Here is a 144,179-nt window from a genome sequence, read left to right on the forward strand (position 1 = left end):
GAGACTGGTGATACTGTTGTGTTTTTAATGAACAACTTCTTAGTTTAGCTAGTTTCAGTGTGCGTGTTTTCCTTGATATTTGAACTCATAAACATTTTGGTTTCAAACGATTTCTTAAAACATAAGTGAGCACAATAAAACTTATCTTTTGCTAATGTCGCTACCAACGTCAGCTGGCGCGAAGACTGTTCGAGAAGAGGTCCTGTCGATGGAACATCACTTCAGGTGGCAAGGGACATCTCTTCCGGTTGCATGAGAGAACTAAAACATGAAACCAAATCATGTATTTTTATTTCAATATAGAGCTGATGACAAATAATAGAAAGAAACCAACTAAATAACACGTCAATTCGGGACTGGTCTTACGAATACATGTAGATACGTATTTAATACATGAGGGTGGCCCCTTAAATACAGATAAGAGTTACCATGAGTGGGTCCATAAATTAATATTGAAAACACTCGCTGGGTCCATCCTTAAGTTTTGGGGTCCTCACAATAAAAATTTTGTATTTGATATCAGACTCTGGCCCGTGAATAAATACATAGATACCTCGTGAGTTACATCTATATAGCAATATGGTCAATACGCCATAGACCCAACCATAGGTAAACACGAAGATACTGCATTTATAACTGAAAACGTAAAATAGTTTGGTAGATTTCAAACAATTTCAATAACATAGAAGTGGGGTAAAAAGAAACTCATCTTTTACTGCTTTTGTTACCCAAGTCCCCTGGCGCGAAGATAGAGGGTGTAGGAGTCCGTCAATGGAGTTGGGGGGTCGTTGATGGAACATCACTTCAGGTGGCAAGGGCATCACTTCCGATTGCATGATGGGCCACTTCCGGTACAGTAGAAGCTAAAAGATTGAAGGAATTCATGTAATTCTATTTCAATATAGAGCTGATAATATATGATAGACCGAAACCAACTAAATATCACGTCAATACGGGACTGGTCTTACGAATAAATACGTATTTAACACATGAGGGTGGCCCCTTAAATATAGATAAGAGTAACCATGAGTGGGTCCATAAATTGATATTGAAAACACTCGCTGGGTCCATCCCTAAGTTTTGGGGTCCTCACAATAAATATTTTGTATTTGATATCAGACTCTGGCCCGTGAAATAAATACATAGATACCTCGTGAGTTGCATATATATAGCAATATGGTCAATACGCCATAGGCCCAACCATATGTAAACACGAAGATACTGCATCCTAAAAACGTGAAATAGATTGGTAGATTTCAAACAATATCAATTACATAGAAGTGGGATAAAAAGAAACTCATCTTTTACTGCTCTTGTTACCCAAGTCACCTGGCGCGAAGAGAGAGGGTATAGGAGTCCGTCAATGGAACGGGAGGAGGAATCGTTGATGGAACATCACTGCAGGTGACAAGGGCATCACTTCCGATTGCATGATGGGCCACATCCGGTAAAGTAGAAGCTAAACGATTAAAAGAATTCATGTAATTCTATTTTAATATAAAGCTGATAATATATGATAGACCGAAACCAACTAAATATCACGTCAATTCGGGACTGGTCTTACGAATAAATACGTATTTAACGCATGAGGGTGGCCCCTGAAATACAGATAAGAGTTACCATGAGTGTGTCTATAAATAAATATTGAAAACACTCGCTGGGTCCATCCCTAAGTTTTGGGGTCCTCACAATAAATATTTTGTATTTGATATCAGACTCTGGCCCGTGAAATAAATACATAGATACCTCGTGAGTTGCATATATATAGCAATATGGTCAATACGCCATAGGCCCAACCATAGGTAAACACGAAGATACTGCATCCATAACTGAAAACGTGAAATAGTTTGGTAGGCTTCAAACAATTTCAATTACATAGAAGTGGGGTAAAAAGAAACACTCATCTTTTACTGCCTTTGTTACCCAAGTCAGGTGGTGCGAAGAGAGAGGATGTAGGAGTCCGTCAATGGAACGGGATGAGGAATCGTTGATGGAACATCACTGCAGGTGGCAAGGTCATCACTTCCGATTGCATGATGGGCCACTTCCGGTACAGTAGAAGCTAAAAGATTGAAGAAATTCATGTAATTCTATTTCAATATAGAGCTGATAATATATGATAGACCGAAACCAACTAAATATCACGTCAATTCGGGACTGGTCTTACGAATAAATACGTATTTAACGCATGAGGGTGGCCCCTGAAATACAGATAAGAGTTACCATGAGTGTGTCTATAAATAAATATTGAAAACACTCGCTGGGTCCATCCCTAAGTTTTGGGGTCCTCACAATAAATATTTTGTATTTGATATCAGACTCTGGCCCGTGAAATAAATACATAGATACCTCGTGAGTTGCATATATATAGCAATATGGTCAATACGCCATAGGCCCAACCATAGGTAAACACGAAGAAACTGCATCCTAAAAACGTGAAATAGATTGGTAGGTTTCAAACAATATCAATTACATAGAAGTGGGATAAAAAGAAACTCATCTTTTACTGCTCTTGTTACCCAAGTCACCTGGCGCGAAGAGAGAGGATATAGGAGTCCGTCAATGGAACGGGAGGAGGAATCGTTGATGGAACATCACTGCAGGTGGCAAGGTCATCACTTCCGATTGCATGATGGGCCACTTCCGGTACAGTAGAAGCTAAAAGATTGAAGGAATTCATGTAATTCTATTTCAATATAGAGCTGATAATATATGATAGACCGAAACCAACTAAATATCACGTCAATTCGGGACTGGTCTTACGAATAAATACGTATTTAACGCATAAGGGTGGCCCCTGAAATACAGATAAGAGTTACCATGAGTGTGTCTATAAATAAATATTGAAAACACTCGCTGGGTCCATCCCTAAGTTTTGGGGTCCTCACAATAAATAGTTTGTATTTGATATCAGACTCTGGCCCGTGAAATAAATACATAGATACCTCGTGAGTTGCATATATATATAGCAATATGGTCAATACGCCATAGGCCCAACCATAGGTAAACACGAAGAAACTGCATCCTAAAAACGTGAAATAGATTGGTAGATTTCAAACAATATCAATTACATAGAAGTGGGATAAAAAGAAACTCATCTTTTACTGCTCTTGTTACCCAAGTCATCTCGCGCGAAGAGAGAGGGTATAGGAGTCTCTCAATGGAACGGGAGGAGGAATCGTTGATGGAACATCACTGCAGGTGACAAGGGCATCACTTCCAATTGTATGATGGGCCACATCCGGTACAGTAGAAGCTAAATGATTAAAGGAATTCATGTAATTCTATTTTAATATAAAGCTGAAAATATATGATAGAACGCAACCAACTAAATATAACGTCAATACGGGACTGGTCTTACAAATAAATACGTATTTAACACATGAGGGTGGCCCCTTAAATACAGATAAGAGTTACCATGAGTGGGTCCATCAGTTAATATTGAAAACACTCGCTGGGTCCATCCCTAAGTTTTGGGGTCCTCACAATAAATATTTTGTATTTGATATCAGACTCTGGCCCGTGAAATAATTACATATATACCTCGTGAGTTGCATCTATATAGCAATATGGTCAATACGCCATAGGCCCAACCATAGGTAAACACGAAGATACTGCATCTATAACTGAAAACGTGAAAAACGTTTGGTAGGTTTCAAACAATTTCAATGCAAAGAAGTGGGGTAAAAAGAAACACTCATCTTTTACTGCCTTTGTTACCCAAGTCAGGTGGTGCGAAGAGAGAGGGTGTAGGAGTCGTCACTGGAACGGGAGGAGGAATCGTTGATGGAACATCACTTCAGGGTGCAAGGGCATCACTTCCGGCTGGCTGCATGAGGAGTCTCTTCTAGTACAATACACGCTAAAAAATCGAACTATTTCATATAATTCTGTTTCAATATAAAGTTGATAATATACAATTATGAAGTAAACTTAATACCAAGTTATTCCGGACACATAAGGTTGGCCATTTAAAAGATAAGAATAACGAACGGTAAGTTGGTCCAAAGAATAAGGGATCATTCAAACATTATAAAAAAAAATAACAATTACTTGAAAATTCTTGGAACAATTTCTTAAACGGCTTTTCACTCAAATTTGATATATTGTCCTACTGTTACGTTTAAATCAACCCCATTTTAGATAATGATATTAATTAACACAAACGGAACCTCCTACTGTTATATGCAATTCATATAAATACTAATATACACGAAAATGAAAAAGTGTTTCTGCTACCCATGTTTGGTTAAAGAAATCTTGGGAAAGATGCTGGCACCATTTAGCATTTTCACTGTAAGATTTCGAAAACCAACAGAAATGTATTTTTCGATTTTCGTGTATTTCAATAAATATTGAAACTTTTTTTTATCAAATTAACCCCAGAGTATTGAAACATTAACATCAACAGCTTAATTTCATGATATTGATAATATTGTTGTTTTTTTTCTGATTAAGTACTTCTTTCCAAAGCTTATTAAGTGTGTGTATTTTCTATGATATTTGAACTTATAAACAGAGAAGAATGTTAAGAACATTATATACAGACTGACTTATAAAATGAAAACAATCGTTTTGAGCGGGACTATTTCTTTGTTGGACGTTTTTCTTTAAATGATGCCTTTGTTTGCCTAACTTTATTTCTGTTTCAATATAAATCTGATAATATAAAAATAAGGAAACCAACTAAATACCACGTTATTCTGAGATTGGTCCTATGAAAAAATACGAACTTGACACAGGAGGTTGGCCGCTTCGGAAGATGAGAATAACCAACTGCGAGTTGGTCCATAGAAAATAAGATCATACAAACATTATTAAATATATCTTAATTTAACAATTATTTTTGAATTATTGATTTTTTTTGTGTGGCTTTTCTTTCAAAGTTGATACACCGCCATACTGTTATTTATAAAACAAACCCCATTTCAGATAATAATATTATCTCACAAACAAACGAAATCTCCTACTGTTATGTTTAATTTTTATATAAATATTAACATACACGAAAACGAAATAAAGCGTTTCTGCTACCCAAGTTTGGTTAAAAAAATCTTGGGAAAGATGCTGGCACCTTTTAGCATTTTCACTGTAAGATTTCTAAAACCAACAGAAATGCTTTTTTCGGTGTTCGTGTATTTCAAAAAATTTAATTGCGTTAAACTTTTTGATGTAACCCCCCCCCCCCCTCCCCCAAGAGAATTGGAACATAAACAACTAAACTTCAATTTTATGAGACTGGTGATACTGTTGTTTTTCAATAAAGAACTTCCAAGTTTAGCTAGTTTCAGTGTGCGTGTTTTCCTTCATATTTGAACTCATAAACAGACGAATGTTAAGAAAATTATATACAGACTTACGTTTAGATGAGAAACAGAATTGAAAGAAAATAAACAATTACACTTTATTTTTAGGAGACTGGTGGTATTGTTGATTTTTATTTAGGTACATGTACCATAATGTAATTTAAGTGTGTGTGATTTATCTTGATATTTGAACTTATAAACAGAAATAAATGTAAAGATTATACAATTCAGACTTTTTTATAAAACGAAAAAACAATTGTTTTCAGCCTACTGTTCGCTATTACTTTTTTCTAAATGATCCTTATATAGTTGCTTAACTTCTAATTGTTTAACTTCTGCTAAATCTGTTAATGCGAAACAGACTGAATGTTATTTTAACCGTTAACAGTCTAAATTTCAGAATTTCTTAAGTTGTAAAAACATTTTGGTTTCAAACGATTTCTTAAAACATAAGTGTGCACAATAAAACTTATCTTTTACTAATGTCGCTATCAACGTCAGCTGGCGCGAAGACTGTCCGAGAAGAGGTCCTGTCGATGGAACATCACTTCAGGTGAGAAGACATCATTTCCGGTTGCATGAGAGAACTAAATCATGAAACCAAATCATGTAATTCTATTTCAATATAGAGCCGATGACAAATATTAGAAAGAAACCAATTAAAACACATGTAAATTCGGGACTGGTCTTACGAATAGATACGTATTTAACACATGAGGGTGGCCCCTTAAATACAGATAAGAGTTACCATGAGAGGGTCCATAAATTAATATTGAAAACACTCGCTGGGTCCATCCCTAAGTTTTGGGGTATTCACAATAAATATTTTGTATTTGATATCAGACTCTGGCGCGTAAAACAAATACATTAGATACCTTGTGAGTTGCATCTACATAAGCAATATGGTCAATACGTCATAGGCCCAACCATAGGTAAACACAAAGATACTGCATCTATAACTGACAACGTAAAATAGTTTGGTAGATTTCGAACCATTTCAATTACATAGAAGTGGGATAAAAAGAAACTCATCTTTTACTGCTTTTGTTACCAGAGTCAGCTGGTGATGGAACATCACTTCAGGTGGCAAGGGCATCACTTCCGGTTGCATGATGGGTAACTTCCGGTACAGTGGAAGCTAAACCATTGAAGAAATTAATGTTATTCTATTTCACTCTAAAGCTGATAATATATGATAGAACGAAACCAACTAAATATCACGTCAATTCGGGACTGGTCTTACGAATAAATATGTATTTAACACACACACATATATACATATGTGCTGCTTAGGCTTTGTTTGTTCACTTAGGTGGATCCGCCTATAATGGTTATCTTTACCAGGTCCGAGGCAGGAAAGTGTTTCCGTCTTGTATGGTCCGAGGTAGTGAAGAGGTTTCCGTCTTGTATGGTCCGAGGCAGGAAGGTGTTTCCGTCGTGTATGGTCCGAGGCAGGAAGGTGTTCCGTCTTGTATGGTCCGAGGCAGGAAGGTGTGTCCGTCTTGTAAAGTCCGAGCCTGGAAGCTGTTTCCGTCTTGTATGGTCCGATGTAGTGAAGAGGTTTCCGTCTTGTATGGTCCGAGGCAGGAAGCTGTTTCCGTCTTGTATGGTCCGAGGCAGGAAGTTGTGTCCGTCTTGTATGGTCCGAGGTAGTGAATATGTTTCTGTCTAGTATGGTTCGATGCAGGCAGCTGTTTTTGTATTTTTGTTCTTTTTCGTTGTTGGTTCGGCGTTCAATATAGGCTTAATGTTTAATAATAACATGGCATTCCGCTGGAGTAACATAGTCCGGTATTTCAACTGAAGAACGGGTGTTGACTTCTTTATTGAAATGGGGTAGTTTCTAAATGTTGCTTTTGTGTTGAAATGTTTGCCATACCAAGTCCTTGACCATAGATGTTACGCTGTCGCCATACGAGTAGTTCCCGGTGATGAATGGTACTAGACTTTATCAACGGATTAATCTAAATCTGAATGATGCGTGGACTATCCTGGTAAAAGTATCTTGTTTTACGTATGTGTCCCAGGGTGAAGATTTCGGTCGGTCAATAGTGGTTTGCAAACAAATTCACATAATGATTATTCTTATCACATTTTCCATAAGAGAACTATGTTTTACAAAAATATATTGAACCGCTTAGAGATTTCCTAATATAGCTTGCACGAATATACTTATGTCCTCTGATATTTAACTGTTTAGCAGTACATTTGAGTTTGATCCCATGATCTGAACGATATGTTCAACAACAGCAATCGCTAGAAAAAATACAAAATTAATGAAAACATTTTGGCATAAATAGATAACATACCTGCAACCTGGATATGGCTCGATGGCCGCCTCTACAAAAACTGATCAATGTGTTGGCAAGGTGGACCAAATATGACCATGTTCACTCAAACTTATGTCAACGTGTTCAAGGGCTAGAAAGCTTTGTGCAAATTCAAAAGAATCTGTATACGTGTTATTCTTGTTATGAAAGTTGGATTAAGAGTTTGTGCAATCATTGCGGGGCGGAGTTGAATTGGATATCCGTGTTGGACCACGAATTTTACGTTAGAGTGGGCGTAACTTTTTGCGCAGCCTTTTGACGTGCGTCCCTCTCTCACCAACGAAATATAAATGACAATCAGCACGGGTGACATAAAACAATAAACATGTACGATGTTTATTTTTATTTTTTTCGGGGGAGGGGACGTTTGCGCCTCACCCATTACACTTCTAGTGTAAATATTTGTATTCCAAACACACTACCGTTTATATTATTTTATTAACTTTAACTTACATAATATAGTTTTGCATAGAATTGTAACATGTTAGCACGGCTGACTGGAATATTTTAACAATTTCTAGTCCGAAAAGGTGTTTGTGTTTTTTTTTCATAAAAAGTAAACAAGGACGATTTTTTTATCTGATTTATTATTAGTTTTTTATTTATTGTTTATTTATTTTTTGGGGGGGTGGGGGTGGGGGTGGGGGCGGGGTCACACCCATTTAACATAAAGTTATGTATATGATACCCTGGCCAAATCAGCTGTTAACATCTCGTACTCATGCATAATTAATAAGGTGAAATCCAGCCGCTTGATTGGCTCACATATCGTTTTAGAAGGGAGATTGTTAAATATGCCGGTCACTCTTTATAAAGGAGATTATTCCATTTTGTTATCGGCTATTTCATTGGTCGGAAAATACTCATGAATATTCAAGATTTACGAAGTTCACCAGTCAATTTGCCCAGGGTATCATATAGGTTATGATACGCTGGGGTGCCGAGGATGGTCAGGGTACTGCTCACCCAGAAAATGTAATAAATAGTGCTCCTCGACTAACAGACGAGCGTTGTCTACAGTACAAGACTATTTCCGAACAAATCATTTTTTATATTTTTTTATATTGTGAATTAACGTAAGCAGAACCGTGCTGTGGCGAATAACTTGCGTACTGCTTACAACACTACCATATAAGTTTCAAATTCAATGTGAACGGTCAATATATAAGCAATTCAACTAATAAGTACGGTGCGTATTTTTAACGTCGATCAAAGATGGAATTTAAAAGAGGACTATTATAAAAAATACTACCATCCCACTGGTTTAAAATGAGTTTAACTATAATGGTTGTTTACTGACTAATAAAGCTTGGCCAAATTGGCAACTCTGACTTATGCATTAATCGGTGGATCAAAGGCGTATATGTGTCCCGTATAATGTTTTGATTGCAACGTGTTTTAGCGACAAACCGTATTTCACAGGAAATGTACACGTATATTTTGGAATCAACTTTTGTATTATTTTAACTGTGCTTGTTTTATTCAGTCTACTTCCTTTTTTTACATTTATTAAAACACCAGATTTTGAATTACTCTTCTACTGTATAGTATCGTTTTACTGACCAATGTCTAGCTCCACCTCAGCTGTCCTGTGATCATTTCTATTCAATAATTTCTATCCATACCTTCAAAACTAACTATTCACGCTTGACTGGTTTTCATGTGTAAAGTGCGATATTTTTCGTTGCATTTGCTATTATAATATTTTGTGATAATTTCTATTGAATCATTTTAATCCATAACTGTTATACCTAATATTTATGCACGACTGGTGTTCATATCAGTTTGAGGTGCAATTCGTTGTATATGCTGTTAACAGACGTTTTTCATATTTATTATTCGAAAATTCGTGAAAAACTCTAATTGGCATGTCAAAGTTTGTATGCAATGCAAACATGTTAGGAAAATTAAACTTTGGTATCCTTAATATTGTTGTGCTCTTCTGTTTAAACAAGCTGTTGCCTTAATTCATGTCTATGCATATCTTGGTATTGCTATTAATATGTTTAATGCAAGAAAACATTGTTAAACTGTTGAGTTTAATTTATGTCTTTTTTGTAATCATCTGCAATTTTGATTCCTAATAAATGATGGCAGGCCAGTGCATTTTGTAATATTGTTTCCTAAAATTGGATTCTGAATTAGATCTAGCTTTATTTGAAATAAGCATATTGTGTCGTTAGGTCATAATGTAGTATATTAGGTCTTTTTTCTGGTTTCTGTTTTTTTATTGCCCAATATCATTCATACAAACATTTATAAATGACATAATTATATATGTATACCATTTAATACAAACCGTTATACTAAATAATATCAATGTGAACAAATAAATATTGATCTAACTCTTTGTTTGAAAACTCCTATTAGCGTTTGATAGTAATATAGTATATTAGGTCTTAACGTCCCTCCGCACAAAAGACAATCACATGTTTGCAGGGGTCAAGACTTCGATTTATTTTGGCAACTGTTGAAGCAGTGTGGCATACACAAACGCATACAAACAAAAAGCAAGTTCTCTACATAAATACTTTTACAACACTTCTCAAAGTCAAATATCAGTACACATTCAATACCTTCAACTAATATTATTTCTTCGTCCATCTAGAACAACATCACCTTCCTTCTGTTCCTTTGTCTAAATATTGCCGGTCCCTTCGTCACATGTCCTCAAAACTGTATACTACAAGGCGTCAACAATGAATAGTTACAAAGTTTCAAAGAGTCTTAATTGCGCCTTTTAATCTTATTAACGATGATACAGATTTGATAATATATTCTTCATAGGAATGACAGCCGCCCACGAAAAACACCCGCCAACGGTGGATGAAACGTGTATAATTAAAGTAATATTTACAATCTGAAAGCGTTTTCGGTCTATAAAATGATATCATCTCCATAAATCACAATAAATTTATTTTTATTTAGTAACATCAAGATTAAGTAAAATTTAGCTTTAAATAAAGCTTGTTATGCTAAAAAACTTTCGAGAAATAGGGGCAGTGCAACGAAAATAAATCACGGTCATCCAGTCGATACCGATTTCAAGCATTCCATTCAATTTTGCTCAAATGCGCAGAGGTGAAAAGCATATCATATTGTTCAAACGTCTATCTTAATTGACAATATAAATTGATGTAAGATAAAGCAATTAGTGTGCCTGCTTGGGATATCGTGGTTGCAAATACATAGGTCTGGAACGAGGGCAGGTTAGCTCAAGTTGTCTTCAAAAATGCCCGGATACATTGTTTTAGATGCAAAAACTAGGAAAATTGCCGCTATTTGTTGCGCAGTGTCGTCTGCATTGTTTCTAATTGGGATTGCAATAGGATATGTTTCCGGGAAGGGTGAAGCAGGCTTAAAACAGCCACGCACGATTCTAGAACAGTTGAAGGAAACCGCATGCTACTCTCGCGATTTACAGCTGTCTGATTCCAAAGTTAATCGTTATTATGGATCTTTTCTCGACCGTCATCGACAAAAACTTTCATGTGCAGAGGACAGAAAACATTGCGAGACTTTCTATCTTCCAAAGAACTACAATGCCTACCATTTGAACGGAAAGACCATTACAATTGACGGGAGACTGAACGATGATGCGTGGAAGGAGGTAATTGAATAAAACAACACATTTACATGTATATACAAATTATTTTTTTGTTTTTCCTTTATTGGTGATATTTTGAGTTTATCATTTACATTTATATCGATATCTTGATTTCTGACTGGATTGATTTATGTCTTCGACTTTAGCTATAATAGCATTTTTAGTACTTAACTAAGGTTAACTCTTTCTTCAAAAATATATTAGAGAAGACAAAAATACAACTAAAATAACATTCCAACATTTAATTTTTTGTTTATACAGTATCATATTCATACTACGCCCTTGATGCAATGATTTGGATAATAATTAAGAAATTCCTGTATCGGTTTTAATTATCAAAACATGGTTAAGTACAGACAATTTCGAAAAATATAAGTTGTGTGCGAATTTTCAGTTTTGACAATATTTGGCAACAAAATCAATTATTATATACATGAAAACTCTCCTTCCAAGCATTCATCTGGATGTCTTATATGTAAGAGTATTTTTTCCTGTTCCATGTTTGTATATTTTGAAAGTATAACGGATTTTTCGCTTGTTTGTTGTCACGCAGAAACACGACACTCTTATAAAACTAGCGAACGTTTTATAATTCCACTTAAATCTATCTTAAAACTGCTTACATAAAAATCAACATTTTAACAAATCTTCCACACTTTATTTCTTAGTAGCGAATAACATTAATACAGCAATTTAAGCACGGCCCTGTGAAAATGCATATCGAAAAAGGACAAACACACACTACCGAGAAACACAGCACCCCTCAAAATAACATGTTAAAGAGGCACTTTTGTTCAAAATCATACACATGTGTAACAAACATAAATTTTGAGTGATACACCTTTAACTACCCACTAAATAATGCATTAATGGAAAATATTAATTAAGATTGTAACAGTGTTTTAATAGCTGAAAACGCAAAAGTATTAAATGATTGGTGAGTGCTAAAGGATTTACTGTGATCTACTATAGTCACATAAGGTAGAAATACCATGTTTTCTGCACCTTTCATTCAAATTAAACTCGGGATCCTTCATAAGAACCAGTGTGTTTGACATTTATTCATCATATTTGGTATTTCAAAACTTGAAAGTAAGAGTGCATCTTTAAATGTCGTCCTCAAATCGAATAATACTAACGAATTACTTTGTTCGTCAGGCCCCAATTTTTCGAAACATCTTAAGCCCCTTATAAATGAATAAGGATAAGGCTTAACATACTAGTTTAGTTCTGGTATAATTAAAGTAATATTTACAATCTGAAAGCGTTTTCGGTCTATAAAATGATATCATCTCCATAAATCACAATAAATTGATTTTTATTTAGTAACATCAAGATTAAGTAAATTTTAGCTTTAAATAAAGCTTGTTATGCTAAAAAACTTTCGAGAAAAAGGGGCAGTGCAACGAAAATAAATCACGATCATCCAGTCGATACCGATTTCAAGCATTCCATTCAATTTTGCTCAAATGCGCAGAGGTGAGAAGCATATCATATTGTTCAAGCCTATATGTACTATAAACACGTGTGTATAGGCTAAGAAAAATTAGATATAGCTTCTGTCCCCTGTGCCTAAATTCCTTAACCTAATTATTTCCAAAGGAGAACGCTCTACCTATCAATTAATTCATGGCACAAAACAATGATGGATACTTTAATAACTATTTAATTGATTTCAAGAACATGCACCTACGACGCAGCAAAACGTCGAGGTGTTATTTAGACATTATAAATTAGGAATAGATTCATGTAACAATGTCATTATCTTTATACGGTAATGTAATATGAATGCATTTTCGTTCTTAGGTATCTTGGAGTTCAGATTTCGTGGATATGAGAAGCGAACGTTTTCCAACCCCGTTCTTCACAACTAAATTCAAGCTAAGATGGGATGACGCAAACCTTTATGTCGGAGCGTATGTTCAAGAGAAAGATGTTTATGCGACCAAGACACAACACGATGACCAACTTTGGAAAGAAAATGGATTTGAGATGCTAATGGCTATCGATGGGACTTTGTTCAATTACAAGCAAGTACAAGTCAACGCCCTTGGTACAACAATGTACCAGTTGTTGTTTAAATCTCCATACGAAGCTGCTGGAAAGCCAGCATGGGAGAATCCAGATTACAACACACGAGCATGGGAGGCGAACCTCACATCACAAGTAAACGTCGACGGAACCATCAATCAGCCTGGAGACGAAGATAAGTTTTGGACCGTCGAAATTTCTATCCCGTTTAGAAACCTTGCCTTAAACTCAAACAGAAGTCAAATTGATCCCAAGCCATATAGCAATGAAGTTTGGTTTATGCAGTTTGGTCGTTCCGAGCAAAATTTGACTGTTGCAAACGGAAGTTATGTTCCTCAGGTTCTTTCTGAACAGAATTGGTGGTCATGGCAACCATGCGGTACAATCAATCTACATCTGCAGGACCGATGGGGTCTCGTACAATTCAAGAGAAACAGGAACGATAAGAAGTTCCGATATAAAAAGTGGCATGTCTATCGCACCCTGTTCGATGTGATGAATGCTATGGATGTATACAAAGCACTAAATGGGAAGTTCACCGACAACATAGCAGAGCTGGACATTCCTCCGTATTTGATGACAGCTACATGTGTAAAGATGCCGGAAATTAAGCTTTTGAGTAGGGAAAACGGAACTAAAGGTTTCGAAATCGGAGTGAAGTCACTCGTGATAACTCAGTTACCGATGGGTCATATCCGAGAGGACAGATATGTTTGGTTTCGCTAGTGCACAATATTCTCCTTTTAAACCGTTTTCAAATATGTGTTACTCCTTTTTGGTATGCTGAAACTTGTTGTGTTTATTGTTGCAATTATCCCAAAAAGGTTGCTTTTTACATTCATTTATATTCATAATGAATCGATACCCAAACTCTACGTTATGTTCCGCAGGCTCTTCATTGTCTTGTAGAGATCAGAACAAAAGAACATCAGCATTATTAAAGCTGCACTCTCACAGATTGAGCATTTTTCAAAAATTGATGTTTTATGCTTTTTTCTTAAACCGGCTTAAGCTATAAAACATCAATTCTCGAACGGAAATACCAGTTATATTATACGGCGTTCACACAGTGCCGATTATGGCTCCCGTTTGAGATCAGACAGCGCTACGACACGAAAAGCGAAAAAGTCGGTTTACTATCCTCAATGATCTGGAATGTCCTATCATTGTCTGAACGCAGTCGTATATGTTCGTAACAGAGTCCTACGGAACGGGAATGGTCCGGAGAGGTCGGCCAAGCCCTCCCGACAGTTCGGTGCGTCCCGTAACATTCGGGAAACTCAGCCGATTTTGTCTAGTCGGAATACAATCGTGACTATGTCGTGACAGATTCTGCTGTATCGGATCAAAATCGTAACAATGTCCTGTGTTGTCTGGTCAGTGTCCTGTGGAACAGGCATGATCTGGAGAAGCAGAATTAGCTATTAAGGTAGAAGCCGTAGGTGTAGTAGTCGTGACTGTAGAAGTAGGTGCAGTCGTCCCAACTGTGGTGACCACTGCAGGAATGGTAATGGGCTCAGTCTCACCTTTGGACTTGCTGGAGTTCTTCAACTGGCTCACCATCACCACTAGACTCTTCAGCAGGTGAATGCATAGGAGAAATAGAAATAGGCTTCCTTTTCCTTGGTTGTCTTGCAGTTTCCTTCATGGCAGGCACAGGCTTCTTCTTAGCTGGCATAGTGAAGTAACTAAAACCTTATGATAATTAGGTTCAATATTTATAATTTAAATGGAGACAATCTGCCAATAACTGACGGCGATGCTCCTTGTAGAACAGCTGAGGCTAGAATGAGAATCCGCCGTCGCACGATTTTTTATAGGACGGGACCATCACGGGACTATCACGTGAAACGGTTTTCTAACGGATGTCTTCCGTCAGCGTCGGTTCATTGTCTGGTCACTGTCTGATCTCTGTCGGATCGCATTCGGGAGAATCGGGACGCTGTCGGGACAGATTCGGTCGTTTTTTACCATGACAAAGATACAAATCGGATCAGAATCGGATTGAGAACGGGATAATCGGGACGAATTCTGCTGGAAACGGCTGGATCGGGACGCCTCCTGAACAATATCTGATTGCTGTCGTGATTAAATAAATGTTTTTACAAATTTTAATAAAAGTTTGAATTTCCAGCCACGAATCACAGGATCTTGATCAGACATTTGACACATTTTAATCGGGAATGGTCCTATCAAGGACGGCAGTAAAAATCCTGAATGTGTGACTTAGGCATAAGATTGTTGAAAAAAATTAGATCGCAGATGTCTAAATTTAAGTTCAAAAATTGATGTTTTATGCATTTTTCTTAACCCGGTTTAAGCCATAAAACATCAATTTTCGAACGGAAATATGAAAATCTACGATCTGATATTTTATCAGCTATCTTATATCACTGGTTTGCAGATATACATGCAAACATTTGCTCTTTCCAAGTCAAAAAATAAAAGAAAGTTGTAAAAATGGTATATCTGTGAGAGTGCAGCTTTAAAGCATCAGCATTATCAAAGGATTCCGACCCATAAATTTGTACACTGTGTGTGTGCCTGGTGACCCCATTTTATGGTGTTGTCATTTGAAAGTTATTGGTGTGCAAACATTTTTTATAACCGAAAGTAATAAAACGATTAAAATGTAGCCTTCAAAGATTTCAATATACGTCACGAGGCATCAACATTTAAAATATGAAAATGAAGCTGTCAGAGAAGTATCTTTTTGTGGGTCGAGTTCCTTCAAATTATATTTCTCGTCAGCAAGATTTATGTAAACATTGTATTCATCATATAAATTAAAATAATTATATTAATGACAAAAAAATTGTTTGAATATCTGATATTGATATATGTAATAACTTGCATTTATACTCTGCTTATAATCACTAACTTCGACAATAAATATCCAGAATGTAATAGTAGTTTGATCACGCGTCGGTTGGTTTGCACGAAATCATAAGTAATTAAATTTAATTGTTAAACAATATGATGTAGTAACGAATGCTTACACGTAAATGCTATAGTGATGTAGGCTTGCAACAATAAGAAGTGGTGATGTAGGCTTACAGCTATATGAAATAATGTAGTACGTTTACAACAATATACAGTATTGATGTAGGCATAAAACACCATGATCTGGTGATGTAGTCTTACAACATTATGATGTAGTGATGTAGTCTAATAACAACATGATGTAGTGATGTAGTCTGGCAACAATATGATGTAGTGATGTAGTCTGGCAACAATATGATGTAGTGATGAAGGCTAACAACAATATCATGTAGTGATGTAGTCTGGCAACAATATGATGTAGTGATGTAGTCTGGCAACAATATGATGTAGTGATGTAGTCTGGCAACAATATGATGTAGTGATGTAGTCTGGCAACAATATGATGTAGTGATGTAGTCTGGCAACAATATGATGTAGTGATGTAGTCTGGCAACAATATGATGTAGTGATGAAGGCTAACAACAATATGATGTAGTGATGTAGTCTGGCAACAATATGATGTAGTGATGTAGTCTGGCAACAACATGATGTAGTGATGTAACTGGCAACAATATGATGTAGTGATGTAGTCTGGCAACAATATGATGTAGTGAAGAAGGCTAACAACAATATGATGTAGTGATGTAGTCTGGTAACAATATGATGTAGTGATAAATGCTAACAACAATATGATGTAGTGATGTAGTCTGGCAACAATATGATGTAGTGATGTAGGCTTACAGCAATATGATGTAGTGATGTAGGCTTACAGCAATATGATGTAGTGATGTAGGCTTACAGCAATATGATGTCGTGATGTAGGCTTACAGCAATATGATGTAGTGATGAAGGCTTACAGCAATATGATGTAGTGGTGAAGGCTTACAGCAATATGATGCAGTGATGTAGTCTTACAGCAATATGATGCAGTGATGTAGTCTTACAGCAATATGATGTAGTGATGAAGGCTTACAGCAATATGATGTAGTGATGAAGGCTTACAGCAATATGATGTAGTGATGAAGGCTTACAGCAATATGATGTAGTGATGAAGGCTTACAGCAATATGATGTAGTGATGAAGGCTTACAGCAATATGATGTAGTGATGTAGGCTTACAACAATATGATGTAGTGATGTAGGCTTACAGCAATATGATGTAGTGATGAAGGCTTACAACAATATGATGTAGTGATGTAGGCTTACAGCAATATGATGTAGTGATGTAGTCTGGCAACAATATGATATAGTGATGTAGGCTTACAGCAATATGATGTAGTGATGTAGGCTTACAGCAATATGATGTAGTGATGTAGGCTTACAGCAATATGATGTAGTGATGTAGGCTTACAGCAATATGATGTAGTGATGAAGGCTAACAGCAATATGATGTAGTGATGAAGGCTTACAGCAATATGATGTAGTGATGTAGTCTTACAGCAATATGATGTAGTGATGAAGGCTTACAGCAATATGATGTAGTGATGAAGGCTTACAGCAATATGATGTAGTGATGAAGGCTTACAACAATATGATGTAGTGATGAAGGCTTACAGCAATATGATGTAGTGATGAAGGCTTACAGCAATATGATGTAGTGATGAAGGCTTACAGCAATATGATGTAGTGATTAAGGCTTACAGCAATATGATGTAGTGATGAAGGCTTACAGCAATATGATGTAGTGATGTAGGCTTACAGCAATATGATGTAGTGATTAAGGCTTACAGCAATATGATGTAGTGATGAAGGCTTACAACAATATGATGTAGTGATGTAGGTTTACAGCAATATGATGTAGTGATGAAGGCTTACAACAATATGATGTAGTGATGTAGGCTTACAGCAATATGATGTAGTGATTAAGGCTTACAGCAATATGATGTAGTGATGAAGGCTTACAGCAATATGATGTAGTGATGGAGGCTAGCAACAATATGATGTAGTGATGTAGGCTGACAACAATATGATGTAGTGATGTAGGCTTACAACACTATGATGTAGTGATGAAGGCTTACAACAATATGATGTAGTGATGGAGGCTTACAACAATATGATGTAGTGATGTAGGCTTACAACAATATGATGTAGTGATGTAGTCTTACAACAATATGATGTAGTGATGAAGGCTTACAACAATATGATGTAGTGATGAAAGCTAACAGCAATATAATGTAGTGATGAAGGCTTACAGCAATATGATGTAGTGATGGAGGCTTACAACAATAGGATGTAGTGATGTAGGCTAACAACAATATGATGTAGTGATGTAGGCTTACAACAATATGATGTAGTGATGGAGGCTTACAACAATATGATGTAGTGATGTAGTCTTACAACACTATGATGTAGTGATGTAGGCTTACAGCAATATGATGTAGTGATGGAGGCTTACAACAATATGATGTAGTGATGGAGGCTAACAACAATATGATGTAGTGATGGAGGCTAACAGCAATATGATGTAGTGATGGAGGCTAACAACAATATGATGTAGTGATGAAGGCTAACAACAATATGATGTAGTGATGTAGGCTAACAACAATATGATGTAGTGATTTAGGCTTACAACAATATGATGTAGTGATGGAGGCTTACAACAATATGATGTAGTGATGTAGTCTTACAACACTATGATGTAGTGATGTAGGCTTACAGCAATATGATGTAGTGATGTAGTCTTACAACAATATGATGTAGTGATGGAGGCTAACAACAATATGATGTAGTGATGTAGGCTAACAACAATATGATGTAGTGATGTAGGCTAACAACAATATGATGTAGTGATGTAGGCTAACAGCAATATGATGTAGTGATGAAGGCTAACAACAATATGATGTAGTGATGGAGGCTAATAACAATATGATGTAGTGATGAAGGCTAACAACAATATGATGTCGTGATGAAGGCTAACAACAATATGATGTCGTGATGAAGGCTAACAACAATATGATGTAGTGATGAAGGCTTACAACAATATGATGTCGTGATGTAGGCTTACAACAATATGATGTAGTGATGTAGGCTTACAACAATATGATGTAGTGATGAAGGCTTACAGCAATATGATGTCGTGATGAAGGCTAACAACAATATGATGTAGTGATGAAGGCTTACAACAATATGATGTCGTGATGTAGGCTTACAACAATATGATGTAGTGATGTAGGCTAACAACAATATGATGTAGTGATGAAGGCTTACAGCAATATGATGTAGTGATGTAGTCTTACAACACTATGATGTAGTGATGTAGGCTAACAACAATATGATGTAGTGATGAAGGCTTACAGCAATATGATGTAGTGATGTAGGCTAACAACAATATGATGTAGTGATGTAGGCTTACAACTATATGATGTAGTGATGAAGGCTAACAACAATATGATGTAGTGATGAAGGCTTACAACAATATGATGTCGTGATGTAGGCTTACAACAATATGATGTAGGCTTACAACAATATGATGTAGTGATGAAGGCTTACAGCAATATGATGTCGTGATGAAGGCTTACAACAATATGATGTCGTGATGAAGGCTAACATCAATATGATGTAGTGATGTAGGCTTACAGCAATATGATGTAGTGATGAAGGCTTACAGCAATATGATGTAGTGATGAAGGCTTACAGCAATATGATGTAGTGATGAAGGCTTACAACAATATGATGTAGTGATGTAGGCTTACAGCAATATGATGTAGTGATGAAGGCTTACAGCAATATGATGTAGTGATGAAGGCTTACAACAATATGATGTAGTGATAAATGCTAAGACTTATATGATGAAGTGATAATTACACCAAAATTGTGTTTTAAGCGTGAATTACGTGGTTACTTGCGCTCCGTATATCCAATATCGGGTCACCTACAAACCCCGTAACGTATTCATCACGTCGACAACCTGTTAACATGTTTAAATATTTCATTTATTCATCGGAATATTCATCGGAATCGGAAAATAGACGCCATTTTGTTACGATATTAAATTGGTGAACTAATATGTATGGAAAATATAGGGTCACTGCGTGACCAATCCTGGACCAATGGTGCTGCGCCATTCATGTTGGTGGCGTGATAATATTTGAAATATATAAGCGTAGTAATTCTAGCATTTCTTGTAAGAGTATATATATTAAAACTATTATTTTAGTTTATTTGTTTGTATTATGTTAAGCTTTTGCAAAGTTGTTACTAGGTTTACTTTACTACTATTCTGAAAGGTTAAGTGATGAAAACCAATATCCTCTGAAATGATAATTGCTTTTTCGTTCGTGCCTGCTAATATCACGCTCTAAATTAATATATCTGATATATTGTTCGAGCATACGACATTCACGCCCTGAAATATTAACACCAGCGGATCCGGGGTCGCACCTAGTGTGCTCCCCTCCCTAAAATCGTCCAAGTTTATTTTTAATTTCAATATAGAATAAAAAAGAAATAAATTATGCCCAAAATACACCATTTCGGACGTAAAATTGTGAAAACAGTGGGGGAGGGTTCGGAGGGAAAGGCGGGAGCCAAAATCTAACGCCCGTGAGATACGCCCATTTTACGTCATATCCTGTATCCGCCCCTAAAAGTTTGCTTTGTTGAAGAACACGCACGTCTATATGATTGCTTTTGAAGCATTGCATGCATGCAATACCGCCAACATTTTGACATTTATTAAATACATTTGCATGTTGATATTTGCACCACAATATTATTTTTGAGTTAAGTTGTGAAATATATAGATTCTACCGTATAATGAATGTCACTCACTGAAAAGAAAACTAACATTCTTGGCCTAGTTGGGGGTAATTTGTTATAAAATGGCACATTTAAATGAAAAGGTGAAAAGTTTAAGGCCACTAGAAAAGTCACACTTTCAACAAGCAGGTTAAAGCCAGGCTCATATTTACATACAAATAACGTCAAACACGTCTGCATTTCCGAGGCGTATCAATGTCAGGACTTCAATATGCCAAACCATTACATTGCCCCTCATCTTAACAAAAAAGCCATCGTCATTGACGGAAGGATGGACGAGGAGGCCTGGGAAGAGGTATCTATCTCTCTTATTGTGTTTGTAAATTTAATTGGTTTTAAGTTATATCTAGTATAAACATCTTTTAAGTGAACGCATCGCTACTCACAGATTCGCTTGGTAAATCATGTCAAGCAACGTCGTAAGCTTTTGCCAACTTATTTAATATATTTCTAACGACATTAATCATACATCTTATTTTCAGTGAATGTGTTTTAACAATTTATTTCTTCTAAATTTTGCAAAATGGTTTGTTACATTTTGCTGGACAATAAAATTAAGAAAATAGTCGCAATCGGTATTGGTGTGAGCCTTTTGCTGTTTGTAATAGGAATCCTTATAGGATATTATTCGGGAAAGGCGGCCGGATCATCATCATCGTCTTCGTCAAGTGCCTCCGTAGAGGGAGGATCTGGTAGCGTTGCGGCTGCATTGACAAGTTCGTGCCTCTTAGAAGAAATCAAAGGTGACCAAAAAACGAGACTTTTCATCGACCGATATGTGGAACGCCATAACGTCAAACACGTCTGCATTTCCGAGGCGTACCAATGTCAAGACTTCAATATGCCAAACCATTACATTGCCCATCATCTTAACAAAAAAGCCATCGTCATTGACGGAAGGATGGACGAGGAGGCCTGGGAAGAGGTATCTATCTCTCTTATTCATCCAAAACGTCATTTTTATAGACATGAACTTTTGCTACTAAATATATAGAGCATTACTATGATCATATTTAAAGTGACACTCTTATTCAAAATCAATACATACTCATGTATAACAAACCTAAATTTTGAGCGATACACCTACAACTACAAACTACATAATGCATTTATGGAAAATATTAATTATTGGTGACAAGATTGTTACCGTGTATTTATTAGCAGAAAGCGCAAAAATAATAATTCATTGGTGAATGCTAAAAGATTTATTGCGATCTACTATAGTCTCATAAGATAGAAATACCGTGTTTTCTGCACATTTCTTTCAAATTAAACTCGTTATCCTTCATAAGAACCATTGTTTTCGATAATAATTTAACCTTTCTGGTATATTAAAACAATCGTATTAATTGTGGTTAATCTTATTTGGGAGTAAAAGTGAATCTTTAAAGGAGCACACTATAGCTTGATGCCTATATTAATCAACGAAACATAAAACCCTGTCATGTTTGACTAGTTTGACTATAATGATCAAAAAGCATATAATTTGGGTACCTTTAAAAATATGAGCATTTAAAACGAAAATAAGAGTTAATGGCTACGTAGTTATAAATTCCCATACTAAAGACAGCGCCAAAATATAGCTAATATTTCTTTTCTTCAATACACATATTACATGCATTTTTTGTTCTGATCATTGCAATCAAATGAGTTAAACATAAGAATGCATCAAAATAATAAAGGCATCAATCTATATCGTGTTTCATTTAAAAGCCCAATAAACTAGTTCGCAAACTTCTAAATAAAATATATTGTACATGTTTATTTACTCAAACAAGTTATAAAATTACGTATTTTTACATAATTATCAATTATATTTATTAACTGATATGACGTAAGCATATACATCTAAAGACATGAAATATTTATTACCAATACAATAGAAACTGCAGGACAAAGTCAAGTTACCACAAATAGCAAATACACTTTTTATACGCAGTCCCTTAAAGGGAATGAACTCCTGCGTTGGTGTTTTATGTCCTGTAAAAAATAACTTGACCTTTCAAGATTTTGTGACATTGTTAAACTGCAGAAATTCATAGTTAGTGTATGCATTATCGTTTGTAGGTCGAGTGATCCGATTACTAAATATGAAGAATAACATTCGGAGCTCCTTGTTAATTTTTATCGCAAACTCTCCTCGGATGTATGCCGGTACATCAGTAGAAGTAGTTCGTATTATTTTTAATTGCATTATTAGTTAAATGTAGTGTTTTGGCTTGTGTTTGTAGATCTAAGTTTAAACTGATTGCCAGTGAAGTGAATTATTGCAAACATAATCAAGGTTCCCAAGCGTTAAGTCATTAATTTTAACTGCTAAATTGAAATAACTCAGCGATCTACTTGCAGCGTAGTTAAAGTATACCGATTTCTGACATTGTAAACCGTCCATATACATCCGAGGTTGTTTTCGATAAAAATTGCCGAGGTGTTCCGAATGGAAGAATAAATATTTTAGGGTTAAGCGACACTATCTTTTACAGGTTATATAACAGCAAAGCAAAAGCTCATTCACTTCAAGTGGCTGTGGTTTTATAGGCACAAGCTTAAGATCGTACAGACACTAAACAAACGACACACAACTTACACAAAAAGACAGATAACATATACATCAAAATAACTCCATCTATAAGTGCTGTGGTCAACGCTTTGAAATGGTCCGATGAGTTGGGGGGTTAAACTTATTTATGGGTAGACAACCTTAGATCGTAAAAACATTTTAGAGTCAAGATCTCAAACGTGATATGCATTAATGCATGCTAGATCTACAGATGTAGGTAACGACAACCATTTGGTATCAATTAAGAGCCTTTCACAATGCAAAAGTGGGTGGGGAAGGACAAAAAAATAAAATGTTTGAACAAATCATGTTTTACTTCGCTTTGAGGATCTTTTTCAGGGGTAGAACAAACATCCTTTGCAAAATGCTTTTGGTTTAAAAGGAGTAGAGCAAATTTTACGAAAGAAGGTAATATCAGATTTGTATCAAAAAGCATTTGCATTTTTGTCTATCGACAATATGCAGAATTATATGTATGAGTCAAAATGCCCCAGACTACCAAATAATCAATGTTGTTTGGATTCGTGATGATATTTTCTTAAATAAGAAAGATATTCCAGAAAATAAGGCAAAATAGTGGATTTAATTCATTTTTGGTAACAAATATCTTTCTTAAAAATTCTTGCAATCACGCAAGGTAGTGCTGATCGGGAAGATTGCTATTTTGACATGAAAAACATAGTAATTTTGAATACAGACATTTCCATAAAAATGTAAAAGGTTTTTGATTGAAAATCTGATGAAATATTTTATACATAAAAGTTACTGAATTCCCTCTTGCACCTACACATGTGTTGCAACGGATGTATTAGTTGTGCTTTGATAAATATTAAATCGCAAAACTAAATAAAAAAAATGATTTTTTAAGCATTTATGTTTTGATCCTTCAAACTAATTCATGCACTGTGGAAGGCCCTTCATTAAGGTTTGAATTCTTAGAGAAAGACTGTCTAGGGCTTATAGAAATTATGTTGTTACGCCTATATTTATATTGAACTACACGTATAACCGTCGAGTACTAAGTCAGCTATATGTGCCTTACTACATATGTGTGGTCATATCAAACACAGCGGTTTTCATCTTGAAAGAAGCAAATTAGGTAATTTAACGCCCGAATTAAAGTGAAATAAAGAATAAATATACAAACCACAATCTTGTACTTAAGGTTTTTTTTCCAGCGGGAATTACCCTTCCAATTTTAGATGATTAATTGATATAAGGGTCTCCAGACATAAAAAAATGACATACGAGTTTCCAGACATAAAAAAAATTGACATACGAGTTTCCAGACATAAAAAATGACATACGAGTTTCCAGACATAAAAAAATGACATACGAGTTTCCAGACATAAAAAATTGACATACGAGTTATCATATTTAACCACGCGATAAACAATGTCATAAATGCTACGTCGAAAGGCAACATTTTGCTATGGATGAAGATTCAAAACGAAGATATCTTTTCTTTTTCTTCACAATTTTAAATGAAACAAAGGGCAGTCTATGCCGCTTAAATAGCCCCGCCTTCGTTTAATTAGTACCGGAGTTTGATGGGTAATTATTTTCCTTAAACACTTCGATAAACCTGTTTTCAAGATAATATTTTGACAGTGCTTCACCTGGCGGCGAGTTTGCGAGTAGGATCGTCGAATTGTTTTAAGAAACTAAAATCTCAATCAAATTTAAGTAAAAGACCAAAGGCGAGGCTCTGTAACCGGCATAGACTTCGCTCTGTTTAATCTAAAGTGGTAAAGAAATGGAAAAGTCATTTTTGTTTAAACTCTTAATTCGAAGCTAAATGCTGCCTTTGGATGGAGCATTTACGATTCAATTTATCACGTGGAATACACACACTGTCACCAATTTCTCCATCAGTTGACAAGCTTATATCTTGCTTCGCGTATCTTAAATGTTTAGTATCGTATCCATGTGGTTTATATTTCAATAGGTTCCGTGGAGTGAATCATTTGTGGACATTCGAAGCTCCAGTTACCCTAAGCCCAAGTTTAGCACCAAGTTCAAAATGCGCTGGGATGATGAGAGACTATACATAGGAGCCTACATCGAAGACACTGACCTTTGGGGAACCATACAAGGACAAGAGACGGGGATCTGGCAAGACAATATGATAGACATATTAATGGATGTAGATGGCTCCATGTTTAACTACAAGCAGATAGAGATAAATGTTCTTGGGACCACTTTGGACCATATCTTGTACAAGTCGCCTTACGATTCAATTGGTCCAAACCCAAACTGGACAGACAATGACCTAAGCTGGCACCCAGACATGAAGAAGGCAGTTTACACCGATGGAACAGTTAACACTCCCGGGGATAAGGACAAATTCTGGTCTGTCGAGCTGTCAATGACGTTTGAGCAACTGGCCAACAGGTCAGAACGCGTTCAAGCTTCGCCGCAAGATAACGAGGTATGGTTTATGCAGGTAGGACGAGCCCATCACCCGCTGGAGGTTGAGAACGGGACGTATCAGAAAGTTCCAAACGTATCATTCGATGAGATGGGATGGTGGGCATGGCAACCGTGTGATGCAGTGAATTTCCTTTTGCAAGATCGTTGGGGGTTGGTCCAATTCAAACGAAGCACCATTGATAATACTTTTAATTTCCAAAAGTGGCACCTTTACCGGGCATTGTTTGATATGATGGATGGTATGAACAAATACAAGGCAATCCATGGACGATTTGTTACGATGATTGAGGAACTCGACATTCCGCCGTATTTGATGTCTGGAGTTTGCGTTGAAATTCCTGAAATAAAGGTTATCGACAGAGGTGTATACTCGGGATTCGAAATAACTGTGAGATCCAAATTTCTGTCGCACAAACCAGCCCATATTAACGAGGAACGATATGTGTGGTTCACATAAACTTGGAGTTAATGATCACGGAAATCCATGTAAAATCTTCAGCTGCTGGAAGCAAATCATATGACTGTGTTTGCTATCATGTTTAGAACTATACGATATATTTTATATATATACAACTTGCGTGATTATTTTGTGTGATTCTTATATAATTCCGTTTATATTACACACAATATACCTAATGTACTTTTTCATGTATGTTAATCAGAAATACATATATCATTGTATTGCATTCATCAACAGAATGTCTAAGTCACATTAACAAAAGAAGACGTCGCAAACAATAAACTCACAATAAACATTAATGAAACCGGTTGTATAGTCATTTAGTGGTTTACCGCCTCGGAATGGCCAATTAAAACAAGGCGGAATTCATTGGATTCATTGGGGTTTTAACTAGTTAGTATCAACTAGAGCACTGAATCTGACACTGTCAAAAACCTTACCAATAATAGTTGTAAAAATACTGTACAAAGCTATCATCAACTTGAGGACAATGAAGAATAAAGTTACGCCATATTATATAAACTGAAACTTGATGTGTAACCATAAACTAAAATTCAATACTTTATGGCCAAATAGGTACATGACCTAAGAACGAATGAAACCAAACGGAGCAACTGCACCAACTCCTCAAAGTTGCGATATTATCGTATAAAGGCAACATGTTTTAAAGGGACTAGACACCTGCAGATGATAAAATTGCAACACAAAAGAAAAATGTCAATCTATATCGTTGTGTGCAACGCTTTGAATCTTACTTATTTACTGATGTTTTATATCGCTGAGGACACATTTAGCTTTCGCAGTTTTTGCGTATTATTACAAATTTGAAATCTACTAGGTTTGTCTACCCAGTAAGTTTGAAAATTGCGTCAGTAAATGTATAGACACTCGTGACTTGCACGTTCTAAATATACACACGTCATGGCTTCTCAAAAGAATGGAGAGTGCAATGTAGAGGAAACTCCTGCGAAACAACGTAGACTCAGAGCCCGACAAATTAACATCCAGGATGAAGTTGATCAATGGAATCTTTTAAAAGAGATTAAAAGTGCTGAAAATTACAGCGAGTTGCCTTAAAGGTTATTGACAGGGTAGTATGTAAAATGATCATGTAACTTGCAAGGTGTTCGGGGAAAAAATCCGCGCTATTTCAAAACGGGAAAGCTCAACTGAACAAGCGTTTGCAGGGGCGGCATGAGTGTTGTGTTTATTCTTTAAATCATGTAAAATTATCGGCCACATGCTAGCTCGTTATGCCAATTCTAGGCTTGCTTTGAGAGAAAACTGTATTTGCCGATTTTGGACCATCTGGTGTCGAGTCCCTTTAATGTAATCCATCATTTATTTGTGTGCAAAACTAATACATTTTTACCAACACGTTGAAGACCAATAAAATTAAAATGTGATTTAAAACGAAACCACCAAATCATGAAATAGAGGATACGTTTTACTTTTATTTAAAGGGTCCCGGTCATGTCTTGTAAAATGCACTTTTTGACAAAACAAATGTTGTCAAACCATTAGGAGTGTTAGAACTAGGATATTGACGGCTGGAACCATTCAACAATTATTGATATATGCTCAAATATTGTCTTTAATATCTATGATTTTGAATAGCGTTGGTAACGCTTTTCAACGAAAGCTTAAAGGGTTATACTATCACTCAACTTAGGAAAAGAGTCCTTGTGATCAATCAGTTTTATTTTCATATTTTGTGGGTTTTTTTTAATTTTTTATCATGACTGTATGAGCGTGGGTTCGTTCCCCAATAAAACCAGTTTTGTATACTCTATTTGTTGTTTTCTGCAATTTTTGTATCAAAGAGTAAATTTATTATACATGTACTTAATATAAAGTCTTTTCAGATGCATAACCGTGGGAGATTAAAAAATGATCAAAAGCATGAGTGTGTCCCTTTAAGACAAACATTTATTAATTCATACAAGGAATGTTCTAATTAATCTTAATGTATAACCATTGCGTGCGAATTTATTTTTGAGGATGCCTGCGGCATAATGGTAATATAACTTTGAAGACAATTAATTGTTTTGTAGCAATCAGTATTAATATGCAACGTAAATGTATAAATCAACAATAAAGTATGTGTCACGGTCTAGTGATTTCATCGTATTATGTTTTTACAAAGCGTAAGTTACGTATATACATAAGCAAGCGCTGTGAAACTTTTTAAGTCAGAAAAATGGCAGGTTATATCATAGTGGATGTGAAAACAAAGAAAACCGTCGCAATATGCGCTGCAATTGGAGTTGGAGTATTCGTGATCGGAATTTTAATCGGATTCTTTTCCGGAAAAGGGCATGGTTCGAATTCTGCCGCAATATCTCAAAGTGACCAGCCAACAGCTGCAGAGGAACTCCTTGCTGAATGCACATGGTCACTGGCTGAATCGTCGAGCGGTTTGCGATTCGTGGAGAGATACATCGAACGTCACTCGGAGAAAAACATTTGCGTGGAAAATTCGGAGCAATGTATGGACCTGGCACTGCCAAGACACTATATCGCGTATCATTTAAACACGGCAGACATTACTATAGATGGGAAACTAGACGAGAAAGCATGGGACGAGGCAAGTCTTATGGCTAATCCAGCTGTTTTATAGCCGTCATTTGGCCATATTCCCAAAGCCAAAGTGTTTTTATTCCAAATTTGAATATAAAATGTCCCAGTGTATGTTAAGAATACCTTTTTAAAGTGACTCGCTCATGGTTTGTTATATGCACTTTTTTAATTACGAAATAAAGTGTGGCAAATCATAAGGAGTGTTAAAACAAAAACACCTAAAGCTGGAACCCTTCAGCTAATGTTGATATATGCTCAAATATCGACTTTGAAGACCACACTTTCCATTAGCGTTTATAACGCGATTGAAAATTAATTACGGCTGTGGTGTTGCGTGATTGATTGTTTGACATTATCACGAGATATTAACAATGTATCCTTAAAAAGTCAACATATCTACCACTTTTGTAAAAGTTCCGGTGGTGGTGTGGACTAGCCGGCTGTTTTCTTTTCTTTTTTCTTGAATTTACTGTCGTGGGTTCAAAATCCAACTAAAACCAAAATACCTTTTCTTTGCTATAACTGTATTTTTTCTGCTATTTTGATATCATAGAGTAAAATAATGATAAAATAAGTGTTTTCAGATGTTTTACCGGAAAAACTATTTTTTAGTCCAATAACATGAGCATACACACACTGAAATTCTTTATTAAACTCTCATACCCATAGACTAGTAGAGTGCTAGAGTACAAAAGAGTAATAAATTAAACTTTAATGGTTCAATTTGGTCAAAAAGTGGTCGAAATTAGAGACCACACACGCACTTTATTAATTCCAGTAATTATTGTTAAATAAGCGACCATAATTGTTTATCCTATACTTTGTATACCTTAGTGATCCTTTCTTGGATCTGCGTCCCAATTTTGAAATTTGTAGCGTAACAATGACAAAAAAAATATTAAAATAAGCTTATATGTTTCATTTAACTCTACTTTATATATATTTAATGCTAAGTTTCGTGTGTATGTGAGGGGGAGGAGGTTCACAATCGTTGTAAAATTGATGAGTTTAAATTTGGTGTCCATGCTTATGTGAGCTTTTGCGGGATTGTTAGGAAAAATGCATAAACTGGGAGTTACCCTTCACACCTTAAAATCCACTTTAAATCGCAAATAACTTCCAGATGTTTTAGAACAACGTAATTATATAAATGTATGAAGGTAAATGATGCATGTGTTACGGAGATGAGCGTGGTGTAAACAACAGTATTGGTGAGGCAAAATGTAGTGCAATTGAGTTAAATAAATCCAGTAAACCTTAAAAGGTAAATGTGTTTCTTATTTTAAGGTCGAGTGGAGCGAGAACTTTGTCGATATGAGAAGTGTGGTTTACCCAGATCCTTATTATACAACGAAATTCAAAATGCGATGGGACAACGACCGGCTATATGTGGGGGCTGTATTGCAAGAGAGGGACTTCTGGGCGACAAATACGAAGCATGATAGCAATATATGGCAAGAAAATGGGTTCGAGATGTTGGTGGACGTTGATGGGACAATGTTCAACTACAAGCAGATGCAGATAAATGTTTTGGGAACCATGATGGACCAGGTTCTATTCAAGTCTCCCTATGATCAGATTGGGAATGAAAGTATAAGGGAGAAAGAATGGCATCCTGATGCACGAAAGGAGGTATATGTAGATGGCACGGTGAATAAACCTGGTGACATAGATAAATACTGGTCAGTGGAAATGGCTCTATCATTCGATAACCTCAAGGATCATTCAGAACGCGTTCAACCAAATCCTATAGATGATGAGGTTTGTTTTGTTCAGTTTGGTCGATCAGAGCAACATTTAGAGAATGTTAACGGCGAATATCGCAAAAAGAAGAACTCGACGACCGACTGGTGGGCATGGCAGCCGTGCGACGCCATTAATTTGCATCTCCAGGACAGGTGGGGGTTGGTTCAATTCAAGAGAACATTGGCAGATAATGAATTTAAATTTACCAAATGGCATATTTACAAATCACTTTTTGATATGATGAATGGTATGAAGAAATACAAAGCTTTGCATGGTCGTTATGTAAACACAATCGAAGAGCTAGACATCCCGCCATATTTGTTATCCCGGAACTGCGTTGATATACCGGAAATCCGGATAGAGGACAGGAATGGAACGAAGGGATTTGATATTACAGTGAAGTCAATGTTTCTGTCCCACAAGCCCGCCCATATAAGGGAAGATAGATATGTCTATTTCAAATGAATATACAAACAAATTTCATCTTGAAATACAAGACTAGCATGTGCTATGAAATTGTGATTATATGTGATTATTTTATATAAAATCTTCAAATCATTATGACACAGCTTTTCACAATCTCCTACGCAGTGATCTCCCCTTACAGACAGAACAAATAGATGCCACTATGAGCGAGTATTTCTGGAATGCAGCTATACAAGTATGATCTTTTTCTTATAAAAAAATATTTTGTCTTTCTTTGGGACAGTTATTATAACAATTAGTCAAGGTGAATGGAGGTTGAAAAACGATAAAACGTTTAAAATCAAAGATAATTTACAATCTGTATCTATGTATTCCGTGATATCTATTCATGGTCACGCGATCTGTATGGTGGCAGAGATTACTGTACTGTGAGGGAAGTAAAACTGCCTTTTGTTTGAGATTTTCGTTCTCACAATTATTATTCAATTCTGATCCTTGTTAATGATAAATGACAAGCTTCCTTACCAAAAATATATTTCTCCTCACTCTGTATATGTGGCAAGTTATTTTAAAATCTGTCCATACAAGGGAAAGTTACAGCCCGGACACGACAACCTATACTCTATGTTCTTATATGCAACACTCCATTGTGAATAAACACTAAGTGTGACCTTGACCTTTGAGGTAGGGACACGGGTTTTGCACGCGACACGTCGTCTTGGTATGTGGAACACATGTGGCAAGTTATTTTAAAATCTGTCCATACAAGGGAAAGTAACAGCCCGGACACGACAACCTTTGACTCTATGTCCTTATTCTCCATTTCAGTTCATCATTGGATCTAGCAGCAGGTATAATACTCGGCATTCGTTGTGCGAACATTTTGCCATAACGATTTGAGCTGTATGTGTGTTCAGATGGCCATGTAGTCAGTTTTATTCTGAATAAAATAAATCACTTTATCATTAATATAAAGCCAGAGTTTTTGGTCCTTTCTAAATATCTGCAATATGTGTACCAAGTTTTATGAAGATATATTTAACGAGTATAGATTTGTTAAATATTCACTTTTATTTCCAAATAAGATGTACCACAATTAATACAATTGTTTTAGTTTTTTGAAAATGATGCAAAAATATCTTAAACAATGGTTCTTATGAAGGATGCAGTGTTTAATTTGAAAGAAAGGTGCAGAAAAACACGGTATTTCTACCTTATGTCATGAGACGATAGTTGATCATGGTAAATATTTAAGGACCCAACAGTCAGTTAATATTTGTGCATTTTCAGCTATTAAATACACGGTTACAATCTTGTTATCAGTACTTAATATTTTCAATAAAGTCATTTTTAGTAAGCAGTAAAGGTTTATCATTCAAAATGTATGTTTGTTGTATATGTGTATGTATTGATGTTTTATACAAATGCCAATTCAAGCCAAGAAAATTCGTACAACGACGACTAGGACGACACCAAGGAAACAACAGTACATGCTGGACTGTTTTTGTGTGTGTGCTTTCGTTTATTCATTAACTTCCATATCGGAACGGTAACAAGAAGGCGGGGGTTGACCGTGCTATAACAATCGTGCCAATAAACTGCACCACCACTCACACATAGGCACCCTATAATTAAAAGTTGTCCTTGACAATTTGATACAAAATGCTTTCCCTACCTACTACCCTCCTGAATGAAATTATACATTCAAATAAATAAAATCCACTCTAATAAGGATTACCTGTAAAAATCATTATGAATCCCTAATCATTTTTATGATAATTATTTAGTAATTTAAGTCAGAGATTTTACATTGCTACATGTATACATATTCTCATTGGAAACATGTACAACTTGTCTGGAATTTTGCATTGCTACATATAATGCATATTCTCATTGGAAGCATGTGTACAATGTGTCTGGTCTATGAATATGTTTGAGCAATTGACAAGTTTTATTCACCGATAAGGCCGTCGCTGCTGATGACATGGACGATATTAAGGTTACAATAATTGAATTGTTATTTTAAAACACAAATATGCGAAAAAACAACAAGCAAGCAAATTTGTTGTATTATGACCCCCGCCTGTTTAGACAAATTAGGTGGTATGGTGAAATATTCCAACCAAAACATGCATTATGGCTGCAGCGTGATGGACTCTTATGAACATTGAATATGATATATTAGTTCGTTTGCAATTGTTTGAAATAAAAGTATAGTGTGTATAGTGTAGCTTTCAGATTTCACCCATTAACCCAGTTTCAAAATAGTAAGATAATTAATGAAGGCAAACATTCTGATTTAGTTTAATGAAGATTGGTAAAAGAATATTGCAAAAATTTGGCCTCCAGAATGTTCACAAGATTTTCAAAGATTTAATGTAATGACCTAGTATTTGACCCGTGCGACCTAGTTTCAAACATATCCAAGATTTCATCTTGAAACTATTCTGATCAAGTTTCAATGGAGATTGAAACAGATATATTTCCTTTATTGCCAAGGTTTCATCAGATTTGACCAAATTACCTAGTCTATGACCCCATGTGACCCACTTTTTAAGTTTACCAAGATTGCAACAAGGGAACATTCTGACCAGAGTTTGAACAAATCAATATCAATATTTGGTTATAGAATTGATTTGACTCAATGACCTAGTTTCTGACCTCGAGACCCAGTTTCGAACCAGTCAAAGATTTCATCAAGAAAACATTCCGATCAAGTTTCATAAATATTGGACCAGATATATTGCAACTAGTATGTTCCAAAGGATTTCTAAAGTTCGACATATGGACCTTGTTTTTGACCCAATGTGACCCACTTTTAAGATGTACTGAGATTCCACCATGAATAAATTCAGTCTAAGTTTGAACATAATCTGACCTATAATCAATATAATAGGGTTCCAGACAAAAAATCTGATCTGACTTAGTGACCTTAATTTTGATCACATGTGACCCAGTTTTAATTTGTCCAAGAGTTCATCAAGGGAAATATTCTTATGAAGTTTGATGAATATTGGACCAAATATAATACCTCTAGTTTGTTTCAAAGATTGTATTTAAGATTTAACTAAGACATAGTTTCTGATAGAAAAAAGTGTGCCAGACTGACATAAGGACAATGCCAAAACAATGTCCCCCTCCTGAGACCTTTTATTAGGCAGGAAATGGCGGATGATGAAACCAAGAAATCTGCTTTGTGACATAATCTTTATTCAATAAAAGAAAAATTACAATAATATCAAAATAATTTTATTAAAGCTAGTCCACTTCATCTCCTCGGTTCCACCTATGTTTTCGAACCTCATCTAGAATTCCCCGAGTTTCTGTGCCGTACACATAACCCAGTTTTTTACTCTGTAAGCCTATCTCTTCTGATCTTTCTTTTACAAACTGAACAAGACTCTGAAAAATAAAAGAGATTTCAAAATTTATAAAGAATATTGATTTAACAATAGGCCAATTGTCCAGAATTTTGTTAAATAATACAACATTGTTAACGTTTTTGTTAACTTTCAACTCTTTACTGCTCTGAGAATTTAATATTGTAATATGCAGTATCTGGAACAAGCTTTGATACCGCTGTTTCAGCTGTACTTATTTTATTTAAATATATGAGGACATCATCAACTATTTGAAGTTTAAAAGAAAACAAAAAATTCTTTAATCATGTTGTTAACTTTAAAGATGCACTCTTACTCCCAATTAAAATTTACCAAAATAAATAATATTGTTTTACTATTCGAAAAAGGATGAAACAAGAGCTGTCACAGTATGTGACGAATGCCCCCGAATGTGACATTGATCTATGAACAAGGTCAGTACATGAAAAGTCAAAGATCAAACAAATACATATGGCAAGTTATTTTAAATTGCCTCTGAACATAAAAAATTACCACCCATACTTGACAACCTACATTCTTATGTCCTTATATTTAGCATTCCATTGTGAATAAACACAAAGTGTATCTTTCACCTTAGAGGTAGGGACATGGGTCTTGCACGTGACACGTCGTCTTGGTATGTCGAACACATGTGGCAAGTAATTTTAAAATCTGTCCATACAAGAAAATGTTACAGCCCGGACATAACAACCAATACTCTGTATCCTTATGTAGCACTCCATTGTGAATAAACACATAAGTGTGACCTTGACCTTAGAGGTAGGGACATGGTTCTTGCACGCGACACATTGTCTTGGTATGTCGAACACATATGGCAAGTGATTTTAAATTCTGTCCATACAAGGGAAAGTTACAGCCTGGACACGACAACCTATACTCTATGTCATTATATGCAGCATTCCATTGTGAATAAACACTAAGTGTGACCTTGACCTTAGAGGTAGGGACAAGGGTCTTGCACGCAACACGTTGTCTTGGTAATTCAAACACATGTGCCAAGTTATTTTATAATCTGTCCATACAAGGGAAAGTTACAGCCCGGACAATACAATCTATACTCTGTGTCATTATATGCAGCATTCCATTGTGAATAAACACCTAAGTGTGACCTTGACCTTGGAGGTAGGGACACGGTTCTTGCACGCGGCACGTCGTCTTGGTATGTTGAACACATGTTGCAAGTTATTTTAAAATCTGTCCATACAAGGGAAAGTTACAGCCCGGACACGACAATCTATACTCTATGTCCTTATATGCAGCATTCCATTGTGAATAAACACGTTACAGCCCGGTCACGACAACCTATACTCTATGTCGTTATATGCAGCATTCTATTGTGAATAAACACCTAAGTGTGACCTTGACCTTAAAGGAAGGGACACGGTTCTTGCACGCGACATGTCATCTTGGTATGCTGAACACATGTGGCAAGTTATTTTAAAATCTGTCCATACAAGGGAAAGTTACAGCCCGGACACGACAACCTATACTCTATGTCCTTATATGCAGCATTCCATTGTGAATAAACACCTAAGTGTGACCTTGACCTTAGAGGTAGGGACACGGTTCTTGCACGCGACACGTCGTCTTGGTATGCCGAACACATGTGGCAAGTTATTTTAAAATCTGTCCATAATATTCTGAGTTATTGAGTCGGTCGGACGGACGGACGGACAGACGGTGCGATTTTAATATGCCCACCTTCGGGGCCATAAAAATTTCCATAACAATGGCTCTTATGAAGCATACCAAGTTTAATTTGAAAGAAATGAGCGTTATACCGTATTTCTACCTTATGAGACTATAGTAGAACACAGTAAATCTTTTAGCATTCACAAATCGTTTAATATTTGTGTGCTTTCTGCTATTAAATACACGGTTACAATATCGTTATCAGTTATTAATATTTTTCATAAATGCATTATTTAGTATGAAGTTAAAGGTTTATCAGTAAGAATGTATATTTGTTATACATGTGTATGTATTCATTTTATATAAGAGTGTCACTTAAACAGTTCTGAACAGTTGGCCCAACATCTGATTCCATTAGTCTCAACATCTCATTCCATGAGTCTATTTATTAACTAAAAACCATAAAAAAGAAATGCATAAAAATCATAATTACTGGACCAGGAAATATGTAATAGATACAGTACGAGTTTTTCTTCATAAGTATTCTCTTACAGAAGTAAGAAGCCGTTTCACTAGGACAAACACCAATTACATCTGAGTAGAAGTCGAGGATAAAATTGGTGTTCGTCCTAGTGAAATGGTTTCTTACGTCTGTAAGAGGACACTTTTGAAGAAAAAATTAATATTCCACAGTTACTGTATCTGACTTATATACGACAATAAGTGTATTGTATATATTAGTGAGCAAATAAATGCATTAATAAACAAATAAATACAGATTTATTAAAAAATATATAGAAATATTTTTCCGAATGATAAACATTAGATTATTATCATGCCTATTGGCATTTCTAAATGCAATGTATCGGCTAGTGGGATTACTAAAATTCTCTTGCGCGTACGCTTACAACTGTAAGGAGACACTTTTTCAATAGCTCTGCTGTGAGTATAGTCGCATAATGTTAAGCACTACACTTCTTCACAAAGAGATCTATCTGTGTTTGAAGTTTGAAGTCAATACCTCAAATAATTCAAGTTACAGGTATGCTCCAGACAAGATTGCAGGGAGGCACACACACACACACACTCCTACCATAATTGTATCCCCTTCACTTTTGGCTGGGGAATAGTAAATCTTACCTGAAATGTTCTTGGTTCATATATTGCAAGATTTGACAATGTTTCCCTATTGAGGTTGATATCATTCTGAAATCAAAACAACAACAGTTGTGCGATTATAACATTACATAACATGTTTTTATGCATCACATGAGTCCTTTTTTGTGTACACTGTCACTGAAAATGAATACCATACTCAATTGAGATTAACAGGGATATTCTCAAAATTATTCAAGTGACGCTGCAGTGCAGACAACAACACCAAGGCTAACACAAACCTGCATGATTTTTCTATGAAAAACAGAAAAACCAAAGATGAATCGACAAGGGGATTAAACTGGTCTACCAGACCTGTAATTGCAGTTTCAGTGAAATATCTGTAGTTTAACTGATTCCACTGAAATTTTTTTAATCTGGTTTAATTTAACAAAATGAGCAAACCTCTGCTAGTGAAGTGAGGAAGTAGTTCTTGTCCATCCCGTGCTCCAAACAGGCAGCCGTGATTCTGGTCTCATACAACTGAAGTTTATGAAATAGTCCATCATATTGATTATATTAAATGTATCGTTGGCTAACGCCAGAAGGAACAAAACCTCCCTTCCAAACATATTGTACAGTACCCTTGCTTTTTCATACAAATATTACTTCAAGGCCTAAAAAACAACTTTTGTTATGTGTTACCCAACGAAACAGGCGCCGACCCTACCGTTTCTTAGTCCATCTGTTTAAAAAAATAAAATAAAATAAAGTCTTTATGTGTTTTAATAATTATGTAGTTTAAAAAGCTTTATACTGAAGAATCCTTTAAGCCATTCTACAATGATGACAATAACCTTCTAACAAAAAGCCTAAAAAATAAAATCCTAACCACACAATTTTATTTTATTCATCTACTTTATTTTGTAATCGAACGGAATTTGATTTTAACACGGACATAACATTTAACTAAAAAAATAAATCTCACGCTATTTTGTTGTACACTAGTTGATGATGACCCCATTCACTTTAAATAAGTGTCACATGGTACCATAATCATTAAGGCATTAACCCAACAATGTATTTACTCGACAAGTTGTATTTAAATGAACACCTAGTTTCCTCTCATTTTATTGACATTAATTTTATCTTTAAAACAAAGTGACAATTTTTACAGGACCACAGCCTGTGGTACATTAAAACTCTATGTATGAAGACAGACAAAGTACGGTAGGTGGTCATAGACATGTGTTAGATTTACTAATCGTTCCAATGGTTGAAATGTCATGGAAATTGGAATGTCCCCAGACACCAAAAAATATTTGACTTTGGCAAGCAAATTAGACATCTATCTTGAAGTGAATATTAAATACACGTGATACATCACCAAAATAAGTAGTTAACTTTGACAGTCTTCACTCTGTTAAAGACACAGCCAAATCATATTAAAGTTCTGTTAGTTTGTTAACCAGCTAACAATCGATTCGATTGTACCTCAACATGGTCAAGAATAACAAACCTACCCTATCAAGTGTTTCTTCTTTAGATTCCAACCCTTTTGTTGAATACCGCATGGCTCGCAATGATCGTAAAACTCCCAAGATGTAGCAGTTGCGTGATCTTCCGGAGTATTTCTGAAGAATAAAATTAATAATGTCAGGTTTTTGTAATATGAGTGTCAGACTGTTGAGCATTCTTCTCCAGTAAATGTAGTGGTAAGCACATTCCCTTCTCACTAAGGGGCTCTGGGGCGGGTTAAATTCCCAGCAAAGGTGCATGTCAATTTGGTTTGTGGTTTACCATGCCTGACATGGGTTTTCGACCGGTTCTCTGATTTCCCCCATGAAAAAAAACACACTTGTGTGCGATCTTGCCAACAACATGAACAAGAATGAATTAATATACAATTATGTAATTATTTCTTGACAAATGGTGTAAATTTAAAATAGTTTGACGTTCCTCTCTCAGGCTCTGAGAGACTGAACCCTTCCAACATGCCCTTAACTTTACTATGTCCCGTTCTTTTTTTCTTTAGTAATAATTCTGTACATGGAATCCGAAATGCATTATCACTGATTGCAAGGATAAGTTTTTAAAAAAAAATTAACAAAGAGAATTCAACTTTATAGTGTGCCAATAATTAGAAATAAAAAATATTACCGATATATTTTGATGTTTATAGTGTAATGTAACCTTTATCTTTACTTACAGCGCCCATGCGTTTCATTTGATTGCGTTTGTACAATCTGGACGGGGATTTGAGCGCAAACATCCATTTGGGCGTTGGTGTGTAATGGTCTCTTAGAGCACGCAAAACGGTGGAGATGAAAACCATTGTTTTCTTTTATTTAATAACTTGACCTGACTTTGGTCTGAAGCATCTAAACGCTTACATCTGTGATCAGGAGGGAGCGAGACAAATCGTCTCCTTACCAAATCGGCCGCTGAGATATTTCGGACCTGCCATTTCGGCACCTTAAAAATAATAACTCGAGACATTTTGGCCCCATACTGATTTTCAAAAGAGATATTTTGGCCCCTTATTTTTTTTTATTATTCCAAATATGGTATAAAACATTAGAAACGTGCATTTTATTTCAATTTAAGTTGTAATGAGAGTTGTAATTCAACTTCAATTAATATTCAAAAATATATATTCATGAAATATTCATAAAATATAGGAAAAAACAAAGATAATAAATTTAATTTAAATATACCTTAAAAACAAATATACATAAATGTAATGAAAACACAAGTTCACTGTCACAACCTACCCTCCTTTCAGTAGCACTGCAGGGCTTGCAGACGAACTGCACCGCATTTACACGTTCAGGTCTTTTCTCGCTTTGAAGTTATCTCCTCCGGAGATGCCTTTTAACTTAAATCTGATTTAAGATGTAAATGAATTAATAAAATTATAAAAATCTGGTAGTAGCATATACTGTCACATCTCGAAAATGCCTTAGTTATCATTATAGATGTTAATGTTAGTGTTAATGATATATTTGCAGCAGACAGTCTTATCTGTATTAACATCCGGATCCGGTCAACGGGGGATCAATAACTGTGGTCTCGACGGATGGCAATCGTAACAACTCGGTCATCTCCGCCAATTTTCGAAAAAGGCAATAGGTGTCGGCCCACAACAAAATGCTTCCGGATCGTAGTGGCAGTTCTTAAAAAAAGTGTTTCTCAGTTTTTATTATAATAATGTGGCAAAGGTTGCCTCACTTAATATTAAAATCCGAGGTGACCGAGGTGCTCCGACTGTTTATGTACACAACGCATTTTGATATCCAACCCTTCTATTAAATATACAGACATTTCCAGAATGAGGAATCAAGTGACTTCAACGGGATTCTCACATTCTTAACCGATGTTAACAAACACTTTAGTGACGGTAATTTTTCAACAAATGTAGCATATTACGCCTATAAAATACTACGCTAATTTTTTGCTTATACATGAGTGAAATATTTTAGATTTGCTTGTATTTTAACGATGCAATCCTTTGCCAAAATTTCAACTTGACAGAATGTTGTAGAAAGATGCGACGCTGTGTGCGCCGTGATTCTTTGTTTAGTCCGCTACCCAAAATATGTGCTCGAATGTGAAATGTTTTACACATTACTACATACGGAAATGATACAAATATTTTCTGCTACTCAGGTTCGGATAATGTTGGGAAAATGCTGGCACCTAGTGTTTGAAAATCGGACTCCATTTGCTATCGATAATCGAAACGAATCGAACCAAGCATTTCGATTTACTATCGGACAATAATCGATAGTTCATAATATCAGTAAGGAATACATTCTTTATACATCGTGTATCCATGATCATTTAAATGGTAAAACTTGGAATGAGTATGTGTCATGCTCATAGTCATGCTTTTTGCACCAGAAACTCCACTTCCATTACCTTTTTCTGGCCTAAATAACTTAACGAAAACATGGAAAACACGTAATAAATTTAATATTACACATACTTTATAAGTGCACATCAATTGCAAAATGATGCACACCGCATCAAGCATTATCTTCTTGTAAACCATATTAAATATTTGTGAACCAGCTTAACATTCAATAACCTGTTATATTTAACATATCATTAGAATATCTTAATATTTTAAAACTTTCACAAAAAGTAAATTAGTTTATTACAAACGGTACCAAACGAGGTTTCAAATACAGAATGAAGCGAGCAGGGATCCCCGGTATTTGCAGGTAAAACCGGACCAACTACATCATAGAGATTTTAAGCAAAATTGTTTGCATTCACCGCAGTTGTGTAAGAGAGTGATCATTCTTGTTAAAATGAACTTAACGGGAATTTACCGGAAGGAAAAATTGACATTCAATCGACTTTTACCACAATTCAAACAAAAATTACATAGATACCGGAAGTGACATTAGCGACATCGATTTTGGACAATCACTATCGATTGTCGCCGACATAGCATTATCAGCGACGATTAATCGATTGAACTCGATAATCGTTTCATCACTACGGGCAGCCTTTAGCCTTTTTATTGGAATATTTCTAAAACCACCAGAAAATGCCTGTTTTTCATGTGTATTCCGTGAATTCATTTTCATTTTCATACTTAAAATATCGACGGAGACTTATTTTTATCCTCACACTAATTGATTTAAAAAATGAACATCAGTACAGAAACATAAAGTGACCTATATTATGGAGTGCAAACATTGATTTTATGCTAAAATGTATTTTGAAAAAAATGTTGATCCTCAAAGTGCAAAACCTTTAATTCCTTAATTTCGTCTTGTGTCTTTTTACAGATTATAACACTCAAACGTGCAAAAATGTAAGACTTATCTTTTGCTGATGGCGTTGTCGACAGCAGCTGGCGCGAAGGAAGAGAGGTCAGAGAGTAGACTTCAGCGACTCTTGTGACGTCATGAAACGGTATAGAAATGGCGGTGGTGATTTAACGGGAGGACAAGGGTGGGGTTAAGGATGGCCATGGTGCAAGTACGTAGGTGATTCCAGACAAAGCAATGAATCTGTAAATTCTGTAAATAGAACGACCCCACTGTAACCGGAAATATATTTTTCAAATGACGTCTCAATAACGTGAGAAAAGATCAACCACTTGAAATTACTTTTAACCGTAAAATTGAAACAATTATGGCAACAATACATTTAAAATATAATAAATTTACACTTTCTAAAATGTTGATTTATATTTTACGGGACCTGCTGACACAATACAAACAATAACAAGATCAATAGTTTTCATGCATATTGTTATGCGATGAATTGCGATCCGAACATATCCGAAGATGTTGCGTTTATCGATGAACGCAATTGCTGAAATGCAGTTCATTTAAGGAATGGAAGTTGAGGTGTAAATATTGATCATTGAATCAATGAAATGTATACATAAAGCTACGTCCTCACGACCGTGGTGACAATATCGTGACGTTATATTCATAATGAAACACGCACGGTATTACAGTATTGTTAAAAGGGCCAGACAATGTCATTACTTTTACAGAGTTTTGTTTTCAATTATGACCCATTACTGAAAAATGTCAGAAAATGGCCCAAGATCGACTCTGCAGCAGGCACGACCCAGAGTAAACACTTCTGAATAACTGATCAGACAATGAACTCCCATGAGGTAAACATCAGCATATTTTTAAAACTTTTTCATAGTTAAAATATTTATTTTGTGAACTTAGTTTATTCTTTGTTTACAAACTGTATCGCTTGTAGATCCAAACGCGTACTTATTGTTTTTCTCAGTGTTAGCACGGAGTTATAAACCATAGGTCCTTGGTGTTAGTAATATTATATCCGGGGTTATCGGTTATAATTTTTTATCGTTTCGGTGGTCCAATACAGTCATGATGATCAAGACAACGTTCATATGTTCATACGGTTGTATGTAACCCATGGCTTTATTTTAATCGATTAAATCGAGCACGACACCGGTGTTGTACTGAATTTTTACCTGTCCGTGTCCTGTTTCCACTTTCCACTCACCGAAGCAGAAACCGGATTCTCTGTCAATTAAGTTTTGACACGCATTTTATCTTTCAGAAACAAATACTTTAAAAATGGCTGAACCTAAGTAAGTTTTCTTCTTCTTCCTTTCTATAATATATTATTAAAAGTTCATGTTTATAAAATATAATGATTAGTCTAAAAATAGTAAAATGTAAACATTAGAACAGTAGCATACTACACTATAATCAACATTGTCATTTCTATTTCATTATTGCTTTGCAAGTATTTTACACTTTGGAGTCTATTATCAACTATATCGAAAGTCAGCACAGAAATTTCTGAGTTTCAGACCTTTTCTGACATTTGATAAACTGGAATGTACAGTAGTCTAAAATAATAGACGTGTTATACGGGATTCTTCCAATCCCTAACGTCTAAACGGGAATGTGCAAAAAACGGGGGTGTTTTGAAAATATTGAAATTGTTTTAAGTGAAGTATTTTATGGTTGATATTGATCATAAAGAGTTATATTTATATTTTACCATGAAAGTGAAATGTTATTTTGCACTAAACAAGCATTTCATGCATTAAAACAAGTTGTTTACCTTTCCAATAAAACGAAAGTTGACCGACACTGACAACAATTATGCGAAGGGGAACAACTCGTTACAATCGTAAGAACTCGGCCTCCTCCGACAAAGCTTCGAGAAAGACCTCGTTATACAATCGTAACAACTCGGCCATGGCCGAAATGTTCCGAGCGATTTAAAACTGTGCCCTGAAGCCTTGCAGGTGCCCTTCATGTATATATCGTTATGTTTTGACAGAATGAAATGAAGAAAAGCCGTCAAACTCATAATTATTAGTTGGATATTTATTTTTTTGTGTACGGAACTAATATAAAATAACATTATCTGGTAATATTTCTTGTTTTTATGATATTTTATAGACGCTATATGCTTTAACCCGGAATCCTGATCGGAACAACTACCCACTTTTGATACTAAACAATTTGTACGTGAAGGATTTGCCATATCAAAAATCTAAAAAAAATCCGTCAACGTACAATTATTTGGACTAGAATGTACAGTACATTAATAATATTCACTATATTATAATTCAGGCGCGTGGCAGACTGTACGCTTAAACGCAGTTGCGTAATCCAAATAAGCCCTAGCTACATGCCTGATATTGTATAAGTTTACCTCTATATCAAATTTCAACAACAAAAAAACTTTTTATCTTTGTTCATTAAGGTAATTTTTTGAAGAAATTTGATGTCCATGAAGGCCAGTTATCTATGCATGACTCTTCAGTCTGTACTGGCTAAGGTCACAAATCCGAACACTTTTGGAGGGTTTTTTAGAATTATCTTGGAGAGGTTTTGTTGTAGTTACTTAAAATTTTGTTTGAAACCTCTTTGCTTAATGTGTCAACATCTGTCAAAGTACAGTATTACAAACTTATAAATTTTATTTTGAAAACTGTACATTTTATGGATGTGGTAAATTACCCTTCAAATAATGCTATGGAGAGCACAAATACTGAACACATAAAAAGTCTTGTTTTTACATGTAAAACACCATTCTTAAAAACTTATTAAGTTTGAATTGCATTTGCGACAAATTGAAAACTATTAACATCAATAACTTAATTGGTAATAACCTGCAAAATGTCAACCTCATGAAAGTACATGTGCATGAAATTATGATAAATAAGTATGCTATCTTAATTAAAAGCGTTATAATAGCTACCAAGTTATTTTGTTTTTGCTGTTTTTTAAAACACGCAATTCACAAATGTAAAACATTATTTCTATTTATAAATATCTTGAATGTAGATCAACATAATTGTGAGGCCTCAAAGATGCCCACACCCTCCGTGACTTCATAACCCTGAGCACTACATTTTGATTATGAAGTGTATAATTTAGAAAATGGAATGGCATTTTAAGCTTGCCTATTCGAAGAATAAGGAGAGCTATACTACTCACCCAAGCGTCGGCGTCACACCTTGGTTAAGGTTTTGCATGTAAGCACCTTTAAGTCATTGTCTCAGTAAATACATCATGTGTTGCATTGAAACTTTAGATATGTATTCCCAACTATCTAACCTACTAAACTTATGAAGTAAGATAGCACTTATTTGAATTTAATGCAAATAATGGGCCTTTATTATTTGACTTAGAAATTCTGGTTAAGGTTTTGCATGTAAGCACAGATAGGTTAATATCTCAGCAACTACATGATGTATTGCATTAAGACTTTATACAATGGTACTCAACAATCCAACCTTCCTAATTAACCAAGTTAGATAACTCTAGTTTGCATTTAATGCAAATAATGACCCTTTATTATTGGACTTAGAAAATCTAGTTAAGGTTTTTCATGTATTTAGCACACATAGGTTAATATCTCAGCAACTACTAGACTTTACACAATGGTACTGACAACCATCCAACTTACTTAATTAACCAAGTTAGATAACTCTAGTTTGCATTTAATGCAAAATAATTTCCTTTTATTATTCAACTTTAAAATTCTGGTTAAGGTTTTGCATGTTAGCACACATAGTTTAATATCTCAGCAACTACTGGATGTTTTGCATTGAGACTTTATGCAATGGTACTTAACCATCCAATCTACTTAAATAACCAAGTAAGATAACTCTAGTTTGCATTAAATTCAAATTATGGCTCTTTTACATACATCATGACTTGCATTGAAACTTTATACATAGGCTCCCAACCATTCAACCTTCTTAATTAATCAGGAAAGATAACTCTATTATATTATATCATTTTTGCCCTGTTATTATGCGACTTAGAAATTCTGGTTAAGGTTTTGCATGTTAGTACACATATCTCAGCCACTACTTCATATATTGCATTGAGACTTTATACAATGGTACTCAACCACCCAACCTACTTGAATAACCAAGTTAGATAACTGTATTTTGCAAATAATGCCCCTTTATTATTGGACTTAGAAATTCTGGTTAAAATTTTGCATGTAACCACATTCATGTTAATATCTCAGCAAATACATCATGTATTGCATTGAAATCTGATGTAATTTTACAGTGATCCATGTTTCGCCAAAACTGTTCAATCCTTACACTGAAAAGCGGCATAATAGTCGAGCGCGCTGTCTCTGTGACAGCTCTTGTTTAGAAAGATACTTAACTTGGGAAGTGTTGCTAAGGCAAGCTTTGATAGATAAACTAAGGTAAGCTAAGTAGTGATCTTGATAATCAAATTATCGATCACTGTAAACAAAAATGCTTGTTATACCCCCACAAAGTTTGAGGGGGTATATAGGAGTGAGCTTGTCGGTCGGTTGGTCGGTCGGTCTGGTCTGTCGGTGTGTCGGTTTTCATGGTTTCCGGACGATAACTCATGAAAGGCTAGACAGATTTGAACAATTTTTGGTACACAGGTGTAACATCAGAAGATACAGGTCAAGTTCGATATTGGGGCTGGTGGGGCCAAGGTCAAGGTCACTGTTACTAAAAATAGAAAAACGGTTTCCGGACGATAACTCATTAAAGGTTTGACAGATTTGAAATTTTTTTGGTACACAGGTGTAACATCAGAAGATACAGGTCAAGTTCGATATTGGGGCTGGTGGGGCCAAGGTCAAGGTCACTGTTACATAAAATAGAAGAACGGTTTCCGGACGATAACTCATAAAAGGCTAGACAGATTTGAACAATTTTTGGTACACAGGTGTAACATCAGAAGATACAGGTCAAGTTCGATATTGGGGCTGGTCGGTCCAAGGTCAAGGTCATTGTTACTAAAAATAGAAAAACGGTTTCCGGACAATAACTCATGAAAGGCTTGACAGATTTGAACAATTTTTGGTACACAGGTGTTTCATCAGAAGATACAGGTCAAGTTCGATATTGGGGCTGGTGGCGCCAAGGTCAAGGTCACTTTTACTAAAAATAGAAAAATGGTTTCCGGACGATATTTCATGAAAGGCTAGACAGATTTGAACAATTTTTGGTACACATTTGTAACATCAGAATATACAGTTTGGTACACAGGTGTAACATCAGAAGATACAGGTCAAGTTCGATATTGGGGCTGATGGGGCCAAGGTCAAGGTCACTGTTACTAAAAATAGAAAAACGGTTTCCGGACGATAACTCATGAAAGGCTAGTTTTTAGCTCTACTGGCCAAAGGCCAGAAGAGCTTATGCGATGGTAATGTGTACGTAGTATGTGCATCCGTGCGTCCGTGCGGTCGTGCGTCTGTAAACAATTGCTTGTGAACACGATACAGTCTTCAGTTTTGATTGTATCTCGATGAAACTTGTACAGTATCTAGATATCCATTAGAGCTTGGTTCCTTTCGAAAACCAGCCAGATCCGCCCATAAATGCCTAGATTATGGGCCATGAAAGTTTTAAAGAAATGCTTTCTATTTTTAGCCAGGTCTGCATGAGCGAATTCTAGTTTTAGCCAAGTTTACATGTACATGTAAATTCAAGTCTAGAGTTAAGGGAGACAATTTGCAAGTCTAGGATTTTGAGAGACAATTTGCTTTTTGCTTCTGCAGTTGATTTTGTGAATTACTCTGCCTTGTTCTTGTTGAAAGCCCAAAGGCCATTTTTTAGCTTTAAGTTTTGTAGTTTGCGCATTCATCTTAACAAAATTGGTTGTGAATGTTTAAGTTATGCACCTGGTGTCATTACTGGCCACACCCAGGGTTCACAGGTTTGGTAAACATAAATCTGGAAAGGTTTGAAAATCTTTTTGTGTGTTCGTGCATCCATCTCAGCGCATTTGATTGTGAATGTTTGTTCAAATTGATCAATGTTGTCCTAGGATGCCCTTGACTTTGACCTTTTGACCAACTTTTTTTAACTTTTAAAACTACAGAAATTTTTACTATGAGTACAGTTTTGAAAGCATTTTTTTTTGTCAGATGACTTTTACTTGGCACATATTAAAATAGTTCATGCAATTAATCTGCTTACAATACTTTCTGGGCTCAGATGTTGAACGTGCTATGTTTTCAGGTAACCCAAACACAAAACATAAAGTATATGTCTGTTGCCTTTTACCCATACATTCATGCTCTGGATTGATATGACCACAAAAGCCATGCCAGTAGAGCATAGGCCCTTTTGGGCCTTTTGTTCTTGTCAGCAGTGTAACTTCTAAATTACTCAACAGATTTAAATAAAACAATACATGCATGATAAAAGAAGATGCAGTGTGCAGTAACCTTGGAGTTGTGGCCTCTTTTCAAAGGAATGGTTTGCCATTCCTATGTCCAGGCGGCATTTGGGGGTATTCGTCACTCCTGTGACAGCTCTAGTTTTAACAGGTGTTCGGAATTTGTATCCTGTTCGGACTTTTACAGTCAACCACTACAGCCAAAACATAATAAAAAAAAGAATCATGAAAGCCACAACCATGATCAACACAGTTATATATTAAACTCTGATGCTCTCAAGATTTTCTCTATATTGAATAGCAAGCACAATTTAAAGGTGCAGACTTACAATTGTATTCATTGATTTTTGAATAATGGGTTTAGTACAAAGTGTACCATTGTTGATAATTGCTTCTAAAATAACACAAAGACTGACTGGGATGATTTAGATATTTTTAAATTTTGTAAGGCTAAAGGAAAATAGTACATTTTCAGCTTGTCTATGTTTTATTACAGTAAATCTGAGATCGTTAGAATAGGTGGTCGTTCAAAAACCAGCGGTCATTCACGGTCGAAGCTTAATCCCAACCATAATTCCTTCTATTTTCCTAAAAAAATGTATTGACGTTGGATTAAAACCTAAATAAATCGAGGAGTCAAGCACCATTGCCGGTCTCAAATACACAAATCATGCACAAAACCTTATGATTACCTCGAGGTCATAATTTCTTACATTTTCCCAAAAGCAAGTTTTAAAATAAACAAGCAATTAGTAGGTGTTAACATTTCCGCAAGTTGTAAAAATTGCAATGACAGATAAAAGGGAGTTTGTTAAAGTGTGAAAAACCGATTATCACTGTTTACGCATGACTGCTAATACTTGATGAGGGCATTTTAAAAGATAGTTGTGAAAAGTTAATGATGAGAATTTAATAATATTTTTATGTTGTTTGTTTAGAAAATGTGTTATTTTTATGATATAAGCCTTGTTGAGAAAATGTGTTATTTTTATGATATAAGCCTTTCCACTACGCAATACATAATCGGAGCTGAAGTAAACCGTCAACTTTAAACTTTTACAATGTATTATTTGACATTTCATTGGAAACTTGGGTCTTTCGAAACATCAGATCACTCGAGGTTTCAGCTTGGTCCCCGGGGTCTGTGATTGAACTTTAACTTTATGTTTCATTTTTGTTTTTCTATTATATGATACTTCTTTATTCTTAATGTTACACTTGTATTTATAAATTTCGTTTTTTTTTGTAAATATGATAACCGCTGTTGATGAAAAATATAGATCTGTGCAAATTGCCTTGTTCTTTTTCAGGGGAGATATAGCTCTGATTGGTCTGGCAGTGATGGGACAGAATCTTGTACTTAACATGAACGACCATGGATTCACTGTAAGTTGGCATGCCAATTTTATTTAGCTGGACTTTGCATTTGATCTCAAAGTTAAACTGAGATGAATAGATATGCTTGAATCAAACACTACGCTTGAAGGCAAAGGCAGCTAGTTTTACTAGGTCAGTGCATTGGCAAGCACACTCACTTCTCAATAAAGCATTCTGGGTTCAGTTTCTGGCCAGGGCGCATGTAAGTTAAGTTTGTTGTCAACAAGCTGGGCAAAAGGCAGTGGACTACATTTTGGATAAAGTAAAGTTTGACATTGTTACAATCCACTCACTTATATGAAGTTATGTCCGCATTTGAACTTAAGATTTTCCCAAAAATGGTATAAACAATAACTGAAATAGTTTTGGAATACAGGTTAAACCTGATAAAAAACAGGTTAAGTTCAACTAAGGTTACATTCAACTCCATGGGCCCAGAGTATTGGCCCCTTTTCATTGTCTTTAAATTCCATTTTGTGTGCAACAAAAAATAGGTCAACAGATTTGAATAATTTGTGTACATTTTATATTACAAATATTGATTGTTTATTGAAGCTCACACAGGACAGTTACAATTGCCCTTGTTACTTGTATATTCATCCTGACAAAAAAACTCATATAAAAACATTTGTTCATGTGAATTTGCGAATTGAAATAGTTTACCATCCTTGTGTCCAGGCGGCATGCATATGTGGGGGTATGTGTCACTCCTGTGGCAGCTCAAGTTAGTAAGAAGGTACCAAAGCCTTTTACAGTCAAACCCTATTGGCTGGAACTCTGAAGACCCAGCGAAAACGCCTCAAGCCTCAGTAAATCAAATTTGAGTCAAGCGGGAATACTTACAATTCAGTAGAAAAAAATAGGTCCTTAACATTCAATTCTTGCCAATCAGATAATCGAGCCAAGCAAGTTGGAGCCAACAAGATTGGACTGTATATCTTAAATTGTCACTTGGTACCTTTTTGCTTTAACGCCATGAATTATGATCTATATTGCGTAGCAAACAATGACTGCATAAATGCTTACAACATAAAATAACATGTTGAGAGTGAAACTAGACCCTTATTTGTTGTGTTAGTCCCAGGTACTGAAACTTTCTATATATTTTAATGTCATTTGGTACCATCTCCCATAAAACCCACAAAGAATATAACTAACTATAAAAAAGCACCAAGTACTGCTTAATGGATGTGAAGTGCTAATCTTTACAATTAGAAATATTTACAATCTTTCTTAAAAAAAAATGAATGCAGATGATAAATATACATAAAAAATTATATGCATTGTCAGACTGACCACAAAGTTTTGCTATTTGCCATCTACTCTGACATGGCTTTGGTGAAAGTCTGTGCTCATTGGGGGGTTTTATATCTAATAATGATGAATCATTGATGTAAAGCTATGTTAAGGATTGCTTTACTATGTCACTAGATTTAGATCCGGTTTAATGAAATTTGAGACATTGTAAAAAGTTGAATGCGGATACATTAAAATGTTTATAAATCATTTAAGGGAGATAAGATGTCAATGCAATTAGAAAAAACTTAAAGGAATTAAAATTTTGTGGCCATCTCAATAATTGTATTGTATGATATATTTTTAAAATCCTCATATCGGTGTAGTATGAATATTTATCGTCTGTATTTGAATGTATTACAAGATTTGTATCCAGTTGTAAGATACATGAAACAGCGAACATTTGTTAATGTGATATAAATTGACACGTACATGTAAGGGTGAAAATATCGCTGCAATTAGAAAACCTTAAGACTTTCTTTTATAAATGAAATATAGACGTTCGCGTGAGCTTAATTAATTAATGTATATATGCTTTTGTTTACTGTCTATTTTTTGGCCATCTTTTCAATGATGATATATTTGTACTCTCTGTTTCCAATCCACATATCAGTGAAGTATGAATATTTTTCTCCAAAGTATTATAGCTGTGTTTGAATGTTTTACAAGATTTGTATCCGGGTATAAAGCTATATGATACAATGATTTTTTGAATGTGACACATCAAATTTTTGGAGATTCGTAAAGGAGAACGCATTACTGCAATTAAAAAAACAAAGATTTTTTTTGATAAATGAATTAAAAGGTCTCATGAATTAGTTTTTGAGACGATAATCTGGGATAAAAAAGTGTGTTCTATGCATAGTATAATACGGTAGTACATGTTGCGTTGCTTTTGTTCACTATCTATTTGGTGGACATAACATCAACTCCATTTTTACAAATAGATATTTGGGTGTTAAATATGGATATTTATTCTCAAAGACTACCGTACAGTTAAACAGCTGTATTTGTCAAGTTTGTAAAAATGCATGTTAAACGTTGCTACACTGACATGATACTTCAGTGAAATTGCGATCTTAAGATTGTTTGTATATCTGGCTATAATAATTGTACAGTTATGCCCTTTGATAATTTGAAACATTATGCACATTTTGTTAAATAACTGTCCAAGATATTTATATGTAACTTGATACACATATTACTAGTGACATTATGCACATGTAACACAAGACCCATAATTCTGGCTTTATTCCTTGTCAAGTTAATTGCCCTTTGATAGTTTGAAAAAGTCCTGCAAGATCTTTTAATTTGGCCTTTACTTTATAACCATTCAAGACATACAGATGAAACTTTGTTCACAAGTTACTTCTGACAAAATGCACATGTAGAAAAACTACCATTATAAGCTCGAAGTTATTATAAATTTCAAGTTATGCCCCTTGTTAGTTTGAAAACAAAAATGAAAACACTTAATGCAGCTATGTTCACATTACCAGCGACAATACGTGGCAGGGTGAATAACTCTGACTTTGATTTAAAAAAATCTCATTTATATTCCACATAGAGCTTAAATCAACACATGCATTGTCATTTTTCAGCAAGGTATGTTAACAATTCTATATCTTGATAGAAGTTAATTTAAACACACCCATAGGCACATGTCTGGGCACACCCACACGTGTTCCTGTAACACAAAACACACTTTTATTAATGTTATGCCCCTTATTTGTCTGAATTAAAAACAGATGAGTGTCAGTCATCCTCTCCGCAGAGCTCTTGTTATTTTTCAAAATGAGGCTTGATTAATTATGGGAAATTCCCAATGAAAAACAAGGAAGTCTTTCAAGGAACCAGTTTTACTCATATTTCAATTAATTGTTTTGCTTTTTCTGTATTCAAGTACCAACTTGCCTTGATAACAGTGCCATATGGCTTTATTTAGTTTACACTTCAAACCTTCATCCATGTTTTCTCATTTATAAATCTTGTAAGAGTTTTTGATAAACATTCAGTTTGTTAACCCTACAAACCCGAACGAACAAATATAGTAACAAGTATTACTAATAAAAGCATCAAACAATTATCTGATACTGTACCTACAAGAGGTGCAGTTATTTATTATCATGTTAAATTAGCTATTATATAGAATGAAAATTAGAACATTTTCAAATTGTCACTCTGTCTCAGATTGATTTTTCGAAGCCTACTTAAATCATGTACTTAGAGAGTGTTCTGTTCACTGTTCTAGACCAATTATATAGCTCAGTTTTTATTTTAAATCTTAACACCTATTCATAAAAGAAGTTATTGTGATCATTGTATAAAAAACCCTGTTGATTTATTTTCTTGTACTATTATTATTATTATTATTATTATTATTATTATTATTATTATTATTATTATACCCCATTTATATAGCACTTTTATCATAAAAACATACGTTCAAAAGTGCTTAACAAACAAATATAAGTATATATACAAAAACATATATAGAAAGAATAAGGCAGATACACATGATAAAAATAAACACTACGGCTACATACAACCAATCTTTAAAAATCATCAGAAGGTATTAAAAAGTATAAAAGATAAGAAGCGATACTAAAACAGTACTTAAAAGACACGGGCCGAGTAAAATTAAGTGTACACACATCATAAACTGTTCTTAAAAAATAAAAAAATAAAAATTAAAAATAAACAAACGTAAAAAATGACAGGTTAAGTATAACTGTGTATAATGACAATTAAGTCCCATAAATTTCAATGAAGAAGTGTGTCTTCAGGGCTCTTTTAAAAGAAGCATACGTGTCACAGTCCCTTATTCCTCTTGGAAGAGAATTCCACAGCTTTGAGGCAGCAGTCACGTAACTTCTGTCACCATACATAGCAGTCCGACTTCTTGGTACTCGTAGTGTTATAGAGTTATTGCTTGATCTTAGGTCGCGTAGGGGTCTATATACCTCTAACATGCTTTTGATATATTCCGGTGATTGGCCATGCAAGGCTTTGTATGTAATAGAGAGTGTTTTGTACTGAACTCTGTAGTGCACAGGTAGCCAATGAAGTTCTTTGAGCACAGGAGTGATGTGATTGTAATGGGAAGTCCTCGTTATAATGCGGGCTGCTGTGTTTTGAACATTTTGCATTTTGTTCATCACAGTCTTAGGTATGCCATTGAGCAGCACATTACAGTAGTCGAGTCTTGATGTGACTAGAGAGTTCACAAGAGATTTCGTGGCGTCATTAGTCAGGTATGGTCTGATGTGACCTATCTGCCGTAAGTGACCATAGCAAGACCAACAGACCGAGTTCACATGTTGTTCCATGTCCATCCTTGAATCCAGCATTGCTCCAAGATTTCTGACGCATGTGGTTGGCTTTATCTCAGAGACTCCAACATTAACAAAGATATCCGAAACGAGATTAGCATTGCGTTTTGATGTAAAAAGTATTACTTCTGTCTTGTCTGCGTTCAGTTTTAACATGTTGTCATGCATCCAAGACACAATATCATTGAGACAGGCCTCAACACGACGCAATGCCTCGACCTGGGAACCCGTATCTGTTGGTTCAAAAGATAAGTGCAATTGTGAATCATCGGCATAAAAATGATGCTTAAGTCTATGATTTCTACAAATGTCACCAACTGGCTTGGTGTACATGATATAGTTTTTGGGTCCTAAAACCAAACCTTGGGGTACGCTGTAATTCATCAGTACTGGTCTTGACAGTTCACCGTCAATACACACAGTCTGGTAGCGATCACTAAGATATGAGGACATCCATGCGAGCGGTTTTCCTGAAATTTCGAAATGATGCTCCAAGCGATTTAAAAGAGTGTTGTGATCAATGGTGTCATTAAGGCTGCAGACTGGTCGAGTAGAACAAGTACTGTGACTTTGTTTTGGTCAAGGGATTGGAGAATGTCACTCTGGACTTTGATTAAAGCGGTCTCAGTGGAGTGGAGCTTTCTATAGGCAGACTGGTGTTCCTCGTGTAGGTTGTTCAGTGCAAGATACTGTTCCAGATGTGCGTCAACTACTTTTATAAGAACCTTAGAAATAAAAGGAAGGTTTGAAACAGGCCTATAATTCTTGAGTGTGTTCTGATCGAGTCCAGGCTTTTTTAAAAGAGGTCTGATACGTGAGCTTTTAAAAGACTTTGGTACGTACGCAGTTTCAAGCGAGACGTTGATGATCTTTGTCAACACAGGTAATAGTTCATCTATGCCCATCTTCAGAAGCCATGTTGGTAGAGGATCGATTTCACACGATTTATTTTGGGATCGTAAAATGATCTTCTTTACCTCTTCTTCTGGAGCTGCCGTAAATTCTACAAGCTGGTATACAGTTGATGGTTGATTAACCACTTGCGTACCTGAGAAAGTGTCAGACTGATCGGTGTGTGTAGTTATTTCACTACGTATACTTTCAATTTTATCGATAAAAAAGTCACTAAAGTCCTGAGCCAGTTCTTTAGACTCTTTGTTAGAAGGCAAGACAATGTCATTCGAACCTCCCAGTAAATGTTTGGTTATCGTAAATAAACTCTTGTGATCTCGCCCACATGACTCTACCTTGTCCGAGTAATAACTAACCCTAGCCTGTCTAAGTAATTTATTCACATACATGTAGGCACATTGTTTTCTGTATATTTCATGGTCAATTGTGAGTTTAGTTTTAAGCCATTTACGTTCCAACTTTCGTCTTAAATGTTTGGCATCATGAAGGTCTTCTGTATACCAAATACATGTAGGTCGTAAAACGATCGTTTTGGTCCGTAGTGGAGCATGTTTATCAGTTAAAGATGATAGTTCATTTGTGTATGCATTCACAAGCTCTTCGGTATCAGTGGATTCCAAAATGGCACTGAGAATGTCTGATTCCATAATGTCATTCCTGAAAGAATCCACGTCGATTGAGCGTATTTTTCGATAGGAAACTGTTTTTCTTACAGGGGCTGGTTTAGCAGCCTGAACGATAAAGGTAACAGCATAATGGTAGTACTGATTGTTGCACTTTAGATCCCCAAACATGACAAACGTTGTCTTTTGTTAATCCAAATATATTTTAAATATTTGTTTTAAATTTGTGATATTCTATGAAGATAATTCTATGAAAAGGCAATAAAAATTGATTCAGTATTACTAAGCTTTTCAATAAACTTTTTTGAATGTGATTATGATCGTCTTCTGTTTATATTTTGTTGTTTTAGATACATAATTTGACTTACATTTAATAGTAAAATTGCTTATGGTCGGTGTGTCGGTAGGTATGTCCATCCATCTGTCCCTACACCAAAGCTTGTCCGAATAAGAACACAACAATTCCTGGATTTATGGTCAACAAACTAGACATGAAGGTTTGGTCTGACCAGTATATGACCCCTATTGATTTTAGGGGTCAATGATCAAGGTTACAATGACCTTTAACACGAAAAGGTTGTCAAAGCATTTTCGAGTGATAACTTAACAGTGCGTAGACCTATGGTCGTCAAACTTGACATGGAGGCTGGAGCGCAGAGAGTATCATGGGTTAGGACCAAATCTCATCCAGACGCAATCTTGTGTCAATTCCAATTACTTGCGAAATTCAAGCAAATCAATCTTTGGACTATGCAAAAACAATATCCTCCTCCCGACACCTTAAGTTTGGCAGAAGATATTCTTTTGCATTGTCCGTCTGTCTGTTCGTTCCTTTTTTTAATGTCCTGAACCATATCTTGGTAGGGATTGGTCAGATAATGTTCAAACTTGGCTGAAAGTAGGTCAGAAGGATTCAAAAACTAGTTTGTAAATTATCCCACAATATTTATGTAGCATTACAGAATGTGTGCAGTTGGTAATATGCAATGGGGTACAAGCTGATGGCTGCGATGTCGAGCAATGCATTTGGATGCTTATGACTCACAGTGTAAATATCTTTTTCTTCAGGTCGTTGCGTTCAACAGGACTGTGGCAAAGGTTGAGCAATTCCTTGCTAATGAAGCCAAGGGTACGAAAGTGATCGGAGCAAAGTCATTGGAAGACATGGTCGCCCAGCTGAAGAAACCTCGCAGAGTTATGCTACTGGTGAAGGCTGGACAGGCAGTGGATGACTTTATAGATAAACTGGTAAGGAATTTGTGAAATTAAAGGTTTTAGTAAAGTATTATTTTACTTATCGATTTAAGATCAATTGTGACATTTAAATGCTCAAAGCTTTTATGTGAGCTCATTTACGAGAAAAGGGACTTTCCAGTTAAAGGGCATTTTACAACATTTTAGGAAGTGATTACTGAGTGCCTTTAGGTTTTCAAGCTGAATCATGTTTCTAAAGTATAAAAAAAACTGTGCTGAACGCACTGAATGTGGTCAAATTATTGAATACATTGTGTGTACTGCCTCATATATATGCTGAATATACTCGCAGCAAGTATTAACCATTTCCCAAGTTGGAAAATATAAAACGAGAGGTGGATTAACTTCGTTTATTCCAGTCTTGGTGAACACATGTACGTGTGTGTGCGTGGTAAAAACTGTAAATATACAAATAGACTGCATCACTAGAATGTCAACATTAAATTACATATAGTTTAGCCTTTCAAGATAAATATATACTTAACATCTCAATAAAGAGATAACGTCTTAATTTCAATCCATATCACTAAAGAGATTAAATCTAACAAACAAACATTTTTCGAATGATACGAAAGTTTTGAGTACGAATGCGCTCGACAGAAAAATGACGATTATAAAAAAATATCAAGACGAATGAAGCAAGACATTTATAACAACAGTCAGAGAGTTTAAAATACATACATTGTTGTGAACGTCCAAGCATCTAAGGCCAAATAGGACTAGAATTTTCGGTAGAAAGGAAACCAAAAGCCTCATGGTATAATTTACCAGAAACTCCAAAAAACTGTGCCGAATAGCCAAGGTTACACACAACTAAATTAAAAGAATCAGCATATTGTGGTTACATTTAACGAATGTGTTTTTCTGATTAGAAACAAAACTTTTTTTCTAATGATGTCTAATACACAAGCGTAATTTTCACCTTGTATATAATGGTGATGGCGGTTGTGAAACACTAGAAATCAGTGTGCAAATTGGTCAACTGACAAAAGAATTTATAGGAAATTTATTTAGTAGTCTCTAACCTAAAACACCAGGTGAACATTACATCAAGAATCCATAAAGTGATCTAGTTTAAACGTTATTTATTAAACGATTGTGAAAAAGATATATTAACTAATGCTAAGTCACTCTTGTTGGTACGATGCTGTGTGAGAGTGTGGTCTTGTGTTGTTGGGTAAACTGGAAATTTCTACTAAATAATGAGCTATTTTTGAAAGTTGGATAGGTTTATATTGTGACTTAATGAATTGTGGGATATTTTCCGCATAGTCATTGTTTTAACAAAGAGATACAAATTTACAGCTTTTGACAATTAAGTTTAGGGATTGATTCCACAGGCATTGGAATGATAACAAAAACATTAGTGTTTGCCCTTTTATAACATTTGTTGTGAATATACAAATTTACAGCTTTTGACAATTAAGTTTAGGGATTGATTCCACAGGCATTGGAATGATAACAAAAACATTAGTGTTTGCCCTTTTATAACATTTGTTGTGAATTCTTATTAGTTCAAGTTGTATAGATTAAATGTCACTCAAGTACAAAATAGAAAGAAGTAATAAATAAATAAATTTAGAAGGTAAGAATGTTTATGGCCCCAAAGTCATGGAAAATACTCAGGGTGGGGGCGGGGGTGGGGGCAGACTCCCCTCTGTTCAATAATCAGGCCATGGATTTTTTTAAAGTCATAGACATGTAAGTTAGTGAATTGAGAAGGGTCTCCATGTAAATTTCCTCAATATTTCTCATTGCCGACATGAATAAGGGAAATGATCATTATACAATTTAACATGATTTCAAACTGCTTCCCACAATCGTTTCAGATGAACAAGTATGAATTCTTACGTGCTTGGCATTAAAAAAGCAAAAAAAATCTTGCAATATAAAATGCAGGAATGAATCCAGCTGGGAAAATGTATTTTTAACCAGTGCAGGTTTTGTGTGCTCATGTTCATTTCAACCACTGCACAATGAATGGCCATAAGTAACACTGTAATGTTAGAATCTAAAACAATGGCAAATTTCATAAAACAACCGGCAGTTTTTAGTAAATCATTGTTTTTTAAATTGATTTCAAATGCTTTTAACTACACTAGAATATTTATCTTCCAGCTTCCTCATCTTGAGAAAGGGGATATAATCATTGATGGAGGAAACTCTGAGTACAGTGATACAAATGTGAGTTGTTTCCCTTAGTATGTAGATTTTTTTGTTATACTTTATTATTGAAAAATAGTAGTTAGTTGGTTAGTTAAGATAATTAAGTGTGTGAGCATCATTAAATTAATTTGTTTCTTTTTTACAAAACAATCTTTGGAAATAGTTTAAGAAAAAGATTGGCCTTGAAATGGCCAAGGATGGACACATTAACCATAAATTAAAAAAAAAAATGTGTAAAAACTATGGCAATTTTTTCCTCGTTTCAGCGTCGCTGTAAAGCGTTAGAAGCAAAAGGACTACTGTATGTAGGGAGTGGTGTCAGTGGTGGTGAAGACGGGGCAAGATATGGACCCTCCCTTATGCCTGGGGGCTCACCTGCTGCTTGGTAAAATTTCGGGCTGTTTACATTAATTCCATGTTTCAATGTTGTTGTTGTAAAATGCCCTAAATGGGCATTAGCATGGACTACTTGAAAGGACGACTTGCAAGAAATATTTTCAATGACTACTTGCAATGACTACTTTTAAGGACTAGTTAACATTAGGAGTGACATGATTGGAGGCAAAAATGGAGCCAGGTAAAGGCCCTTCCTCACTATTTCGAAGTTTATATGTTATTCGCATTTAGTCAATGTTTCAGCATTGTTGATGTAATGCCTTAAAAGGCGAGGGACAATTCAGAGTGTTGTGATTTAAGGCAAAAATAGGGCCAGGTACAAGGATAGGTACAGGCTGTCCCGACTTGGTAGCTCACTGCTTTGTAGGGTAGAGGGTTGTTCCCATTAAGTCTTTTCGATCTTGTTGAAATGCCCTTAAATGCAAAGGACTACTTAACATTGGCAGATGCGAGAGTGGAGGCAAAAAAGGAGCTATGTACTGGCCCTCTATTATGCCTGGGTGCTTGTTGCTAATAAGGGTATAGCTAGGATCATGAACATTAAGCCCATATTTCAGCATTGTTGCTGTAATGCCCTTAAAGGCAAAGGACCACTTAACATTGGCAAATTTGAATTTGGAGGCAAATAAAACAACCCTTATGCCCGCGCACTAGCTGCTAAGTGAGGTATAGGGTTTGTCACATCATGTTTCAGCATTTTTGTTATTATGCCCTACTAGGCACGGGACTACTTTAGCTGGAGACTGGCATCAGTGGTAAACAAGATGGGTCCTTGTACTGGCCATCTCTTATGCCCAGGTACTGACTTTTAAGTGGGGTATAGCTAGGGTTAGTCACTATAAGCCCATGTTTCAGCATTACTGTTGTAATTCCGTAGGAGGCAAGGGCTTATTTTACCTGGAGAGTGGCATCGGTGGTGAAAGGGATGGGTCCTTGTACTGACCATCACTTATGCCCGGGTACTTGCTGCCAAGCAGGGTAAAGGGCTAGTCTTAAGGCAAGGGATTACTTTACCTGCGGAGTGGCCAAGCATCAGTGGTGGTCAAGATTGGCCGAGATATGAACCCTCTCTAGTGCTTGATGATTCAAAAACAATGTGGTTCCCCAAAAGTTTCAATTCATGTTTTCAAAGACGTGTATTAACGCTCTGAGGTGGTCTATTAACAACTTTCTATTTAAAGGGGGCTTTTTGCAGCAGTCTGAGGTGGTCTGTTTAAGGTGTACCAAGTACACCACTCCACCTGTTTAAGCTCTTCCCTATTTTGGCTTGTCCTTCATTCAAAGACAAACAAGGACAGACAGCTTGGGATGGTGAAAAGTACTCTTATGATTCATGCAAAAATTTGATGAAAACCTGCATGTGTGGAAAGAGAAAATGATTAAATATTAAGTATTTTTATACATTTGCCAGGTCTTTTATGTAGGGAAAACTTGATGTTCATATTGTAAAACCAGCAAGGGGTTATTATGTCGTTGTTTATTTCCATATTATGCTCTCATTGGATGAACGAGAAGTTATTTAACCAGTTGCATATGATGTGACAATTAATAGATCTTTGTTAATACAAATCACATGTTGACTATAACCTTTCTGTAAAATACATGCTCAGTCGCAGAAAATACATATTTCATAACTTCCTTATATCATGTGTATACCTGTAGGTCACACGTCAAGAGCATTTTCCAGTCGATTGCTGCCAAGTCAGATGGGGAACCATGCTGTGACTGGGTAAGATAATCTTTGAAGGAAAAACTAAGTCCATGTTAAACCAGCCAGCAGTCAATTGTATAGAACTGGTCAACTTTTTATTTGGTGAAAGTTATCCAAAATGTTTGTTGATTGGTCAATATTTATCCAATAATAACTGCTAACCAATGCAATGGTTTTATTGAGTCAATTATCCTAATGATAAGCTGTGGAGAACTTATCAATGTTTAATATATTGATGCAGAGAATTTTAGATACTATTTTCACCCTTAATTTGTTTCAACATTTTTTCTGTTAATTTTGACCCAACGTGAAAACCTAGAAGCCTAGGGACCACTAAAATGGAGACCCGATGCCAGTTTTTGGCCATAGGTAACTAATTAAAGAGCATCGCTCAAAAATGGGCGTCGGATGTTGGATCTCCTTTTACCCAAAATTTTTTTCAAAAGTCTATTCTCAATCTGAAAATCGTGCCATGGTTTCTTAAAGGATTCGATAAAGTGACATTAAATTGTTATTTTATCGTAATTTATAAACGTTGGTTCGAAGGCAGCAGACCACAAGATGATGCACAACTGTATCAAATATTTTCTGCCTTTTACCTCCACACCTTGGCTTCTGCTGGTCATCACATTTTCCAGTTGTATTTCAGAAGTTTTTTTGATTGTTGACGATATTTCCAGGTTGCCAACTAGTTTCCCCCGCAAAGCATAAGACTTAGTCTGGTTCCCTATGAAACTCTTCAGGCTTTTTTTTTACATTTATTTCGGTCTTTATTCCCCTATGTTTTAACTTGCTTATCCTTATATTGTAGGTGGGCCCAGAGGGAGCTGGCCACTTTGTAAAGATGGTTCACAATGGAATTGAGTACGGGGATATGCAGCTTATTTGTGAGTCGTATCATCTCATGAAGGACTTGGTCGGGCTTAACCAGGATGAAATGGCTGAGGTAGGTTGACTTTAAACTGGTTTAAGCTTGTATGTTTTTCTAAGAAAAAAAATCAGGTATTGTCATAGTATTGGTGCCGTTGGCAGTGTCGTTGGTGGTGCCATTGGTCGTGCTGTTGGTGGTATCGTTGGTGGTGTCGCTGGCGTTGTTGTGCCTAAGTTTAACCTTGACTTAAACTCATAAAAAAATGTTAAAGAAATTCAAATGACACTTGATGTATATGTTGCCAGAGACAAAAATCCCATATTTAAAAAGCCCCAAAAATGCGCATTAATGATTGTCAGGTTATGATCATTTTTCAACCGAAAAAAAATACTTAACATTTTAATATTTCTCACTGTTTTGAAATTTTAGCCTGCTCTTAGTTCCAAATCAAACATCAGAGTGCATAGGGCTGGGACACATTTTATAAATGACGTTCCCATACAGTTTTGCACCTTTTCCTGAAAAGCAACAATTTACTGTCATTTTTAATTCGTTTGAGGCACATAATAAGAAAAACTGTTTGTTTCAATGTAAGATAGCAATATATTTCACCCTGTGAACACCATAAGAAAATATTCACTGTTGGCTGCACCACTCGTGAAATATAGTTTTTGATGCTCACACTCAGTGATATATATCACAAAATGAAACAAATAAATATCCTCTATATCGATTTAAAAACTATTTGTCATAGTTTTACATAATCGATTTGAAAGTGATTGGTTGAATTCCTGTTGTGGTATTTCAGCCTAGATGTTTAGTACTTTAAGCTAGGCTGATTTCTAGGTTTTATAACCGGTAAAAAATCATCATTATAAAAAAAATCATTTCACAATTCAAGAAGGTGGGGAAAAACCATCAAGGTTACAAAGTACATATTCATAAATATCATTCGGACGGGATTTTTTTGCTTTTTCCAACTTGAATATAATCATCTTCCTTATGTGCTCAATGAATGCTGTCTGATAGTTATGATATTCATCCTTTTTTGGTACATGCCAGTAACTTTTTAACATTAAAAGTTTATAAAATCGGACATAACTCCATATTATCCTTAATACAAGTTGTGGCCACTGATTGACTGAACTTAGGTTAAAGTTTTAGGGCAGGTTAAAGTTTTAGGGCAAGTTGGGATTTTCACTTATAACTTTAATACCCTTCATTCAATTCACTTAATACTTTACTCAGTTGTTCAGGGCTATCACATAATGAGGTTTGATAACTCCATATTATTCTTTACACAAGTTATGGCCCCTGATCAACATAGGAACTTAGGTTAAAGTTTTAGGGCAAGTTGGGATTTTCATTTATAACTTCAATTTAATACTTCACACAGTTGTTCAGGGCCATCACATAATGAGGTTAGATAACTCCATATTATCCTTTATACAAATTATGGCCCCTGATTGACTATGGAACTTAGGTTAAAGTTTTAGGGCAGGTTGGGATATTTATTAATAACTTCTATAACCTTCATTCAATGGACTTAGTACTTCTCACAGTTGTTTAGGACCATCACACAATGAGGTTACATAACTCCATATTATCCTTTACACAAGTTATGGCCCCTGATCGACTTAGGAACTTAGGTTAAAGTTTTGGGCAAGTTGGGATTTTCATTTATAACTTCAATACCCTTCATTCATTTCACTTAATACTTCACACAGTTGTTCAGGGCCATCACATAATGAGGTTAGATAACTCCATATTATCCTTTATACAAATTATGGCCCCTGATTGACTATGGAACTTAGGTTAAAGTTTTAGGGCAGGTTGGGATATTTATTAATAACTTCTATAACCTTTATTCAATGGACTTAGTACTTCTCACAGTTGTTCAGGACCATCACACAATGAGGTTACATAACTCCATATTATCCTTAATACAAGTAATGGACCCTGAATGACTTAGAAACTTAGGTTAAAGCTGCACTCTCACAGATTTACCATTTTTACAACTTTTTTATTTTTGGTCTTGGAAAGAGCAAATTTTTGCGTAAATATCTGCAAACCAATGATATAAGACTGCTGACAAAAGATCAGATCGCAGGTTTTCATATTTCCGTTTGAAAATTAATGTTTTATGGCTTAAACCGTTACTAACGGTTTAAGAAAAATGCATTAAACATCAATTTTCAAACTTAAATATAAAAATCTGCGACCTAATTTTTTGTCAGCAGTCTTATATAACTGGTTTCCACGGATTTTTGCAAAAAATGGCTCGTTCCAAGACAAAAAATAAAAAAGTTGTCAAAACGTTCCATCTGTGAGAGTGCAGCTTTAAAATTTGAGAGCCGGTTACAGTTTTAAGGCAAGTTGGGATTTTAATTAAAAAACTTCTATACCCTTCATTCAATGCAGTTAATACTTCGCATAATTAATGACGACCATCTTACAATGATGTCACATAACTCCATTTTAACCCTAAATGCAAATTATGGCCCTTGATTGATTTTTTTTATTTTCTTTAAATTTCTTTTGACAGGCACATTTTTATATTCTTAACCAGGTTTTAATAAAGGAAAAACAATTTATTAGAATGACTTGCGTCATTGTTTGGGAGGGCAGTGTCAAAGTCACCTTATGTATCGAATAATTTTAGCTAGGTTTGACATAAAGTGATCAAACTTGGTATATACAACGAGTTTATAGAGTCCTTTCATGGGAATGAGTTGAGGCCCCTATGATCAAGGTCAAGGTCAAAGTTACTATTAATAGAAAAATGGTTGGTATTGAATAACTTGTATAATAATAAGGAAGGGTCTACATATTGTGACCAAACTTGGTATATAGGAAGAGTTTATAGAGACCTTTCCTGAGATTGTGTTTTGGGCCCGAGAGTTATGGTCTAGGTCAAGGTCACCGTTGCTTAAAATAGAAATATGGTTAGTACTGAATAACTCAAGTAAGGGCTGACATAGTGTGACCAAACTTGGTATATAGGACAAGTTTATGCAGAGCTGTCATTGAATTGCCTATTGGCCCCCTAGGGTCAAGGTCACTGTTACTAAAGATAGATTACTGTTTGGGTTCCTGAATAACTTTATCTATGGTTGACATACTGTGACCAAACTTGATATGTAGGAAGTGTTTATGGAGGACTTCGATGGGATTGTGTTTGGGACCCCTAGGATCAAGGTCGCTGCTACAAAAAATAGAAGAAAGCAGTTGAAACTGAATCTCTTCAGTCTGCCATTCATTAAATACCCGCTTTTGTCACATCACGATTCTTATATACTTTTTAATTTGATTTTTTTATTGCTTTTGACAGGCACAAATTACATCGTTATTGTATTCACTTCTAAGTCAAAGCGGCGTAGTCGAGCATGCTGTCTTACGACAGCTCTGTTTAATAAGTTATTTCAATAGTGCTTTTCAATTAAACTTTTGACGATTTTAATATATAGCATAAGAGCTCTTCAATTAATCTTTTGATGATGTTTTATTATTGAAACAAGCATTTTGCTCACATTTCTCACATATTAATTTTTATTAGATCCTTCCCTATAAAATGCGAACACACCTCTTTAAATCGCTATTTTTATGATTTTTAAAAAAGTGTATTTATGTCTTTTTCCAATTCGCACCGTGCCTATTTTGTTAAAGTGAAAATTTAAAAGACCTTCAATCCGAAAAGGTGCTTATATAAAGTTCACATCTTTGTTGATGCTAAGGGGCAGGTGGTGTTTATGGTTTTTCGTTTCATAAGCTTAGCATTGACGTAAGAAGGAAATTACTCATTGAGCTAATGTTTCTTGTTATCATATACCCGACTTTAGATGAACATTCTTGTATCTTGTATATTCAAATAAATGAAGATTCTTGTATCTTATATAAGCTAAAACATTCTGCTTCTGATAAAATATTAGTTAGAATTTTCTCGCTTACCCCTCTATATGACAATTCTATTGTGAATGCAATGATGATCTTCTTCACAATTTAATGTCACTTACAACCTTTTTGCTTGAATCACCCCACAGGGTGTACATAGCAAAATAGTGCGAGTTTCAAGTCTAGAGTTAAGGGAGACAATTTGCAAGTGTAGGATTTTGAGAGACAATTTGATTTTTGCATCTGCAGTTGATTTTGTGAATTACTCTGCCTTGTTCTTGTTGAAAGCCCAAAGGCCATTTTTAAGCTTTAAGTTCTGTAGTTTGCGCATTCATCTTAACAAAATTGGTTGTGAATGTTTAAGTTATGCACCTGGTGTCATTACTGGCCACACCCAGGGTTCACAGGTTTGGTAAACATAAATCTGGAAAGGTTTGAAAATCTTTTTGTGTGTTTGTGCAACCATCTCAGCACAATTGATTTTGAATGTTTGTTCAAATTGATCAATGTTGTCCTAGGATGCCCTTGACTTTGACCTTTTGACCAACTTTTTTTAACTTTTAAAACTACAGAAATTTTTACTAAGAGTACAGTTTTGAAAGCATTTTTTTTTTGTCAGATGACTTTTACTTGGCACATATTAAAATAGTTCATGCAACTAATCTGCTTACAATACTTTTTGGGCTCAGATGTTGAACGTGCTACGTTTTCAGGTAACCCAAACACAAAACATAAAGTATATGTCTGTTGCCTTTTACCCATACATACATGCTCTGGATTGATATGACCACAAAAGCCATGCCAGTAGAGCATAGGCCCTTTTGGGCCTCTTGTTTTACAGTGATTGTTAGTAGTTACTAGTTTGTGAGCAGAATTTTGTTACATTTTTTAGTCATATCGTATTAGAAATGACTGTATTCAATTTGTAAAACTGACAGCTATCGATTTTTTTTATTTTGTTCTATTGAACAAGCCGAATTACTATAAGTTTATAAAATAGTGATATTATAATACACAAGATCGAATATATTAACATATTATGACAAAATCAAAATCAGGCATGTGGGCTTTTGCGAATTCAATTACTGATTGAATGTTCTTTATTTGTTTTAACAAGTCGCTTAGACTTCCAATTTCTTGTCTCAGCTTTTCACCAAAAGTGCTTAATAACAGGTTTTTCTCTCGGCATTTTATCGATTTAGAGCTGGAGCCAATGACCATACAAATATGACCTGTTTGTATAATGTATATTCCCTGACTTTTCCCCGATCATTCTGATAGGTTGTTTTTCACTGACCAATGACAAATCACAATATACAATTTACAAATAGGTTCAAAATAAGTCTCATTACAATGGGAACACAAGTAAAATGTCGAGGCAAAAGTAATGAAACATTTCAAACAACAGAGAAAATCTCAGTAGCCATGAATTCAGCCAAGGTCCTATTTTAAAAGCACAACGAATGTGAATGTAAATATCATGTTAATCTTTTAAATCTTTTTAAGTCTTGGGTATTGTCAGAGGCAGTGGTGTTGTGGCTGTCATTGATGTCATGCGAAAACACTAACTTAACCCTTACCATTTAACCTATTTTCATGAAACTTGATGGAATATATGCATACTTACAATAACTATGAGTTGAATACACATACTTACCGTAATCCGCATGAGGTCATTTAAAGCTGCTTATCTTTTTTAAGCTGTCTTCTTTTTCAGAGCCCAAGAGACAGCGGGGCTCAAACCGATGAATTTTTGGTTGAGAGCCCGACACCTATTCCATTTATTATCTTTTCAGGTTTTTGAAGATTGGAATAAAACAGAACTGGACTCGTTCTTGATCGAGATCACACGTGACATCATGAAGTTTAAAGACACTGATGGAAAGTACCTGCTGGAGAAGATTCGTGACACGGCGGGGCAAAAGGGCACCGGGAAATGGACTGCAATTTCCTCCCTTGAATACGGTGTGCCTGTGACGCTGATTGGTGAGGATTTTTTTGTATATTTGTTTATTACAAAATATTTTAGCTTGACTATGAAGGGAGTAACTGTTGTAAGTAGTGATGGGGAATCGGGTGGATTTTTATTATCGATAATTAAGACACACAGACGTGGATAAATTGGATAAATCAATAATTATTAGAGAATGTCAGAAAACACCCTCACATAATGTGTCAATTTGCATGTAGTAAGTAGGTACTGGTAAATAAAATCACACTTATAATATGGCTTATTAAAGAATAAAATAAAGAAGTGAAATATTTATGTAGTTTGCAACTTTTTCCAACAAACAACAAGCACATTTATGTCAATTTTTTGACAGACCAATAAAAACATTATTTGATTAATAGATACCAGCAAAACATTGTCATGACATAAGTGAGAGTTTCTCCATGATTGTACTATTTTTTGATACTCTGACAAAAATAAACCGACTTACAATCCAAAGCAAGCCAACTCCACAAAAGTGTATGACAACAATCCCTTTAAAAAAATGTAGAAAATCAGGAAGCTCTATCCAAAATTATGGAAGTTTCTGTAGTTCCAAGGGTACAAGTGGGAATGTTTTAGCCCATTTTAAGGGAGATCTATGCTTCATTTAAATAAAGCCATGATTGGAACTTCCATCCTTGTTTTATCAGAAAACAAATTCTGATTTTGTTTCGATTTATAGGTGAGGCTGTGTTTTCCCGTTGTTTGTCTGCATTGCAAGCCGAGCGTGTTCAAGCCAGCACCCAGCTGAAAGGTCCAAATGAACCAAAGTTTGGGTGGGACAAGAAAACCTTCATTAACAATATAAAACTTGCACTGTATGCGTCCAAGATCGTGTCGTACGCTCAGGGATTCATGTTAATGCGCGAGACAGCCAAAGAACTTGGGTGGAAGCTGAATTTTGGAGGCATCGCTCTTATGTGGAGGGGTGGCTGTATTATCAGAAGGTTGGAAGAATTTTAACACTAAAAAGAATATTTTTTTGTAAAAAAAATAACTGATTTCCATTTAGCTTGAAAAAGCCAAAATTAGTATTACGTTTGGGATAAACTGCTTGTGGGCTTCATGTAATTATGAAACTTGAATGCACAAACACAACATTACTTAAATCACAAAACTCATATTCTGAGAGAATTGATTATTAATTCATTTAGAACAAGAATCTGAATATCTCTCCTAAGTATGGTACGGTATGGTATTTTTTTTATATAATATTGTTAAATAATTCTGTTGTTAATATAAACTTACAGACTAATTTTTCAGCATTTCTTATTCTGATTTTTTTTGGTACATAAAAGATTTACTCCCATAAAACGACATATTTGGACAACATTTCAAACTGTTTTCCAGCCGTTTCCTTGGAAACATCAAGCAGGCCTTTGACAAGAACCCAGATCTCAGTAACCTTCTGTTGGATAACTTCTTCAAGGATGAAATACACAGATGTCAGGTACTATTGTGTCTCATTTTAATAGCGAGCCAAATTTTGATTTGTTTGCTGCAATTGCGTGGAAAAACTTTAGCCTAAGCCATAATTCAAAAAACACATTCCAATTTATTCACCAAGCTCAACACAGTGGTTACTTTCCATTGCCGTACAGTAATCATTGCTATTAAGGATAATTGTCAAAATTATGTGATTGAAAAAGTTAAAAAATTACTTTTATTCAGATATTTATTTTTTTAGCTTTGAAAACAACATTATTTAATGGAACTTAAATAGAGTTTAATGGCATTATTGCATGTTGTATGAATAAAAAAAATCACATGTAACTTAGTAGACATGATGACAGAGCTTTTTCTGACCATTTTGGGAAAAAGACCCTATACATTTTGGGAAAATTTGTGTTGCGGAAATTGGAAAATTTAACAGTTCAAAGAACAAGCTTTTCAGTCTCCTGAGTATGAAGAAATTATTAAATATTAGTTTCTTTTCCCTTTCAAAAGACCCAAAATGGCTGAATTATCAAACCTTAGGATGTAAATATCTATTGCAATAATTCATGGCAGATAATATTTCATACTGTTCTCTGAATGTGATGAAAATCAGGATGTTGAATGAAAGTGTACAGGTAAAAAGACTTACATGAAAAAAAAAAAAGATTGGGAAAAATATCATATATTTTGCTTTGGGAATGGGTCTGATAGTCGGACCCATGATTACTATAGAAAAAGCCCTGTGATGTTACCAGTGGCAAAAACATAGAGATATGTAGCATGAATAGATGCTATAATTTAAGTAATATTCCCTTTTTTTTATTTAAAGAACAGACAAACTGTGGCATCCACTTGTGGTTCTCTTGCTGTTTTTTATGTTGACATCTAGTATTTGGTGGAAGCAAAACATTGAACAAAAAATAAATGAAGTATTTATTATCTAGTCATGATATAACTTGTTGAAAATGTTTGTGGGCATAAAGAGTAAGTCAAGTTCGGTTATGGGGTAAATTGCATCAGTAACACCAGAGTTATGACCCCTTAAGTTCACAAAAGTAGTTTTATGTCTTATGCAGAGAAAAACTTCAGCATTTATTATCCAAAGATGATGAAACTTTGTAATGAAGTTTATGGGCACAACTTGTTGGTAATGTGTGATCTGGGGTAAATCACATCATTAACACAAGAGTTATATATACTTATCACATTAAAAAAAGTAGTTTTTTGGCTGTCACAGACTATAAAAGTATTTATTACCCAAACATGATTAAACTTAGTGACAGTGTTTGCGGGCATAACGTCTCCTTCAAGTTTGCTCCTTGTATAAATCAACTCAGTAAATCCGGAGTTATGTCCCTTTTACATTAAAAAGGTTTATATTGTGTTCAGACAATTACAACTTCAGTATTGATTACCAAATCATGAAGGAACAGTTTTTACGGTCCTTATTTCAATGTCAAGTTTGATTGTCAGACGTAACACCTGATTAAAATGGGTTATATGTCCTTTTAACATTCGAATATTGTTGGGATATTTCGTTTGCGGACAGACGCATAACTTTAATATTTATTGCACAGTCATGATCAAACTTGTGGATATTGTTTAAAGGGGTACCATATAGGTTTACACTTGGAAGATGACATAAAAACAATTTTTAGCATCTTATTGTAACCTATATTGTTTCCCTTAAACGGCATGATGTCTCAGTGAAGCTTTGTTGTGAGATGAGAAGCCTGGGTAACATCCGAGTTATGCCCCTTTTACATTAAACTATAATAGGTTTATTTTTGTGCAAACAGATACTCAAGTATTTATTACCCAATCATGATGGAACTTGTTAACATTGCTTATTTGCATATATTGTCTCACTGAAGTTGATTGTGAGGCAATTTGTCTCTGTTTTACCAGAGCTATTCCCTTTTCCTTTAAGAAATGGTATGTTCACATCTTGTGAGGTCAATGAATATTTATAATAGTTTTGAAACTTGGTGACAATGTTTGTGTACATATTATGTCCAAGGCCAGGAAAACTCCAGTTATGCCCTTTTTCCATTGAACTACAGGTTGCTTATTTTTTTGCTCAGGATTAATGAGCAACAAAGTTCTAAAAAAAAATGATTGATTTACCAAAAATGGTGATTATTAAACGCTTGCAAAATGTAACCAATCTACAGTATCAACATTCTTTTCTCAGGCTGCTTGGAGGAATGTAGTGGGCACTGCAGTTATGTATGGAATCCCGACTCCGGCTTTCAGCACTGCCCTTGCCTTCTATGATGGCTACAGGTCTGCCAGACTTCCAGCTAACCTTTTACAGGTAAAAGATATGTGTAAACTATTACATATTCCCTTTCTGCTAGACCCATTTCTTCTAGGCTGAAGAGTGAAAATTATTGTTGTGTGCAGAGTTACATAGAATCCAAGCTCCGGCTTAAAAGCACTGCCTTGGCTGTGGAAATGTTAGATCTTACAATATTTTCATTGGTAAGATGATCACATTGTGTACAAGAACAATTTGATCCCATTTGCGCAGTCTTTTTCATCATTGTAATGCAACAACTGAAATGTAAGCTTTAACCATATAAGACAATGATTTAATGTACCCTGGGCGCAACACTAGCAGTAACCTGGTGACCCGAGACATCCAATTTTCTAACAGCATTATATACTGTAAGGACATTTTTGGCATCGATTCTGCCTGTAACTTAACAGTGTACTTGAGCACTTGTAAGCTTTGTAATGTTTATTATGACTAAGATATCTTATTGAAATGCGACCCTGGTGTTTTGTACAAATTGGGAGTTGGCTGTTTATTGGCTCCACTCGAAGTTTATATAACTGAATTTAAAAAGAAATTCACACTGTTATTAACTTCAAACTGGGAGTTAGCTGTTTATTGGCTAATAACCCACTCGAAGTATATTATATAACTGTCAACGGGGTGTAACTTGAACACTGTATGTTTATAAAACTTGAGCCACTGGTGTTTAGGTGTATCATTCACACTGTAATTAACACTGGGAGTAAACTGTTAACTATATGACTCATTATCAGCCCACCTTTTGTTTTTACATTGAAATTTTTGTGAGATCAAAGAATGTGTATACTATAATTACCAACTCGTAAGCTCAATAATTCATGGAATTTGCTTGCGTGCCCTACTGAGTTCAATCATCATGAACAAATGAAAAAAATGTGATAAATCCTTAATTGTGTGAAAGTGAAAAAAGAAATATTTAAAAAAAAAGAAGTTGACAGAAGCTGTTTTCTTTTACTCCATACAACTGTATTTTTATCTCTTATATTCTCAGGCTCAGCGTGATTATTTCGGAGCTCACACATATGAACTTCTGGACAGCCCCGGAAAGTTCATCCATACCAACTGGACAGGCCATGGAGGCACAGTTTCATCTACAACATATTCAGCATAGATGAATCTCTTTCATGATGAAACAGATGTATCACTCCAAGACCAGATGATAAAAAATATTGTTCTCATCCCCTGCTTGAATATTGTGTATGAGAAGACATGTTATTTTTCTGTCTTATATCAGAGACATTTTCTCAGTATATTCAGCATGGATCTATACATTTCTCTCTCGGTGGAAATTTCATCAACATGGACTTGCACATATCCATGTTGTACATGGCATAGTCTACACTCCAACAGCTGATTTCAATCTTAAATATTCATATATTTGTCCGGCCTACAGCCTTTCAATGCTTTCAGCGCTTTAATTTTGAGTGTTAAGGGGTGCATTTTGTAAAAATGTTGTTTATTTTGCTTTGGTTTTCTATGTTTTTGTTAGAGGTCACATATTTATATATAGTTTTATTTTCTGTAGTTCAAAATTGGACTCTAACATTTTTGGCTTTTGTTTGGTGCATTCATCAGAAATAATCTACCGGTACGTAAAATTAATACACAGAAAGCTTGAAAATTCTTGATTGTCATTATAATAATCCCCACCAAAGTTGCAAACACCAAGTGTATGCTTTCTTTTACAATTGACACTAGTAAAACAAGTAAGCCATGGGGACAATACGTCTGACTGAAATATACTCTATGAAACTAATTTTAGGTGCATAGTTACAATTGATCTAGTACGTAAAATTAATTAACAGCACATTTGAAAAATCCTTGATTGTCATTGGTCCACACAAAAATGCAAACACCAAATATTGATAATGAAAATGTTTGTTCATGTATTTAGCATGAATTGTATATAAAAAAGTTTTGTTTATTTGTTTGTTTGTGCTTTCCCTGACATTACATATTGTAGCATTATTTTTTTTCATGTGTTTTTTTTAATATATTTTTTTAATATAGAAATGACATTGTTCTTAATTCTGTCCAGGCTGTTTCTTTAAACAATTGAAACCATTCCCATGTGTTAAGATTTGCACAAGATTTGTCTTGTTAAGTTGTAATAAAATGCGCAAAGATGGTAAAAACTTATGTATGTGTTACAAATAATCTGTTTTACAATCAGGCATACATTATTTGTACATGTACTTGATAAAACATTAATCCTTTAACAAAAACATACATAAAATCATGCTATTGACACTGTTAATGAAATTGGATCATGTTTAGTCTGTGAAACATGCCCTTTATTTAAAAAAATGGATCTCTTATGATCGTATAGCAAAATATTTATTGCATTGTTAAGTTTTTCTTCTACACACTATGTACATCTTTCATTTTGTTATTAATAAGCAGAACAAATAATTTTATAGTGATAATAAATAGATATAACTTATCCTGTGGTACGTTTTAATGCTCTGAAGTAACCCCTGTGATCTACTTTAGTCCGAGTTGTACTAGTGGATGGATCTTCTCATGGATAGATATACCCCTGTCATAGATCTACTACTATCCAAAATTTACTCTCCGGTCCAAGATCTACTCCCGTCCTAGATCTACTCTCCTGTCCCAGATCTACTCATGTCCCAGCTATATTGCTGTCCAAGATCTACTCATGTCCCAGATATACTCCTGTCCTAGATCTACTCTCCTGTCCCAGATCTACTTCTGTCCCAGATCTACTTCTGTCCCAGCTCTACTCCTGTCCCAGCTATATTGCTGTCCAAGATCTACTCCTGTCCAAGATCTACTTCTGTCCCAGCTCTACTTCTGTCCCAGATCTACTCCTGTCCCAGATCTACTCCTGTCCCAGCTCTACTCCTGTCCCAAGATCTACTCCTGTCAGATCTACTCCTGTCCAAGATATACTCCTGTCCCAGCTCTACTGCCTTCCAAGATCTACTCCTGTCCCAGCTCTACTGCTGTCCCAGATCTACTCTCCTGTCCCAGATCTACTGCTGTCCCAGCTCTACTCCTGTCCCAGATCTACTCCTGTCCGAGATCTAATCCTGTCCCAGTCCCAGATCTATTCCTGTCCCAGCTCTACTGCTGTCCCAGATCTGTCCCAAGATCTACTCCTGTCAGATCTACTGCTGTCCAAGATATACTCCTGTCCCAGCTCTACTGCTGTCCAAGATCTACTCCTGTCCCAGCTCTACTGCTGTCCCAGATCTACTCCTGTCCGAGATCTAATCCTGTCCTAGATCTACTCCTGTCCCAGCTCTACTGCTGTCCCAGCTCTACTGCTGTCCCAGATCCACTGCTGTCCCAGATCTACTCCTGTCCCAGTCCCAGGTCTACTCCTGTCCCTAATCTATTCATGTCACACCTCTACTCCTGTCCCAGATCTACTCCTGTCCCAGCTCTACTGCTGTCCAAGATCTACTGCTGTCCAAGATCTACTCATGTCACACCTCTACTCCTGTCCCAGATCTACTCCTGTCCCAGATCTACTTCTGTCCTAGATCTACTCCCGTCCCAGATCTACTCCTGTCCCAGCTCTACTGCTGTCCAAGATCTACTCTCCTGTCCCAGATCTACTGCTGTCCCAGCTCTACTCCTGTCCCAGATCTACTCCTGTCCGAGATCTAATCCTGTCCCAGTCCCAGATCTACTCCTGTCCCAGCTCTACTGCTGTCCCAGATCTACTCCTGTCCCAGATCTGTCCCAAGATCTACTCCTGTCAGATCTACTGCTGTCCAAGATATACTCCTGTCCCAGCTCTACTGCTGTCCCAGATCTACTCCTGTCCCAGCTCTACTGCTGTCCCAGATCTACTCCTGTCCGAGATCTAATCCTGTCCTAGATCTACTCCTGTCCCAGCTCTACTGCTGTCCCAGATCCACTGCTGTCCCATATCTACTCCTGTCCCAGTCCCAGGTCTACTCCTGTCCCTAATCTATTATGTCACACCTCTACTCCTGTCCTAGATCTACTCCCGTCCCAGCTCTACTGCTGTCCAAGATCTACTGCTGTCCAAGATCTACTCATGTCACACCTCTACTGCTGTTCCAGATCTACTCCTGTCCCAGATCTACTTCTGTCCTAGATCTACTCCTGTCCCAGATCTACTCCTGTCCCAGCTCTACTGCTGTCCAAGATCTACTGCTGTCCAAGATCTACTCATGTTACACCTCTACTCCTGTCCCAGATCTACTCCTGTCCCAGATCTACTCCTGTCCTAGTTCTACTCCTGTCCCAGCTCTACTGCTGTCCAAGATCTACTCCTGTCCCAGATCTACTCCTGTCCTAGACCTACTCCTGTCCCAGATCTACTCCTGTCCTAGATCTACTCCTGTCCCAGATCTACTCCTGTCCCAGCTCTACTCCTGTCCAAAATCTATTCCTGTCCCAGATCTACTCCTGTCCTAGATCTACTCCTGTCCCAGATCCACTCCTGTCCCAGATATACACCTGGACATCGGAGATGCATCGTCCACATTTGAATAAACGTACGAGATGGACTGTCAACTTTTTAATATTAGGCATCTTCAGAAATGCTCTGTAAACATGTTTATACAAGGCATAACCAATGATGACCTGTCAACATTTTAATACAAGGCATTACCAGAGATGACCTGTCAAAATTTTAATACAAGGCATTACCAGAGATGCTCCGTCAATATTTTAATACAAGGCCTCATCAGAGATGCCCTGTCAACAGTTTAATACAAGGCTTCACCATAGATGCCCCGTAAACATTTTAATACAAGGCGCCACCCGAGATGCCCCGTCACATTTCAATACACAGCTTTACCAGAGATGCCATCCTGTCAACTTTTCAACACAAGGCATTACCACAGATGACCTGTCAACATTTCAATACAAGGCATTACCAGAAATGCTCTGTCAACATTATAATACAAGGTACCACCAGAAAAAAACCTGTCAACATTTTAATGCAAGGCATCACAAGAGATGCCCTGTCAACATTATAATACATTTGTACAAGGCATTGTCATCTAGATGCCATGTCAACATTTTAATACAAGGCACCACCAGAGATGCCCTGTCAACATTATAATACATTTGTACAAGACATTGTCATCTAGATGCCATGTCAACATTTTAATACAAGGCATTACCAGAGATGCCCTGTCAACATTTTAATACAAGACATCATCAGAGATGCCCCGTCAACATTTTAATACAATGCACCACCAAAGATGCCCTATCAACATTTTAATATAAGCAATCACCAGAGATGCCCTGTCAACATTTTAACACAAGGCATTACCAGAGATGACCCGTCAACATTTTAATACAAGGCATTACCAGAGATGCCCCGTCAACAGTTTAATACAAGGCATTACCAGAGATGACCCGTCAACATTTTAATACAAGGCTTCACCAGAGATGCCCTGTCAACAGTTTTATACAAGGCATTACCAGAGATGCCCCGTCAACAGTTTAATACAAGGCTTCACCAGAGATGCCCTGTCAACAGTTTAATACAAGGCATTATCAGAGATGCCCCGTCAACATTTTAATACAAGGCTTCACCAGAGATGCCCAGTCAACATTTTAATACAAGGCTTTACCAGAGATGCCCTGTCACATTTCAATACAAGGCTTTACCAGAGATGCCCCGTCACATTTCAATACAAGGCTTTACCAGAGATGCCCTGTCACATTTCAATACAAGGCTTTACCAGAGATGCCCTGTCACATTTCAATACAAGGCTTTACCAGAGATGCCCTGTCAACATTTTAATACAAGGCTTTACCAGAGATGCCCTGTCAACATTTTAATGCAAGGCATCATTCGAGATGCTCTGTCAACATTTTAATACAAGGCATTACCAGAGATGCCCCGTCACATTTCAATACAAGGCTTTACCAGAGATGCCCTGTCACATTTCAATACAAGGCTTTACCAGAGATGCCCTGTCACATTTCAATACAAGGCTTTACCAGAGATGCCCTGTCACATTTCGATACAAGGCTTTACCAGAGATGCCCCGTCAACATTTCGATACAAGGCTTTACCAGAGATGCCCCGTCACATTTCAATACAAGGCTTTACCAGAGATGCCCTGTCACATTTCAATACAAGGCTTTACCAGAGATGCCCCGTCAACATTTTAATATAAGGCTTTACCAGAGATGCCCTGTCAACATTTTAATACAAGGCATCACCAGAGATGCCCCGTCAACATTTTAATATAAGGCTTTACCAGAGATGCCCCGTCAACATTTTAATACAAGGCTTTACCAGAGATGCCCTGTCAACATTTTAATGCAAGGCATCATTCGAGATGCTCTGTCAACATTTTAATACAAGGCATCACCAGAGATGCCCAGTCAACATTTTAATACAAGCAATCACCAGAGATGCCCTGTCAACATTTTAATACAAGCAATCACCAGAGATGCCCTGTCAACATTTTAATACAAGGCATCACCAGAGATGCCCGGTCAACATTTTAATACAAGGCATTACCAGAGATGCCCTGTCAACATTTTAATACAAGGCATCACCAGAGATGCCCTGTCAACATTTTAATACAAGGCGCCACCAGAGATTCCCTGTCAACATTTTAATACAAGGCTTCACCAGAGATGCCCCGTCAACAGTTTAATACAAGGCATCACCAGAGATGCCCTGTCAACAGTTTAATACAAGGCATCACCAGAGATGCCCTGTCAACATTTTAATATAAGCAATCACCAGAGATGCCCTGTCAACATTTTAATACAAGGCATCACCAGAGATGCCCTGTCAACATTTTAATACAAGGCATTACCAGAGATGCCCTGTCAACATTTTAATACAAGGCATTACCAGAGATGCCCTGTCAACATTTTAATACAAGGCATTATTCGAGATGCTCTGTCAACATTTTTATACCAGGCATCATCAGAGATGCTCTATTATTTTTATATACAATGTACATCAGATATGCCCTATGAACAGATGGATTACGGTATCATTTGATTAGATATACTCTATCCACATTCAGTTACACGGACGCACCCGCATTTGATAGTTGAATACAACGTCAATCGCATTCTCAACCACAAAATTAATTAAGTTATATTTATTATCTTTTCCTTGATCCTTGAAATAGGATTATTGGCTAGGGTACTTACTGCTTCCCTAACAGGGTGCTATATTTTCATATTGTTAGGTTAAATGTCACCATCTTTTACGGGTCATATGACACCAAAGCAAGAGCTCATTCCCTTTAAGTAACTGTGATAATTTTTTATATACATACGTTTTTGTTCGCTGTTTCTTGCGTTGTGGGTACCATTGTTATGTGTTCAATGAATTCAACGTCTCTCTTGATACGCGTTATTTACTGGTTTACAGCGCACAGTATATCCAAAGTATGCATTCTTCGGTTCGCAGTCTCTCAAATTGTTTACGATGATATTATTCGTTACGCAGGATGCAGGTAAAAATGAATGAGTACTACTTCCATCAAGTCGGACAATTGGGTTTCCTCCGGGTACTCCGTTTTCCCCAACAACACAAGACCACACTCTCGCGCAACATCGTGCCAACCAGAGTGATTAATATAAGTTGCAATACCTTGTTTCACAATCGTTGTAAAATAAATAAGTTTATACAAAAAAGGGAGTACTATATTGGGCACGCAGTTGAGTGTAGGTTACATCCTAGGCTTTGAGACTTTTTTAAATTATTTATTTGCGTAGGTGTGTCTAAGAGAGGTGGAAAAAATATTAGATCTAATTATGTTTTTTAATTTACAAAAAAAAAATGATTTGTTTAAACTAATTGATATTTGAGAGCAACATCTGTTGCCTCATTTACGATTAACAAAACATTCACGATCCCTTTTACAATCTTAAAATGTTCATTTGTAACCCTGCCCTCATATTAACGATCTCAACACACATTTTGAACAGTTTTTGTCATTTTTGGACAGTATGATAAAAGAACAGCAAGGATCAAAATAGGGAAATAACAAAGAGCCCTTTAATAACCTGAACGCCAGGGCCCGATCAAAAGATTAAGACGTTTTACAAAAACGGTAGTTTTGTAAGGGTTAAGATATAAGAGTGCTAAAGTCACTTCACACGCAAACCTACAGTTTAGCATACAATAGGACTAGTAGGACCGCAGTATCATAAGTTACGAAGCGAGTCCGCTGATCAAATAAACTCTACTTCGTTTACTACAATGGTTCCTTCTATCTTGACAGAAGGTGTGAGATAGTTTGCAAGTTGGTTTGTGCTGTTTTTGGGGAAGTAAGGAATTCATCGGAATATTGTGTTTTGGGTCTTTAGTTATTTAAGACTCTGACGTCTGAAACTATTTCGGATTTTAATATCCTTATATTTTATTATTTAGCGTAGTCATTAAATTTGTGTTATTTATTTATAACATCATTAAAGTTGTGATTAATGCTCATGACTGACGAATAAAGTGTTAAACCTGGCAGAAAGATATTAAATAATTGTAGGGAAATGTGATATACGAATATTGTCTAGGATAAAGATGCACCGTTCTGATTCAAATGAACAGTGAAATTAAAGTTTGTGATATATTTGATAAATGGTTTTAAAGCCGTTTATTTACCATATTGTTTCATGAATCTTACACTATATGCACACGGTGCGTGTGTAATATATGACAAAGTGGGATATTAAAATGTCAATTGTTTTTGTTGTTGTTTTTTTAACTAGAAGTGTCGCAAGTAACGTTCGAAATATGCTCTGTTACACTGAAGTAACAAAGACTTGATTACTACCGAACACTCGCATCAAAACTGCGTGAAAAAATTTGGAAATGTTAAAAAAACTGTCGCGTGACAAATTATTATTATTTGATGCAACACTGTTCTGTCGATTATCTATCACAAGCATGACGAATTAAAATACTCTAAACTTCCATAAAGAGAAACAGTAAACGAAAATGTGGACTTTAAACATTTTACAATTTGTCAACTGTGTGTTTGTAGTGCAAGTTCTTGTGTCACCATTAACACTTTCAAGCGCTGCTAGGCAACGCACGAGAACACATCGGTCTGACGGAAATGACGTCACTAGCTTGGCCAGACGTCATGGCTCATCATCAAATTTCAACAATGATCACGACGCAGATGATTTTGAGGATTTAGATCCGGATGATATACTGAATTTGAGAACAGGAAATGAGGTACGTTATTTCTTTCTTATATTGTTTGTATATTTAAAGCTGCACACTCACAACTTGTCTCGGAAACAGCTCATTTTGGCATCAGCGCCTTCATTTCAGTCAAACAAGATTTATTACTCACATTAGAACACATCTCAATTGTCTGATTAACTGCTGAAAAACACATTTTTCTTAAAGCGTGAGTAACGCCTTAAGCCATTGAACACCAATTTTCAAACGTAAACATGAAAACTACGATCTGCGCTTTTGTCAGCAGTATCAAATCAATAGTTCCCAGAGATTTACGCAATATTGGCTCATTCCAAGACAAAAAATAAATAAAATAGTTGTCAAAACAATCAGTCTGTGAGAGTGTAGCTTAAAGGGTCCAATGAATAGATAGCTTATCATTTCTAGTTATTTAGTTATAGAAACATTGGCAGTAGTGTAAAATGTTGATAATTGGCGTCCTCAATTAAATGCTGGTGCTGTTGAAACAGCATTTTGTATTGTTATTATTTCATTTATTATAAAATTGTTTACATTATGCTGTAATAGTCAGACCTTACAATGTATCAAATCCAATCATCATGAGAGCAAAATATCGGATGTAATTATTGGATGATTATATATTTTTTCCATCCACTTTGATCGTTGATAATATTCGACAATCAGTTGCAATTACAGAATCATCAGTACATACTATTCTTCATCCATTTTGAACGCTGAAACTATCCGATAATTTCATTTGCAATTATAGTTCCATTAGTATGTACTTTTACGCATCCACATTGCCAATAACTACAGTTGTAGTAATGGTAGCGTTATTACTCTTCCCATCAACTCTGATCGCTGATACTATCCAAAGATGAAAGTATTTATAGTAGCATTATGCTTTGTTATAAGTATGATTCAAACAAAACACTAGTAAAGACCAACACCAAATAAAAAGAACATAACACAACGATAAAGTGTGGATTTGAGTAATGCACCAGTCAATTGTAACCACGGTCCCCAAGGTGCGGGGGTATACCAGGGATAGCCGGGGAAATGGCTGTGTGTTTACCTTCCCGGTGGCCCCGCAGTGCCGGGTTAATGCGGTGGTTTTGTATTCGCGACAAATATAGCGGGGAATGTGCCTTACTTAGGGTCCCTGGGGGTCCTGGGGCATTTGGCGGGTTTTTACCATCAGTTCGTTCCCGCAGGGCGTGGGGTTTACCCGGGCTTGTCTGGACCGAAAGTCAATGTCCCTGCTATTCCCCGGACCTGGAGGGGCCGTGATTACAATTGACTGGTGCATAAGTACTCCTAAACCAGTTTAACCCCAGTGAACTCATATTTCTCTGACCGTCCCAAGGCGGTACCCAAACATTTTATTTATTAATCGCTGTAGTCTGTTTTTGTCAAGATATGTGTCTCTCGTTCAGCGTCTGCACGGGCTTCTCACTTACTTGTTTGTATACGTCGGTTGTGACCCGTGGTGACCCATGTGAGAACCCCTTTAAGTCACGTGACTCCTCACCATGTAGTCAGTCTTTGTTGTGTTTGTGACGTTTTGTGTCTCTGGTTCTGCGTCTGCTAGGCTTCGACGTTATGCCTCTAAACAGGGTCTTCATCAAAGTGTAGGCTACTGGGCTTGACCCCCTGTTTAACAGTTTCTGGACATCGTTAAATGGAATGATTTAACGGTCATACTTTCGTCATTTTGCTGTTTTTGTGCATTATTTTTGTCGTTTTTATTCATTGAAGAAAAGTTAACGAAACGAAAAAAAGCATCAACCTGCTGTCAATCTATAATGGCCTCAATTACCAATGCTGTTCCCGGTTACGTTTTTGTTCAAAGGAAAACATAAATGTTATCACCCGAATATTATAATCAACATTCTGTAAACAGATATACGATGTGTTTACCGCAAATTATAAATAAATATTATAAACGCATTTAAACAATCAAGTAAACCAACCTTTTAGGATGTAATCCTCGCGTCTGTCTTCTGTCTGTCGCTATTCGCACTCATTGACCGAAAAAGCAAATGGCATCTGTCAATCATCAGCACGTGCGAGACATTTAACCAACATCTCAGGCATTCGGAACTCCTCGGCAATTTTATGCCGAGGAGCTCCGAATGCATCTCACTAACAATACTTTTGCTAATATTTCTATATATGATTGAAGCATTTGAATATTGATATCAGACAACATTTTTTTTCAGAATTATGCAACAGTGATTTTGACAATTCCACAAAGCTTCAGACACACAACTGATATCATTTTCTGTAGGTCCACAGTAGATTGATGGGAATGAACTCCTGCTTTGGTTTCATATGACCTGTAATTCTTCTAGTGACATTTAACCTATAATACCTTTAAACAACTTTCGGTGATCCTTTTGAAATAAATATTAAGGCAATTTTGCAATGGCGTCGGGAACGTTAAATCTTCTTTTCTATACGAGTTTATGTATTTTGAGTAGTATTCAATCAACTTTAGATACTTAAAAAATAATGTAAAAAACCATAGTTATCTACTTGGATTTAAATCCGCACTGATATATATATATATATAAGGAGTTGTTTTCATGTTTACATTATTTAAATTATCATTTTCATAATCATACATTTTGATATTCGTTAGAACGCCTATTTGGTAGTTAAATATTTTGAAGAAAGCAACAACAACAAGAACAACAGCAACAACAGTTAATGGACATGTTCTATTAATTATCATGTATGCATGTAGGAATTTAAGAAATATATCAAATAGAGCATTGGCTACCTTGGGCCTTACGAATCATTTTGGAAACCTTGCGTTTAAACCCTATGCAAATGGACTCATTTCACACCGAAAAACATAACTTAAAGACTGAAGAAGAGGAAAAATGCTTAAAAAACAATATTTAAATATTTATTGCAACACTAAATGAAAGGGTATTTCATTAAGTAAAAAAATGCAAGACAAATGATGCAATCAGTTCTTTTATCAACAAAAGACGTGACAGTTTAATACATCTTTCAAAGCTGCATGGTAAGTTTAAACTACTATTTCAAAGACTATAACAACCTATAACTGACATAAAATGTTCAACGATTGATACTTAACTTAACGATATAACCTTTATTGGCAAGTTTCATTTTTACAACGTCTCAGATTTCGCGATAATGTGCCATTAAAAATGGGAGACTGTTAGCTGTATTGCAAATGAAAGCGATACACAGCTATGTGAATTTTGATTGCCAGGTGACCCAAAATAATTTTGGTAACATTTGAATGGGTGTTATGTGTGTGCAGAAGAAAAACTGTACAATTATTACACCACCACCACCACCACCACCAACAACAACAACAACAACAACAACAACAAGAACAACAACAAAAACTACGACAATAACAACAGCTGCTACTACTGCTGCTACTAGTCCGGTATTGCCTTTGAAGCATCAGAATTATATGATTACGTTATTTAATGATTTATTTAATTATGGTATAAGACTCATCTGAATCGGATTTATATTTCTAAATATACCATGGTATTTTAAGGTATTCTTTCCTTTTCTGGATATTTCGTGCGGTGTTTGATCTCTCAGTTCTTGGATTTCATTCTCATTTGTGTGGAAACCTATTTCTATTCATATTTCTTTCAGTCTTTTATTGTGATAGGTATTGGTTTCATTAACAACTTGTTGTTGTTGTTTTTCTAATCTGTTATGATAAAATTAACGTCTAATCGACTCCATTCCTAAAACGGACATTTCATGATCTATTAGGAAGTCGTAATCTTATATTAAGTTTATCATCACTGAACGGTTACTTGATTCATGACAGCTCTACGTATGAAAATATATTTTTTTTGTGTAATTAAACATTTTTGATAGAAACAACATTTAATATCATTCGATTAATTAACTTTTTATACCCGAGTAAATTTTCATTTAATCACAATTATGAAGAATATTGTTCACGTTAATGAAATATTTAGAATGCCTTTCTTGCGTTTCATTGACATAAACACAGCCAATAATGAACCTTTTGACACGACAGGGAATGTAAACAAATCCCTCAATAGTCTTTGGTAATATTGAAGTGCTTGTAAAAGATTAACTTTACCGTAAGCAAAGACAAGGCGACTATAAATTAATTGCTAGATTTTCATCCCCGCTCGCCCCCTCTTTTTTCACCGCTCCTTAAATTTTATTGACTCAAATAAAAATGTTGATCTAGGGTCTGTATTTTCGTACCGGTCCGGTACTGTCCGGGAACGGGGTTTATTCATACCTACGGTGTTTATAGATAAAAATACATGTAAAAAAGGACGGGGAAAATTGTTACGATGGTGCTCGTAGTTGGTCATAGAAACACGTTTATAAGGTCCCTTGTGCAATAAAAAGAGCATGAACGCATATTCAACGGTGAAACAGTCATCTTTGAAAAAATAAAAAAATAAAGTTAGTGTTTTCCCCGCCACCATTAAAATTAAGGGGATGAAAATCTGGCAATTAATTTATATAGGCCTAAGCATTTATAGCGAAATGGAAGAGAAAATGGAAGTGGTGAAAAGATGCAGATAAATTTGCAAGTATTCCTTTGTAGAAAATGCAAAATAAAGACAATATAAAGCCCAGAAGTCGGCCCGATACGTGAAATTGTTTGAGAAAACCCATGTATAATTAGGTTATTTTTCATACCCTATTTTGGTACCATTTGAAAAAGTTTATGAGTGAAATAATAGTTTTACCAGACGTTAAATGATATGCTTTAGCCATAAAATAGTTCATGCATTGATCACAAGTCATGTTAGCCTGTTTGAAAAATATATCGTTTAATTGCTACAATTTCACTGAAGAAACGTTCTTCTTTACTCAGTCTTCTATGACACAAAAGCTTTTATGGTCATGAACGATTGCACAATACATCATTTCAGTAACAAAGCATAGATGAAAAATTACAATTGCATTAACTTTATCTTTAATGTGCGTTCGGCAATTTAATTTGTACATTAATTATATCAGGAATCAATACCAGGTTAAATATATCACATATCAGGTTAAATGATCTATAAAAATGGTCGGATTCATTAAACATTAGTGCATTAGGGTAGGGGCATGCACACCCGACACGCCCCCCCCCCCCCTCCCCCATACAAAAATCGACCAAAACTTTTTATGTCAATAACGGAGAAAAAAGGAATAAAATACCCTTAAAATGCACCTTTTCTGACTTGATCTGAGAGTACCCCAATCCCCCATGCCAGCATTTTAACCCGTTTAAAATTCGATTCTGAGGGTGGAGCGAATGCCAAGTACGTGCACCCCTAAGTTAAATCCACTCTAACATCTATTCATGTAACCACACCTGTAAAAAAGCATAAATATCTAATGAGGACCGGACAAAGATACACGGAACACAGAAGGCAATAAAATATCGTCATTAGTAAATTGGAAAATATGATGAGAATACAGTGGACGATGAAAGTGTTGCATTTACAATTGCTGTTTATAAACCAAAAATATTAGGCGTTGAATTTGTTCAATACAATTGCTGTTCATGAACCAAACATTTGGGGCGTTGAATTTGTTGTATTGACAATCATTATTGCTGTTCATGAACCGAATATATTGGACGTTGAATCTGTTCAATACAATTGATGTTCATGAACAAAGCATATTGGGGCGTTGAATTTGTTGTATTTACAATTGCTGTTAATGAACTGAACATATCGGGGCGTTGAATCTGTTGTATTTACAACTGATGTTAATGAACCAAACATATTGGGGCGTTGAATCTGTTGTATTTACAATTGATGTTACTGAACCAAACATATCGGGGCGTTGAATCTGTTGTATTTACAACTGATGTTACTGAACCAAACATATCGGGGCGTTGAATCTGTTGTATTTACAATTGATGTTACTGAACCAAACATATTGGGGCGTTGAATCTGTTGTATTTACAATTGATGTTACTGAACCAAACATATTGGGGCGTTGAATCTGTTGTATTTACAATTGATGTTACTGCACCAAACATATTGGGACGTTGAATCTGTTGTATTTACAATTGATGTTACTGAACCAAACATATTGGGGCGTTGAATCTGTTGTATTTACAATTGATGTTACTGCACCAAACATATTGGGACGTTGAATATGTTGTATTTACAATTGATGTTACTGAACCAAACATATCGGGGCGTTGAATCTGTTGCATTTACAATTGATGTTACTGAACCAAACATATCGGGGTGTTGAATCTGTTGTATTTACAATTGTTGTTCATTAACCAAACATATTGGGGCTTTGAATCTGTTAGATTTACAATTGCTTTTCACGAACCAAACATATTGGGGCGTTGAATATGTTGTATTTACAATTGCTGTTACTAAAACAAACATATTGGGGCGTTGAATCTGTTGTATTTACAATTGATGTTACTTAAACAAACATATTGGGGCTTTGAATCTGTTGTATTTACAATTGATGTTACTTTAACAAACATATTGGGGCTTTGAATCTGTTGTATTTACAATTGATATTACTTAAACAAACATATTGGGGCGTTGAATCTGTTGTATTTACAATTGCTGTTACTTAAACAAACATATTGGGGCGTTGAATCTGTTGTATTTACAATTGATGTTACTTAAACAAACATATTGGGGCGTTGAATCTGTTGTATTTACAATTGCTGTTGCTTAAACAAACATATTGGGGTGTTGGATCTGTCGTATTTACAATTTGCAATTATTTCAAACCAAACCTGTTTTGGCGTTGAATCTGTTGTTTTTACAATTTATCTTACTGAGCCGAATATATTGGGGTGTTGAATCTGTTGTATTACCAACTGCTGTTACTGAACCGAACATATTAAGGCGTGGAAGTGTTGCATTTATAATAAATAGGTAACTGAAGTGTCACCAAATTCGTGGGTAAATGGAATGTTACCAAATTCGTAGGTCAATGAAATGTTACCGAATTAGTGGGTAAACAAAATATTACCGAATTGGTGGGTAAATGAACTGTTACCGATTCCATGGGTTAATGAAATGTTACCGAATTAGTGGGTAAATAGGTAAATGACCGATTCCATGGGTAAATAGGTAAATGAAATGTTACCAATCCCATTGGTAAATAGGTAAATGAAATGTTACCGAATTAGTGGGTAATGAAATGTTACCGATTCCATGAGTAAATAGGTAAATGAAATGTTACCGATGCCATGGGTAAAAAGGTCAATGAAATGTTACCGAGTTAGTAGGTAAATAGGGAAATGAAATGTTACCGATTTCATGGGTAAATAGGAAAATGAAATGTTACCGAATTAGTGGGTAATGAAATGTTACCGATTCCATGAGTAAATAGGTAAATGAAATGTTACCGATGCCATGGGTAAAAAGGTCAATGAAATGTTACCGAGTTAGTAGGTAAATAGGGAAATGAAATGTTACCGATTTCATGGGTAAATAGGAAAATGAAATGTTACCGAGTTAGTAGGTAAATAGGGAAATGAAATGTTACCGATTTCATGGGTAAATAGGTAAATGAAATGTTACCGAATTAGTGGGTAATGAAATGTTACCGATTCCATGAGTAAATAGGTAAATGAAATGTTACCGATGCCATGGGTAAAAAGGTCAATGAAATGTTACCGAGTTAGTAGGTAAATAGGGAAATGAAATGTTACCGATTTCATGGGTAAATAGGTAAATGAGATGTTACCGATTCCATGGGTAACCAGGTAAATAAAATTCCATGGGTAAATAGGTAAATGAGATGTTACCGATTCCATGGGTTACCAGGTAAATAAAATGTTACCGATTCCATGGGTAAATAGGTAATTGAGATGTTACCGATTCCATGGGTTACCAGGTAAATAAGATGTTACCGATTCCATGGGTAAATAGGTAAATAAAATGTTACCGATTCCATGGGTAAATAGGTAATTGAGATGTTACCGATTCCATGGGTTACCAGGTAAATAAAATGTTACCGATTCCATGGGTAACCAGGTAAATAAAATTTCATGGGTAAATAGGTAAATGAGATGTTACCGATTCCATGGGTAAATAGGTAAATGAAATGTTATCGAATTAGTGGGTAATGAAGTGTTACCGATTCCATGGGTAAATAGATAAATGAAATGTTACCGAATAAGTGGGTAATGAAATGTTACCGATTCCATGGGTAAATATGTAAATGGAATGTTACCGATTCAATGGGTAAATGAAATGTTACTGGTCGTTTTCTCTGGAAGTTTTCGAAACGATTAGATTAGAATCCGTTCGGCGATCCCATTAGCGGTAACATTTGCGCAAACACTAAGGCGTGCTGACAGTGTTGCATTTCCCGTTTTTTTTTTTTAGAATTACCTCTTATTCAGAATGTCTTTATAACAAATGACAACCCTGTACATATATGTACTTTGTTTCTGTTATAAGTATTTTGGGTAAACTTAGATTGACATTTGTAAGCTTAAGACGTATTGCTGGAACAAAGGTACGTCAAAATCATGGATGTTTGTTTCAATTTTAATCGTATGTTATTTTATTTTTGAGGTAAGTTGTGACAACCCTGTACATATATATGTATGTTTTTCCCGTAATACGTCTTTCGGGTAAGGTTTGTTTGACAAGTGTAGGCGAAAGACGTATAGCTGGAACAAACTAACGCCAATTCAAAGATGTTTATAACAGTTTTATTTCTTAGTTATTTTAATGTTGGAAAAGTTGTGACAACTCTGTACATATATGTTCCTTTTCCCTGTAATACGTACTTCGGAAAAGCTTAGTTAGACAAGTGTAGGCGAAAGACGTATTGTAGCTAAAACAAAATTACGTCAATTCAGGGATGTTTATATCAATTTTATTTATTTCTTTTTCGGACAAGTTTTGGCAAACAAGTTAAAAACACTTTGTTATTGTTGATTTTTGACAAGTTTTGACGGGGTTTTTAATGTTTTTGTTTATAGTCTTTAAAGAAAAAAAGAGAGTATAAAATGTACTTTATACGACAACCATCTCATTTTGAATGTTTTACATTATTAACCTTCCGGCTAGCACTGCCGTATACGAAAATCAAACGAAATCAAAAGTATGTAAATTTAGGGAAACTTGTGTTCAGTTTTACTAAAACAATTTTGTTTTTGGAAAACAAGTTGAAAATGTTTTGTTGTTGTTATTTTCTTGAAAACGATAACACAGATGAACTGTATAAATCTTGAAGGACAAATGTCTTCAAAGACGAATTCTAATTAGCGAGTTTCACAGTTTTTTTAATATCAAGACAATGTATTTAAAGGTTGGATTTTTGACCAGCATTACGGTTGTCTAGTGCATCATTGATCAGTGGGTAATTCAACGCGTGGGTTCTTAGTTTAGGCCTTTAACCCTTTGCATGCTGGGTAAATTGTTGTCTGCTCAAAAATGTCGTCTGCTTTATTCTAAATTTCTTTCAATTTACTTAAAACTTTGGGGATATATTGACAGAGTGGCAAACAGCTTGGAACCTGACCAGGCGCCGAGTTACTCGGTGCCTGGTCTGGTTCCAAGCTGTTTGCAAAGCCTTTAAAATCGCCATCAGCAGCCTAAGGGTTAAAGAATACATTTGGTTCGGGTAACCCGACCCTACCTACGGAATAGGCACCGACCCTACCATTTTTATAGTCAATTTGATAAAAAAAAAAATGAAAAACTAAAAAAATATTATTTTTTTTAATTGCTTTTCAATATGTAGTTTAAAACCATAAATGTTTGTACAGAAGATAACTTTAAAAACATTATCCAATGATGAAAATGACATTCTTATATTAAGCCTTATAAAAAAATAAAAAGCCTACCTACCCTACCAAGTTTTGAAAAGAATGTTACCCTAACCAAACATTTTTTTTTGGCCTTATATGAAATTATGATGATGATTTTCAACGGAAAAGTAAACAAATAATAATCTACTTAACTGACAACTTGATAGGGATTTCAGTGTGTGTGTTTACATTGGCGTGTTTGAAATTTTAGATTTTGAAGGTCTTTGAAAGATACAAAATGTCAAAATAGGTGTCAGTTGGTAAATGTTTAGATAAAAGAATACCATGAGACAAAAATTGATAACAAAATTTTTCTACTGTCAGTTTAAAGCTGCACTCTCACAGATATACCTTTTTTACAACTTTTTTTATCAGACAAAAATACCTCATGCACACGGCACTGAATTATGTTTTGTAAGTACGTTCTAGCAATCTATAAATTGTTAGTGGTCTATATTTTGATGTGTCAACTACCTACTAAATGGTACAGACACTGTATAAATTTATCGCTTCACCTGATTTAAATCAACAACGGCTTACTGCTGATTTACTGATATAAATGTATTGGAAAACTTGAGAAATACTGCCTTCTAATTGGACAAAATAAAATGTTGACCACTGAAAAAATCGTATAAAATTAAAAAAAAAGTATCGAAGTACTTTTCATACGCTATGATTCGTTTGTTAATGTTGAACGGTGGTTCATAGAGATTTACCAGTAAAATAAGAATAACACATGCTTTCAAACAGTGAAATAACATTTTCATATCTTTTCCTCTTTCGAAATAAAAGCCCACTCTCAACCTCAAATCACACGGCATCGCGCTCATGTCCGGGACATAATTTCAACAACCTTATTTCCGAAATTCAATCCATCTCGTGAACTGCAAAAGTAAACATTTTACCCCTGGCTCCTTCATTCATGAAATATAATTTTGATGTATTTATAAGATCGGAATATATTTCACCGAGTAGGCACCAAAGTTATTTTTCACGAGTGGCGTAGCCACAAGTGAACTATTCACTGAACATTCCCTTTATAAGTTCCCGACTATTCTATGCCTTATAATAATATAAAATGACTTTGAATCGTTGTTGTTGTTGTTGTGTTGTTGTTTTCAGAAAAACGCACTAAATTGTATGCGAACGTAACGTCATTTCTGAAATGACGTCGTTGAACTTGTGCCTCAGCCCTGTATGTGCTGACGTTTGATAAGGAATTTGAAGCGGGCTAAAAATTTAAAACAGTGATTATGAAAACTGCGGTCTGAACTTTTGACAGCAGTCTTATTTATATCAATGGTTTCCAGATATTTTAGTAAAAAATGGCTCATTCCAAGACAAAAATAGATAAAAAAAGTTGCCGTAACGGCCAATTTTTTAAGGTAATTATTATTATGATACCCCCAATAAACTATTTTTTTTATTTTGTAAAATAAAAGTTAATATATTGAGAATTTAAGGGAAGACACTTACGGTAGTATATAATACCGACCTGATGCAACAAGTGCTAAAAGTGGGTTTTTGGAACCAGCTATTTAAACTTGTATTAACTAGTTAATGTATCCATTGATTGGATGGTTATATGTTAATATAGGGATGATTTTGGGAGTAAACGGAAACAAACTGGGTGTGGCGTCAATTAAATTATTACTGAACCAAACTGTGGGGCAGGGTTATGGTGTAAACTGAAAACCGGGCGTGATGTTAGTAACACCATAGATGAACTAAACTGTGAGAAGGGAGGGTTTGGGCTACACGGAAAACTGGGCGTCATGTCAATTATACATTAACAGAACTTAACTGTGAATTGGGAGGGCTTTGTGTTATCTGAAAAACTGGGCGTCATGTTAATTAATTTATTATTTAACTAAACTGTGAATAGGGAGGGTTTTGGCCACACTGAAAGACTGGGCGTCATATTAATTAATTCATTATTAAACTTAACTGTGAAATAGAAGCGCTTTGTGGTAACTGAAAGACTGGGCGTCATGTCAATTACATCAAAACTGAACTAAACTGAGAATAGGAAGGGGTTTGTCTACACTGAAAGACTGAGTGTCTTATCAATTCAATCGTGCCTAGAATGCAATTCAATTATCATAGAAATAAACTGTAAATCAAAAGGGGTTTGACTTTACTGGAAAACTGGGTATCGCTTCAGCAAGAATCTACGCGGTCCCTAGGTGCGAAAACCGCCCTCTTACTGTCACGATCTGGAAACTTACAAGATACAGATGAAGGTAATACAGACAGAACAAAACAAATCAGAACATAACATGTTTATCTGACGTATACCCACAAGGAACATAGTCTCATAGAATATAAATACTTTCATGGTAACGTGAATTTAACATGTCACATATAATACAGTCGAATTCCGTTGGCTCGAGGAATTCTTACATTCAAAAAATTCGGTCCTTTTGATCCAAAGAGAAAATCGCGCCAAGCGAGTTCGAGCAAAACGGGGTTCGACTGTATATACATGCAATATCAACATGTAAAAGGTAATGCCGTAGCTAATTTCCAAGAACGGTCCCTAATTATAATCTCATCCGTTCATTGGCAGCAATTGCAATGTGACTTTTCCTTAGGCGCCCAAAATTCGAGGGCTAAGGGCAATACCGTTGTTAAGCCTGCTTATTTGATATTGAGCTACAACCATCTTCATAATGTGTATTTTGGTGATTTAAGTAGTACAGTCGAACCCCGTTGGCTCGAATTCCTTGTTGGCTCGAACTGGATTTCTTTATACTGAAGGTAAAAATTCACGCTTGGCTCGAGTTTTCCGAGGCTTGAGGTTCAAATTAGTATCTCCGAGATGCTGTTTGGTGTCTAAAAAGTGGTGTTCATAAAATTAAGTAAACTCAATTCCTACTTCGAATAAAAAAATAATGCCGATATAAAATTTCGGGTTAAACAAGTCATAATAACTTTAGAGGCCAATATTTGAAGACCATTCTAACTAAAGGCATCACAATTAGTTTGAATTAATTTTTGCCACCGAAAGTTAAAAACTTTTAATCTTCAGCGCCTGTGTTGGAGGTGCTTCATTTTTACCTGTGCAAATACTTGCCGGCGTTTAATGCTTTTAAGAACTGTATCTACCTTTCTAGCGACATTGACATATTGGTGCTTACCCCCGGGTGAGAGGCGCCAAACCACCGACGACTTTCTGGGAGTTTGTTTGCCGACGACTTAAATAACTTTTCAAACGTAGTCTAATGTTTGATTTGCGTACCATTTCCACAAAGGTGTTACGTCATCCGTTTTTAATGCGAAGTCTTCCGTATATATTTGTTCAAAAGAAATACAAAAGTAAAGAGGTCTAAAGAAACTTGTAATACCTTTCTATTAGTTAAACATACTCAAATTGGTTTTCAGAGTAAGGTAAAATTGATACTTCTTAGCGCATTCGGAACTCCTCGGCCATTTTCCATCGATATCGATGTTTTGGGTTCTTCGTCGTCATCAGATGTATTCTTTAAAGCTGCACTCTCACAGATTGACACTTTTGACAACTGGATTATTTTTTTTTGTCTTGGAACGTGCCAATTTTTGCGAAAATGCATGGACACCAGTGATATTAGACTTCTGACAAAAAATCAGATCGCAGGTTTTCATATTTAAGTTCAAAAATTGATGTTTTATTCATTTTTCTTAAACCGTTAGTAACGCTTTTAGCCACAAAACATTAATTTTCGAATGCAAATATGAAAATATGCGATCTGATCTTTTGTCAGCAGTCTTTTATCACTTGTTTGCAGAACACAAAAACTGGCTCATTCCAAGACAAAAATTAAAAAAAGTTGTCAAAACGGTAAATCTGTGAGAGTGAAGCTTTTAGCAGTTTGAATTAGTTTGCAAGTCTGTTGTACATCTAACTGCATATTACAAAATACATTAAGTCTAATTCTCAAACGCAACTCTTAGTCACCCTAAGACCGGAAGACAAGATATTGTTTTAAGAATGAGAGACTAAAGAACTCCAATATTAAAACGCATATTAAACATTATCGTCATTGATATCTACAATAATTTTTTGCTGGTCTATAAAATTCTGGTCAGATACCAGCGTGCACGCGAGGTGGCTCAGTTTGAGCAATAATCTGTCTGACAAATCCTGTCATCGCCATGTTAAAATTAATTGCATTAGAAGAACTGTGGACTAAAATAGATGACCATGTTTTGTTTTCATATCAAATAGCCCGGATTGATATCATTGATACTGTGTGAATTGTTTGTCTACTTCGAGTATCAGTATGCAATTAATGGTCATGATGATTAAACATTAATTCAATGGTATACCATGGTCCTGGATGTCCTGATCTTTTCGTATCCAGTAAGTTGCAGAACACAATTAATTATTAGTCTGTTAGGTCTTTTTAGCCACCAGCTGTTTATCGTTTTTTTTCCGGTTTTACATTTTTTAATCTTACCCGACCGACTTGCATATATACACGCAAACCCGATGTTTGATGTCATCTTCGGTGATGTTATTTCTTTTTGTTTGGCCTTGCCCTGCTGACTTTCAAATATACCCGCAAACCCGATGTTTGATGTCATCTTCGGTGATGTTATTTCTTTTTGTTTGGCCTTGCCCTGCTGACTTTCAAATATACCCGCAAACCCGATGTTTGATGTCATCTTCGGTGATGTTATTCCTTTTTGTTTGGCCTTGCCCTGCTGACTTTCAAATATACCCGCAAACCCGATGTTTGATGTCTTCTTCGGTTTTATTTTTTACCTTTTTCGGCCTATCCCGACTGCCTTACAAGTATACCTGCGAACCCGATGTTTGATGTCTTCTTTGGTGATGTTTTTACCCTTGTATGCCTAACTCGACTGACATATACTAACAGGGCCTCTTTCGATATGGATTCATAATTGTGCTAAGGGTGTCCATGGGCATGGCCCCTCGGAACATTTTGAAAACCATGGATCGATCTGGTGAATTCTGATCGTTCTGCGGTGCCTTTTTTAGTACTAGAAAATGGACAGTTTCATGATCATGTAGTCAAGTAGGCTATACTTTTGTTTGTTATAAGCATGTGGATTTAGCCGCGTACTCGCGTATAGGAAGCTACGCACCTGACTAATAACACAAAGAGTAAATGGTCATATCTTAAGAGGAAATAATCAAACAAGCCTAAAACCATGATTGCGATTGTGCAATGACTTGTCACTGTTCATATTATTAAATAGTTTTGGGTAATTGCTGAATTCACCGAATTTTTGTCAAATCATTGAAAAGAAAGCTCCATTCTTTCAAACTAAAGTGTCATTTTTCGAAAGAGCCACGCCCGTGCTTATAAAGAAATCCGATAGGTTTTAATTGTTGAATTGATCAATGTATCGTTTTTGTTCACAGACCTCGTCATTACGGTTAAGTAATAGACCATTAATTTTCAATTAAAAGTTGACCTTACGCCGTGTTTGCAAAAGGGCTCTTAGATTTACCATGTTATTTAATGCAATGTTTCTGAGTGCTTATTTCGCCAATCCAGGATATGAATGGCCTTTCTGCTCGTATTCCTTCTCAATATTTCAAATCCAAATCAAATTGAACTATCTCGATACAAAATTGCAAAATCATTCCTTAGTCCAGATCCATAGCGCGGATATCATTAATCAGCATAATGATAATTAGACAGAAAAACTTATAGTCGGTTACTGCACAGGTTTCGCGGCACACATTAATTAATAATAATTAAACCATTACATTCGTGTGGTACGTCACACCAAAGAGCCACGTCCCTACCTCAAAGTTCAAGGCCAAACTTACTGGTTTAGTTATATGGAATGCTGCATATAGACATGTGCAGTCAGGTGCGTATCTATGACCAAGTTGGGATTACGCAGATCGATGCCTTACCCCCCCCCCCCCCCTTCGGTTTTTATTCCAAATTCGATTTTATTTGTGTGTGACAAAAACTTCGACCAGTCAATATGTCATTACGCAACTGCGTATTTGCGTACAGTCAGGACACGCCTGGCAGTTTAGTTGACCATGTCGGGGTTGTAACTTTATCATGCAGAGATAGCAGGGGCGTAGCTAGGGCCTTAAAAACTTGTAGGCCCGATGATTCTATGTGAGTTTTGGGACTTTTATAAGCACATTACACACACTCAATTATACTTGCAATGATTACAATAAAGCCAAGTAAAAAACTCTACAAGTACATGAAGTTGGAATAAACAACAAACTTGCCAGGGTTAAAAAAATGTTCAAAGTGTTTGAATAGCTATTAGTTTTAATGCATTTTTGAGTTATTTAAATTTTATCATTTTTCACAAAAGTTGTAAGCCTAGGCCTACAAGGCCTATATGTAGCTACGCCACTGGATGGAATATTAGTATTAATTTGCGCAGGTACATGTGAACACAATAAGGTGCAAGATCCATATTCATACGTCTTATTACATCACTTGACGTCAACCATCATGGGGACCCGCATATGTCTATGATAGTTATTCCTGAAAGAAGGCATATTAGTAATTGCATACTCCATTGAGCTGGGTGGCACTTCGGGGGCATTCGTCACTTACTCACGTTATTTAATTATACTTTGACGCATGAAAATACATCTACACTATCTGATAGTTAAAAAGTGACACAGAAACAGCCCAATGTAACACTATTCAACTCCATACCTGTTCATTTGGCCACGAGTTAACACTTAAACCCTATCAGTTTCATTTCAAAAGCTGAAGTAGGTGTCTTTTATTTGAAACCACGTGTAGTATACAGTTGTATTTAATATATTCAATAACTGTCATTTACGCGATCATGCAAAAATAAGGATAAAATTGAAACTGAGTGACGCGTTTTGTTTTCTTGTTATGGAATAGTTGTTTTACTATGTATAAAATAACTGTTTTGGTTAATTATAATTACATATGCTATCCATTTACATTTTTAATACTACGTCATTGACTAGTATGACATTTATATCAATATTTGACCAAAACAACAACATGTTTGTTTATATCTAACCTTTTAGACCATAAATATAATGAAATGGAGATTCAATAAAACGCTATTATAATTAAAAGCAAAATGGCACAAGGTTTAAATATGTAAACAGCGAAGTCATACATCTATGTTGTATTAAAAATGCTTTAAAGCTGCACTCTCACAGATATACGATTTTTACAACTTTTTTATTTTTTTTGTCTTGGAAAGAGCAAATTTTTGCGTAAATATCTGCAAACCAGTGATAAAAGATTGCTGACAAAAAACATCAGATCGTAGATTTTCATATTTACGTTCGAAAATTAATGCTTTATGGCTTAAGCCGTTACTAACGGTTTAAGAAAAAGGCATAAACATAAAAAAAAAATAACTTAAATATAAAAATTTGCAATCTAATTTTTTGTCAGTAGTCTTATATAATTGGTTTCCATGTATTTTCGCAAAAATTTGCTCGTTCCAAGACAAAAAATTAAAACGTTGGCATAACGTTCATTCTGTGAGAGTGCAGCTTTAACAAACAATATTAAGTAAAACATCTGTCCTTTATGATGGGATTTCATACTTTTTCTCTAGTTTAAAAAGAAAATAGGGTAACTGTAAAAGTATGGCTTAAAATATTTCTGCCTTTCTTCATCAAAAAGATTACACTCGAAAAGATAATGGAAGTCATCACCTATTTTGGGATGACTGTAAATCCATGGGTCGCACATATAGCTCCCCGCCGCAACACTAAAAATAAAAAAATAAACGTTTTCCGGGAGGGATGTTAAATGGGGGTCCCGTGTGACAGTGCTATACGCTGGTACACTACGTTAAAGAACCAGGGAAGCTCTAACCAGGGTTACATTCTGTCTGTGTACTTTGCTCTAAAAAAACACTAAAATGACTAACATTGTTATAGGAGCACTCGCCGAATAGGCAAGGCCTGACCTTTCTCTTATAAACACAGAAAATCATCTCTAGTAAACAAGAGCTGTCACAGAGACTGCGCGCTCGACTATTACGCCGCTGTTCAGTGTAAGGATTAAAAAGTTTTGGCGAAACATGGATCACTGTAAAATTAGATTAGATTTCAATGCAATACATTATGTATTTGTTGAGATATTAACATGAATGTGGTTACATGGAAAATTTTAAGTCCAATACTTGAAACTTAAACAGTATTTCTAAGTTGCATAATAAAGGGGCAAAAATGATAAAATATAAAAGATAGAGTTATATTTCCTGATTATTTAAGAAGGTTGAATAGTTGGGAGCCTGTGTATAAAGTTTCAATGCAATACATGATGTATTTATATTAATATGTCAAATAATAAAGCAAAACCTTAACCAGAATTTTTAAGTCGAATAATAAAGGGCCATTATTTGCATTAAATGCAAACTAGAGTTATCTTACTTGGTTAATTAGGAAGGTTGGATGGTTGAGTACTATTGTATAAAATCTTAATGCAATACATCAAGTAGTTGCTGAGATATCAACCTATGTGTGCTTACATGCAAAACCTTAACCAGAATTTCAACGTCAAATAATAAAGGCCCATTTTTTGCATTAAATTCAAATAAGTGTTATCTAACTTCATTAATTTAGTAGGTTAGATAGTTGGGAATACATATCTAAAGTTTCAATGCAATACATGATGTATTTGCTGAGATAATGACTTAAAGGTGCTTACATGCAAAACCTTAACCAAGGTGTGACGCCGACGCTTGGGTGAGTAGTATAGCTCTCCATATTCTTCGAATAGTCGAGCTAAAAACAGGATACATGTACCATTAAAGCGATGCTATTCTCTGGACTACAAGCATGCATTGCAAAAATTTATATTAGGAAAAATTTCAAACCAAAGAATCATGCGATCATTCTCACACTGTTTGTAAGAAGAATACATATAAAGGTGATATCAAGTACAGCAGAAAGGAATAACAACAAAAAACTAAACTCTTTTTAATTGTGACATCATAATGGTCACCGGTAAGATGAAATCATAGATTACTATGTGTTAATGACGTCATTTCCTATTTAAACCAATATATAGTACCCCATTCAGTACCCAACGTGATTGAAAGTTTTTATCAGGAGATAACATTTTCCTCTTAAGAATTGGTTGGAAATTTAATTTTACATTTTTTTCATCACAATGAATACAAAATGACAAATTGTCATTTGAAAAAAACATTTTTGTCTATGAATTTGTTTAAAATCATGTGGAAGGATACTATAAGTTCCATGGTCAGTAGGTAACCCGCGATATGGGATATTCAATGTAAAGGAAACCATATTGCGGTGGAGTGAAGCTCGAACCTAAATATGGATTCTTGCCCCCCATATTTCCAATACTATGTCACCTACTAACCCCGTAATGTAAGTATAACGTTGACAACCTGTTCTCCTGTTTAAATGTTTTATTTATTCATTGAAATATTCATCACATCCGAATAAAGACGCCATTTTGTTGTAATTTAAATTTGGAAAATGGAAAAATGTGGTGTCACCGCGTGACCTGTCCTTGACCAACAGCGGTGTTTCATAAATATTGGGAGTCGTGACATTTTTTTTGACCAATAGAAATAGACCAATGTTATATTGATATCCCCATGTGTATTTAGGAGAGAAAAAATGTGTGATGGCTGTATTTAACTGGATATAAAGTATACAAGTAAATAAAAAACACGAAAAAAAATTAAATCTTTATGAATAAACATTATTCAGAATGGGTGGAGTGATTGATGATAATGAGCCCTTCTTAATCATTAAGCTAGTTACTTTAGGTCATTTAATTGACTTAGAAAACAACCTCATTGTCTAATTCATTGTCGACGTAAAATCTTATGCAGGGATTGTGCATCAGGTGAGTGACAGTAGGCTGAGGAAAAACCAAACTTGAAGAATGAAATTGCTAATGATTAAGGATAGCACTTCATTTATACCTATCTGAAATTTCATTTGCTTAATTGTGGGTTTGTTCTATTTTTGTTGTTAAAGCTGCACTCACACAGATTGAAAGTATTGACAACTTCTTTATTTTTTGTTTCCGAACGAGCCATTTTTTTGCGAAAATCCATGGAAACCAGTAATATAAGACTGCTGACAAAAAATCAGATCATAGATTCTTATACTTAAGTTCAAAAATTGATGTTTTATGCATTTTTTCTTTAACCGTTAGTATCAGTTTAAGCCATTAAGCATCAATTTTTGAACATAAATATGAAAATCTAAGATCTGATATTTTATCAGATATCTTATTATTGGTTTGCACATATATATTTACGCAATAATTTGCTCTTTCCAAAACAAAAAATAAAAGAAGCTGTTAAAATAGTCAATCTGTGGGAGTGCAGCTTTAAGGGCTCATTATTTCTTAGTCTAAACAAGTTGATGTTCAAATTAAGAGTCTTCTTATCCATAAACATCTATTAAAACAAGTTTTTAAAAAAGAGGGTGTTTTGAAAATATCAAAATTGAATTAGGAAAAGAATTTCATATTTATCAGGTTTGAACTGACATTTCCAAATGCTTTACCCTTTGGAACAAGCCATGTGGTAACTAAGAAATATGTCAAGTCCATGATATACGCATTAGCACAAAATTAATCAAGCACAATTTTGATCACAATTCACACACTGTGCAAGCATGTCAAAACATGGCCATGTTAAAATTGCAAAATTTCCTTCTGATTGAAAAAAAAATCACAGACTGTCAGACTAAATTACTGACACTCCTTTTCTATAAAAGTTCATGCTGTCTTCAGAAATAAATTGAAATAACGAATAAGGGTAATGTAACATTCTGCCAAAGGGGGAAGTGCATTTATAGTATGTGGATGTCCTGGATTAAATATGCAAATTAACATACCAGGTCTCTGTTTGGAGGGAGAATATATGTAGATAAAAGGGTTATGCATGATGAAGGGACTGTTGGCCTTGAACATTTCAGTAATATGGCTTGTTTTTAATAATTTATTGATCTTTTTTAGACATACATGTTTGATGCTTGATAGGCATACCAATGAGAATGATTTGCCCAAAATTGCAACAGAACAATTTCAGGGGCGTAGCCAGCGTTACACACTTACGCACATGCGTAACATCAATTTGAAAAATGAAAAAAAATGGTCAAACATGGCATCAAAGTCGATCGTTATGTTTTGACATAAGAATAAAACCTTAAAGGGTAGATCAGCTATAGTAAGCATTGTTTCTCTGTGCTAGATAGCTAACACAGCCTTAAAAATAACTTAAAAAAAATTCCGTGGGGAGCAGCCCCCCCCCCCCCAACCTCCTACGGTTACAGGGATTCCCCATCCCATAGCCTCTCACATTTAGTACAGCCTGGCTACACCCTTGAATTTAATTAATTGCCGAAAAATGTCAAAATCCTGTCTACATTCTAGTATTTTGATTTTTTTTTTCATTGAGTGAGACCCTTTTGAGCTATTTAAACACTGTAAATATCCGTAAAGCTATATGCATGTATACAATATCGATATCCCCAGCATGCACAATTAAGTTATGCATTATCTTTTACCATTGTTAATTTTAACATACAAGAAGATACTGTATTTTACACTTACCTAAAAAATGTGTAGACAATGATAGAGAATAATAAGTGGCAGATTTCAAATCAAGGCATTTAAGGCTCACCAGGGGCTTAGCACCATCCAGATAATACAGACAGGCTAGCTCCATGTCCTAATGCCAGGATCATTTATAGTAACTTTATCTTGTTGAAAAGTTTAATACTTGACTAGTCCAAATAAACAGCAACTTCAGAGTCTTGGACAAGTTTTGTTTTGGCGAGTCTTCATGTCCACATCCAACTTTTTCTCCGAGCTAAGAATGACATTTCAAGCACTAAGTTTATTTAGTTCAAATAATTGTACATTGAATGATTTTTTACCATTTTTGATATGGCACGTCACATAGTGAACACATCTATAATTTTCGACTTGATGTATATTGAGCTTCAAGATGACGCGCATCAGCTAGATAGGTCCAAAATGGCAATGCTATGTTGACAGAAGCTGATCGGAATTTAAGTGTTTAATGAAACACTTGTGTAATTATACACACTTGTGTGATTAAACAATGATATTGGCTCAAGATAAATTATGTGAAACTTTCGTGTTCCTATTTTGTAATGCAATGTTTAATATTGAAGTGTTGTTACAGTTGAAGAAAATATTTTACCATGGTAGGAATCAGATCAACATGGCATAAAGGGAACCAAATTATGCACTGGTCAGTCAATTGTAACCACGCTCACCCCCCACCCCCAGATCTTGGGAATAGCGAGGACTTGGACTTTCAGTACAGCCAACACCGGCTAGATTCCATGCCATGCGGAGACGAACAGTTGGTAAAATCCCCACCAAAGTCCCTGCACCCCGGGGACTCTAGGCAAGGCCAATTACCCGCTGTATTTAAAACAGACAAAACCACCGCATTCACCCGACAATGTATAGTTGGACTAGGCAATGAGGGGCGACATGACAAGCATAAACACGACCCATTTCACCCGCTATTCCCCGTATATCCCCGGACCTGGGTTGGCCGTGGCTACAATTGACTGGTGCATTAATATCACAATTTTAAAGAAAATCTGAAGTACCTACTGTACTGTAATGTATGTTTTATGCAGAAAGATGACAACTGTGACGCAGATGCAAGTTGTTTCGAGTTATTTATATTATCATTATTTTTCACATCAATATTTGCAACAATTATTGTCACGAAGCAAAACGACGTCATTGTTTTTTTGGATTTTCACTAAGTTTGTATTTCCGTGTTTTACTGCAACTTACTTTTAGTAGTGGGTGACCTTTCACCAGATGTATATCAGTCATTAATTGTATTGCGTTAAATTCAGCCAATTTGACCACAAGGTGATGATGTTATTCAATTAATAATTTTTAATTCTCCTTTTTAGCACTAACAATCCATTGTAAAACTCGAGTGTGATGCCTTAAATCCGATTTGACATCGGAAATTCCACGGACATGTGTTGATTCATCCGCCATCTTGGATAAACCGGGTCATTTTGGGTCATGCCATTAACACATCATATTTTGATGATTCTACTTAAAGAGTCTACAGTATGATATATATTTTAAAATATTTCGATAGTTCAAAGTATTGAATTATTTATGTTTAGCAACAATGTACTTCAGTATTCCGAATGCATTTTTGTAGTAATGTAGTGGAACTATTTCCATGTAGTAGTCAATATTGGCGAAATGATTTATCAATATAAAAATTTGATTTCAGTACCAATTGTCAATAAATTATACATGACCCACTTCTCTCACTATTCGCCCAGACATTTTAGAAAAAAAACTATGTAACAGCCACTTTAAATCAGCTGCGTATTCAAAACAATGATGAGAACTATTTACTGGGCGCACTGGCGTTCTTTGGCTTGTAGTTTGCTCGGCTGATGTGCCTACTTAGGACGGGCCCTGAGGGGCACCGTCCAATAAGCTTACACACCACCACCTTATTTATCTCAATTTCTAAAAACTATTGCATTTTAATAGAGCTGTTTTATTTTAGCTAGCAGTTTCAATTAGGAGTTTTTGTTTACTTGTTCTAAATTTAATTTCTAAATATCAGGTTTTAGTATGCTGATTTAAAGCTGCACTCTTTAAATACAAATTGAAAATTTTGAACTTTTAAAAAAAAATGTCTCAGAATCAAGTCGTTTTGGCTCTTCTGTTCTGTCTTTTAAGACTCACAATAGAACATATATCAATTATTGGTAAACTGTGGAAAAAATCATTTTCTTGAACTAACGCTTTTACCCATAAAACATCAATTTTTATTTTTTAAACGTAATTACGAAATCTAGGACCTGCTTTTTTGTCAGCGGTCTTATAAATATCACTTGTTTCCAGACAAATGTTAAGCAAAAATTGGCTCATTACAAGACCAAAAATAAAAACGTTGTCTGAACAATCAGTTTGTGTAGCTTTAAGATATACAGCTATTACTATGGGTTTTTATATTATTTTGCTTAATGTCCATAAGAATTGGACAATGTCAACACATATATCACCAGTTAGGAAAAAGACAAGAGATAGATAATGATTTAAGATGTTTTATGAAAATCAGCCTATTATATCTTGTAATGTGTGCGTTTTTTTGCATACATATTCCATACATGTAAAGTCGTTGTATGCATAAAGTGCTATACACATCATATCATATTTACAAAAATACTCCATATATGTGAAGTCATTGTATGCATAAAGCCTTCGTATAACCTTATTAAACACGATTTGTGTTCCAAACTGGCAAAATCGTGAAGGGCTTGTGAACAGCGTTTCGTTTCATTTTACCAACATTGTATCTAAATGTCATCGCACAGAATGAATCAGAGCGTGTATGTGGAATATGCATTTATATAAACCGTCTCCGTGGCCTAATGGTTAAAAGTCGGTCTACGGAGCGGGAGGTCGTGGGTTCGATCCCTGGCCGCGTCATTCTTGGTACAAGTAGCTTCCTTGCCTGGCGCTCGGCATTTAAAGGGTAGTGCTTGGAAAAGTGGTGTTCTCAGTACTTGTTTAACCCAAGAAAGTTGTACCCCGTGTATCGGTGCTTTACATCGAGCACATAAAAGAGCCAAGGGGTCTCTTCGAAAAAGAGCTAGGGTATAGCACCCGGACATCCTTGTATCTCACCACTGTCCCTTCATCAAAAAAGGACTCCGTTGGAAATAAGTGCTTGCACTTTTACGTGTTATCCTTGACCGTAAGGTCAAAAGAAATACTTACACACACACACACACACACACACACACACACTCACTCACGCACTCACGCACGCACGCACGCACGCACGCACGCACGCACACACACACACACATACATACATACATGCATACATACATAAGCAACAAGTGAACTACAAGGACGTGTGTCCATGACTTTTGGTCCAGTGGTCGTTTTCATAAAGCTACCTTGACCAAGTGTTGTTGTTTTTTCAACACATTAAATGTTTTCGAAATTGTAACAATGACTTTTTAAAATACCCGCTTTTTCACTAACTGTATTAATACGCCTTCATTATTTGAATCTTTTACTTATTTTGTTCATGTTTTGGGTATAAGACTTTGTTAGTTTTCTTGAGGTTCAACTTTATTATTTTTCTCACTAAATTACATCGGCTTCACTAAGATGTTTTATGAACACTGTTATGAATATTCCATATAATTATGTAAAGTCATTGTATGCATTAAGTGCTATAATCATCATATCACTTTTAAAAGTACACAATAACTTATTTCAATAAATATATAATACACGATTTTTGTTCAAAATTTGCGAAATTCTGAAGGTTTTGAAAACAATGTTTTTTTGTTTTTTTTTGTTTTATTTTACTACCGTTTCGTGTCTTTTTGTCATCTCACAGAATGAATCAGAGCATGACTGTGCAACCTAAAAGTACATGAACAACACTTGATCATCAACAACATGTGTTTCTGACCAAACCGGTTTAAACTTCCTAGACCAAGTTGCTATTAAAGAACCCTAAGCGTAACGTTGCGTGTAAAATAAATGCACCGTCATTTCGTGTGTTTTTTACAACTGAATATAAAAAACGAAAAAGTAACACACAAATTGTTTTTCTTTTGACTGAATAGAAAAAAAATTGAAAGGTTTTTCCGTTCCCGTTTTTTTTTTCAATTTTAGCCACGGAATACATAACAAGGAAAATATTTATTTATATTGTTTTCCGTTTTTTCGTTTTATTTCGTTTTATTTACCCAAATTGATTGTAGAACAAAAAACATTATCTTAAAAACAACAACACTGAATTCTATCAAAACTGACTGTGCTAACAGGTTTTTTGTTTGGGAAGAACATTAAGTTGCAGTTTTGTCCTTGTGTCCGACGGCCCGTCTGTCCCCATTTATTGTAGAAGTGTAATTATACCGAATAAAGCTAAACCTAATGGCAATTCCATAGATATTTACCCATAAGCTTAATACATTTTTTTTTACTACTATACGTCATTTATACCTGAAGCTATTCATTGGAAACAGTTTTTTTCTTCAATGTTTCTTCCATCACACCAAGTTTTATCCCAGCTCTCGTACATTTTTACTTCGGCCTGCCCTCATACTACATTATCATCGTACACATCTTATACCCAGAATTTCTCTTTTAATTCATATTTTAGCGGCCATTTTCTTCCCTAGTAATGAAAATTCTACATGGTTTAGCAGTTCTTGTGCATAAAGCGTTCCAAATCAAGACGTGTCTTAATTTGTTGTTTTTGTACAGTTTTTAGAAAAAGTAAACAAACTGTATAAGGGGCTGTAACTTAGTTAATCACGACGGGCATCTTCATTTAAAAATCGCTATGTCGATCTCTGATATCCAAATTATCGAACATATATTACACATTTCCATAATAGGTCGAATGTTCGTTATCTCGAAGTATTTCCACGTGTCCCGACGACTTCGACAAAACGGGTTTCAACTGTATATTGCAAATATGGTTTCACTTGAAAACAAGTATTATTGCTTCAATATGTTCATGAGCCGATTGTTCAGACTTTTGTTAAAGTTAATAACGTTGTTATTGCATTCTTGTTAACATGAAAAGGTAATCTATTTCATGATGTGTGCATATATAGGGAATAAAACGAGAACAGCTGACACAGTTGTCTCAAATCTTGTTAGAAATACTTAAGATCTCAAAGTTTCAATGAAAATTCAGGATCTTTAAAAAATTAAAGTTAACAACGATAAAGTTAACGACGATAAAGTTAACGACGATAAAGTTAACGACGATAAAGTTAACAACGATAAAGTTAACAACGATAATGTTAACAACTATAAAGTTAACAACGATGAAGTTAACGACGATTAAGTTAACAACGATAAAGTTAACAACGATAAAGTTAACAACGATAAAGTTAACAACGATAAAGTTAACGACGATAAAGTTAACGACGATTAAGTTAACAACGATAAAGTTAACAACGATAAAGTTAACAACGATAAAGTTAACAACGATAAAGTTAACAACGTTGTTAACTTTGACAAATATCGGAACAATCGGCCCAATGAGTTATTGTTCAGTGTTCACATGTTCAAAATTACAAACATTTCATAAAATACCAATTAGAAAATGTTTGTCAAGTGCATCTTAGCTCAGTTGTAAAATCAGCAATATTCTCACATGAATCACCTTCTCCGTTTTAAATTGATGTGTTTATAAATAATTTAAAAAAGGCCGAAAGTGGTGTATTCCAAACTGATTAGGATTCTTACTGATTTCCCGTATCACTGGTTTGATAACAACGGTGCTTTTTAATCCCACGGGGAAATAGTTCCAGGTTTCTGTTATCTTATCTTAAGTTTCTAGGGACATTTTGAGATAACCCTTGGATTCGCCATGATTTTGAAGTTGAAGTTTATTAACACATTATCAGAAGTATTTCTAGACAAACTATTTGCAATTAATCATTACATGCGTCATTTGAAGTTCGGTGCGTATCCATTTGGAATTTGACAATCATCAAATTTATGAGTAAAGCGCTTTCATAAATGAATGAAAAATAAACAAAACATATTGTTCAAACCTATTATATTGTAATGAAATATATCGGGACAAGTCCTGTAAATAACAATTTCACAAAACACTTGTAAAGATGCAAAAGACGTGATATTCACATTTCAGCCTAAAATCCGATTAGCTACATCGTTCTTAGATCCAATTACGACCAATATTGAATACCAGCAAAGAGCAAGGGTGGTATTCAATATTCAACTTAAGTAAATCTTGTGGTCACACATCATTGACTTTATTCACTATATTGGTCAGTTATTGATAACCAGCAATCCGAGTAGCTACATCTTTCACAGATCCAGTTAAGACCAATATTGAATACCAGCAATGAGCAGGGGTGGTATTCAATATTCAACTTACGTAAAGCTTGTGGTCATACATCATTGACTTAACTCACTCTATCGGACAGTTATTAATAACCAGTAATCCGATTAGCTACATCATTCTTAGATCCAATTACGACCAATATTGAATACCAGCAAAGAGCAGGGGTGGTATTAAATATTCAACTTGCGTAAAGCTTGTGGTCATACATCATTGACTTTATTCACTATATTGGTCAGTTATTAATAACCAGTAATCCGATTAGCTACATCATTCTTAGATCCATTTAAGACCAATATTGAATACCAGTAAAGAGCAGGGCTGGTATTCAATATTCAACTTACGTAAACCTTGTGGTTATACATCATTGACTTTATTCACTCTATCGGACAGTTATTAATAACCAGTAATCCGATTAGCTACATCATTCTTAGATCCAATTAAGACCAATATTGAATACCAGCAAAGGCCAGGGGTGGTATTAAATATTCAACTTGCGTAAAGCTTGTGGTCATACATCATTGACTTTATTCACTATATTGGTCAGTTATTAATAACCAGTAATCCGATTAGCTACATCATTCTTAGATCCATTTAAGACCAATATTGAATACCAGTAAAGAGCAGGGCTGGTATTCAATATTCAACTTACGTAAACCTTGTGGTTATACATCATTGACTTTATTCACTCTATCGGACAGTTATTAATAACCAGTAATCCGATTAGCTACATCATTCTTAGATCCAATTAAGACCAGTATTAAATACCAGCAAAGGCCAGGGGTGGTATTCAATATTCAACTTACGTAAATCTTGTGGTCATACATCATTGACTTTATTCACTATATTGGTCAGTTATTAATAACCAGTAATCCGATTAGCTACATCATTCTTAGATCCATTTAAGACCAATATTGAATACCAGTAAAGAGCAGGGCTGGTATTCAATATTCAACTTACGTAAACCTTGTGGTTATACATCATTGACTTTATTCACTCTATCGGACAGTTATTAATAACCAGTAATCCGATTAGCTACATCATTCTTAGATCCAATTAAGACCAGTATTAAATACCAGCAAAGGCCAGGGGTGGTATTCAATATTCAACTTACGTAAATCTTGTGGACAAACATCATTGACTTCATTCACTATATTGGTCAGTTATTGATAACCAGTAATCCGATTAGCTACATCAATCTTAGATCCAATTAATACAAATATTGAATACCAGCAAAGAGCAGGGGTGGTATTAAATATTTAACTTACGTAAAGCTTGTGGTCATACATCATTGACCTTATTCCCTCTTTAGGGCAGTTATTTATAACACGTAATCCGATTAGCTACATCATTCTTAGATCCAATTTAGACCAGAATTGAATACCAGCCTAGGTCAGGGCTCAAAAGGAAACATAAAAATACATAGCCATGCCACACATGTACCAATTTAATCAATAACTGACGGGGTTTCCGCCTGGGAAAGGTCAGTGAAAGACGAGTCTACAGGGTTTGTGATGCGCTCACAACCTCGCACTTCCCCAATTTTCATTCCAATACAAACCTCGTATAATGCCGAGCGCCAGGTACGGGAGCTATTAGTACAAATAGATTTAACTTCTTTCGGTATGACTGTTTCTATATAAATGAGAAATGATGTTCACATGTTTAAGACGTATTGGCATGACATGATTGTCGCTCAATTATGGGTGACCAATATTGTTTTTGGAACGGCCTCTGCTGAGAACGCAGCCAAAACGCATTCGACGTGACTATTGTTTAAAGCAACAACCAAACAAAATATAGCTTTCTCTGTATAAAGAGCGCAGAAACGGTCTTTGAACTTAACCGTTATGCACCAGTATATTGTAACCACGCCCCCCTCCCCCCAGGTTCGGGGGTATACCGGGGATAGCCGGGAAAATGGGCCGTTTTTTTACCTTTCAGGTGGCCCGAAATGCCGAGTAAATTTTAGGGATTAAAGGGATTTTAGCTGGGGTTGGCTTAACCGAAAGTCAAATTCCCCGCTATTCCCCGGACCTGGGAGGCGTGGTTACAATTGACTGGTGCATTATTGACTCAAAAAGCAATCCAAAATCACATTGGCACATAAGCGTCCTAAGATGCAATTGTTATCACCACAAGTCAATTTAAGCTCAAACTAAATATCGGAATGTTTTGGTTGTTTCTATTTTAAGTAAAAGTGATGGTGATCTTATTCACAGATTTCTGATTGTTCAGCTATCAGCTTAAGTCAAATGACCCATATAGATCCATACGTCAATTAAAGCTCAAAGTTAAAAGCAGAATGTTTTTTTTTCATTTATTTTAAGTTCATTTGTAATAGTAACCTTGACCTTTAAATGCTACTTTTGCTGCAACCGGATCCAAGTCAGAGGAGCTTGATTATCGTAGCTCAAGCTAAATAGGGGAATGATTTATTTTCTATTTTTAGTAACAGTGACCTTGACCTTCACATGCTGCTTTTTCAGGTATCAGATCCAAGCCAAAGAAGCCAGATTGATCCGAAGAGCAGCTGGTTGACGTTTTCTAACCGTTTGGACAAACATAAGTCTGACAGAAAGAAAAAGAAACGAAAACGGAAAGGAAATAATGCCCTGGTAATATGTCAAGGTTATTCACCGATGCCATAAATTTATACAACAAGCAGTGCTCTAGTGCTCGGACAGTCGTTAACCACATAAAACAAACGCCGATTTTCCCGCTGTTCTCGTTCTTACAGTGTTTAACGGATTAGTTTAAACTCATTTCTTTTACCTCGAGTGAGAAGTGAGCTAAGAGTTTTCTGAATCACTCTCAAGTCCGTTTCCTGGGTAGAAACCAGTATTAAAGTCCATTTTAAGAGGCCATGAAAGTACAACTGACCCCCGATATCACGAAAATACTTAAGTCAAATCTCAAGCTCAGACTTAACGCATTTTACCACATAATTCCACCAAGTATGATTCAAAATCTTGCAGTTTTTATACTTTGTAAAAACATACTTTTGTAATGGAATGTGTTGATAAAAAAAATCTCAAAGAAAAAATCTTGTAGAGCAAAAAAATATACATGAGTAATGGATAAAAATAACGGATTGTACTCAAGTAAGTTTTTAGCTGCAGAATATTTTTCCATTGTAATCTTGACCAAAGGTCAATCAGGATTTATTATGATAAAATGACCTCTTAAGAGATGTAAAAACAAAATTAATATGAGTTTTAATAGTTTTGATGTTATATGGTAAAATGAGTTGAGACAGAGATTAAGATTTGACTTAAGTATATCCGAGATATTGGGACCAGGTGGGGATCGATCCCGGAACCTGTTGTGTGACAGGCAGACACCTATACCACCACTTAACCTATGGCTTTTTATATTGATGACTTGGAACTTTTATCGCACTAGATATAGCAATCGAAAACAACCTCGGATGTATATGGGCGGTTAACAATGTCAGATATTTTAAACGTTTAACTACGTTGAAAGTAGATCGCGTAGTAATTTCAAGTAAGCATTTAAATCTAAGGACGTTTACTCCTTGGAAGCTTAGTTATTTATGCAATTAATATACTTCAAGGGGAATCAGTTTTAACTTAGTATCAAAATTACACGCTAAAACACCACAATGGATTGATATTATTAAGAACTACTTCGACCGATGTACCGCAAAAATCCAAGGTTGTTTTCGATGGAAAGTTGCCACAGTAATCGTTGTTATTGTGTAACCTGCACTGTGTGTGGTACATCGTTACTCATACATTTGGAGTATTAATATAGAACACGTAATTAATAGTATTAATGCATCCTTTCAGCGCTAAGAACGCCCTTTAGTTTCTAGCATTAAATAAAACGTGGTTGCTGCTTAAAGCAAAGAAATAACACATCGAGACAAACACTATTCTAAACAAGCTTTAAGACAAACGCAATTGGACAGCAGAAATAAACATATTAAAACAAGCCATTCCTAAGAATTGGAAAGTAGTTCTAAGATTAAATGTATTTACGAAGACTAAAGTCAATACAAAGGAATGATAAGTTTCAAATTCAAACCGCTCGAGAACATGACAAACAAGGCTTATATCAAATATATATTTAGACATTCCATGAAAAGCCACACATCCATAGCTATTAGGAAAGACAATTACAAGAGTATATTCGGTGGAACTCTTGGTATTTTATTGTTGATAGATCCATTGTGAAAGAGTATCAGGTTTTTTTCTATAGTACCCACGGGTCCGACTATCGGACCCATTCCCAAAGCAAAATATAAGATATTTTTTCCAATATTTTTTCCAATCTTCAGAAAAAAATCCCATTAAAAAAAAGATTATTCTTTTTTGATTTTTTGTTTAGAAAGTCTTTTTACCTGTACTGGTTCAATTTTAACACTCTAATAAATTATGTGATGTAAAAAATTTTTGATAATCTCGGTGAACTCGGAAATCATTGATTTTCATCACATTCAGAGATCAGTATGAAATAAAGTTAATATGCATAATGATATAGAAATAAGATTATGAACACGTTTAAGCTCGACTATTTGAAGAATAAGGAGGCTTTACTACCCGCCTCGAGTCGGCGTCGGCGTCCGGTTAAAGTTTAAGGGAAAGTTGCTATTTTCACATATAACTCCTAATACTTCACACAGTTGCTCCGGGCCATCACACAATCAGGTTACATAACTCCTTGTTATCCTAAATACAAATTATGGCTCCTGACTGATTGTTTGAAGCATGATTTGAAAGTTTAGCTGTTTAGGCCCGAAAAGTACATCAGAGTCGGGTTACACGACTCTTTGTGCGATAAATTCGCCGACCCTACCGTTTTAATAGCTGTCTGTGTATGTTTGTGTGTGTGTGCGTGCGTAAGTGCGTGCGTGCATGCGTGTGCGAATAACATTATAACATAATTTATTTCTTATGTGTACATGAATGTCGGATAGCTCTTAACTTAATATAATAAGTCATCCTTTTCTTATTTTAAGCTTGGACCCCAAGGACCTGCTGGACCCCCGGGCCCTCCTGGACCCCCGGGACAGGGCGTGTCGAGGGAGGAGATACTAAGAGAGGTCGAGGCATTAATCAAAGGTAAATCCGCATAGATATGTACTAATAATTTTCCAAAGATTAAAAACGTATCACTTATAAATACAGCATTGCTTTGGTATATGTGTTTCAAACGAATGGCCCCAAGGCAGTCCAACGCCTGAAACAGACTTATTAAGTCAAGCTTATTGATAACAATAACACAAATATAAGACAAACACATACATGATACAATTAACAGCAATATACGAGATTGAACGATGATAGCCTTACATTCACAAAAAATACATTTTCTACATATATTGTAGAGAAATTTTTTCGTTACGTATTTTTCAACTCCGTCGATTTTTCGGATAATGATCCGCTTGCCTACACAGATATAATAATAATTATAGACATTAAAAGTTGTGTTCCGTAACCTCACGTCACTAATGACATGACGTGTGACGTATGTATCCATTGAACAGCCCTTAGAAAAACTTAAAAAAAAAACACGTATATAATAATTATAGAGAATAAAAGTTGTGTTTCGTAACCTCACGTCACTAATTACATGACGTGTGACGTATGTATCCATTGAATAGCCCTTAGAAAAACTTAAGCTAAAATGTGTGACCTTTAAGCAGTGACCAAATGAGGTCTGACCTTTAAGCAGTGACATAATGATATATATTACACAAGGATAACATGATAAAAGAATGTAAAGGTATCTGCTTAACGAGCCACACGTCAGTCATGAACTGGGTTAATTATAAAAAAATTCTCCATTTTGTGAAGTACAAGGGTGCTAGTCATAGTTCTCAGCATAAGTTGTTAGTTGTAGGTTTTACGTTACTCGGGGTATCTGGTATTGAACTAGGCGATATAATTGAGTTTTATGTTAAATTTAGATGACATAAAGTAAAATATTAATGAATAAGAATGGGCGGATTGAGCGTATAGAATAAAATGACAACCTCATGACGCAGTGAGTGTGTATAGGGTGAATGGCAGTAGGCGGACCTTTAAACTTCGAAAGTTGTTTTTTAATTAAAGCCCCAGTGCCACTAAAGATTAAATAATAGAGAAAATAAAATAAGTATATAATTATGATAAGAGTCTCAGATAATGTTTGATAAAATCCTGATTTAAAAAAAATATATTTCTTCCAAAAAAGTTTAAGTTAAAAAATAGAAATTATTTGTATAAAAGCCAACATTCAATTGTCATGTGCAAAATTTCGTAATGGCGTCGTGTGCGCTAAATTTATTTTATACTTTCGGCCTTTTATGCTTGCGAGAAATGCATTTTTTTATCATTCTTTGGATAACAGAAATGTCAAAAAGGTTTAGACATTTGGATATACATACAATAAATTAGTTAACATCGCTAAAAAGTGAGACTTGAAGCCTAGTACTGAATGATTGCAAATGTAGATTGTATTCTAAGTACATTGTTGTACTATGGTTCTTAAAACTGCACTCTCACAGATGTACTGGTTTTCCAACTTTTTTTTATTTTTCATCTAGGAATTAGAATTTTTTATCGTAAACATCTGCTTACCAGTGATGAAAGACTGCTGACAAAAGATCAGATAGCAGATCTTGATATTTCCATTCAAATGTAATGTTTTATGGCTTAAACCGTTACTAGCGGTTTAAGAAAGAGGCATACAACATCAATGGGACGGAACTATGTAAAGATGCGATCTGATATTTTGTCAGCAGTCTTTCATCACTGGTAAGCAGATATTTACGCACTAATTTGCACATTCAAAGACAAAAAATAATAAAGTTGGAAAAACGGTACAACTGTGAGAGTGCAGCTTTAAGTTAAATGTAAGGTTTTCCAAGCCAATTTGTCAAAGCATTTTTTCTTGCCAACAATTACTCACAAACGTAAGATATGAGCATATGTATTGGTTTCAGGAACGTTAATGATACGAATTTTCTGCAATTGATTAAATATTTACCACTAAACCTAAGTCGTTATTATGTTCTGTTCATTGCTTAGCACTTTATAGGAGATTAACGTGGTAAAGTTAGTGTCGGTTTTTGCGTTGAATCTTGGACAAAGCTAATATTTGTCAATTTTGAACATGAATTCTCTATGAAAAACATGTGTTAAATAATGCCCCTGGATATGAATTGAAACACCCCATAATGTCCGTTATCCTGTTGTGTACTATTTTGTAAAAAATGTAAGATTTGCATTGCTCCTCGTTCTTAAACATAGAAAGTAATTTGTGCCTTTGGAAATAGAAAATGTTATTATTATAAGAAGATTGCTTGTGGCCTCAGTTTGGTAAAATAAGTCTTGACCCTGAACATAAAACATACAGCTGTGTATGGGCTGCTTATCACGTCATGGGACACAAAACAACTATTAATCATGATTTATAGACGATATTTCAACATATTATAGCAACTAAAAATCCACTTGGGTTATAATTGACAATTTTCCAGGCAACTTCTTAAAGTAGGCCACGTGCAACTGTTTGGATCTGCATCATACTTTCAAGTATGTGTGTGTGTCCAAGCAGTTTTCTCGAATACCAAAATCATGCGTCATAGTAACTTATTGTTTTGGTTGTATTTCAGAGGCAGCAGAAAAAAGAGCGACTCTGATGCTGTCAGAAATGGTAAATATTTTCAAAAAAGTAGTAAACCATTACACTCTTTTAATGATATTTAGGTATGATCGTGTTTAGAAAGTGCTCATTTGTTGTATGTCATTAAGAAACTTTTACCATTATCCCTGGAGCTGTACCCCGCCCCTATTTTTGATCCGTGGTATTCAAGGGTTGGAGGTTTAAATGTACCCGGGACTCAGGATGGTGCCCAATACACATTATATCGACATTTGGCATCATACGAGTACGGTACAAAATTAGATCTTGCTTTCTTACTTGTGCATCTCGCATCCTGACTTGTACATCTCGCATCCTGACTTGTACATCTCGCATCCTGACTTGTACATCTCGCATCCTGACTTGTACATCTCGCATTCTGACTTGAACATCTTGCATCCTGACTTGTACATCTCGCATTCTGACTTGTACATCTCGCATCCTGACTTGTACATCTCGCATTCTGACTTGTTCATCTTGCATCCTGACTTGTTCATCTCGCATTCTGACTTGTACATCTCGCATCCTGACTTGTACATCTCGCATTCTGACTTGTACATCTTGCATCCTGACTTGTACATCTCGCATTCTGACTTGTACATCTCGCATCCTGACTTGTACATCTCGCATCCTGACTTGTACATCTTGCTTTCCTACCTGCACATTTGCTTTATTGCATCCTCAATTCGCTATTTGGGCATCTTTATTGATCAGTGTGTGAATACCACGTGATAAATTGCGTCATAAATGCCACGAAGGAAGGCAATATTGTTTACCGTTTTAAATGAAACATGGCGCAGTCTACGCCGCTTACGGAGCCCTGCCTTCGGTCTTTTACCAGAGTTTGATTGAGAGTTTAGTTTCTTAAAACACTCCGACAAACCTTTTCACAATACAGCCGTCTGACGGAGCACTGTCAAAACATTATTTTTTGAAACAGGTTTGTCGTGTTTGATGAAACTAATCACTATCAAATTCAGTAATAAAACAAATGCGGGGCTCTTTAAGCTTTTTAGACTGCCCTTTGTTTCATTTAAAATAGTGTTTTAAAAGAAAAGTTATCTTTGATTTAAGTCTTTATTTTAAGCAAAATGTTGCCTTCCGACGTAGCATGTATGCCGTAATTTATCACGTGGTATACACACACTGTTGATAGCTTAGTAAAAGTTCTTTCGTGTATATTGAGTTATTCAAAGTAACATCAACCTTTGCGTATGTATAAATGTGCATGTGTATGTTCAGAATTACTTGGCGGTCCATTATCAATTTACTCATTAATTTCAGATATAATCGTGTTGAATTGTCTTATTTTTGCTATCGAATCACGTTCAAGCTTATACAGTGTGTGTTTACCACGTGATAAATTGCGTCATAAATGCTACGTCGGAAGTCTCTCAGAAAGCATTTTTTGTATTGTTGCTTCAACACCCTTCTATACACAGTCAAGTCACAGGTCAAGATGCAGTATTCGGGTTGGTCATGAACGGTTTTTTAGTACACACATGTCAAAGGAGAGGAGGGGGCGGGGGGGGGGGGGGGCTATACCTTCAACCCCACGATGTACACCATTTCTAATAACAAATTAAAATTTACATCTTGTTTAAATGTACAACAAATTGTAATATTTGATATTCAGAATTTCAGCAATTAAGTATTCATCAAACCTATTGTTTTCTTTTGAAGCACGAGGTATATTGTAACTCATCCCACGCCCTGCCCCAGCAGGATATGACGTCAACTGTAATGGCGACACCCAGGGTATACGCGGGATTTTCAATGCGATTGAAAAATAACGCCAAGGCGAGAAGAAAAACATTCATGGAACTTAAATCATTTCAGCAGGTAATGTTAAACACAATGGTGAATCGAGTCGTAGTATTGCACACACATTGTGGAGCAATATATATTCGCTCAATTTCGTGGAAAAATAGTTCGTAATGTGCATGGAGTTTGCATTACTTAATTCAATGGTTAATTTGCTGTTGCTGAAAACGTTGTCGTTCGGTGTCTTAATAAACAGACGAACCCCATTCGCTGGAACTTGCTTGGCTCGAATTCCTCGTTAGCTCGAATGGGATGTTAAACACCCATTTCTATATGCTGAAGATAAGCATTCCTGTTCGAATTTTCCGATGCTCGAAGTATTTTCGCCGGTCCCTGGGAGTTCGAGCCAACGGGGTTCGACTGTATAAAGTTATTTAGTAGTTCGATGACATAAAGGAAATCAATTTTTAGAATAGGATCAGTGTGTGTAGCGAACGAGCCCATCTTAATCATTAAGATGTTACTTCGTTGTAATCTACAATCACGAAAACGTTGCAATGTTTTGAATTCTGTGAACGATTATAAAAAGGATCCAGTAAGTGATCATACAGAGAAGCAGGTAGTGTAATGTTCATGGAATCATGTAGTCCGGAGCCCGGAAAATAATCATTTCTGTTTTAGTGAATTTTATAGAGTATTTGATTTTCGCTTTATCGCTATGAGTTCTTTATGATGATTTCGTGTATTTTATACTTATGTTATGGTTTTAGTATTAAATGTCTAAATTTAGCTAGTAAATGATTCATTAATACGAATAAGTTGTATTCTTAATAGTTTTCTACGTTTTCGTATGTTTGATAAAGTTGACACCCCTACTCTGTAACGCTAGTTATATATAATGGTTTCACCCTTAGAGCTTGTTAAGAATGGACCATTCCATTCTGGTCACGTGATGTGAGGGTATATAAGAAGCGAAATGCATAGAATTAGTTAGTTCGTGTCTCGACGCCGATGTGAAAACATCAAGTTAATATATAGGGAAGCTTTGAAGTATCTTTTTGTACTGTTTAGGGCGGGTTCTGAACTATTGGAGGCTAGGAGAATTAAAGTGAAGCATTGCGCTACAGCTTCTAGTTTCCAGGTTCGGACATCCGTGGGGTTTCTTTTTGGCCTCTTAGTAAGCCTGGATCATTGCGATACAGACGGAACAGGGTCAATGGTTTGATTCCCCGTAAAAGCTATACATTTAGGACTGTGGGTTTCGCTGATATATTGTGATTGGTTTATGAGCGTTTTGTATGCTGGTTCTGTTAGAAGTTACAGAATAGTTGTTGTAGTGTTTCTGTTTGTTCATTCTTGCTTTTGGGATAATTGAACGTTGATTCTTGAACCATACCAATTATTTCTAATCATTCGGTTTTGTAAGCAATCATTGTCAATCACGTGTATATAATATTAATTTCATACTTAATTTTTGGGACAATGCAGTCCGAGAATAGGTTTATAGTTTAATTTAAGGTAGCGTGTCCGAGCTAGCTAGGGAAGAAACGTTACAAAATTTGGCGCCCAACGTGGGGCAATATAGAATCATAGCAATCTAGCTTACCCTGAATACAAAAAAAGCATGGACAGCCCAAACCAGAACGAGGTTTCGAGACTGATCGGCGAAAACGCTGTCTTGAAACAAGAAATAACAAGGCTTAAGTTGGAGCAGGAAATTTCATCGTTGCAAAAGGAGCTCGATAGAACTGCAGCACCAAGCATGACGTCTACACCAAAATATCAGCTCAAACCACGCATGAGGTTTGATATACAGAGAGGACTTTCGGATGATGAAACTGGATGTAAAAAGTTTTCCAATAGGTGATGACGCCCAAGACCAGAGTATGGACAGACACGTAACTCAGTTTAGGAAACGGCCGGGTACTAAACCTGATAGTAGTACAGGCCAGAATAAGTGCCATGTGAAGCCTGCTACATATGATGGCACGGGAGCATGGACGGACTACAAGGCACATTTTGAGGCATGCGCTCAGCTAAACGGATGGTCTGAAGAACAAAAAGGTCTGTACCTTTCGGTATCATTGAGGGGCCATGCCCAAGGTGTCTTTGGTAACCTGAGCTCAAACACAACTGACTACAAGGAGTTAGCCAGAGCATTAGAAGACCGATTTTCACCTGCTAACCAGACTGAACTATATAGGGTTCAACTTCGGGATAGGCGACAGAAGGCCATGGAGTCCATGGGAGAGCTAGGTCAGGATATTAGACGCCTTACGAACCTTGCGTACCCTAGTGCACCTATAGATGTAAGAGAAACCTTAGCAAAAGAGCAGTTTATGGATGTGTTGGTTAATTCAGACATGAGATTAAAAATCAAGCAGTCAAGACCAACCAACCTGAATGATGCTGTGAGGCATGCAGTGGAGTTGGAAGCTTTTTATCGAGCTGAGAAAAGACAGCAGGAACATATGAGGTCTGCATCCACTGAGACTGATTCACTGGCTATGGCTATTGAGAATCTGACAGTCTGTCTGAAGGCTTGAGACATTGGTTCGGAATATGCAGAGGCAAATACCAAACTAGAGAAACCAAAGCAACTGAACATATTTTTTTCATAATATTTTTATTTTATTTTTCGTTTGACATACTTTTTCATGCGCGGACGCATGTACCCGGAGGCGTGGGTAATGTAATGTTCATGGAATCATGTAGTCCGGAGCCCGGAAAATAATCATTTCTGTTTTAGTGAATTTTATAGAGTATTTGATTTTCGCTTTATCGCTATGAGTTCTTTATGATGATTTCGTGTATTTTATACTTATGTTATGGTTTTAGTATTAAATGTCTAAATTTAGCTAGTAAATGATTCATTAATACGAATAAGTTGTATTCTTAATAGTTTTCTACGTTTTCGTATGTTTGATAAAGTTGACACCCCTACTCTGTGACGCTAGTTATATATAATGGTTTCACCCTTAGAGCTTGTTAAGAATGGACCATTCCATTCTGGTCACGTGATGTGAGGGTATATAAGAAGCGAAATGCATAGAATTAGTTAGTTCGTGTCTCGACGCCGATGTGAAAACATCAAGTTAATATATAGGGAAGCTTTGAAGTATCTTTTTGTACTGTTTAGGGCGGGTTCTGAACTATTGGAGGCTAGGAGAATTAAAGTGAAGCATTGCGCTACAGCTTCTAGTTTCCAGGTTCGGACATCCGTGGGGTTTCTTTTTGGCCTCTTAGTAAGCCTGGATCATTGCGATACAGACGGAACAGGGTCAATGGTTTGATTCCCCGTAAAAGCTATACATTTAGGACTGTGGGTTTCGCTGATATATTGTGATTGGTTTATGAGCGTTTTGTATGCTGGTTCTGTTAGAAGTTACAGAATAGTTGTTGTAGTGTTTCTGTTTGTTCATTCTTGCTTTTGGGATAATTGAACGTTGATTCTTGAACCATACCAATTATTTCTAATCATTCGGTTTTGTAAGCAATCATTGTCAATCACGTGTATATAATATTAATTTCATACTTAATTTTTGGGACAATGCAGTCCGAGAATAGGTTTATAGTTTAATTTAAGGTAGCGTGTCCGAGCTAGCTAGGGAAGAAACGTTACAGTAGTACCTATTTACTTTCATCTAAGATATCGTCCTTGCTTTATTGATAAATATATTTCGAAAAAATAAATATATTTTATTTTACCTTTCAGCCTTTCGGTGATGGTTCTTTCCAAAGAGGAGATCTTTTCAATGCCAAAGAAGGACGATTTTACGTCCCAAAGGAAGGAATTTACCAGTTCACCGCTACTCTTCATTTACGCATGCGCACAAAAAGAAAAGTGAAGGGGCGTTTAAAAAGTGACGAACATATACGAGTTATCATATGCATCGATTCATTATGCCTAACTAATACGTGAGTACAATATTTTACAGAGTATTTATATTATACACGTTAATATTAATTTGATTTATGGTCGCCAAGTTGGACAAGTGGTTGTGCTCTGGGAACTCGTGAAAATCGTTTCAGCAACAGTGACTTAATATATGTTAATATATCGTTCTTTACAATCGTTGTAAAATAAATATCGTTTAAACTAATGCACATAAATATAATGCTATACCCGTTTATTTGTTGAAGCAATAACGCTCTACTGATACTCGTTTTTGTCCAAATGCTTATCTAATTTGTTTAAGAGCCCTTAATTTGATGCTATTGTAATTTCTTTCCAGTTCCATCGAGTCCATAGCGGGTGTGCATTTCAACAACACATATTTTTCAACTACCCTCCATGGGTTGCTTCATTTAAAGGTAATACAAGTACATGATATCATTTTATTTCATCGTATTTTTAAGGGGATCAATAGTTTTATGTTTCGTATTTTTCGAATGCTTTTCTTCGTCTAGAGTCGTAAAATGGGCTTCAAAATGGTTCAAAATCGATTACTAGACGTATAATTAACTGTTGTCGTCTGTTCACATCGGAAATAGAATGTCAATGAATGCACATGCGCGCGGTCATCGGTAATCCCCGTGTTTTTCTGTACCGGGTAACAGCTTTGAAACACCGGGGCGAGTCTTCCGAACTTTGTTAAAGTTAAGAATGCGATTAAAGACATCATTGTGAACTTCAAAATGTGAGCTATCGGATGATGTGCCCACATATCTAAATAAGGCAAGACCGGCTGGAACAGTTGCATTTTGTAAGAAATACTGTATATCACACGTGTGTTCATTAAACTTCCAGAGTGGTATTTAATATTTAACTTATATGAATCTTACGGTCATACATCATTGACTTCATTCACTCTATTGGTCAATTATTAATAAGAAGTAATCCGATTTGCTACATCTTTCTTAGATCAAATTAAGACTTATATTGAATACCAGCAAAGATACATACAAATTTGAAAAATAACAGCGATAACAATGTTCTGAACAATCGGTCCAATGAGTCAAAGATGTCCTTATTGTGTGTGAAGGTTGAGAGTGGTCTAGGCAGAAATAGTTTTACCGCCTGTGCCTTGCAAATTGGGAAAACATTGAGCTTGGGAAAAGTACAAAATCAGAACAAAACAGCAAATATAATGCCAAATATACATGTGTTCACCTTTTTATGAATACATTATGCTGTGAAATAGTTAGTATAGTCAAGAGATTATTTATATTTTCAAGAATTTCGGTATCAACGATATTTTTTTGTAAAATAAGTATTTTCAGATACTTAATTGTGAAACAAAATTGGTACAAAAAGATGAGCGAGTTCCTTAAAATATGTAATATTTGTCGTATACATTTTTTTAAATTATAGTTGTACAACCATTTCATGTATCTGTGCTTACAGGAAAAGCAGTACACTTCGGTATACATCGACAATTCCTCAGCCTTCACAATCATAATCCAGCAGGGTTCCGAATTTTCTGGACTTCTCATGGGTGAATGAAATACGACATGAGCAACATTAGTGGCAGCCTACAACGTTTTAGCAATAAAGTTAGGATTCAATAAGATGTTATACCTGTGAACAAATCAATCGGAACTTCTCGGCCATTTTCCATAAAAAACCCAATGCCTTTACTCTTGGGAATCTTACTTATTCATGCAATGATACACTTCACCGGCAATCAGTTTAAACTTAGTACTACAAAATACACGTAAAAACACTACAATTAGTTAAAACTAATATTAATTTTACGAACTACTTCTATTGATGTACTGGCATACATCCGAGGATGTTTTCGATGGAAAATAGCCGAGGTGTTTCGAATGGTGAACATATACGACACGTGCTTACCGCATACGCTAAGTGTACTACAAACAATTTGGCGACACTCCTGGAATTCTGGGAAGGGCTGAAACTTATGATGTTATTACGTGTAGCCCAACATATTTGTTCTTTTTTGGTGATTTGTTTGTAATTGTATGAACAATTTGAATGTCTTGATGTTTACACAAGAGAACAATAAAATATGACTAAACTAACAAGGCAATACTGAGCCGGTAGTTCAAAGTGCATTTATTATACGTGTTGAACAATGATCCGAATTATCGGGTGGGGTGGGTTAAGGGTGTCAATTAATATCCATAGGTTAATGATTATAACAAAAATATCAATATAATTTAGGTACAGATAAAAATATAAGCCATTATAAATGTTTTGTTTTAATTAATAGCTATGAAGCCAAATATTCCTAAGTTAAAGATCCACTCTTAATCCCAATTAAAATTTACAGCAATAAATACAAATGTTTGCTATACCAAAAAGTATGAATAAATGTCAAAAACAATGGTTCTTATGGATACCGAGTTTAATTTGAAAGAAAGGTGCCGAAAACATGGGATATCTACCTTATGAGACTACAGTAGATCACAGTTAATCTTTTAGCATTCACCAATCATTTAAATATTTTTTTCGTTTCAGCTATTAAGTACACTATTACAGTCTTGATATCAGTATTTAATATTTTCCATAAAAGCATTATTTAGTAAGTAGTTAAAGGTTTATTACTCAAAATATATGCTTGTTACACATGTGCATGTATTGATTTTGAATAAGAGTGTCACTTTATAAAAGCGGCAAAACATAGCTAATATTTTTATCTGTACCATAACTCTATGCATTTGTTTTGTTTTGATCATTATAATCAAATGAATTAAACACAATAATTCGTAAAAAACAAGTGGTCGAGATTTGATCAAGGGGAACATTCTGACCAAGTTTGAACATTTTCTGATCAATGCCTACCAAGATATGGTTCCGGACGGACGGAAAGGCGGACGGAATGACGGACGGACGGACAACGCCAAAACAATTTCCCCCTCCCGAAACCTTCGATTCGGCGGGGGATAACAAACAAAAACAAACAAACAACTGATTCCATCACACTATACTGTTTGCTTTTAAAACTCTAAGTGGCATAAGTAGACCATTATTAAATACATAGTTGTATGCCTTGCCAGTTACATGATTACAATATTCAATGTGAAAAGCTGGAACGATTTTAGTTATGATTAAGAATATGTGTTTCCTAATACGACAAGGCGGATTCGACACCTAAATTGTAAAAAATAAATTTCACAGTCTACATTTCGAGAAAAAAAGAACTAAAAAAGTTGCACTTTCTGGATCTCAACGGAGAAATACCACAATGGAGTACACAATAGTAGGAGAGCATTTTTACGACAGATTATAGTTTCAATGAAGAAGCGATTCCATACAACGACTTATACACACGAAATATCCATAATTTCCTCTAAGGGTTGCATAATACCATGGTATGTTAGACTTGCTAAAGTTTTAGTTTTATGCCTGTTTTGTAAGAAACATTGTCATGCACAAACACAATTGGAAAACCACGGCCATTTTCCGTCGAGATCTACCTCGAATGTTAAATTGTATTGGTTTACAATGTCAGAATTCATTACGTTTAACTACGCGTTGATCGCGTAGTAATTTTAATATAGCAGTTTAAAAATAAAGACGCTACTCTTAGGAATCTTCATTATTTATGCAATAATTCACTTCAGTGAAATCAATTTGAACTTGGTATTAAATATAAACTGCAAATTATAACACTACAATAAATTAATATAATTAATTTATTATTAATGTTTAATAATTACTTTTACGGTTGCACCGTCATACATCAGATGTTGTTTTTCGATTACCATTGGACGAGGTGTTGCAAACAATATGTCCATTCGGAGCTCCTCGGTCATTTTTATCGAAAACAACCTCGGATGTATTTGGACGGTTTACATACTCAAAAAGAGGTACGTTTAAGTCCGCTGCAAGTAGATCGCGTAGTAATTTTATTTAGAAGTTAAACTTTATGACTGAACTCTAGGGAATTTTGATTATGTTTGCAATAATACACTTCACTGGCAATCAATTTAAACTTAGATCAATAAATACAACTCTGAAACACTACATTTAATTAATGACACAATTCAAAAATGAACGAACTATTTCAACTCATGTACCGACACTTCAGATGTTGTTTTCGATTAAAATGGCCGAGGAGTTCCGAATGACAATATGTCATTATACTATTGTTAAAGGAACTAAGTAGCGACTCTGCTAAACCAAAATGTTATAAGAGTTATATTATATAGGATATAAGCTTAATGAAGGGGTAAAGTACAGTTTGAATGCAAAATTACTTTTATAGATCCGATTAAGAAATGCTTGTAATTATAACGAGTGACCAAAACACTAAAACTTGGAATAAAAATGACAAGTCGATATGTCTGTTAATAAAATGGGGCGATAAGTATAGGCTTTATGTAAAACTTACGGGTTTTCGTAATGCACCAGTCAATTGTAACCACGGCCCCTCCAGGTCCGGGGAATAGCGGGGACTTTGACTTTCGGTCTAGCCAAGCCCGGGTAAAACCCCCGTCCTGCGGGAACGAACTGATGGTAAAATCCCCGCCAAATGTCCCTGCACCCCAGGGACCCTAATTAAGGCACATTCCCCGCTATATTTGGCGCGATCACAAAACAACCGCATTCACCCGGCACTGCGGGGCCACCGGGATGGTAAAAACACGGCCCATTTTCCCGGCTATCTCCACTATACCCCCGGACCTTGGGGGCCGTGGTTACAATTGACTGATGCATAAACGTACGACATTGAAGCCCTGACTTTACATTTGTTGATACAGACGGATGTAATGTTGTTAATAATAACTACATGCCGTTCAACTGCCAATAACACACGTACACAAGAGTACGTGAATAGCTGGAACTTTTTTAGTCATGAACTAAATGCGAGTATATGCTTATACGGCAAGACCGTGGACAACACCTGCAATGCTGTGGAAAATTCCCAACACACCAGCTAAATAGGTTGCACTTTCTAAATCTCACAAAAAACACAAGTTACAACATCAGAAACAGTACCAAGTTTTGTTCAACTTGATACAAATTGAATTTAAACGGATCTCATTTTACCTCATACATAAGCAAAATCAGGGTGAGGAATCACGTGACTTCAAAGAGGCTCTCACATGGGTCACCACAGGTTTCAACCGATGTAAACAAATATGTGAGTGACGTTAGTTTCTAATTTACTTTTATGACAAAGAGATATGGATATATGAAATAGCCCATAAAAAAACTGTGCATTCATGCCATCTTTTTGATTGAATCACTGACGTAATTTTAACATTACGGAATTTTAAAGAACGTTGCAACGCTGATTTTATTTCGTAATATGTTACATCATCAAAATGCTGGTAATTCTTAAATATTTTAAACGTGTATAAGCAGAAAATAGCATTGTCTTCTTAGGCTAACAAATATTTTAATATCCTTTCTATCAAAAAAGTTCTTAATTATTTATGTAATAAAACACCTCAGCGGAAATCAATTTGAGCTTAGTAATACATAATAAAAGTAAAACACTAAAAATAATTAATATAATATTGTTCATTTTTTACTTTTATGGTTGAACCATCATACATCAGATGTTGTTTACGATTACTAATGACCGAGGTGTTGCAGACATTATGTCATTTTACCATTGTTAAAGGAATAAAATAGCGACTCTGCTAAACCGCATTGGTTTATAAAAAATATATTATACAGGATACAAATTTTATGATGGAATAAAGTGCAAGTTGAAAGCAAAATTACTCCTCTGGAAGCCCTGACTTTATATTTGTTGATAAGAACGAATGTATGTTGTCTATTACAAGTGCATACAGTTCAAAATCTATTAACATGCGTTCACAAGTGTACGCGAGTAACTGGAATTCTTTTGGTTTTAAATGCGAGTATTACCTTATACGGAAATGCCTCGGACGATACTTGAGCTGTGGAAAAATACAACAGACCCGCTAAATAGGTTGCACTTTCTCGACCCCTAGGAAAGAAATCAGCAAGTTACAAAAAATCAGTACAGGGCAGACCTTTTTGTTAAACAAGATATACTTTCAATTTAAAAGAGAGTTTTGCTTACACCTCAGATAAGTAGATCCAAAGATTAAACAATGCTTGAAATTCTTATCTTGCCCACGGGCAAAGATTAAACAAGTACCCATATGAAACTCCTTTTTAATGGTCATCACATTGTAATTACCTCCCTTTTTGAAGTCTGTCGTCTGCAGCATCAAAGAAACCTTGTCTTGTGGTTATATTTAGAATGCTTATAAATTATTTCTCAATTCAAATGTCACCATAAAATAATTTTCACGCGCCTTTCAATAAATAATGCTGCACTCTCCTCAGAACTATTTAAAGACCGATTTGACTATTAACTGATCTGAATCACTGCGCGCATATCCATGACAACCACGAATTATCTCATATCCATACGCTTTTATTTTCACTACGCACAACAGAGTTCCAGCAAAAACACATTTTACTTAATTTTGTTTAACTGAGGTGGGGTAAAAGCATCTACCATAGCCGCTCGTGTTAGATAGGTTCATCCCAGCCCTCTCGTAGGGTGTTTTGCGGAAACTCGGTAAACCTCGTTTCCGCAAAACACCCAACGCTCGGGTTGAGATGAACCTATCTTACACTCTCGGCCATGGAAGATACTTATAATCTTACTTCGTTCATAAGCGAAATGTTTTTACATTTGCTAGAAGGGTTACATATTACCATGGGTTTTGTTGGTCTTGTTTACATTTTAATTTTGTGAATGCACAAACAATATCGGAGCACCTCGGTGATTTTCCATTGCAAACTTCAGATGTATGGAAAGTTTAGAATGTCAAAATTCGTATCATTTCACTACGCTGCAAGTACATCACGTAGTAATTTCAATTCAGCAGTGAAGCCTAGAGGCTTTACTCTTAGGAATCTTAATTATTCATGCCATTATACACGTCAGTGGGAATCAATTTGAACTATTAATTCACATATTAAAACACATCCGAGGATATTTTAGATGGTAAGTGGTCTAGAATAAAGTAGTGTCTATATGTATGTTAACCCCCCCCCCCCCCCCCCCACACACACACACACAATTTATGAGTTTGTAATATATGCTTGGTCAATTTCTATATCTTTTTGTCTAAAGGTTGTCACGTGATCAACCATAAAATCTATTTCATGTGTTTCGATAGCATAGCGTGACATTTTTGTTTATCGGAATACGAGAGGGTTTTAACAGTAAGGTGTTGATTGATCAGTCTTGCACGAGGATTTCATGATATAGGTGTAAAGTTGTTATGTGGTCATTTTAGCAGTCGATTTCACGCTGTTTACATCGTTTATTTTGTTTGCATTGCACATTATGTCGTATGTGAATCATAAAATGAATCCAGACAAATGAATGAGGCTGAATATTCATACTTTGTGAGCCGACACTTTGCAAATGAGCACAGGTTTCCAGAGTTAAACATCTCTGGGTTTTTTCCTGGCCGGTCGATGGCAGTTTACTTTTGTAGCCAGTGCTTTTTATAGTGCTAAAATGTACGTGTTTTTACATATCTTACATGTTCTTTTCTTTGTCGGCTGTACGTCATAACTCAATAATCTGCTTGTCTGGTATTGCATAGATATGGTTTTGTTTATACATGTAGTAAAAAACGAAGTAAACCAAAGACTATGCAGTTATTGACTGATGACAAAGTGTATACTACTATGCACCAGTCAATTTTTAACCACGCCCCCACCCCCAGGTCCGTGGAGTCTGGGACAGATGGTAAAATCCCCGCCAAAATGCCCCTGCACCCCAGGGACCCTAGGTAAGGCCCATTCCCAGCTATATTTAAAGCGAAGACAAACCCGCCGCATTCACCCGGCACTGCGGGGCCTCCTGAAAGGTAAAAACACGGCCCATTTCCCCGGCTATTCGCGGTATAATCCCGGACCTTGGGGGGCCGTGGTTACAATTGACTGGTGCGCTAGTGTTTAATTTTGACTAGGTCGCGATCGAACTATTGAATGTGATCTGATTTTCACTGGTAGAAATTACAGTAGTTTAATTTGAATGAACTCCTGCTTTAGTGTCATATTATCTGATAAACATTTAGTGACATTTAACCGAAATTGTTAAAAAAAAATCTTCAGATTTATCATTTTTTGAATTTGTTAGGTTAAATATCACTATCTTTTTAACAGGTCAACACCATCTCAGGAATCCATTCACATCAAACGTTTTCGGTATAAATATGTTTTTCCTGAGGCGTATCGTGTGTTTGTTCTTCTGAAAAGTACGAAGTTGGGATATATTCATAGCTTTTTCTAATTTGTGAGAGAAAGAAAATTTTCAATAATATGCCGGAAGTTATGCAGAGTTATGGCCCTGGACTTATTAAAAACATAACCAATTTGATCCTGTGATTACTCAAACAGTATCAAAGCTAGGTTAATGAAACTTAGTATGTGGAAAGAGGGCAATATGGAGATTATGCACGTTGGTTTATTTTTCCGTCAGACAAAGTTATGCAGAGTTATGACCCTTGACTTATTAAAAATATAGCCAATTTGGTCCTGTGATAACTCAAAAAGTATCAAAGCTAGTTAATAACAAGTAATCCGATTAGCTTCATCTTTCTTAGATCTAATTAAATCCAACATTGAAAACCAGTCCAGAGATATACAAATTTGAAATTTAACAACGATAACGCGTTGTCCACTCAAACCAAAATCTGAACAGTCGGTCTAATGAGACATAGATTTATTTATTGTGTGTGAAAGGGTGAGAGTGGTCTAGGTATCCACATGTTACCAATAAGGTCGTTGGTTTGAGCCCATTCAGTGACATGTTATATCTGCCTCTTAAATAGGACACCATAACAATTGGTTTCTACAGCAAAAATAGAGTCGAGAGTGCTTAATTTCAGATAACAACTGGCTTCGCTGTCGAGCAGAAACAACTTGGTGTAAACTTGACTAAAATCTGTTAAAGGGACTTGCTCAAGTTTTGTAAAACGCACATGTTTTAATGACGAATGTTTAATGTTTGGTAAATCATTTAGTTAAAAATAAGATAATGAGGGATGGAAACATTCAATAAATGTTGAAATATGCTCAAATATTGGCGTTGAAGTCCACAATTTTGAATTGCATAAGAAACGCTTTTCAACAAAAGACTTAAAGGTTGAACTATCACACAAATTAAGAGAGTCCTAGTGGGCGTACAGGTTTGTTGTTTTTCTACAAAAAAATAAATTGTACCGGCGAGGGTTCGCTCCCCACTAGAATCAGATTTTTAATACTTCAATTGGTCTTTTTGTTTTTCAACAATTTCGGTATCAACGAGATTTTTTGTAAAATAAGTGTTTTCAGATACTTGATTGTGAAACCAAATTTGTACAAAAAGATGAGCGAGTTCCTTCAAATATGTGAATATTTGTCGTATACCTTTTTTTAAATTATAGTTGTACAATCATTTACCTGTACTTTCAGGAAAAGCGGTTCACTTCGGTATACATTCCTCAGCCTTCACAATCATAATCCAGCAGGGTTCCGAATTTTCTGGACTTCTCATGGGTGAATAAAATACGACATGAGCTCCATCAGTGTAGCCTACTACGTTTTAGCAAATACTTCTACAAACGCAGTTTTGTAAAGTAAGGATGCAATTAGATGTTATACCTGTGAACAAATCAATCGGAACTTTTGCCATTTTGCATCGACAACAACCTTGGAATCATATGGACAGTTTACAATGTCAGAAATCTTTACATTTTACTACGCTGGAAGTAGATGGCGTAATAATTTCAATTTGAAGTTAAACATAATGCCTTTACTCTGGAGAATCTTACTTATTAATGCAATGATACATTTCACCGGCAATCAGTTTAAACTTAGTACTACAAAATACACGTAAAAACACTACCATTAGTTAAAACTATTATTAATTTTACGAACTACTTCTATTGATGTACTGGTATACATCCGAGGATGTTTTCGATGGAATATGGCCGAGGTGTTCTAAATGGTGAACATATACGACACGTGCTTACCGCATACGCTATGTATACTACAAACAATTTGGCGACACTCCTGGATTTCTGGGAAGGGCTGAAACTTATGATGTTATTACGTGTAGCCCAACATATTTGTTCTTTTTTGGTGATTTGTTTGTAATTGTATGAACAATTTGAATGTCTTGATGTTTACACAAGAGAACAATAAAATACGACTTAACTAACAAGGCAACACTAAACTGGCAGTTCAAAGTGAACTGATGATCCGAATTCGGGGGGGGGGGCGTTTCAGCATTGAATTATTATTTTTTTAGAATCGTCATAAAATGTTGTAAAACAATATCTGTCTACTTTTCCTTCCTGTAAGATGCGTATGATCTAGAACTGTCAAATCTATACTCTATATCTCTCCTCCTGTTTTCCTCTCATCCCTTTACTGACCTTCCCCCATCCGCTATTTTTCACTGTTTTCTCTTTTCCCTTATTCCTTCACTGACTTCACCCAAACCTCGCTTGTCCACAACTATATCTTTTCCTTTATCCCTTTACTGATTTCTTCACTCATCCCCCTAATCCACTGTTCTCTCTTATTTCTCCCCTCCTGTTACTTGTCTCTTCCCCCGTTTTCAATAACTCTCTCCTTTCCCTCATCTCTTCACTGATCTCTCCCTCCTTTCCATTGCTCTCTCCTTTCCTTCATCTCGTCACTGATCTCTCCCCCCTTTCCATTCATCTCTCCAATCCTTCATCTCTTCACTGATCTCTCCCCCCTTTCCATTGCTCTCTCCTTTCCTTCATCTCTTCACTGATCTCTCCCCCCTTTCCATTGCTCTCTCCTTTCCTTCATCTCTTCACTGATCTCTCCCCCCTTTTCATTGCTCTCTCCTTTCCTTCATCTCTTCACTGATCTCTCCCCCCTTTCCATTGCTCTCTCCTTTCCTTCACCTCTTCACTGATCTCTCCCCCCTTTCCATTGCTCTCTCCTTTCCTTCATCTCTTCACTGATCTCTCCCCCCTTTCCATTGCTCTCTCCTTTCCTCCATCTCTCCACTGATCTCTTCCCCCTTTCCATTGCTCTCTCCTTTCCTTCATCCCTTCACTGATCTCTCCCCCTTTTCTACTGCTCTCTATTTTGTCTCAACCTGTTTTGACCTCTTTATCAATTCTCCTTTTCCCTCTGCTAGCTCTCTTCTTTTACCTCTTTACAGACTTACTTGTGGTGTTCAAGAGGTAATTTTATTGAGATTTTACTCACAAGTCCAACGGACATATACATATGGTGTATATGTCCGTGGTTTATATGTATATGCAAGTACACTGAAACAAAATCAAAAGACTATGCAATAACAGATTCCATTCACTCTTTTTGGATATCCGGTCTCTCCAAAGCTCCAATACAGAAATAATTAACATGCTCCCGCAAAAAAACCAAAAGACAACCAACGGATTATTTCACTTCCTACACATTATTTCTTTATGACTCTGTTACACTGATATAAACAATTATCCTTCATATGAACTCTTACATGAGCGTTATGAAAGCAAATATGAAGAAGTTTTTTATTCTTCGTAACACGCTTGCGTTTGGACAATTTATACTTTGTGGTTTATACAAATTTTTCAGTAGGGTAAAACTGTTTAACACAATGAAAATACTAATAATTATAATGTTTTTCTCTGTTTTGAATTCTGGCTGAATCTGTTGCTGAATTTAAGCTTCCGTGCACACTGTGAGGGCTGGGACAAAATATCCACGATGTCCTTTCAAAAATGATGTACATTCAGATACAATTTTACACCTTTGTTAAAATACAATCAAATATCAATTCATATGATTTAAGCTATATTATTTTTAAGTGCTTAATTGCAAAACAATATAAATACTATTATATAGGATTCAAGCATTATATTTCAGGTATATTATCTTTAAGTGCTTAAACATTATGGACATATATAAGAATGGGGTTATTTACAATATAAACAAACAATACATTGAATTTGACATTTCGACAGGAACAGACGCTTATCGTCTGTTTGTATTAAAGTTAGTTTATCATTGTGTTATGGTTACAATGCCACACAGTCAAATCCCGCTGGCTCGAACTCCCAGGGACCGGGGAAATTATCTCCGGCCTCCGAAAATTCGACCCAAGCGGGAATTATTACATTCGGTATAAAGAAATCGGTCCTTTACATCCAGTTCGAGCCAAGCGAGTTCGAGCAAACGGGGGTCGACTGTATATTGTCATTAATCCTCAGTTTTCTCATCAAGGGTTGTGACAACGTTTTCCCAATAACTAGTACCTCTGTAAATGAAAAAGATCATAAAATGAGAAAAAATCTACATATTTGATCAGTTTTGAAGTTATGGCGAAATTAACAGCCGAAGTACCATATAATTCACCAGTGGCAACAAAGATAACTAATATATTACCGGGGAGCCTTGCCCGGATCCCACTAAACTCTTTGCGTACACATAAAATATATACACGTTAGGATATATATTTGATCTAAAGAGGATTATGTACGAATGAATCAATGTTCAGAGTTCAGGGGGCCACAAGGATTAGTCAAGTTATAATGTAATCTTGACTTTTTTAAGTGGCATAAATTAGACCATCATTAAAGACATAGTTATGGGCTTTGCTACACATGTGCATATTGTCACTATAGTAACATGCGTACACAATTGAATGTGAATAACTGTATTCGTCCTATGCCTGCAACCGTTTAAACTATGTTTGATCGAGCCAGACATTATTTTCAAATACGAGTATACAGGAAACATCATTCATCTACTTTAAACCTTTATCATCATTACAATCTTTTGTCAACATTTTTGACAAGACCGATCTACCGTTGACAATTTAAGTACTAATTTAGTGCGATCAGTTTCGCTTCTGGTAACGATTGATTAAATATGAATGTGAATATTTCTTTATTGCTTGTTTAAATGCATCCTCAAATTTAAACAGGTACACCAAAAACTACAAAATAGACGATTTTCATCCACAACATCGCGTCACTGTAGTTTTTTTCTCAACTGTATCTAGATGAAAACACAGCAAAATCAGATTTGGCAGGTTCAAAATACCTCATCTGGATAATGATGATGTCGCACAGTGTTACGGAAACCTTTAATCGCTCAGAAAGAACAGATACAAACACGAAACAAAATTACCGTAGGTAATGAACGCCTCTCTCAATAAATGGCACCTAACCTTAGCCACTTATTTGCGTGCACTGCTCCTTAGCATTGTGCATAAATACTAATTTTGAAGCAAATACGTCATTACGGGTTCCTAGACGGATAACTTTTGATCAATACACATTTATATTGCACCAACTTGACACAACAATCATGAATAGTGTTGCTAATCGTCAAAACAGGCCAATACTATCGAGGGATCCTAACCTTTGCCGTGCCTTTTAGTTCGTTTTCCTCTCGAGTCGATGCCGATGTCCGAATGTTTGACAAAACTAAAGCATGTTTCATGGAGATCCAAGTATCAATGGGTGTGGAATTTTCTCTAGCAGGTTTTTCACAATATGCCAGTGTCTAAACTGGCTTCCAAAATTTTAAATCGCCGAAAAACTCACCTTTTACATGGGCGCCGCCATCTTGTTTGAATGCTAAGGTTAAGCTCGATTCTCCCCCCTGGTAAACAAAACAAAAAAAGAACTAAAAAGGTTGCACTTTCTGGATCTCAACGGCGAAAAGCCACACTGAAGTACACTCAGGAGAGCAATTTTTCGACAGATGTTAGTTTCAATGAAAAAGTGATTTCATATAACGACTTAAACAAGAGATAAATCCATAATTTGCTTAATGTTAGACTTGTTAAAGTTTTAATCTTGTGCCTGTTTTGTAAGAAACACTGTCATGCACAAACACAATCGGAACACTTCTGGCAATTTTCCGTCGAGATCATCCTCGAATGTATTGACGGTTTACACTGTCAGAATTCATTACGTTTAACTACGCAGGGCGGGAAATTTACCCGGGCTTGGTTGGACCGATAGTCAAAATCCCCGCTATTTTCCGGACCTGGGAGGGGGGGGGGGGGGTTACAATTGACTAGTACATTACTAATGCTAAAGAAATAAAGAAGCGACTCTGCTTAACCGCAATGCTATATAAATTATACAGGAGACGGAATAAAGTGCAGTTTGAATGGAAAATTACTCCTCTGGAAGCACTGACTTTATATCTGTTGATAAGAACGAATGTATGCTGTCTATTATAAGTACACACTGTTCAAAAGCTATTAACATGTGTACACAAATATACGTGCATAACTGGCACCTTTTTAGTTATGACCTAAATGCGAGTATTACGTCAAACGGCAAGGCCGAGGACGACACCTGCAACGCTGTGGAAAATACCCAACAGACCCGCTAAATAGGTTTTACTTTCTCGACCTCACCGAAAGAAACCCGCAAGTTACTACAACCGTAGAGTGCAAACCTTTTTGTTCAACAGGATTAAGTTTCAATTTAAAAGAGAGTTTATCTTACGTCGTTCATAAGCGAAATGTTTATACATTTGCTAGAAGGGTTTAGTATTACCATGCGTTTTGTTTTAAATTTAATTTTGTGAATGCACACACACTATGGGAGCACCCCGGTGATTTTCCATTGCAAACATCAGATGTATGGACGGTTTACAGTGTCAGAATTCGTAACATTTCACTACGCTGCAAGTAGATCGCGTAGTAATTTCAAATCAGCAGTAAAGCCTAGGGACTTTACTCTTAGGAATCTTAATCATTCAAGCCATTATACACTAAAGTGAGAATCAATTTGAACTTATTAATACAAATTATACGTTCAAGCACAACAATCAACAAATGTCATTATTATTTTATTTTACGAACTACTTAAACTTAAGCACCGGCATACATCCGAGGATGTTTTCGATGGAAAATGGCCGAGGTGTTCCAATAAGCACAAATGTTGATTGACATTTTCTAAGAAATAAAGTACAGTCTATCTCGCTCGCCCACTGTCTGTTGCTTTTATTAAATAAAAACGATGTGACCCCCCCCCCCTCCCCCTCCCAGCACACACAATTTTTCAGTTTGTAATATATGCTTGGTCATTTTCTATATCTATTGGACGAAAGGTTGTCAACCATAATATGCAGTTATTGACTGATAACGAGATGTATATCACTTGTGTTCATTTTTTGACTAGGGCGCGATCGAATATGATATGTTATTCACTGGTAGAAATCACAGTAGTTTGATTTAAATGAACTCCTGCTTTAGTGTGATATGACCTGAAAATCATTTAGTGACATATAACCTAAAAAAGTAATTTTTCTTTCGATTTACCATTTTAATATGTGAGGTTAAATGTTTTTTACAGGTCAACACCAAAGCAGGAGTTAATTCACATAAACTTCTTTGGTAAAAATATGTTTTTCCTTAGGTGTGTTAGTCCTTCTGAGTTGGGATATACTCCAAAAATGCGAAAGAAATTGTAATTTCTAATAGTGCGAGAGAAAGTCAGTTTTCAATAATATGCCGTCCAGTGGTTCAAACAAATGTATCAGTGACATGAAACTATTTAAAACCTTGCTACTTTGAATTTGGCCCAATCTTTTGCTAAAAATAGGCATCGGCACACACTGGGCTGGGACAAAATATCAAAGACCTCATTTCAGAAATGATGTACGACAGGTGGTCGCGGAAAAATGCTTCATATGTTTTAAATATATAAACATTAAAAAAAAAAAAAAAAAAAAAAAAAACCGCAATAAAACTTTTCCATTTTGTAGAATGGTATAATGTGCATCGTTTCATTTTTATTCAACAAACATGTATTCATAAGAAAATAGTAGTCCCTATAACAACGTCATACGACGTTAATCGGCACAAATTTCAAAGAATTATGGGCAATTTCGTTTTAAAACCACTTCCGATTGAGTTGTTTGCTAAGCTACCCAGTGTCAAACTTTGCTGCACTGTGCATCCATTATCTTACGTGATTTTCATGACGTCATGTCAATTCTGACTCCATTTCGCTTTATTGCACCCATTTGGTTTAAACGGTGCGTGAAAATGAAGGTTGAACAGAGATCGACCCTTCAAAATCGCGTCGTAAATGGAAAATACAAAACAGAAATAATAGATATGTTGATTTAGGGCTTTGGCAAGAACGCTTTGAAGAAAACGACAATTAAAAAGTAGTAAGTACATGTATGTGGTAGGCGTGGTTTCTTGACGGAAAGGAGAGTATAGCCGACGATCCACGGAACGGTCGCCAAAAGTCGAAAACGTCACGTCATGTCGTTAAAAAATCGGAAAAAATGACCGCTGTATCACAATTTGTGAAATCAGCCCCATACGTTACTGTAGAGTTGGTTCCTATGGAAAGATTGAGTGCAAAATGGATCCCAAAATGCTTTTGTATTTTCAAAAGGAACAGGATTCAAGTGATGTGATCGTTTTCTTTAGATATTGTCTTCCGAACGTTTGGGACCAAAATGTACAAGCTTGATTGTCGTATCAAAACTCAACCGCTTCTGTTTCAGGTTTTATTTTACGTTTTTTCACTCAAATCTAAATCGGCACGATTTGAACTACTATACAATGTTCTAGACCCTTCCTTCCGGTTGGCATTGCTTTTATATCTTGTAGAGCTCATTGACAAATTAGTTACGCCCCTTTCTTCGACAGTGTTTTCGATCCGGTCCGCGTTTTGCTGTAGCCAATGACGTGCATAGTTTCCAAAGCTTTCTGATGCTGAGTTCGGTGTTTCTGTATATGCTCTATTTACCGGTGTAAGGCATTCTGAAACAGATAAAACGAAACAGGTGTTTTAATTTAATAAATATTGTATTATTACGATCCCTTCTGTTTCTGCTAACTATTAAATGAAAGATTTCCTATACAAAGGATATGTTTTGGGGTTTACATGTCTAATCAAGGCAAATGACGGAGAGGAACTTTATAAGCTATGCTTTTGTTCCAATCCATTTCAATATTATATAAAACTGTGACTCATTACAACAGAATTTTCAAGCATAAACTCATTTAATTTTCACTAGCATTGCTAACTATGTTATGCAAAATGGCGGAATTTTAAGTATTGTTTTCACATTATACAGATCGTTAATGTGTTCAACGTCTGATGCTATCAAACGCGTGACAGTTCCTTTAAACTCCCACCTTGGTATGATCCGTAGGGAGTTCTTTGAGGTAACAACGACAGTGATGATAACGTCGACGGAGAGGTATGTGACCATGGAAACGGTACTCGCGGAAGCCAAGATAGCATAGTTGGATGTAACCCTGGCAGGGATGGCGGGAAAATCGAGAGGGCTGATGGGATAGATGGCGCATGCTCTTGGCGATGACGTAATACATCGAACATCCGCACAATGTTTTTCTCTTGCTTCCGCCATTTTGCTCTTCTATTCTGAAACCACACCTGAAAATATAAACATGATATTGCTTTTTAATTTTGTGATTGGTCATGAACCGTGCACAACATGTCCGCCAAACAATAAACTTCAATGATGATCATAACATCAAATTTTCTTTGCTCGTTTTCAGGAGGTTTTTGCCAGTTTACCTCACAACAACTTTCTGTCAACCCCTCTTATATTCAATAATACAGGATAAAGTCGCCTTGTTTTAATTTTGATTCAAATATAAAAAAACACACTAAAAACACCTTAACATCCTTGTTATGTCGTTATGTTGTTATATTATCTTATATTTGAACTTGAAAATACTATAAATGTATTATAGTAAGAAGATAAATATTGTATGCATAAAAATTGAAGTATGGAACGTATGCGAAGTATGTCCGTTTAATAACTACATTGCATATATAAAGGTCTTATCAAATGAATAGTCACGGGAGAACGTTGACATATTGTGTTGTTGACATTTATAAATATTGCACCCATTACGTTCGGTCAGACTTATCTTTCTGTCTATTCATGCAAGGGAACAAATGTGCATTTTTTAGTGAACTTATTAACATCTGACAATTTTATATCTCATTTTTCTATAATATGATATAAGTCGGTTTGGTGCAGAATCCCCAGCGCGGTTCACAAAAAATGGAAAAATGGTTATGACAACCTATCTTCCATATTTCTTTTTTGAGATGTCAGTGGAAAACTGTTTTTGCGTAACATTAAATTGAATTCCACATAATGTTATTGCAGTTCGTATTGATGATTTTTATTTCAACTTATCTCAGAATTTTAATGGCATGTTCTGCATTTTTTTGGCCAAAATCAGCTTTGTTAAGTTAGTTTCTGTCTAATTCATGCAATTTCTTTTTCTTCCCATAGAACCCTTTGTTATATCACCTTAATAATACGGGGGACACCAGACATCCAAAATACACAAAGTTGTGTATCGGATACCTTAAAGGGACTAGACACCAGATGATACAAGTACAAGATTTTTTTTGGTCAAAAACTTACATAAAATTGATATCGTTGTGTAAAACGCATTGACATTACTTACTAATGTATCACATCGCTTTCAAAGTTTTTGTGCATTTTTCCAATTTTAAATTAACTTATGTGGTTTACCACGTAATGCACCAGTCAATTGAAACCACGGCCCCCCAGGGATAGCCGGGGAAATGGCCGTGTTTTTACCTTTCAGGTGGCCCAACAGTGCCGGGTGAATGCGGTGGTTTTGTCTTCGCGCAAAATATAGGGGGGAAATGGGCATTACCTAGGATCCCTGGGGTGCGGGGCATTTGGCGGGGATTTGGCCATCAGTTCGTCCCCGCAGAGCGGAGATTTTACCCGAGGTTGGCTGGATCGAAAGTCAAAGTCCCCGCCTGGGGGGCGTGGTTATAATTGACTGGTGCATAAATCTCAGATACCGTGGGTATATTTATCTGTACTTATAAGCGTATATGATTTAAACAGGGAAACCAGTATGTGCTATTCTAAACGGATAACACAAATGAGACAGCAGCACATTTATTGCCTTTATTTTAATCATGTAAAATGATGTATTATCAGCCTCCTATTGGCTCACATTGATTATTACAGAGTTGTTTTGATAAAATTACTGTTTTTGTCGATTTTGGGACCATCTGGTGTCTAGCCCTTTTAAAGCTGCACTCTCACAGATTGAAAGTTTTGACAACTTTTTTTATTTTTTGCCTTTGAACGAGCCAATTTTTGCAAAAAATCCTTGGAAACCAGTTATATAAGACAAAATTAGACCACAGGTTTTTATATTTAAGTTCAAAACTTGATGTTTTATGATTTTTCTTAAACCGTTAGTAACGGATTTAGCCATAAGACATTAATTTTCGAACGGAAATATGAAAATCTGCGATCTGATCTTTCGTAAGCAATCTTATATCATTGGTTTGCAGATATTTACGCAAAAATTTGTTCTTTCCAAGACAAAAAAATAAAAAAGTTGTAAAAATGGTAAATAATGTGAGAGTGCAGCTTTAAGTCTTTGTGAAACAATATCACAGTAAAGCGTTGGCTGCAATCGGAACATCTCGGCCATCTCCGCCATACGACGAACCTCGGATGTATGCCGGTGCATAGTAAAAGTAGTTCGTAAAGTTAATAAGAATACTTTGAATTGATTATAGTGTTTTAACGTGTATTTTTATTACTTAGTTCAAATTGATTCTGGGTTAAGTGTATTATTACATAAAACATAAAGATTCTTAAGAGTAAAGTCCTTAGGCTTTACTGATAAATTAAAATTACTACACGATCAACTTGCAGCGTAGCTAAATATAAAGATTTTTTACACTCAGAACCGATGTTGTTTCGAAGGGAAAAAGCCGAGGTGCTCCGAGGCCGATCAACGTTTTCTGTGGTACTCATTTGGCTCAATTTCGTTCACCAGAGTTACGTACCTTTCACCTGAGTGACGTACCACTATGATTTTATCACGATCGAACCTCTGATGAAGGAGAATGATTTCGCTAGACTTAATATTTCTTTGTTGCTCTGGATTTTGGTCCTAACACGCTCACTCAGTCGAATATTTAGCATGCCTAGACCACGTAAACTTGTAATTGATACTTTATCAGATTGGTTTCAACTCAATAAATCTTTGTAGAAAACTGCTTTTATTGGTTATATCCTCTTAGACTGAATTTAAAGAGGTTTATAAAATTGTATTCATTACGTTTAATCACACATTCTATCAATGAATTATATCATTCTCAACATCTTTAAGCGGATTGTTTACTGAATTAATACAATAGGAGAAAAATCTGGTTTAAAATTGAAAAATGATAAATGAAGCTTATTTCTTTCAGAATGTAGACAGTAATTCCTTTAATTGGACAAAATGCTCATACAATCGCAAACAAATAAATAAACCATTCAGGATGAAAATCGGCTTAAGTCAGAAAATAAACAGCAGTTCGGACAGGCAGACTGGGTTTAATTTTGATATACTTATTCGAAATCGTTTTCTTTGGTCTCATAAAATGCGTATATTACGATCCTCCGTAATTTTAGAGCGTATTTTGAAACTTGAAAACAAGTACAGAGACGATTATTAGTTTATTCCATGGCCGCATGCGTAAGATAGGTGCAAACAAACTCGAGCGTAGGGTTTTTGCTGAAATAAGGTTTACCTAGTTTCGAAGATTAGAGCCCTGCGGGAGGTTAGGGATGAATCATACACGAGCGACCATGAAAGATGCTTTTTTCCCACCTCAGTTATACAAGATAAAGTAAAAATGTATTTCTTTCGCTGGAACTATTTTGTGCGTAGTGAAAAAAAGTAGTTCCATAGGGGTACTTTTTATCTTTGGCCATGGGCAAGATAAGGATTTCCAGTATAGGGCCAAATATTAATACTATTTCTTGATTTTTTACGAACCACTTCGACTGATGTACCGGCATACATTCGTTGTTTTCGATGGGCCCCAACATTTTTTTGAATGAATCACATATATATATGTGTTCAATTCCAATGCATGAACATACATAGCGATATTATATGATAAAGAAAATAACATAGCAACAGAAACATTGACAGCGACAGATTTTAATAAGATTATAACACTTTTCACATGTTTGGAGTTTTTAAGTGTGTAACAACCCGTAGTTTTGTCAACAACAAACAGTTATGCTGGGTACGAATCGTAGCTACTCGGCCATCTCCGGCCAACTTAATAAGACTTTTCAAAGATTTCAGTTTTCAAAAAAAACAAACCCGTTTTGTGGCGCCTTCAACATGCTAGTTGTTTTTCGGTAGTATATGTTAGTTATATTGAAGCGTATACATTGTCAAAGACCGGTTTGAATTATTTAAACACGCAATTATATTTACATAAATGGTTATAAACATACAACTTATAACACTACACATGCTTACTTCACCATCTACAAATACATCGGATTATAATTCAATATCATAAGCGCATGCCATGAATTAGGAAAAGCCACACCAATTATGATCCGTTTAGAATTAATTAAAGGCCAATCTCGCTAAATGAGCTTAATTAATATTTGATTGCATACATATATGGGATAATCTCTTCCCATGGAACGAGGCCAAAGTGTATATACCAGTAATGCTCAAAATTTTGCCTGGTTGCGACTTGAAACATTAAGTGGTTTGTGTGATCCTCAAAAACGTTATTGAAGTGAAAGTGGCCTTGTGGTATAAATGTACGCCTATCACCCAAGCGGTTGTGACTTCGACCCCCACTTCGATGTGGAAGTTGTTATTGTTCATCCTCATCTTATTTGATCATATTACTGATGTACATTTACCACGATTACATATTTCTTATTTCGTAGTACATGTTCATTCACCATGTTTGTGCTTTAATGTGTTTACGAAAACGAAGGACCTATTTGTATAGATCTTAATATACTATCTGTTCTGTTCTGTTCTTTAATTTAAATTAAAGAACAAAATATCAATGGAGTTTAACGTCAAAAATATAAGCTAAAATACAAGAAAAATATTTTAATAG

General features: G+C 35.6%; 7 protein-coding genes across 7 annotated transcripts in view; 5 read left to right on the top strand and 2 right to left on the bottom strand.

Moving 5' to 3' along the window:
* Window positions 1-5,788: 5,788 nt before the first annotated feature.
* On the top strand, window positions 5,789-14,211 carry LOC128246081 (uncharacterized). Its single transcript, XM_052964288.1, has 4 exons — window positions 5,789-5,859; window positions 6,651-6,843; window positions 11,061-11,246; window positions 13,050-14,211. Exons 1-4 carry the CDS (start codon window positions 5,789-5,791, stop codon window positions 13,998-14,000), a joined length of 1,401 nt encoding a protein of 466 aa, XP_052820248.1. The 3' UTR covers window positions 14,001-14,211.
* A 6,999-nt stretch (window positions 14,212-21,210) lies between these two features.
* On the top strand, window positions 21,211-28,253 carry LOC128203141 (uncharacterized). Its single transcript, XM_052904426.1, has 3 exons — window positions 21,211-21,308; window positions 21,496-21,938; window positions 25,522-28,253. The coding sequence occupies exons 2-3, from the start codon at window positions 21,537-21,539 to the stop codon at window positions 26,461-26,463; spliced, it is 1,344 nt and encodes a 447-aa protein (XP_052760386.1). The 5' UTR covers window positions 21,211-21,308; window positions 21,496-21,536; the 3' UTR covers window positions 26,464-28,253.
* Window positions 28,254-28,568: 315 nt separating this feature from the next.
* Window positions 28,569-31,353, top strand: LOC128246410 (uncharacterized). The gene is made up of 2 exons (XM_052964599.1): window positions 28,569-29,053; window positions 30,334-31,353. Exons 1-2 carry the CDS (start codon window positions 28,667-28,669, stop codon window positions 31,255-31,257), a joined length of 1,311 nt encoding a protein of 436 aa, XP_052820559.1. The 5' UTR covers window positions 28,569-28,666; the 3' UTR covers window positions 31,258-31,353.
* A 3,055-nt stretch (window positions 31,354-34,408) lies between these two features.
* LOC128203235 (39S ribosomal protein L20, mitochondrial-like) lies at window positions 34,409-39,746 on the bottom strand. The gene is made up of 5 exons (XM_052904544.1): window positions 39,556-39,746; window positions 38,870-38,980; window positions 37,812-37,889; window positions 37,392-37,457; window positions 34,409-34,620 (listed from the first exon to the last, which is right to left on the bottom strand). The coding sequence occupies exons 1-5, from the start codon at window positions 39,679-39,681 to the stop codon at window positions 34,477-34,479; spliced, it is 525 nt and encodes a 174-aa protein (XP_052760504.1). The 5' UTR covers window positions 39,682-39,746; the 3' UTR covers window positions 34,409-34,476.
* Window positions 39,747-43,287: 3,541 nt separating this feature from the next.
* Window positions 43,288-74,533, top strand: LOC128202886 (6-phosphogluconate dehydrogenase, decarboxylating-like). Its single transcript, XM_052904057.1, has 12 exons — window positions 43,288-43,446; window positions 49,822-49,897; window positions 57,120-57,299; window positions 59,424-59,489; window positions 59,738-59,856; window positions 61,530-61,596; window positions 62,390-62,524; window positions 68,137-68,326; window positions 69,016-69,280; window positions 69,684-69,783; window positions 71,965-72,087; window positions 73,082-74,533. The coding sequence occupies exons 1-12, from the start codon at window positions 43,433-43,435 to the stop codon at window positions 73,199-73,201; spliced, it is 1,455 nt and encodes a 484-aa protein (XP_052760017.1). The 5' UTR covers window positions 43,288-43,432; the 3' UTR covers window positions 73,202-74,533.
* Window positions 74,534-80,207: 5,674 nt separating this feature from the next.
* LOC128203090 (adipolin-like) lies at window positions 80,208-124,316 on the top strand. Its single transcript, XM_052904360.1, has 8 exons — window positions 80,208-81,265; window positions 111,401-111,529; window positions 113,896-113,998; window positions 116,536-116,576; window positions 118,248-118,406; window positions 122,044-122,246; window positions 122,564-122,642; window positions 123,676-124,316. Exons 1-8 carry the CDS (start codon window positions 81,023-81,025, stop codon window positions 123,772-123,774), a joined length of 1,056 nt encoding a protein of 351 aa, XP_052760320.1. The 5' UTR covers window positions 80,208-81,022; the 3' UTR covers window positions 123,775-124,316.
* Window positions 124,317-134,472: 10,156 nt separating this feature from the next.
* Window positions 134,473-144,179, bottom strand: part of LOC128246082 (paired mesoderm homeobox protein 2-like) — a 12,818-nt gene continuing 3,111 nt past the window's right edge. The window contains exons 3-4 of the mRNA XM_052964290.1: window positions 139,522-139,661; window positions 134,473-134,530 (exon numbers count right to left, since the gene is read on the bottom strand). Coding sequence (XP_052820250.1) covers window positions 134,473-134,530; window positions 139,522-139,661 — 198 coding nt within the window. The remainder of the gene's footprint in view (window positions 134,531-139,521; window positions 139,662-144,179) is intronic.

The sequence above is a fragment of the Mya arenaria genome, chromosome 9 (assembly GCF_026914265.1).
Source record: "Mya arenaria isolate MELC-2E11 chromosome 9, ASM2691426v1".
NCBI classification, from domain to species: Eukaryota; Metazoa; Mollusca; class Bivalvia; order Myida; family Myidae; genus Mya; species Mya arenaria.

Coding starts and splice junctions, on each gene's coding strand:
- LOC128246081 (XM_052964288.1), top strand. CDS start 5,789: ATGTCGCTATCAACGTCAGCTGGCGCGAAGACTGTCCGAGAAGAGGTC. Junction 5,860..6,650: donor TCGATGGAACATCACTTCAG/GTGAGAAGACAT, acceptor TATCTTTACCAG/GTCCGAGGCAGGAAAGTGTT. Junction 6,844..11,060: donor CTGGAAGCTGTTTCCGTCTT/GTATGGTCCGAT, acceptor CGCGATTTACAG/CTGTCTGATTCCAAAGTTAA.
- LOC128203141 (XM_052904426.1), top strand. CDS start 21,537: ATGGTTTGTTACATTTTGCTGGACAATAAAATTAAGAAAATAGTCGCA. Junction 21,939..25,521: donor ACGAGGAGGCCTGGGAAGAG/GTATCTATCTCT, acceptor ATATTTCAATAG/GTTCCGTGGAGTGAATCATT.
- LOC128246410 (XM_052964599.1), top strand. CDS start 28,667: ATGGCAGGTTATATCATAGTGGATGTGAAAACAAAGAAAACCGTCGCA. Junction 29,054..30,333: donor ACGAGAAAGCATGGGACGAG/GCAAGTCTTATG, acceptor TCTTATTTTAAG/GTCGAGTGGAGCGAGAACTT.
- LOC128203235 (XM_052904544.1), bottom strand. CDS start 39,681: ATGGTTTTCATCTCCACCGTTTTGCGTGCTCTAAGAGACCATTACACA. Junction 37,890..38,869: donor AAGAAGAAACACTTGATAGG/GTAGGTTTGTTA, acceptor CATAAACTTCAG/TTGTATGAGACCAGAATCAC. Junction 37,458..37,811: donor TCCTCACTTCACTAGCAGAG/GTTTGCTCATTT, acceptor TTTTGATTTCAG/AATGATATCAACCTCAATAG.
- LOC128202886 (XM_052904057.1), top strand. Junction 57,300..59,423: donor ATGACTTTATAGATAAACTG/GTAAGGAATTTG, acceptor TTTATCTTCCAG/CTTCCTCATCTTGAGAAAGG. Junction 69,784..71,964: donor ATGAAATACACAGATGTCAG/GTACTATTGTGT, acceptor TTCTTTTCTCAG/GCTGCTTGGAGGAATGTAGT.
- LOC128203090 (XM_052904360.1), top strand. CDS start 81,023: ATGTGGACTTTAAACATTTTACAATTTGTCAACTGTGTGTTTGTAGTG. Junction 111,530..113,895: donor GGAAAGGAAATAATGCCCTG/GTAATATGTCAA, acceptor TCTTATTTTAAG/CTTGGACCCCAAGGACCTGC. Junction 122,247..122,563: donor TCATTATGCCTAACTAATAC/GTGAGTACAATA, acceptor ATTTCTTTCCAG/TTCCATCGAGTCCATAGCGG.